General features: G+C 38.3%; 1 protein-coding gene across 4 annotated transcripts; it reads right to left on the bottom strand.

Moving 5' to 3' along the window:
• Nucleotides 1-21,520: 21,520 nt before the first annotated feature.
• ERCC6L2 (ERCC excision repair 6 like 2) lies at nucleotides 21,521-77,578 on the bottom strand. Of its 4 annotated transcripts, XM_048932122.1 has the most exons (19): nucleotides 77,254-77,578; nucleotides 73,495-73,919; nucleotides 71,009-71,128; nucleotides 69,867-70,060; nucleotides 67,940-68,101; nucleotides 67,279-67,486; nucleotides 65,728-65,868; nucleotides 64,142-64,255; nucleotides 63,011-63,130; nucleotides 58,504-58,575; nucleotides 57,286-57,431; nucleotides 53,493-53,588; nucleotides 52,036-52,135; nucleotides 51,540-51,692; nucleotides 50,428-50,508; nucleotides 48,847-50,047; nucleotides 47,990-48,144; nucleotides 24,877-25,064; nucleotides 21,521-23,032 (listed from the first exon to the last, which is right to left on the bottom strand). In XM_048932122.1, exons 1-19 carry the CDS (start codon nucleotides 77,270-77,272, stop codon nucleotides 22,063-22,065), a joined length of 4,665 nt encoding a protein of 1,554 aa, XP_048788079.1. In that variant the 5' UTR covers nucleotides 77,273-77,578; the 3' UTR covers nucleotides 21,521-22,062. The 4 variants fall into 4 exon arrangements, 3 of the variants coding, with proteins under 3 accessions (XP_048788079.1, XP_048788081.1, XP_048788082.1); XM_048932125.1 differs by lacking the exons at nucleotides 21,521-23,032; nucleotides 24,877-25,064; nucleotides 47,990-48,144; nucleotides 48,847-50,047; nucleotides 50,428-50,508 and having other exon boundaries at nucleotides 51,534-51,692; XR_007374026.1 differs by lacking the exons at nucleotides 21,521-23,032; nucleotides 24,877-25,064; nucleotides 47,990-48,144; ... (1 more) ...; nucleotides 50,428-50,508; nucleotides 51,540-51,692 and having other exon boundaries at nucleotides 57,339-57,431.
• Between the last annotated feature and the right edge of the window lie 54,879 nt (nucleotides 77,579-132,457).

Genomic DNA, 132,457 nt, shown 5'->3' with positions numbered 1-132,457 from the left:
AGATTCCATCCATTGCAGTTTCCTTTATAACAGAAATTCCAATTCCCAACCATTTCGGTTCCCATTGTTCCTGATCCCAGCACCCAGAGGCTAAACTCCTTTTTAATTGCATGTCCCCATTCCACCTCTCCATACTCAAAAGCCTTGCTGCACAGAATCTCATAGACTTTCTTTTTGGGAAAGAGCCTATGAAGACAGAATATACACAAAGACCACTGTTGGCAGCACAGTTGTATTGTAGTGTGAGGTTCCTGTGCCTAGGGCACTTTGTAGGAGGATCTCCCACAACACTAAAATTCATTCTGGCACTGTTTACCACTAGGAGCAGCCCTGTGGACTACATTACCCTGAATCCTTGACAGTGGAGTCATCAAAGTGACAAACAAATGTTCCTCAAAGTAATGTATTTTTCTTGCTTCAGAATTACTGACCAGATGTACATTATGGATAATGATTTCCAACTGGAAGCTAGACATAGGTTGCACTTAGATTAATCTCAGTAACAAGTGAAAATTCAGACCCCTTCTATTCAGATCCATCTCACCAGTCACAACAGAAAAATAAGAACAGAAAATAAACAGAAAAATAAGAACTGAAAAATAACAACAGAAATAAGAAAAAATCACAACCATAGTAAAATTCTAGTAAAAAAAGTTGAAGTTCTATAAGTAAAATACCCAATGAGATTAACCAAAGTCAGACATCATGAAGTGAAAGGCAGTGGTTTGACATAGATGAGTCTCCAGACAATGTAGCAAGATGTCAATAACAATTTAATCACAGGCACAGCTGGAGAGATGCTGAACATCTTCACTATAACTGCACCAGGTGACAGTGAATCTTGGTCTTTCCCTAAGCTGCTGCACCACTGATTGCTTGGCATCTGCACTGTCTTCTCAGTTCTTTACAACCAGATCACTGCTGCTTTCAGTACTGATAGCAAACATCCAGTTTCAGAAATTGATTGCTGTACATTAAATATGCCTTCTTAAAGTTTATGATGGTGGAGATGTCGCATAACGCTTGGCTTTTGATGTGATGTAGTGTAAATGTTGTAATCATGTTTACAATATATGATTGATAGTATGCTCTGCATAAACTCTTTCCTGTAAACTTTCCTGTTAAACAGAATCACTTCCCAGTTCCCAATCTCAACTACCAAATGAAAAAAAGAAAAATTAAATTGGCTCAAACATGTTAAATGGCCCTGAATAACTCCTCAACAGCAGCAGCTCCAAATTTGAGTTTGCTTAATTATTATACTTTGTCTGCAAATAATATTTCTGTTTGTTTCACTGAACCTAGACTCATTCCCTATGGAAAACTAACATGAGATATCAATGAATGCTCAGTCTCATATTAAAACTCTTCACTTGATTATCATTTTCTTCCTTTTTTTCAGCAGTTTGATCAGGATACAGAAATCAATCCTGAGGAGGGGGCTGTGAACTTCCTTGGCTGCTTCTCTGCTGAGCAGTTTTCTTCCTTCAGCTGCTTAGCACTGTAAACTGCAGTAATCACCCTAAATGACTCTGCAGTTAACACAGCCAAGTCTGCAGGCAAGGAGTTACTGAACTCTGTTACTATTCCATCTCCAGAGTTGGTGGGGAATAATCTCTAACACAAGTGGGTGGCAGGTAACATCCGTCAGATACTAAGGACTTCTACTGTAAACCCTAGCCCAGAGCAGCCTGTGTGTGGGTGGGGCATATTTTGCACTGAGTTGACCTGCTGTGATCACTTGATTTGCTCAGAACTCCTCTTCAGCATAATACAGGCAAATTGTGATTCCCATGGAAGAAGATGGAATGTACCAACTCAGACAAAAGGAAGGCATTCAATTCTTGTAATTATGTTTGATAGGAAAATTCAACTACTAGTAATAAATGGAAATACATCTTAGTAAAGGAAAAACACAGTAAACAACCTAGAAAGCAATACCAGCAGGAACAATAGATCTCGATGCACATTTGTTCTGCACCAGACTTGTACGAGACTGAAATTAAGGCTTTCAAGTAACATATATTTAAAAAAATAAACACCTTGAGTTATGCAACAGTCAAATTCTGTTTTTGAAATTCTGATACTGAAATGTATTATTTTGCTATTATGTGCTTGAATCCACAGTCAAGAATATCTAAAACATACTGCAAACTTTTGGGCAAATGGGACATAAAGTTAAAGTTGATGCAAAATCATCATTCCCAGGAGCCTGGCACATGGCAAAACTGTGCTGGAATAATTTAAGTCATCAGATTATCTTGTGTAGTAGTGGGAGACACTTTAAATTATGGAAGGACATCCAATTCTCCAGATGTTAAGATAACAAATATTTTCAAGGTACTTCGAATATGAAGTACATAAACAGAAGGGTTCATTCTTAGTTATTAAGAAGAGTAATAAAAATAAGTACAGCTAAAACTAAAGAACATCTGAAGGCTCTTTTATGAGACAAAACATAGAGGTCTTTTCAAAGTAAGTTTATTTTTTCACATTACTCCTTTTCATTTGCAGAGTTCAGAAATTAATTTGACAATTTGATCCAACATTTTTGCTGAAGAAAGACACAACTAGTCAGCATAAAGAAGTCTATAAAAAGCTGCTAGACAGAGAAGCTCACTTAATCACTAGCAGCACTGATTAAATCCAGAGCCACAATAAAAGTGGATAGACAATATATGCCCTTACCTTAAACCATCTCAAATACCACATAAAGGAAAAAGGGGCAAAGTAGCATGAAAGAGTAGTGTAAGAAGAGAAAACGAAAGCCATTCACACAACATCTCAATTTTTAACAGTTGTGTAAAACACATGGAAACAGCAAATCCTGAAGAGCCCAGTAGTCCCCAAGTCTCCTGTTTCACCTAAAGAGACCATATTTGTTCTCTATGAATTACAGACCAGGAACAAAAGGAAGAATCACACATCAGATGAGGAGCATGAACAAGTGAGAGATTTGTTGGTTTCCCTACAGATCAATCAATTTTATGTGTGATGGATGAGAAATGTCCTACAAGGCTCTGGTTGCCACAGTAGTATATTGCAAATTCCTTTTTTTATACGGATAGCAACTGGGAGGGAAGCCTACACCATCAGGCTTACACCAATAAGTGGGATCTTTCAGCCATACCCGTATGGTTATTTAAATGCATAATGTCTCTTGTCAACCTTTCCTTTTCCAGTGATGATTGTATGTAACAATACATCTTCAAGAAGGGAAATTTGAGTAAGATCAACAGAAGTGCCTTTGAAGTGAGGAATATTCTGAATCCTTGTCATCAAAATTTGTGAGTTTTCTTTACCTGTAGGGAAAACTGTGGTATTTGATGGACCTGAATTGAGGCACCCTTACAAAAAATGGAGAAAACATCTCATACTGTATTAGGAAAGGAATGTAGTATTCTGTACACAGTATGAGGTAATTTCTATGAATGCTAGTGTTATTGGAGAAATTGCTTCATGGAAATATCAGAAAAGACATCCTCAGAAAGAAGGATAGGGCAAGGAGTAGGGAAGTTGAAAATGAAGCAGAAGATAAATAACTGTCAACTGGATCAGCAAATAACTGTATATGGAACTAAAAGTGAAGTCAGGTGAGGTCTGGACAGGGCTACAGAGTGCAAAACTCCTGATTTTGCTCTTGATTTTTGAAGGAGAGATCATGTGTTTGAGGACAAATAAATACTTGTTCCTATAATTTAGACATAAAAGATGAAATCACTTAGAAATCCCACAGACATTTTTCTAGAGAAAGAGAAGCTTAGGAATATAAGAAATATTTTAGGATCTTCCAATTAGGCTTAGGACTGTAAGGACTGAAACGCAAAGACATTAGGGATGGTGATATCTTGTATGTATGGTGAATACATGTAGAACTGATAATACACAATAAAGTTCAGAATTCAGTTCTTTAAAGTGAAGAACACCAGAACCTTTAAAACCCACAAAATCTTCCTTCAATTCACTTGTGTGTGTGCCTTGGAGTATGGTGAGGGTTTACAGATCAAGATGCTAGTTTTAAGTTTGTTCCATTCTCATTGTTCTGCATGTGCCTTTTGCATAGTTCAGACACAACTCTCAATAAAGGATTGCTAAGTATCTTGCAGGTCTCTCTGTTTTACTTCTTACACTTTAGAACGCACAGATAGCATTTACGTTAAGCTCTGAAATGAGGGACTACTCTGAGGGAACTGAAGAGCACCAACTGATGAATGTACAAAAGGCCTGTCTATTTTGGGTGACTACAGCGAGGCTCCTAAAATTTGGTGCATTTTTTCCAGACTTTTTAACCTTAGCAGACATTTTACTTGTCAACATAAACTACATTTTAGACAATTTGGGGTCATATTTAACCTTGCACCATCATATCAGAATATGCCATAAAATAGCCATCCTATGTTCATTCTAATTCTTGCTACCTCCTGCTTCCACTGGCAAATAACTGATATTTGCAAGTTGATTGGTAGATTGAAATGACTGCTATTAAAAATTGGTGCCATAAGGAAACTCATTTCTCTTCCTTCTTAAAAGGCATTCACATGTATACCTAGAAGACTCAGAAGTTTTTTGCAGTGGGAGAATTCCATTTCCAACCCAGCAGCTCTTAGTAGGTGCCCAGTTTCCCCAGCATTCAACACTGCTGAATTCTGCTGATGTTAGATCAAAATACAAGCCCTCAGGCCTGAAGAAGCTCATGCCAGTGCATGCCTGCAGCAGCCTCCCAACTCGGGAGAATAATGGGTGATTGAGGGCAGAGCCTCGGGGGAGGGGCAGTGAGGGGACACAGCATCGTATGGAAGCTCCATAGCAGGAAGTCCACATATTCTGTGCTGCAGCAGAACATTGCCACTAAATGCTGTGCTCCCATGTTTCACAGCACAGCTTTAAGCCTAGCTTTTTTTACAACTACATGTGACCTTGTAAGTAGTAACACCCAAGAGAAAACGAAGGATTTCCCCTACTTAAGGTGCTCACAGCACCGAAACTTCTTGCATATTCACTCCTCGGGCATCTTTGGTAGCCTGGCTGCAAAGTTAAGGCAACAGTGGAGTAGTACCGAGCTCTATATTTTTTATATTGTTTGTATGTTGCTACGTTATATGCAGTCTTTTAACCTGACAATTTCCTGAATGTACTGAAGTATATACTTAACTTTTGACATACAACAGATGATCACGCTAATTCTGGTGTTTTTATGACATACTGTGCAGAATAACAGTGCAGAGGAGAAATTAGAGGAAATCTTTATGAGGGAGGTAGCCACGCTGGAATGATGCATTTTTCCACACAAAACTGGGAACTGATCATACTGAAGTCAAGATGAGATTTGCTCTAGCTGGGCGTTTGGGTTACTGCACTATTTGACTTCTTTCAGTGTTACTGATAGAAAAAGGCTCAACAGAAGTAAACCCTGATCCACACATTGCTTCAGAGATCTCACTCAGCATTTTGTTGCTCCTGGCAACATTTGCCATACATGCTTAAATGTTGCAAAGAACTGTGCAGGAGAATTTGGCCAATGAGTATGTCAACTTAAATGTTAAAATAGCATTTGACATTAGGATTGTCTCTAGATGAGACTCCTCCCTACACTGAACCTTTTGACATCCACCTTAAAGGGAAAAGGAGAAACTACTATAGGCACATTCTGTGATCACCATTCTAGTAGGCATAGATGAAATAAAAATTCATTTGCATGGATGTCCAGCAAACCAACGTCATTCTGGGTGGAAAACTGTCAGCAGGACAGTAATATATTATCAGCAGACAAGAAACATTTCAGCTCGGCTATAGCCAACAATGTGAAGGGCAGGCAGGGGCTAAGACAGAATTGAGGAACTGGAAGACGTGTGCTGCTAGTACTGGATAAAGGCTACAGTGGAACATTAACTCAGGTATCTGGAAGTACCGAGATGCTTGCCATGCTCTAAAGTTACTGAAAAGTACAGCAAAACAAAGTGCATGCTTATTAATGAAGAATATCACAATGTTCCCTGAGTGCAGTTACTGCTCAGAAACCATTAGAAGTTCTCACAGCCAACCTTTCTGTTCAGTGTATTTCTCAGGTTTAATGCATGTATACTGAAAAAAAAAAAAAAATGTAGAACATGGTGATGAAGTAGAAAATAGTAGAAAACCTAGTAGGATGTAGAGAAATCAGAAAAAAAGCCAAAGAGAGTATGGTTCTTTCTGAGGATTTCAGAGCTATGATTCATCTGTTTGTTTGTTTGTTTTTTTCACACCCTACAGTCACACTTCACACTGACTGTAACAGGACTCATGAACAGGACTCCGCATTTAAGAGATTCTGAAGTACAAGTAAATGTTACACATAAAATGTTGTATTCTGTTTTCTACATTTCTCTCTCTCTCATGCACCTCTCTGGCACATTTTCCATAGGGCTTCTCACTTCAGTGGTTGAGAGGTGTTTATTGCTAGTATATTCAACTCTTATTTTTTCAAGCAGAAGAAATTGCCCGGACAGAAGGAAAAATCATGGAAGTGAAAAAGAAAAGAAAGGTTTTTCCAAAGAACTAGAAAGTCTCACTGCTTAAAAACCTTGCAAAATAGAAAGGAATTGCCTGGCAAGAAAGATTGAAGAGCAAGCTGTTATGCTATAAATTCCCAGGTTATTACTTCAGCCTTTGTATAAGTTATCCCTCTAGAGGCCAGCAAAGTATCAAAAACTACTTGCCGTGAATTAGACTGTAATACTATGGTAGAACCAACTCTTACCCAATTATTAATATTTAAAACTATTTCCAGCTGTCTAAAGGCTGCCTTTTGTATTCAGACTGAACTGCTCCACAATTACAGTAAGAACATAAAGAACATGCTATAGTGTTACATTTATTATGATCTAAATTCTGTGTGTAGGATCACAGATGTCAGTACAGAGTTCTCACTAAAACATATACTGCCCTCATTTGTGAAGGTAATATACATCTTGCCTCACAAAAGTGGTGCAAAGATTAGTTACTGTAATCAATATGCAGAACAGCCTCAATAAAAAGTGCAACGGGAATGCAAATCAGTGTAAGATTTGGCAAAAGAAAAAGGAATACTGTGCCTTAATTTTAGGGAAGAACATGCATGCTGATCTAATGCTTTCGTTCGGAGCAGGTCTTACTTCAAAGAATGATCCTGCAGCCCTCACACAGCCACAGTCCCACAAAAGTTTGCTTGAGGAAGGCCTTGAGATTCAGCTTTGTGTGTTTTGTCTCAGTGCCAGGAAATATTATCCCTTTAATTAGTGGTCCATTTCTTTGATAAGTGTTCAAGTGGCTTCACTACAATTTCATCTCTTCAGTTGTCATCCAGCACCGGGGAGGTAAGGAGAAGTGAAGCAAGCAATGAATTTTTCCATGATTTCTAAAAAGTTATATTTCTAAGACACTACTTGTGTGGTTGGGCAAATGGACGGATGGATAGACAGACGGAAAAGGGAGTTTCCTTTATGGGATTCCAATAATTGGTATGTGGTTTACATTCCATTCAACTGAAGGCCTCTGATTTTAATCAAAAACAGGCTTGAGCTACTAAACTACCTCTAGTGTTCAAAACATGCCCTGTTTTCAGCCAGTGACTTTCCTCACATGCACCTTTTCTCTGACACCCACAAGCCCCAAAGAGTAATGTGGTCATTTACCACCAAGAATTGTTTCAGGTCTGATAATAGGAGCTAGTTCAGAGCATTCCTCCTGGCAGAGGTTTTCTGATTGCTAGCTTCACAAGTAGGAATATTTCATAGTGCAGTATTTGAAACTGGCATTGATTTCATGAAGATGTTTTTTCTCCTTTTCTTATCCTAGGCTCATCCAACTCTGGGAAAACCTTGTCTGGACAATGTCATGGAGGTCAGCAGCACAGCTTAGTCTTATAGCCAGACACTAATGCAGACAACTATCCAGAAAAGTCCCATATTCAGCAGCTGAAACTGCTGTGCAGTAAGCACAGATGATTGAGGGGCTAACACCTTGTCCAGAACTTGTCAGACTAAATAAACAACAACACAAGATGTTTCAGCTTTAGAGTTGGTGGAAATGTGGAGAACTTCCACATCAACTGATGCTGTCTGAGGCCATGGTAAACATCCGACGACTTTTATACCACACTGCAGTACTATACTATTCAGAACGCTATTTGTACCATTTGTGATTGATCTGCAGTAAACCTTAAACATTTCCTTGGACCCTGCCTTACACATTCAGCTAGCTTGTTAATTTTTACAGATCTGTTTAGCCTTAAGTTTTAGTTAGATATTTTCTGAGCTCACACTGACTAGCCTGTCTAGGTCATAACTGCATAGACTTTGGAGATATCTGTACCAAGTGCTTCAAGTCTCATCTTTAGTGCTCGCTGCTTGGGCAGCCAACAAACGCAGTGGAAGATGTGCTGCAGTATGACAAACTGTCTAACAAAGGAAGAGGAGCTTTGCAGTTCAGGGCTCTGGCAACCCTGCCCCAGTAAACATGTTGTTTATTCACCTCATGCCTCAGTTTCCCCTTGGGGTGAAGACAACTGGAGACAGATGCAGATCAGACATCAAAGGGAAGGCTAAGCTCACCCTCTGCCTCCCACTGGGCAGTGCTGCGCTGTGGCCACAGACAAGTACTGCACAGTGTTACTTGTTCTTGCTTGCTTGTCACATCCTGTGAAGCCACAGGACATGGCTTTGGCAGTTCATCAGTTTTCAGCTTGCACTGGGAAAGTAAGAATTGTTCATATTCTGAAGAGAATGAAAACATCAAACACCTTTTCCTTCTCCCTCATTCTTCAACAGTCTCTTGACATTCATTTCTCTACTGTTTATTCAGAAAATGAGACCTTTGGGACAGTCTTGTTCAATGAGTAACATACCGGATCTTTGATATAGGTTACTAGCAGTCACTAAGCAAACTCTAACAAGCTAAGACATTAGCACTGGCCGGTGAGAAGTATTCAAAATTGCTCTTTGGATTGCACGAGTCTCAGCTAAATCCTCCACCTTCAAGTCAAGTATTTCCCCTCTCATATCACAATGCAACAAGATTTCTCTCAGGCAAAAGCTGCTAGCACTGCACTCTAATTTAAGAGGTGAGTCCTGTTCAGGTCAAGAAGATAGCAGAGAATATTAAAGAATGGCTTGATTTGGAGAGAACTTCAAAGGTTCCACCTTCCTGCTATGGTCAGGGGCATATTCCACTAGATCAGTTCACCCAAAGCCCCATCCAGTCTTCTCTTGTATCAACTGTATATAGTCAGCTCCACATTTGTTACTGGATACCTTGATCAAAATACATTACAATGTTTTGTCCTATACTTTTCACAGATCCTGATCTCAGTCTTGAAGACCACAATCTGAGGATTCACTTTGAAAGAGATTTTTCCAACTTTCTTTAGAGAGATAATGCAGTTAATTCTATAAACACGAGTTGGGTAGTGATGGTGTTAGCAGCACTGTTGATTTAGAGTAAATCTATCAAAATCAGTGATAGTCTACAGGACTGAAAACAGAATTTGCAGCTTTGAACTGGCTAAATCACTTCCAATTAGATTAATAGTAACATTTTGTGAGGCTTCCTGTTGTTGTCTGATCATTTAGGTTTCACCCACCCATAGCTGCTGATTTGGTTCATTAACATTGTAACCACTTTTTTCTTTCTTTTTTTTTTTTTTTTTTTTTTTCCTGCTATGAAAGAAACCATAATTTAATTTTGGATGCTGAGGTTCAGCATGGAAGTAGTCTTTGGTACAATTGCTCTTTTCTGCTGAACACCTGGTTTTCCAGGGGTAGCACCATTTACTTACTTTGAACACCAAAACAGCCTGATACAGTCTTTGGATTCGTCTTTTTAGGCATAACTGTAGTAGATTTGCCCTACATTTGATTAGGGGAAGGTGAAATCCTGAAAAAAGCCATAACCAGCACACCACAGGGGACTCTGAGCAGTACAGTCAGTTCATTTATCCATGCCCCAGTGCTCTTCCTGGGCTGATCAGACAGCATCTTTACACATCGTGAACTATAATCCAGCCTTCAATGTTAATTAAGGTGTGATCACATAAACTTCTGCATTTTTTCCCCTTCTCTTCCCTTGGTTGGCCACAACTGTTCAAGTGTTGCTGAAAGTTATTATGTTTAAGTATTAAAAAATGCTTAGCTAAATAAGTTCGCTTATTTGCTTTTGCAGATAGTAGCAGTCCACCCACAGAGCCCTTTCAAATCTCTTCAGTGTTTTGGAAAGTGGATAAAGGACTTATTCAATGACGTGCAAGTTATGCCTGAGCCAGGAATGAAGCGTGCATTTCATGAAATGAGAAATAACCTCAGACCACACACACAGTATAATTTCTGAACTCCAACTTGTGCTCTCTTCCCCTTGTCTCTGAAAACACGTACACACTCCTGCTAAAAAGCAAGATGATGACCGACATCCCTAAATCCTTTAAGTATTCTTCTACAGCTAAAAACAGAGGGAGGTTTTCAGAGCTTAGGTGGTTCATTATTAGCAAAGAGCTGATGAAAGAATGGATTACTACAGTATGTTCATACCATGCCAGAAAGAAATAGTGAAAAGCCTATGCCATCTAAACACAGTTTCAGGAGGAGAAATGGCTGATGCAAACATCTTAAAGCTATTTTTACTGCACAGAGAGATGACAGGAAGCCCTCCCCACAATTCTGTTGAAGAGTAATGTTGGTTATGACATGAGTTGTTTAGTTCAGCTAAAACCAGTGAGTGTTTCAAACATTACTTTCCATTATAATCTGGTGAAGTAAAACAGAGAGAAAGTTTACTGCATACAAAAACGGCTCACATCCTTTCCTCTCCCAAGCACAAGGAAGGTGCTCACATGGCTGGTGAGAACAAACTACATACAGTGTAGGCAAATGGCAAACTTCTTCTGCAGTTGCAGTTTTGCATGCCACAGCTGTTACTCTATTGCCATAATATCATCTCCAGAGTTTAATTTTGGGTTCCGAAGTGAGTGCTCTTAACCACGAACACAGTGGCCAAACCCATCTCAGTTCTCCTGAAATATGCTGGTCTGAAGGAAGCAGCTTCACTGTGGCCAGGTAGGGAGTTGTGGAACTTTACAGCTGCAGCATGTCTACCAAACTACAGAGCTTAAAGAGAGTCAGGAGAAGTGCTTACAGATCAACTTCTGTCTTCCAGTATCTCCTCTGGTATCTGCTCAATTGTCATGATACCCCGCTGCCTTGCATGCTGCTTCTGTGTGCATATTATATATATATATATATATATATATAATATATATAATATAAAATGCATATAATGTATTTCTTATAAGTTATTGTTACTTCCACCAACAGTTCAATTTGCTTAACACTTTCCATTATAGGACCCTATTTTAGTTTATAACTCTAAATGTTCAAGCTCAAATTTCTCATGCTTGGTATCTGTGTCAGGCTGATCTTTTTTTCTGGTGAGTTTCAACTAAAATAGTGCAGCTGTTCTGAATATTGGGTTAAAGTAGAGCAATCTCCTTCTTCCCCATGTGGTGTTTGTTTTGTTTGTTTTTAATCACAAAGCTATTGAGAAGCTATTTTCTCTACATACTTTGGGAGAAACACAGAGAGGGGGAAGAAGGGTTTCCTTACTGTAAGGGGTTGGACTGTCAGGGCCATGCCTGATATCAGCCTCTGGAAAATCTGCCAAATTTTGGCCAAGATAAAATCCGCTAAAACCTGTGCCTTGCCCATGCTCCAAATAAGCTTCCTAGAGAGTAGTACCATTATTTTTCAAATACTTTAATTAAATTTGATCTCACACACTTCCTCCATGTCTGCCACCAGACATCCCTCCCACAGATTTGGGGTGCTTTCAATTAGAGAAAGATATATAGAGAGCAGTTTGGGACGTTTTATGCAATTTGTAGTTCTGACTCCCAGGAGCTGCTGCGGCACCAGCCCTGAGCAGATAAATTCTGCCAATTGTACCATCAATACCCATTGGTGGTACCCATGCTGTGTATTTCAGAAAGCTGGTTAACTTGGAAACAAGCTGATGAGCTTGGGGTAACAATAGAAATGGAAAAGCAAGGGAGATGCAATAGGATTGATGCAACAGAAGAGCAGAACAGTCAGGGCATGATACATTGCATTTTAAATACAGAATGCAATCTCTCCAGATTGTAGAATAGAAACAATAATTCACAAATTTCAGCGCTCCTTTGTTTTCAGCTGTAATTAAGTCCTTTTTTCCTGTGAGTGGTTGGTCCATAGAAGAGACTGCAACCCATGAGTTACTGCTACTAGCCATTCCATTTGGACAAATGACAGAAACTGTGATTTTAGATGTCAGTGATAATTCATGAGGGAATCACTCACATCTGATTAATGCTTTTCTGTTTTTTTTTTTTCCTTAAAATTAAAAAAAAAAAAAAAAAAAAAGTTCCTGTTAAAAAAAATGCTTTTTCTTTCTTTCCCTTTCAGATTTGTAGCTCTTCCGTATGAACAATGCCAGAACAAAGACAAGGACAAAGAAATTCCAGTTTGCACCTCCAGATCATCTGCAGCCTCCATGGCTGTGAAGAGGCCATATCTGCAGAGTGGCTTCCATCTCAGCTCATCTAAGCCAAGCCACTAGGTGACTGTAATCTCTTCTAGTTCACAGTTCATTCCTGGTTCCCTACACAACCTACAATAAAGGTAAAACCAGACGCACATATCATGGATTTCATGTCTGTTATTCTATAGTCAAAAATATTCAAGGCTAAAAATTTTGCTGCACTAGGAGGAACAGATTTACTGCAGCTTCCCAAAAATTCTGAACACCCACTTCTTCCCTTTAAAGGGCCAATATAGCAAAACACAAATCAGTGACATGCTTAACCTATAGTAACTCAATTAAGATGATCTTATGTGTTTAAAACTGTGATTATTTAAGCTGGGACAATATTCTTAGAACATATCCTAAGAAGATAATGGTATTTCTCTCTAGGAAACTTACACAGAGCACAGTTAAACAGTTTTTAGAGTTCAGCCAGAATTTCACAGGTTTTTAGAAGGTTCATACCAGACATGGCCCAGACAGTTTGATCCCTTAGAGTAGAGAAATCCCTCTTCCCACCCTTTGTATCTTTCCCAAAGCATGCAGTCAAAATATTCCTCAATATTTCCTCCAATTACTGTTAAATCTTAAGTAGTGTATTGTAATTCAGTAATATGTATGTGCAGCTACAAAACCACGGAGGGCGGGCAGAGAGGCAAGAGGAGCCTAACCTGTTCTGTGCTAATACAATTTCTGCATGTAGAAAAGGAAGAAAAACCCAGTTTCGCATCTGAACCTACTGTGGGCATGGTAAGGCCAAAGAAGTAAAAAAGAGAAGTTCTACATAAACAGTTTTCTCAGAGTACATTAATTATATTCCAAATTAGACCACAGTATGAATTTGTTTTCTTTGTCATTGAATTATAAATCAAGACAATTAGGAACTGTGTTGGAACTTCCATCAGAGCCTTAATCATAGAGGCCAGCAATGCCTACAGTTGTGAGCATTTATCTCAAACAACATAAACATACATTTGGTATTTGTTTTTAAAGTAATTGGCATAGAACGATTTTCAGAGTGATACAGAAGATCATGTTTACATGAACAGCCATTTGATGGAAACAACTTAGTATCAAATCATAGGGGAAGAAAATCCCTTTAGTATAAACAGTTCTGGTGAAGTAAAACACAGATTCATTCTGAGTTGAGCTGGTATTTGTTTAGCATCTGAACTATCCACACTACTTCACCATTGTCTTTAAGAAAAGCAGTGGTAGGGATTGCTAGTGTTGATATCAAACATATTATTTAGCCATTGGTTCATGTTACTGTGGACTGGGGCAAAATCTAATGTAATTATGCTGTGTGTGTGCATTTTCAAAAACAATGCCTTAGAGCAGCAGGCCTGCACATGTTCCAATTTGTGTAAATTATAGGGTGTGCAAATTATTGGGTGTGCAATCTTGAGTCACGCTGTCTGTAGACCCACAGACACGTGGTCAGACTGTTCACTTGATTCCGTCCTCTCAGCTCTAGAAAATAAAAAGAACTCTCAAGTATCATGTGTATAGGGAATGCTTACGCACACTACTTCTTTCATTTTGGAGTAGGGTCTTCATTTGATCTTTGCAAAAAAAGGCGAGTTAGCCTTTTGAATGCCAAGTAAACAACTCCGGAATGCCAACTGAACAACTCTGAAGCCTACCAATCATTTTGTTTAGATGTGCTTTCTTCTACTGTTATAATCGACTTCTGTGAAAAATCACACATTAGATAGCATTACAGGGTCACTCCACACATGATCTATAGGAATAAGGGTATATGTCCAGAATTATCTGAAACTCTGTCTACCTCTCTCATTTGTCCAAACTATGTAGATGTCCCATCGAGATCTCAGAAATTGAATTGCATGAATGATCTTACGTTATCTTAGTGAGTGAGTTAATCAGTTAGATAGATTCTGGTGTAAAGACTACTTACACCATCATAACTCCTTTTTTACAGGGTACATTGAGTCAAGTTGTACTGAATCATAGAATGGCAAATACAAGAAGAACAAGTTTTCATAAGAATTACCTAATATGTTGCATCAGCTGGAAGGTATGCAGTGAGTAAAATAAGCACAGCACTGCTGGAGCAGAGAAAGGACTTAATAGCAAGGGTAGTAAAATGCTTCTTCGAAAGCACAGAATACTTTCCTCCTGCAGATTCTGAAGCATGTAACTTTTTTTTCCATATGTTGTAATTGTCTTCTCATCTTTGCAGTATCTAGTGATGTTTTTAAACTATGATTGTGTTGTTAACCATTTCCCTTTCCTCCTATAAATGCTGCTCTCTGCTGCTGAAGCCATGGTGTTGGCAGCGCTATTTTTCAGTGCTTGAAGTCATGATCCAATAAAGCTGAAAAAATACATCATTTCAAATTACCTTATTGTGTTCATGAAATATCTGTATGCACACCCTGACACTCTTAAACATACTCATTATCTGAAATTACACATTCATCCTCCCAAGATCTGTATAACACATGGCTGTTCCCAAATCTAGTTACAAGCATAGCTACAATTTGCAAAACATGCTTAAGATCCCAGTGACACTTAAAATCAGATCCAAGATACATACAGTACTTTTAAGTAGGTCTAGTGACAGTTTTGTAAACAGTTTGCTGAATGAACAGCATTTGCTGCTGCAGGCAGAGCTGGATTTCTATTTCACCTGCATCATACTTATTCCCCAAAGAATTTCCACTGAAGCCAATGGGAACCATTGATATCTTCTGTGTCAGGTCTGAGACCCAAAGCTAGAACTATAGGAGACCAACCGGCTACAAGAGCAAGGAAACTGCCATAAAAACCATTAAAAAACTAGCCACCTACTTCCAACTGACAGCAAGGATGAAAAAGAACTCTTCTTCTTGTGGCATACTTATGCAGAGATCAGGTGATCACAAAGTCATTTCCTTATGTGGGGGCTGTTAAAATTTCCCAGGTCCCACTTCAGACATGTAGAAACCTATGAGTGAAAGACGTACAAACCTCACTCTATCATAATCTAAAGCTATCTTTATTGCTATTTTTTATGATAGCTTCAAATTCATTCTTTTAGAATTAATTCATCTTTTGAAAAATGTACAACTTATTCATAACAAAAATATTTTGTACACATATTCTGAGTGCACTAAATTGCAATATTTATGCATTATGTGATACTCCCTAGTAAAATAAGTTAAATTTGCACATTTGATTGAAGATGCAGAGTGACACAGATCTTACTTCACAACATCATTATGCAGCTCAGTTTAATTACAAATTTAAAAAAGAAGCATTTCCTCAAATAAACAAATAAACTAACTGCACTTGGTGTATATATGTGAATAAAACATACACTTCAATGGAAGTTTTGGCATACGCATTTCATCATCTTATAGATGAGAAACAATTTCCTCATTACTTTAAAAAAAAATTCTTATAGAAAATACAGGAATCAGTCCTATATTTCATTCTTGTATCTGCATATTTCTACTGCATGAAATGTTCTCCTAGAAGTTAAAGAAATGGAAGGGAAAAGGGGAAGAAATCTTGACTTAATCTGATATTGTCCTCTCCAGTATCTGTTGGTTTAAAGAGTGACTGAAAATCTAGTGGTGTTCTAGTACTCTGATATTAACCAAAATAAACAAGATTATTTAGCCTCACATGGCCCTCAGATTATTTTAGAAGATACCAGCTCTTCCCTCTATCCTGAAATAAGGCCAGTTGTATCTACGGAATTTCTAATGGATACACATCTCTCTCATATTTAGTGACCTCCCATATTGGTAGTCCTCATTAAGCAACCTATTACATTTCCTCTTAGAGAGCTGCCCCATTACCTAATTTATCTTCAGTGTAATCTAAGCCACTCAACTCTTGTCCTTTTATGACAGATATGAAGGAATGATGCCTCTTTGCAGCAGCCTTTCTATGTGTTTAAAGGGTATATTTTTTATCCACCTCCTCTTTAGGATAAGAAGCAGCAATTTGCCTCATTCGCATAAGAATGCTCTAAAGAAAATCAGTACTACTGCCAACAAAAAAAAACAAACATAATTTATGCCCTATTGAGTAACTGCAAGAAGGTCCAGATATTTTCTGTCTTTCGCTGACTTTCTTCAACTGTATATAATTCAAATGCACCAATGACTAACAGTTTTATAGCTTATTTATTTTCTTAGATGAGACTTCTTTTTGAAACAGCTGCTCCAATTGACTATCTCGAATTTCATTTTGTATCTTAAATGCCACTGAGTATAATAAAATGGTAACAACACAGATTTAAGATGGGACAAATGATTAGGGAATACATTTATCTTATTCACATTAGTTGCTTCTAAGGACCAAGCTTCTTACTACTTTACCATGTATATTAAATATTGAGTTGCTTGCTCCAGATAGCTAAATCAGATTTCCCAGTAAGTTTTTAGATGACTTCCACTTACAATAAGCATGTAACAGTTAACTCAGGCAAAAGCAAAGCCTGCAACATCTTCCCATGACCTAAAGTAAAACCTGATTCAGATGAAATTTAAGCTTATTTTCAATGGGCAGTCATCCAGACCACAAAAACTACTACCATTCACAGACTGCTGCTGCGCAGCTTGAGTGTTCAAGGTTTTAAAATTTCATAACATTTACCGTTTACATAAAACAACTTACAGAGTATAGTCAATGTAGAACTCCACACTAATAAAGCATTAAATTTAAGATGTCGAAGCTTACAGGGATCAAAGATTAGGGTTAAGGTTTCCAGAGCAACATGAAGTTCTGGCCTCTTTTGGCTGTATGTTATGATAAGGTACTCCTTCATATGATACCAGAGTATCAAGAAATGTGGCAGACTATTTAGCAAATGATACACAATGTTACTTATCTTATCACCACTTCTACAATCTGTGAAAATGTTTTCATTTGGAGATTCTATTATCAACAGTCTCTTAGGAGTAAGATGACAACTTGTGGGCATGTAAAATTCTTCTTTCTCCATATATACACTTGCATATTTTCAAAAATTGACACCATGGCCTCCTACTTTCTGAAATATGGATAGATTTCATATTGGAACAAAAAAGATCCAATGGCTTGTTTTCCTTAAATTACACCTATGGAAATATTAATAACATTTACAAAATTTACATTCTGTATATGTCAATGCATTTAAAGCCTACATAGCAGAGAAATCTGCTTACATAGCAGAAGTTGAAATCCCAGCATGGTACAAAGCACCATGGATTTTCCTCAACAAGTACACACAACCAAATAAGCCTCTTAAGCAGACCTCGCAGTAGAACCAACAGGCATGTTGTAAACAACAAGGTTCAAACATAAGCCACTAGGTACGGCTTATCTCATGGAAAGAGAATGCCATTCAGCATATATTTACAGCTGCCCCATTTTGCCTACTTGAAAACAGGCACAGAGGGTAACCAAGCTAAATGATGGGAAATGATCCAATTATGCACAGATTGTCTCACGTTTTCAGCAGTGAAGATATTAATGGCATGCACGCATTCATTCATATAATTTATTCCCTGAATCATCTGCATAAATGAAATAATGGTCTGTCATGAGATGAAGATCTGACTTGAAAGTGTGACCAAAACTTCACAATCAAGCATGATGGATTTCTGGGAGCTCTCCTGGTGGAGAGTTTGGAGATTTCTTGAAATTGAAATCTCCATTTTGGAGAGTTCTTGAAATTGCCTTAGGAAGCTCCTACCGTCCAGTTCAATCTGTGCACTTCAAATGTTTTAAGTAGCATTCTTGGAGGAGTCTCTCCAACTTCCTGCTACAGAAACAATTGTGTATCATATTGGTGTTGCACAGTGCTGTGCTCTAATTATCAGGGTGAGAGAAGAGATTCTTAGAAATATCCAGGGTAAGACTGAAACATAAGTGAGGTAAAATGTTCACAGAATCACAGAATCAGAATCACAGAACCGTAGGGGGTGGAAGGGACCTCCAGAGATCATCGAGTCCAACCCCCCTGCCAAAGCAGGTTCCCTACAGCAGGTCGCACAGGTTGTCTGATCAGTTAAAGTTATACATAAAGGAAAGGTCAGCGATTACTACGAATTAGAATCACAAAATCACAGAATACCTGGGTTGAAAAGGACCACAGTGACCATGTAATTTCAACCTTCCTTCTATGTGCAGGGTTGCCAACAACCAGACCAAGCTGCCCAGAGCCACATCCAGCCTGGCCATGAATGCCTTCAGGGATGGGGCATCCACAACCTCCTTGAGCAACCTGTTCAGTGTGTCACCACCCTCTGTGTGATATTCCTCCTAATATCTAATCTAAACCTCTCCTGTCTTAGTTTAAAATCATTTCCCTCTGTCCCATCACTATCCGCTCTCATAAACAGTTGTACCGCCTTCTGTTTACACTTCAAGTACTGGAAGGCCACAATGACATATTCTGGGAACCTTCTCCAAGCTAAACAAGCCTAGTTCTCTCAACCTTTCCTCACAGGAGAAGTGCTCCAGCCCTCTGATCATCTTAGTGGCCCTTCACTGGACCCACTCCAAGTCTGTGTCTTTCTTGTTCTGAAGGCCCCAGGCCTGGACACAGTACTCTAGACGGGGCCTCACAAGAGCAGAGTAGAAAGGCACAATCACCACCTTCTCCCTCCAGGCCACTCCTCCTTTAATCAGCCCAGAACACAGTTGGCCATCTGGGCTGCAAGCGTACACTTTTAGCTCACATTCAGCTTCTCATCCACCAGGAACCCCAAGTCCTTCTCAGCCAGGCTGCTTCCTTCCCTCAATTTGTATAAATACCTAAGATTGCACCCTGCACTTTGCCTCACTGAAACTCATTAGGTTCTCATGGGCCCACTTCTCCAGCCTGTCCAGGTCCCTCTAGATGGTTTCCCTTCCCTCCAGTGTATCAATTGCACCGCTCAGCTTGGTGTCATCTGCATGCTTGCTGAGGGTGCACTTGATGCCATTGCCTATGTCACTGATAAACATGTTGAAGACCAGTGGTCCCAGGTCTGACCCCTCAGGGCCTCCACCCTGACTACAGAACCATTAATCACAACCCTTTGGCTGCATCCAACCAACCAATTCGTAATCGACCAAATAGTCCATCCTTCAAATCCATAGCTCTCCAATTTAGAGAAAGAGGGCAAACACAAAAGATAGGAAAGGAGCAAGAATTACATAAAGCATGGATAGTCATGGGGGAATCAAATGTTGTTTCTGCATTAGAATCGGATAATATAGTCAGTTCTTCTTTGGGAGTCTTTCTACTTTACTCGGAGGGGGTCTCTGATAGTTTACATCACTTATCCTCTAGACGAACCTTCCCCAGGAATGCACACTCTGTATGTAGGTGTATATATGTGTATTTTGCCATACACACTGCAGGAATATCCTGCACGAGATCAAACCAGAGAACTAGTCATGGCCTGCCCGAGGAAGTGCTTGAAGAGACATTGGAAGGCCTGGCATCACCCCTGCCCTGCCCCTCCCCAGTGCTCTTTAACAAAGACTTTGAAGAAAGTCACCATATCAATATGACAAGAGCACTGAGATATCTTAGAAACAACAGGATGGCTGCTGACTGACACCAGATAACACACCAATTAACAAACGTAAACTTTGACAAGATTATGAACCTGGAGTATCCAGCCAATGGGAAACAGGGAAGGGGGATGGGCAAAGGGGGAAACAAGACACAAAAAGCTGTCATTGTGTCCTTAGGGTGCTCCTGCTTGCAAGACACCAACTATTGCTTTTATCAGAGATACTGTCCTGACAAAAATTATTTGGATATTTCCAACAGTTACCACCAAGAATCCAGCAGTGTCCCACTGTTGCGCCATTCTGACAGTCCAAGGCCAGTGCAGGAATAAGGGCACAGGGGGAGGCGGCAGCAGAATGGCTGGTCTTAGGCAGCAAGCAGATAAACAGTAGGCAACCAACAGTGGGTCCTGGAGAAACAGGCAGGCGTCAGGTAGCAGGCCCTGGAGAATGATGCAGCAGGCAAGTATCACACCACAAAAGATCTGATATTACGCACGTACCTTTTTTAATCCTCTTCCTCCACCAGCAAGGCATTCCTGGCACTTAAGTTAGAGTCACACGGAGCACCTGTGGGCATGCAAGTCCTCTGGACAGTTGTCTCTCACTAGATGAGGCCACAAAAGGCTGCTCACCTACCATGTAGCAGCTGCCAAAGATTGCTTTTCTCTCCAGGAATCCCTGGCCTGCAAGCGTTCAGACACAAGATTTCTTGGACTTGTCAAGACTTGTCTGAACTTGTCCATCATGTCATCCAACAGCAAGCTTTGACTTGCTCTCTGCAAAGACGCAGAGATAGTCTCTTACACACAGCAAGAATTATAATTACATAATTGTACTACACTTAACATTACTGACAGAACCTTTGACTAGTGGCAGAAGCTGAATGGAAGCTGAAGTACACTTTCAGAGTAGTATTTAGTGTCAACAGCAAAATGAGTTCAACAGATTAACTTCCTCAAAAAGTTAATTCATTATGCTTTTAAAAGCACAAGCCTGAGTTTAAATAAAATAAAGAATCAGTCTGCGATGCAGTCTGATTTTAACTGCATATCAATTACCAGATATGCAATCAGATATCATATTTAAATAAATTATTTTATTTACAATTAAAATTTTTTTTCAGTATGCAATGCTCACAAAAGGAAACATGATTCATTTGTGCTGAGCAAGAAATCCCAGTTTTCAAGAATAACTCATATTTACTTTTTATTTTTGTCCCACCCATATATTCTCATACCGAATAGTCACATGTATAAAAAATAGAGGCAACAGTGAGCATGAATGGCACTAAGTTGTTCTTGTAACTCGCTAGAAAACACACATTTAAAAATATAAACATTTTTACTTGCACATAAAAATTATTAACACTAAAGTATGTCCAGACTACACCTTCCAGTAAAGACATAACAATAGTCTATATAAATCAATAAAAGAGAGGAAGCGTAATGACAGATGAAATTTGACATGTGCCATCATTTAATATGCTGGAGATTTCACACCAAGAGACACAGGTAACAAGCAAAAATTGGTCATCCACATTAATTAAGGTGAAGAACTCACTGGCATACAATACCAAAAAAAAATTGGAAGCTTCACAGCTCTATAGTCAAACTGATCAAAATCATGTTAACATAGATTCTGACAGGATGTGTAAAGGCAGGAAATGTGAGTGAAGGAGGAAAACCGCTCATACTATTGCCAACCGAGGAATATCAGCAGGAATAATAAGATCTAGAATTATCATCATTCAATAAAGCAAGTTTACTCAAAACATTTAAAAATAATTTTATCTCAATTTAGTTTGTCATAGCTTCGTAATGATATATAGTATAGGCAATGTGAAATGTAAATAGAGGTTATTATAAATAGGAATTCATCACTTTGCCTTCAAATTTATAGAGGTATCATGTTTCACAGCATATTGCTGAAGTTGTATATATTTTCATCTTCATTTAACTAATAAAATAATTCTAGCACAACTCATGTAGAAAACTATCATTTTACTACGTTAAAAGATGTAGCAGAAGATAGTTCATCTGAATCATCTGAACTGTATTTTCTCCATAGAAAGTTTTCATTTTTTTTCCAAAGAGAATTTTCACACACTTCTCTCTTTTCTGTCACTGGTGGATGAGGTGCTCTTTCACATAGCTCCTCTATAACTGTCATATCTGTGAGCTTTCTGAGGCTCTCCTCATTCTGCTCATTCAGCATGTCCCAGAAATCTTTTGGTCTCTCCTTTGATTTTTCTATTTGCCCTGAAGGGATTCTCCATGGTGATTCTGTAGTTTTTTCCCCACTATTTCTGAAGAGAACATTGAGAATAGAGGTATCTCCAAGTAAGTCAAGAGAAGACTTTTTGTCAGCCTTAGCTCTTCTCTCCCTGTTTTCTGACAGTGACAGGGATCTTTTTCTTGGCAGCCCTGCTACTTCTGGGTCCTGCTGTCCTTCAGAGCTTTTTACAGTCAGCACCTCAATTATTTTCGATTTCCTGTTTAATGAACCAGATGCTATAAAATCCTTGAATGTCTGATTGTTACTCCTCTTAGTATGCTGAGTTGCAACAATGGGTGATTGTTTATATTTCACATCAACACACATAGTATCTTGCAAACATGAGTCATTGCAAAGTTGCTCTACTTCACAGCTTCGCTGGTTCTGCAGTTCTCTAGTTCCACTCGGAAGAAATTCTTTAGCTGATGAAGGTCCAGACTTGCATCTTCCAGAATTAACAACACATTTTCTTTTCCTTGATTTTCTTGCAGCCGCATCTCCTTCTTCAGAGTCATGTGCAACTTCTGCTGGTACTTCCATTGGAAACAAAGACTCAACTTCTGGATGTTTTGAAATGTAAAATTCCCTCAGCAACTTCTGCCGGGATTCTGATGTAGCCTTTGCAATATGTTCTGCAAGTTCTTCCATTGATTCCATTTTAAAGTGGGATACAATTTCCTCAAATTGTCTCCTGTAAGTAATCAGAAAGGAAAATGTTTTATTCAGACAACATAAATTAGGAAAAAAGAAGCTTTTAAGCAATTCATTACACTGTTCTATTTCACATATCCCAAAAAGTAATCATTAAAAGTAACTTCCTTATTAGGAGCCATATTTGTTTTTGTTAGTGAAGAAAGAATAATGACTGTAGAACAACTAATTCTGAAACCCAAAATCTCAAGTGATTTTCTGAGCTTATGTTCTGAAGACACATCAACTTTCAGTGTAGGTAAGATTACGTGCCAAAGGGCCAGAATTCAGAAGGTACTTATCTGCTGAAAGAATTTAGATAGAGAAACAGTAGAATTCTGGGGGGAGGGGAAGACAGCAGAACAGTTGTTAAAACTCCTTAAAAAAAAAAACTTGCTAAATAACAGTTTGGTGAATACCATCAGATGAGGCAGAAACTGTCCCTGCCATTCCTTCTAGTTAGCTGTAAGTACTTGCCTTGTGCTCAGAAGCCAGTGTCTAACTATAGATTACTCTAATCAAATTTAGCCATAGTCTGGGGTCAAGCTACTTAGCTGGAAGGCTGGAGGTGTGAGTTTATGCCTCTTTGTCAGACACAGTATATGAAACGCTACCTTTCCTGCAAGAGGGCTCCAGCAGGTTGAGGACAATGAGATGTAATCCTCCTTAATCCCAAATACTGCTTTAGTGATTGGCTCCCACTACCTTCTTTATGCACAACCTCTGTACACAGTTTCCCAATCAATCTTGCAACTACAGCAGACCAAGCTGAGGAATCCTGTCATCTTAATTCATTATACAGAGGATTTGAAAGTATTAAGAAGTCTAGCAGCAAGCTAGGTACTAACATCTGACTCACTTAACATTTAAGACAGAATGTATTAAAGTTAGACTTGACTTAGCATTTTCTAAGAAATTCCTTAGTCTTTTCACTGCCTTTGAAAATTGTATCTCAATAAGTTACTGATAACAATGATTACAGTTTTGAATATTTTTAGCAGAAAGAGTTCTTCTCTTCCTACCTCTTACATGTTTAAAATTTTCAGTACCTAAATCAGTCTGACACTTTATCAGTAATGGTTTGGGTAACTATGATCAGTTGGCTAATAGGAAGTTGAACAATATTATCTGAATATCAACTATCATAAGGTAATTTTCTTGGCAAAATGACAATTTAAAAATATATACATCTCAGTTCTATAGGTTAGCCTAATTAACAACAGTTTTTTCCTTTCTTTTTCTGCATATCACCTGGTTATTGTTATTGAATTTCTATGTATGTACCAATGGAAATTAAGCATTAGTATTATTAATAGCAACCGCCTGGGGAAAAAGGAAAAGTGAGGAGACAGAAAAACTCTTAATTTTCCAAGGGATATTATTAAATCTTATAAACTTATTTAAAAAGTATCAAAAACCATTAAGCTCCACATTAAAAAAAATAATAAAATGTTTAATCTTTTTACAGTCTTTTAATGAAAGTGATGAAATCTAGACAAAACCAGTAAGCTGTCAGAGGCTGCCACTATAAACCTTTGTTGTTTCTATACTGTTTAAGCATTAGCTCGTTGCATGGTGCATATCCCATGAATACTGTGGTGACGACATCTGCACAGCAATGTGTGACAGATCAAATCAACAAATTAAACTGACTTGTGGGTTAAATTCATTTTGTTAATCAATTATGTTTCTTTCTGTAAAGTTAGAGTGGAAGTTTTGTATTAGTTCTGCTCTCGCCCCCCAAAAAACCAAAAACATCAGAATTCCCTGGGGAAGGTAGAAACACAGAGAACATTAATTTTTCAAGCTTAGAATTTTACTTTATCTTCATCAAAGTAGTCTCACCTGCGGATTTCTTTGGGTGTTTTTCCAACCAAGAAGGTGACTGAGCCCACTCTGTGTACTTCGGTGTTTCTTTGGATCACTGGATGCAAAATGTACAGGTTATGTCGGTTACTGTTCACCATAATTCCATGCTCTGTCTTCATAATGTTCTTCTCTGCTATCACTCCACCTGGCTTTTCTTTAGCTTTCTAGCAAAATAAGAAATGCAAATTGTCAAAACAGCTGTGTCTGAAAGGATGATTTTATGACTGCTCCTGTCTTCACATGGACTTTAGAGTTTGTGCACTAAGACTGGGATTCAGAGATTCACTGAAAGCTCCCTACTATATTACATGCTTCCTTGGGACAGTGAAGGGAAGTCTTAGTTCCCTAAGAGTAAGGCGTTGTTTTTTTTTTTTCCAAATATGTTATGAAAGATCATTACGTTCTCTAAAGCATTAACTAGTGTTACAAAAATAATCTCAGAAGCTTTGAATACTATTGTAAAATAGAAAAGAAGTATGTGTCTGTAAGTTGCACTCCAAGTAGATACATTGTATCTTCCTGGATTTATTTAGCAAAGTCTAGGATTATTTAGATTCACCACTTTCTGCTTACTAATGTGTGTTTCACAATTTGTGCACAGTACATAATCATAACTAATTGTAGCAATTTAACACTCAAAGAAAAACTGTAACCACAACACTACCAAATGAATATCACTAATAATATAAGGTGTACTATTATGTGTAATCACATAAATAATCGTATCGGTATCAAAGTTAAGATAAGAACATTTTTGTTAATATTGAAACCTCTAACAAAAATAGTGAGAATTGCAAAGATACCTTGGAAAGCATTACCATGCTTGCCTGAAAATGAAGAGGAAGCAATTACACATGGTACTTACACTATGCTATAGATAAGATTAAAAGATACAGTAGCAGTTACAATGATTCCTAAATGGAGAAAGTCAATCCTAATCATAATGGCCATTAAGAGAATTCAAGAAGTCTGTGTTACGTATTGATACCCATCATACACTGACAGCCAATTCAGAAACTCCTAAATCCTTGTAACCATTTCTCCACTCCCCAAAAGGACTATAATAGTGGGGCAAAACAGATTTTTTTTTTTCCTCCAATAATAAGTCAAGCAAAAAAAAAAAGAACTGCTTAGCAATATCCTCTGTCCCCCTACAGATACTGTCCAAAAGACGAAAAAACAGTGTTCACACCTTGTCACTTCCAGTTCAAAATTTGCTTTTGCATCTATGATGTTTCTTTGCAATGTGTCTCCATTTGATTCACACTCACTTCTTTTAATTCCATGGGCTGTTCAAAATGTTCTTCTGCTTTAGGGTCTCACAGCTATTCTCAATCCATTACTTTGGCAAATAACCTCAAACTAGCATAGAGAAAGACATTAAAACTAAGGGACCTACAGGCATAAATTCTCTCTGTTTAAGCTATATGAACAATTCCAAACATCACAATTTAATTGCAATATTAAATTATAGTAAACAAAACTGAAACCAAGTCTCCCATTAAGATTAAAAAACAAACAAACTGTTGATCTTCCAGTGATGCTCTGATAATAGCAACAAAATTAACACTGAAATAGCAGATATCATCTACAGCCTACATTCTATAGTTACCTCCTAATTCTGCACACTATATAAACTATTAACTTAAAAAAAAATATTTGGATAATATAGATAACATTGAACAAAGCAATGTGAGTTTTAAAATAAATATATTTTGTTGGAATTATTTAATAAAAAGTATTTTAAGCATTCAGACTTCAGTGTAACAAGATCTAGTGTACTTGTCACTCTTTCAGGAAATCAGGATTATATCACTTTATTGTAGAATACAACCCTAATCATGTCAATGTCTGCCTTAGAAGTATTTTAAACCCCCCAAAAAGTACATTCATCTGTCTCTTATTAAACAAGACCAAAATATATAAGAGAGCATTACTTCAGTTTATATATCTGTTCAAATGCAGAAACTAAAAAGCACTTTGAGAAAAAAAAAAAAAAAAAAAGACGTTTTGTTAACACAATATTAGTCATAAAATTAGTTATCTTCTAAAGAATCAAAAATACTATAAAAAATCTTGCTAATTACCAATCACTTCACAAATAACATATTCAATTCTGGAAGTACAAAACTTAAGTAGAGTGAACAGCATTGCTAAACCTGAGAAAACAACATCAAAATACAACTATATATACACAGTTTCCTTTCTTCTACCCAAATTAGCTGCTCACAGATTTTTCATGAAGGTAGAGAAGGCAAGTAGGAATAAATCACCTGATACAAGTTACAAGTGAACAAGAGGTGCAATAGCTAATGCTAGTGGCTCCTGTATTTTTACTTTACTTTTTGAAAATCTTATCACAGCTCTCTAAAACAAAAGCCAGTTACTTAAATAGTGCACAGGCTTAAATACAAATAACTCCACTGAACTTGAAAATGTTTTTGAAGATTTGCCCATTTTGAAGATACAGCCCCAACCACTGATTTTTTTTATTTTTAAAAGATCACTGAGATGTCTCAGTGGTATCTTAAAGGTCCAATCTGAAGTTTGTTATTCTGAATAATACTTAAGGCTCTAAGCATAGTTTAGGTTTCTGTGCCTCTAGATGAAAAAAAATTGTTTCCTTCTCCTAGCACTGTTGCTAAAGAAGTGGAAACTTCCAACACAGCACTATTTTGCTTTTGTTTGAATATGACATCATGTATCACTTGTTAACTCTGCACTGATTCTTCCCACTCAGAAGCCACTTTTTTCCTGTTTCTCTGTCAGTGCCTGCTTTCTAACTTACCAATCCTATTTTATGATGAAAACTACTTTAAAATAGCTTTTCTCTACCAACAATTCTTTCTCTACCATCAAACCATTGTGTCTTCTATTATAGCAAAGCTCTTAGACAAAATTCTATCAACATAATATTCAGATTCATAAGCCCTGGTCTTGAGCACCTGTACTGTCACATGTCATACACCTTAAGCAATTTTGCCATGACTGAAGTTAATGGAAGTTGACTCAGGTAGGAACCCCAGACAACTGTTCTTACATCACTAATGGTAATACATTTGGCAACATATTTATACTTTTGAATAAGAGGCCCTTTATTAATTAAAAAGACCAGAAGAATCAAGTGAAAGAAACAGAAATCCTTTACAAAGGAAGCATTCTGTGCATTAGAAGTGTGCCTTACCATTACTCAACTTATAGTACTGTAAATTAATTAATTTACTACAAGTGTTATTGAACTTCTCAGAAGACCATGCTACTGACGTAAAATCAGAAGACTGTGTTTTCAGGTCATTACTGGAAACCATGAAGACAATTATAATGGTCCATAAGCATATATCAGAAATGGAAATTAAATAGTTATTTAACAGAAAGTGTACAATTGGTAAGAACTTCTTTTCCCCCCTCTAAATCAATACAAGTAACTACAGAAAATGTAAACCATTGTAACACAAAGAAAGGAAGAACAACCAAAAAACTCAGACTGTAGAAATAGCAAGAGAAATTTTTGCTCCTGGAACAAAGGTTCCACTAGTACCCAAATGAATGATAATACATATTTCTCTCACTTCAAAATGTAAGTATGTTTAAAAATTTGGAATACACAACTATGGACAAGCTGCTCCAAATGACAACTAAAACCACAGTATAGAAGTCCAACATAATTCTTGCCAAACTTCATGTCAAACACAAACATACTGTATACTAAAAATGTGCTGTTCGCGTATTGCATTGCCTATCTTCTGATTAGCCCTCTGTAATATATGCGATATAAACCTAAAGGAATTAAAATATCATACAATATGTGTTAAAGGTACTAAAAAAAAGGGATTGACAGTAGTAATGAAAGCAGTTTATCCTTATTGAATACTGAACAAAGTATTTGCAGTGCACACTCTGAAATTTCCACTGCTCCACGTGGATGTTTTCCTTAAACCTGAACACATAGTTTATCCAAAATCCAATAATTATGTGCATATACATATATAGAAATACCTGCATCTTTTATATATTACTGCATTGTTCACATTTTCTCCTTTCTGAGTTATTGGAAGGGAAAACAAATTCCATATAAAAAGACAGGATCTACCAATGAATTATACTGTATTACTAACTGTGATAATTTTACTGCTTTCTAGAAAACTTAGCAACTCCTCTTCCTCAAGAACATCTCCACATGAAGTCCAGGAGAAATAGACAATTTATTTATGTACATTATTTACAAATATAAGACATACAAAGGGCCAGAGATGCAAGTTATTTTGCAGAAGTAATGGTTACTGGATTAAAAAAATTACATGAAAAAAAATGTTATACTGAAGTAAATATTCCACTAAATATAAATAAATATAAATTAAAATAACAGTTAAAAGAAGTACAGTAAAATGAAATTACAGAACACTACTGTAAACTAGGGAAATTAATGTCAAAAAGCACAGACATGTCTTTCCATCTTACACTTATTCTCTTATCATTTATTGCACTAGCTCTAAAGATGCTTCCACATAAGGCAACAGGACAGAAAACTGATCATTATGTCAATGCACAGAAAATACATAGTTATAAAAGTACTCAGAAAACCTCTGGACTTCCACCCCTCATGAAAGAACCTGCCAGAGAAAGCTTTCATTTCTACTTTCCAGGTTCCACATAACTACTGAGTTTTCAATTTTAATCACAATATATCTATCTTTTCTTACAAAAGGTATTCTTCATTTGTCAGGTATGTCTCTTCTTCCTTAAACAATAACGTTTTGGTTGTCAATAAAGAGTTCCCATTTCTTTAAGTGTATGGGAACTGCTGAGTCACGGCCTGAACCTCTAATTAATCACCTGAGGTGAGCCATGAGTCAGCCAGAGGAGCACAGGTGAAGGCAATTCACCTGTGCTGCCGGAAGAGGTGGAGCCAGGCTCCACCCCTCCTGGACCTATTTAAGAGCTGGCTACCAGAGGGGAAGGATCTCTTCTGGAGATCCTCTCTTTTGGTATCTTCTAGTGAGCTCAACCCAAGGGTAAGCTCTTCCACTTATTCTCTTTTGTGATCCTTGTTTGCTTTGCCTTACTCTTTTGATTATATTGCAATTATAACATCTTGATATCTATTGATTATACGCAATTATATTGTGATTATAACATCTTGGTTATACACTTGGCGAGCCAGGCAGGCTGAATATACTGAAATTAACATCATGTCTTTCCTGTGGAATTTCTATAAATGGGTCAAGGGGGAGAACAATACTCCTCTAGAGAACATGATTCCAGGGCAGATCCCAGGATTTGAGGGATCGCCCTATTATGAGTTAGCTGCCATCATTGAAAAATGGGGTCCCTTACACGTTATGGGCAATCTCTCCCCATATCACATGGCGGACTTTTTTCAAGGACTTGGCAAGGAAATCCTCATTACCAAAGAAAGACAATTGGCTGCCTCCATGGTGGCATGGCCACTATTATCAGCTTTAAATCATGCGGACTTAAGAAATAATACTTTAGGAACTGAAAATCAGCTTTTGAAAGACCGCATTGAAAAGCTGGAGCACGATCTTGGCGTTTTAACGGGGAAGAAGCCAATTCTACATCTTCCTGTAAGCCAAATTCGTAATATTTCAATAAATGATGACCAGGCTCCTGAATCAACAGACTTCGTTGATCAGGACAACAAGAAATCCAAATCAGACCTTGAATGTCCAATTCAAACTGATCCATTGGAAGTCCGTCCTGTTGTAACCCAAAAAACAAAAAAAGTACAGGACAGACTGGCAGGGGTGCCGCCTGATCAATGGCCCCCTGCCCAGACTCATTTACATGTTACAGCTCGGCCATACACGGCAACAGAATTAATGGACTCAGTACAGTGATTTCGGCAGAAGCCTAGAGAAAGTGTGCCGGCTTGGTTATTGAGGTTGTGGGATTCTGGGGCAGAAAGTGTCTTGGTGAATGGCCCAGAAATATCTAAGTTGGCCACCATGACTGTCCATCCTGCTCTCAGGCAGAGGTTATACGTAGGCAATCAATATCGTGATGAAAACCATTCCATACTAGAATGGTTAATGGCGGCCTGCCGTATGGTATGGCCGAATAAATCAGACATACCGTTACATACAGGTATGTGGTCCTCCATGGAGGACCTTCAAAACTATATCCGTGAACTGGGTGTAAGAGAGGCCATCTATGAAGATACATTTGATGGCCCTGATATGGTTAAATTTTCAGCAGGGATGAGAGATTTAATTCTACAGCAAGCTCCCTCCCATCTGTACGGCACCCTAGTTTCCATACTAAATCCCCTTGTAGCATCAGAAGCCGTAGTCCAGCAGGCTGCCCAGTTAGTTGCTGACTTGGGAGAAACAGAACGCCTGCGGACTAGGCGCAATATTCGGTTTTTGGAGGAAGCAGAGGTCCTGCCGGTAAATAAAACCAAAATACCGGCTACTCGAGCTCCTCCATCGGGACCCATAAGGGTATCCTGAAAACAAATGTTTAATGATTTAATTTGGGCTGGGGTCCAATTTGCAAGATTGACCGCCAGCCCAACCACGTCCTTCTCCAGCTCTGGAGACAACTAAAGGACAATCAAAAATTCCAGAGCTACCCTAAGAAATCAAGGGTAAGAGCTATAGAGAGGGTTCCAACAACAACATGGAACCTAGAAGATTTTATTATTCCAAACAGGAAAAAGAAGCCACCTCAGGTGTCTCGGGCCACAATGCCTGAGCCGTCAGAAGCAAAAGAACTGGCCCTAGCACAATTCATGCAGTGACAAGGGATGTTAGTCCCCGTAGGGCCTCCAGACGGGACCGGAGGCCCTATGTAGAATTAACGATTTACTGGTCCCAAAAAAATATTCAGAGAGTTATGGCACTAGTAGATACTGGAGCAGAAACATCAATTATCTATGGAGATCCGGAAAAATTTCATGGCAACAGAGTGATGATTGGTGGTTTTGGGGGACAGACTATTCCTGTCACCCAAACATGGTTAAAACTGGGGGTTGGGCGTCTCCCACCCCGGGAGTACAAGGTGTCTATTGCCCCAGTCCAAGAATACATCCTGGGCATAGACATTCTATGGGGTCTGGCTCTCCAAACAACTGTGGGAGAGTTCAGACTTCGACAAAGATGTATCAGTATCCGGGCGGTGCAGGCAATATTAAGAGGCCATGCGAAACATGAGCCTGTTTGCCTGCCGAAACTGCGCCGGATTACTAATGTTAGACAGTATAGACTCCCGGGTGGGCAAGATGAAATATCGAGAACGGTGCAGGAATTAGAAAAAGTGGGCATTATAAGACCTGCACACAGCCCGTATAACTCCCCCATATGGCCGGTGCGAAAGTCGGATGGCACATGGAGGATGACAGTAGATTACAGAGAATTAAATAAGGTCACGTCTCCTATTCATGCAGCCATACCCAATATTGCCTCCCTAATGGACACATTGAGTAGGGAGATAAAAACCTATCATTGTGTCCTAGATCTAGCAAATGCATTCTTCAGCATCCCAATTGCTGAGGAATCGCAAGATCAGTTTGCGTTTATGTGGGGAGGCAGGCAGTGGACCTTTCAGGTTCTGCCACAGGGGTACGTGCATTCACCAACGTATTGTCACAATCTAGTGGCGCATGACCTGGCTGACTGGAGAAAACCTGATGATGTTAACCTATATCATTATATTGATGATCTCCTGTTGACATCTGACTCACTGGAGGCAGTAGGACAGGCAGCAGATTCATTAACTGCCTATTTACAACAAAGGGGATGGGCTATAAATCCCCAAAAGGTGCAAGGTCCAGGCCTGTCTGTAAAATTCCTGGGGGTGGTTTGGTCAGGAAAGACCAAAGTGCTACCCAGTGCTGTTATAGATAAGGTTCAGGCATTCCCAGTCCCTACAACATCAAAGCAGCTGCAAGAGTTTCTAGGTATATTGGGTTATTGGCGTTCCTTTATACCTCACCTAGCGCAGCTGCTAAGGCCACTATACAGACTCACAAAAAAGGGGCAGCTATGGGACTGGGGGAAAACCGAACAGGATGCTTTCCAACAAGCAAAACTGGCAGTTAAACAAGCCCAGGCATTGGGTATATTTGATCCTACCCTCCCAGCCGAGTTGGACGTTCATGTTACTCAAGATGGCTTCGGTTGGGGCCTGTGGCAATGCCAGAGTTCTGTTCGGACCCCCATTGGTTTCTGGTCTCAGGTTTGGCACGGAGCAGAAGAAAGATACAGTATGATTGAAAAACAGTTATTGGCTGCCTATTCGGCATTACAGGCAGTAGAGCCAATAACTCAAACAGCTGCAGTTATAGTCAAGACCACTCTGCCAATTCAGGGGTGGGTGAAGGATCTGACCCACCTTCCTAAGACAGGGGTGGCCCAAGCACAAACAGTGGCACGATGGGTCGCCTATCTCAGCCAAAGGAGCAGTCTGTCTTCATCCCCCTTGAAAGAAGAACTCCAGAAGATCCTAGGCCCAGTTACGTATCACAGTGATGCACCAAAAGAAATACTGGTCGCTCCACCAGAGAAGAGTCCCGTTCAGAAGGGAAAATATCCTATCCCTGAAGATGCCTGGTACACAGATGGGTCCAGCAAGGGCAACCCGAGCAAGTGGAGAGCAATAGCATACCATCCTTCCACTGAGACAATCTGGTTCGATGAGGGGGATGGTCAGAGCAGCCAATGGGCAGAACTGCGAGCCGTGTGGATGGTTATAACCAAGGAACCCGGTGATGGTATCCTGAACATCTGCACAGATAGTTGGGCTGTGTACCGGGGGCTCACTCTTTGGATTACACAGTGGGCCACCCATGAATGGACTATCCACGCCCGACCGATCTCGGGCAAAGACATGTGGTTAGATATATGGAATACGGTCAAACACAGGACTGTACGTGTCTACCATGTTTCTGGTCATCAGCCCCTACAGTCACCGGGAAATGATGAAGCCGACACATTGGCCCGAGTTCGATGGATTGAGAATTCACCATCTGAGAACATCGCCCGCTGGTTACATCAGAAGCTACGGCATGCTGGACAAAAGACAATGTGGGCAGCTGCTAAAGCATGGGGACTGCCCATACAACTATCTGATATCGTCCAGGCATGCCAGGATTGCGACGCTTGCTCCAAGATGAGACCGAGATCGTTGCCCGAAACAACAGCCCATCTTGCTAGGGGACACAATCCTCTCCAGCGATGGCAGGTCAATTACATCGGGCCCCTTCCTCGTTCCGAAGGGGCAAGATATGCCCTGACCTGTGTCGACACTGCAAGTGGGCTACTGCAGGCCTATCCAGTACCGAAAGCAAACCAGGCATATACCATCAAGGCACTCACTAAACTGATGTCTGCCTATGGGACACCTCAAGTCATAGAGAGCGACCAAGGGACTCATTTTACTGGTGCAACGATACAGCGCTGGGCAGAAGAAAATAACATCAAATGGCGATTCCACCTGCCATATAATCCAACAGGGGCAGGCCTCATCGAACGTTATAATGGTATTCTTAAGGCTGCCCTGAAGACAGACTCCCAGTCCTTGCAGGGGTGGACAAAAAGACTGTATGAAACCCTGCGGGACCTGAATGAAAGACCTCGAGATGGCAGACCCAGTGCCCTGAGAATGTTGCAGACGACATGGGCCACCCCGCTTAGGATCCAAATTACGGGCACTGATCATCAGGTAAGACCCCAGATTGGTAATGAAAATAATCTTCTGCTCCCTGCCCCTGAAAACTTAGAGCCAGGTACCCATAAAATAAAATGGCCCTGGAAGGTGCAGGTAGGACCCAAGTGGTGTGGCCTACTTGCACCTTGGGGTAGACTATTGGAGGTGGGAGGTTCAGTAGTCCCTCCAGTAATAGGTACATGGCCTACTGATATTGTGGTCAACACTCCGATCTTTATTGCTAAAGGGACCCCCATCATGTCCCTATGGCAGATCAGGACACCTCCTTTGGTGCCTGATATCGTTATGCAGCCGCAGATATCTGGCCAAAAGGTGTGGTACAGGCAGCCAGGACGTGCTCCAGTACAAGCGGAAGTGTTGACCCAAGACAGAAATACGGCCTGTATCTTGCCCTGGAGAGCAGACCTTCCCCTCCTGGTACCTGTAAAACATCTGTATTACTCCCCATGAGTCTGTGAGCCTTCAGCACCACCGGAAGGAACAAAATGCCATCAAGCGTTCCAGTGTTGCTGTCAGATCACGTACAACACCCGGTGATGGTCTGCATGGGACTGATGGAACATAGAATGGACTTGCACCTGAGGACCTCATGCCTCCAGTCACATCATCGAGCACTGGCCCATAGAAGAATACAGACATCCACTAATCATCACTTGTCTTGAACTGTACCAACATACGTCGCGATAAAATTGTATAAGCATCGCGATATACCGGATCTCTGTATTAGGGAAAGCTTACCCTTTTGTTAACCTGATCATTGGTTCACGCCGTGAAGGGGTGGAGTGTATGGGAACTGCTGAGTCACGGCCTGAACCTCTGATTAATCACCTGAGGTGAGCCATGAGTCAGCCAGAGGAGCACAGGTGAAGGCAATTCACCTGTGCTGCCGGAAGAGGTGGAGCCAGGCTGCACCCCTCCTGGACCTATTTAAGAGCTGGCTACCAGAGGGGAAGGATCTCTTCTGGAGATCCCCTCTTTTGGTATCTTCTAGTGAGCTCAACCCAAGGGTAAGCTCTTCCACTTATTCTCTTTTGTGATCCTTGTTTGCTTTGCCTTACTCTTTTGATTATATTGCAATTATAACATCTTGATATCTATTGATTATACACAATTATATTGTGATTATAACATCTTGGTTATACATTTAAGTTACATACAAGCTGTAATCAAGAGACCAGCATATATGGAAGCCTCTACATCTTAAGAATTCTATACCAGTACACATTAAGATTCATTCTTCTCTAGTAGAATGGAGGCATGCAGTTGAAAATCAACCAGAAATTTAAGCAGTTACTTCTACTCCATCTTGAATCTGCAACAGCTCTTGAACCTGTTTGTTCTGTGTAGCTCCTGCTGCAGTTAAGAGTTTTTAGAGTAACATACATATATCCAAACTGATTCTTTTCTATCTTTGTTGGAACAATACCGCTTCATATGTTATTCATACTTAAGACATAAAAAGGCATCTTTACATTCTATGGCAATGAACAGAAATGTAGGAGCATTCACACATGACTGGTCATGTTAAGTCTGTGACTTTCCTCTTCCTTTCTGCAGTCCCTTCAAGTAAAGCAACAGAGAAGAACGATTGCCTTTATAAGTTCAATAAGACAAAAATGTGCAACAGAGCAGAAGAGCAGAGTCCAAGAATGAGATGAGTAGAGAAAAAGAGGTATAAACGTTCAGAGATTATACTTTTTTTCTTATGCCTGTAGCAATTCCTCAAGTCATCAGGCTTTGAAGACAATTTAAGTTCCTTCAGAAATCTGAAAACATTTGTGTAACTACTCCTCAACAGCGGTTGTATGGCTTCAGTAAGGCTTTGGGCACAGTCCTCCATAACAACCTTCTCTCCAAATTGGAAAGATAAGGATTTGACAGATGAACTGTTTGATGGATGAAGAGTTGCCTCTGAGATCACACCCAAGGAGTGGTGGCCAATGGCTCAATGTCTGCATGGAGATCAGTGATGAGTGGTGCCCAACAGGGGTCGGTGCTGGTATCAATACTTTTTAATACTTTTATCAGTGACATTGCCGGGGGGGGAGGGGGTCAAGCGCATCCTCAGCAGGTTTGCTGATGACAACAAGCTGTGAGATGTGGTCAACACACCAGAAGGATGGGATGCAATCCAGACGGACTAGATAGGCTTGAGTAATGGCCCCAGGCAAACCTCATGAGGTTCAATAAATCGAAATGCAAGATCTTGCACCTGGGTCAAGGCAACCCTCACTACCAGCACAAGTCAGGGAATGAAAGGATTGAGTACAGCCCTGCTGAAAAAGACTTGGGGTACTGGTAGATGGGAAGCTGGACATGAGCCAGCAATGTGCCCTCACAGCTCAGAAAGCCAATCATATTCTGGGCTGCATCAAAAGAAATGTGGTCCAAGGAGGTGATTCTGCCTTTGTACCCTGCACTGGTGAGGCCTCAAGAGTATTGCATCTAGATGTGGACTCCTCAATACAGCAGAGACACGGATCTGTTAGAGCACATCCAGAGAAGGGCCACAGAAATAATCCAAGGGGAGGAACAACTCCCCAGTTTGGACAGATTGAGATAGCTGAAGAAACACAGCCTGGAGAGAAAAATGCTCTGGTAAGACCTGATAATGGCCTTTCGTTGTCTAGAAGGGGACTGTAAGAAAGAAAGGGACAGACTTCAGCAGAGTCTCTTGTGACAGGAGAAAGGGAAAGGGAAATAGTTTCAAACTATAAGGAAGATTTAGATTGGATATAAGAAAAAAGGTGGGTTTTTGTTTTGTTTCGTTTTTCTTTTTAACGATAAGTGTAGTGAGACTCTGGAGCAGGTTGCCCAGAGACATAGTGGATGCCCTGTCCTTGGAGACATTCAAGACCAGGCTGGATCAAGCTCAGAGCAACCTGATCCAGCTGTGCATGTCCATGTTCACTGCATGGGAGTTGGACTAAATGACCTTTAAAGGTCCCTTCTACCTTAAACAATTTTATGATATCTCAGTATCTTCCTCTTTTTCACTGCCTCACTCAAGTATTATTTTATGGTAGTATCTTGGCAGATACCAATTTTCAGCAGCAGTTTCCATCTGACACACAACTGAAACAATTTTACTGTCTTTTCTCTACACATGAAATCACCACTACCAGATGTGCAGGATAGCATCCATTGCACATTTTCATTGTTTACTTTCATTCCTACAAACAAGAAAGGCCTTCTCAAAACTTCAGTTGCATTGCAGTTACCTGATTTACAAAAAAGTATGAAAAAAATGAATTTAGTATAATTGTCCTTGAAAGTAACTCAGCTTGCAGCAACTAATAAAACTGTATGCCATAGTCTACTTTGTATTATTCCACTATCCTCAAAACTTGGGAAAATAGAAGACTTTTCAAATACATTCTGTTCCAGTAAGTATCACTAGGGCAATTATCATTACACTGACCAAGTGATTCTCACTCCATTTCAATGACATTGCCTATACTAGTTATAACGCTGTATTATTTCAGCTTATTTTTTTTCCCTTATACACTTTTTTCCTTATAAATTTCTGTGCTTCTTCCTAGGAGTGTTCTGGATAATATAATCTACATTATTATGACCTTTCTATAAGCAGTTCTTGAACATATGCTATTTTTAGACACTGTTCTTATTTTGTTGGCATTTTCTATATTTGTCAGGTCATTTCATACATAAATACTCTGAAATGCTTGTTACCTGACTGTTCAACCTTGGTCTCATCTTTTCTCTTCTACAGATACCCATATCAAACAAGAATTTATTCCTAAACTATTTTACCTATCAAGGAAAACAAAGTATAATAGTGTCTTTAAAAATGTCATGTAGCTTATCTAAAAATGAGGTCCTTAGTCAAAATCAAAGCTAGTCTATCTTGAAATTCTAAAATATTCTAGGACAATTATACTTTATGAACTGAACAAAACTACTCAGGACACTGGCTGTGAATTCCATGACAAAGATATCAGCAGAATAATTGCTGAAATAACGTCCAAAACGTTAGGTTTATCCCATTTCCAACTACTTCTCCAAAATACTCTGCCAACACACAAAGCAGGGAATACTCTTTCATATTTACCGGTGTACACAGAGATGAGTGTTAAGCTATGCCTGCTGATGAATTTACTGGAGTAATATGTAGTAAGTTTCCCTTGCTTGTCATGGTCAGCTTTTTTACTCATCTAAATGTAGAGTAAGGACTCAATGAATTCTATATTTTGCTTACTAGTGGAAAACAGACTACTACATCGGTTGAGGATGGATTGTTTTCTCTTCGTTCCGCTTTAACTTCTGAGTTACACTGTTTCTTTTCCAATCATTTAACTGTAAAATTTCTCACTGGAGCAATTCCATTTAACTTACTGACTTGTGAACTGAATAAAAATATATAAATCTTATCACCTTATTTTGCACCAAGCACCTTACCATAAATAAAAGTACTTGTTACTGTTGAGATGAAAAGAGATAGTGAGCCTGCCTCAGAATTCAAAGCTAAGGCAACCATTTATTCCAGCAGAAGTCTGGATTTCCTTTGTACTCCCACTCCTTTAAACAGCACCAAATCAAGAAGTCAGGCAAACACACCACACAGATAATGCAACAACATTCTTCACGGAATCACACAGAATCACAGAATCACAGAATCACCCGGGTTGGAAGGGACCATCCTATTTAAAAATACCTACTGAAAACTATACTGACATAGTTAATTCCATTGAACTGAAACAGTAATTTCAGTAAAGCAGCATTATAGCTCAGACATTTGGGAACAATTATTTTAAAGCTGAATAGACTTCCCTATCCAGAAGAGGGAGGATAACGGAATGTTATCTCCTAAAAGCCTACTTACTTTAAACTATTATCTAAACATGTTGAATCTGAAAGCTGTACAAACTGCAATCAGAGTAACTATAACTGATACAGAGTCTTCATTTAAATAATCTACAAAATGTCAGTATAATACAGGTATGATAAATATATAACACAACTTAATAACACAACTTTTGTATTAACAGCATTCTCAACAGCACTTAAACCTGCGTTGCAAATACAATGAGCATGTTTTTTCTTAGTCTGACAGCATGCTTAGTTCTCTCATTTACACCACATTGCAATAACATATAGAAGGGTTTACCATTAATCCAGGTTTTACTACAAAGCATCTCTGTCAAACACTGGCAAGACTGCCAAACGCCTGTCATCTAACTCAGAGGATTAAGTCTTTTTTTATAGTGAGATTCTTGTACCAATTTACAAAAATACAGATATAGTTTCTTAGAGCTAGTCACAGTCTATATTTTGGCCTGAATTCATGCCACAGAGGTTGAATATGACAGCTGGCAGGAAGCAGAGGGGAGAATACATCCTCCCCCTTTCCAGTCACCACATTTCTGTTGCCATAGTGATTAATCCTCCATTGAATGGCTGTCTTTGTACATTTCTTTTCAGTAAAAACTGAGTAAACTTAAATTGAAAATATGCATTTGACTAAAATAAAAGACTCCACATATTCAACAGGTACAGTAAAAGTTCTATGTGACTAATAGCTTTTCACACATTAGGAAGTGCAAGTTAGCAGGATATAATCAATTTTTTCAAACTATTCAGTATGCCCAGTTTGTATTTTTGACTTTTAATAAAATGACCAAGCCTTCTGTAAAATCTTCCCCATACTCCAGTGCCCTCCATGTCTGCCAGATTCCTACTGAAGAAATAATTCATAATTTCAGTTCTACAGGAAGTAAAGGAAGTCTACTTCAGACTTCTGCACCTCTGTAATATATTCCACACAGGTTGTTTTTGTCAATTAACACAAAAAATCTATAGGAAATTAAGGAATGCAGTCATTTGATTCTGCATAGACGAGAAACATTATAGGAAGATATTTAATCTTGGTCCTCAGAAGCTTCTACTTCTTAACGCATGCAAGAAAAAGCTTTTCAGAAAACAGTGTAAGTTACCTAAAAAACAAGGTAACAAGCTAAAAACTAGGTAACTGCTGCATGCAGTTTTATAGCCTGGAACACACTTGGAAAAAAATACTCTCGAAATACCTAATAGATTATTAAGAACTTTTAGAAGATGATAAAACTTTCATTTTCATCCACAATATTAATATTGTCAGAAGAATTATTGAGAAAGTATCACAAGAATGACTTTTCAGGCCTTTTTGTTATCGTTTTTTTTGAAGATTAAAGTAACTTTACATCTACTCTAAAAATTGTATTGTGGCTTTAAAAGAACGTGAAGTCTGATCAACAGATTCACATTTTTTATTTTACAAGTTTTTGTTTCCAATATCTTTCTTCAGTACCTTGTAGTTATACAAGATAGCTGAACACCAAGCATTTTCTTAATAGATGAAGTGAAAAGAAACTCTCCCACTCATTTGATGAGAGTTTCTGACCAAGTCTATTTGCAGAGACTTATAAACAGATTTGAACTGAAACTTAAATGCAGAACAAAGATGACTGAATGTCATTCAATCAGCCTAAAAGCTACACAGAAAATGCGAGAAAACCAGGTTACTTACTCCAGTATATATAATTGTCATCCTTACACTTCTACAGAAGATCACTTATTAGAAATAATTGTCTGTGAAATAGCAGATTAACTGTCTTCTGTGTCTTCATGTCAAATGAATAAGGAAGGAACAAAGACTACCTTTCAGTAATATCCACTGTCTGTCACATTAAACTACAGGCATTTTCTACTTTCAGGTGCTTTCAGAACACTGAAAGCTGATGTGATACACTGTGCCAGATGGTACCAGACAGCTGACTTTCATTTCTGTCCTCAGTTTAGGACTACAAACTGCAACCTAAGAGATACATCTGACTGCTCAAAGACACTTAGGTTCTGAAATGTCCAACGTATTTTGAGAACTACAGAGGATAGATGTAGTGGAAATTACTTTAAATCCACTGTTATACTCTAATAAGGGATTATCTGTTCCTCCAGAATTTTTTCAGCTATCAGCCATATGTCTTCACAGAACAAAAATCTCTGGTTTTGTTTTGACTACTGAGGCTCTTTAACACCTCTGTCTAACAGGTGTCTGTTCAGTGATGCTCCAGCACCTTCCACATGAACAACGCTATTAGAAACATCAGCTGTTTAGGGGAAATTATCATACAACAGCAAGTTCCACTCTTCTGTCTCTTCTTCCCAAAATCTACATTGATTGGACAGGGCCAGTTGTGGTTGACAGAATTTGGACAATTTTCAGACATGAGATAGTAGGTACGATTCATGGTAACAATATTTTAATGAAGAACTCATAATTCTAATTTTTCCTTAAAGACAGAAAACTAACTATGGTAATATCATGTTTATCTAAAAAAATATAACTGTTAGTCTTTTAAGTACCCATCAAATTATTCTTGAAAAGTAAGGCTTTTATCCACTGCTACTGTACAACAAGACAACAGTCCCTCTCTTTTTGAAAACGCCGCTAGATTTCACCTTCAGCTACAGAAACCTATTCCATTCCTATGAATTCCCACAGAATTTGGTGGAAAAGGGAAGATATTTCCAAAAATACAACCGTTTATTCAAGAGCACGTGATTAAAAAGCATTGCCACATTCGCTGGCTGCCACAATCATCAGATACAATCTTCAAATAGTTATTCTTCCTGAATTCCGAACATGGACAGCATTGCCTTTGATAAGTCATCCAATATATGGATATTTTTTGTGTCTAATTCATGCACATTCTATATTATTACATTTACTACTTTCACACTTTTTCTTATCTTTCACAGCTGACCTTAAGAGCTCTCATCATGTTTTACTTCCAATGGCAAACTTTATATCTGATTGCTGTTACCTAACTGAATTTTCAGTGGTCATAATTGAGGATACCATATTATAAAAGTGAACATTCTAAGCTAATCAGTTTACACAATTCACTCGAAAACAAGCAGAAATTGAGAATATGTCTGCACTAATAACTCCGCAGAAAGAAGAGTGCCAAGTTTTACAACAGACTGTCCTGGTTTCAGAACAGGGCTGATTTTCTTCATCTGATTTGATGCTATGTCAACGGTTTATGGGCTGGTCCGGCTCAGTTCCGTGACCAGCAGGGCAGAGGGATTTGCGGATCCACACCTCTGGGGAAGGGGAAGCAGGGGACCCCAAAATACTTGAAAACAACAGCAATAATCTGAGGTGGAACAAATGATTTTACTAAATATAGTATTAGTAAAATACAATGAGAGAGAGAGAGTCTGAATTGTATAGACCTCACCACAATGCTGGGGTGAGAAGTGCAGTCCAATTGAGTGACTGAACAGACGGCGAAGTGCAGGCGGCAAAGCGCAGACAGCGAAGAAGAGGAATCAGGTGATCTTGCAAGGAGTTATATCCCCTTGCTAACCGCAAAGCCTCCTGGGGAAATGTAGTTCTTCTCCGTCGAACGAATATTCGGCAGATATCAAACCCCACCCCCAGTGCATTACATGATGTTATGGTGTGGAATACTGATGACCAAAAATCATAAAACCATGACATGCTATGTTTTGGCTTCAGGAGAAAAACAATGCTGACTACCAGGAACTGGGCAGGGACAGAACCAGAACAGCTGCCCTAAGCTGGTCAAAAGGATATTCTAAACCATATGACATCATGACTAGAAAACTGCAGTAAGTAGAGAAGTGGTGCTGATTCTCACGGTTCGGCTTAGGCATTAGTTAGTGGCTGGTGAGTACTTCTGTTGTACATCACATAATTATCATTACTATTATTTTTCATCATTTTCTGTCTTAGTAATTTACCACAATTTGTAGGTAACTTAACTTACTACATTAGTTTTCATGCTTCAGCAATAACAAATCAATGAATCTATGAAGGAATAATGGAGGAAGGGTCACGTCACTCCCATTAATAAGAAAGGGAGCAAGGAGGATCACGGGAACTATAGGCCGGTAAGTCTCACCTTTGTGCCTGGGAAGATCATGGAACAGATCATCCTGGATGACATGCCTGATCACATGAGGAATGAGTGTGTGATCCGAGACAGCCAGCACGGCTTCACCAGGGGAAGGTCATGCCTGACCAATCTGGTGGCCTTCTACAATGTAGTGACGGCATTGGAGGACAAGGGGAAGGCGACCGATGTCATTTACCTGGACTTGAGCAAGGCCTTTGACATGGACCCCAACCCCTTCCTTATCTCCAAATTGGAGAGATGTGAATTTGATGGGTGGGTCACTTGATGGATAAGAAATTGGTTGAAAGGCTGCAGACAGAGGGTGGTCATCAATGGCTCTACGTCCAGGTGGAGGACACCCTCAGCAAGTTTGCTGACGACATCAAGCTGAGTGGTGCGGTTGACACGGTAGAAGGAAGGGATGCCATTCAGAGGGATCTCGACAGGCTGGAAAGGTGGGCCCAGGTGAACCTGATGAGGCTCAACACGGCAAAGTACAAAGCTTTGCACTTGGGCTGGAGGAATCCCAGGCATCTGTACAGACTGGAAGGAGCGGTCCTTGAGAGCAGCTCGGCAGAGAAGAACCTGGGGGTCTTGACAGATGAAAAACTGAACATGAGCCAGCAGTGTGCTCTAGCAGCTCAAAAAGCAAATGGTATCCTGGGCTCCATCAGAAGAGGGGTGACCAGAAGGGACAGGGAGGTGATTGTCCCCCTGTCATGGTTCTATGTTTTTTGTTTTTGTTTTTTTGTTTTTGGGTTTCAGTATTCCACATCAAAACATCATGTAGTGTACGGGGCATTAAAGTGTCACTGCCCAATCCCAGCTACCTATCCCTGTACATTACAGAAGTCACGGGATCTGGCCCTTCCGGGTGGGGGGGGCGCTCTCTTGCTGCCTGGCAGTGGGTGCTGGAGGGTGCTTTCCTAGCCGTTCCAAGCTTTTCAGGTTTGAATCAGTCCCGGGAACTCTCTCTCATCTTGTTTGATTTATTAATCTCAATTGCAATTAAATTGTATCTGTTGTGTTATCTTGTATTCCGATATTATAGTAAAATAAGTTTTCCTCCATAGATTGTTGCCGCTGTTCTTTTCCTCCCTTCCTTCCTTCCCATTTTGTGGGACTGGGGTGGGGGGGGGGAGGGCAGAGGCCTGTCGCCCCTGTCACGGACATAGATTGATCTGGTCAAATCCGTGACACCCCCGCTACTCTGCTCTTGTGAGGCCTCATCTGGAGTACTGCGTCCAGGTCTGGAGCTCCCAGTACAAGAAAGACAGGGAGCTGTTGGAGAGGGTCCAGATGAGGGCCACAAAGATGATCAGGGTGTGGGAGCATCTCCCCTACGAAGACAGGCTGAGGGAGCTGGGCTTGTTCAGCCTGGAGAAAGGAAGGCAGCCTTTCAATACCTGAAGGGCACATACAAACAGGACAGGTATCAACTCTTTGAAAGGGTTCATAACTTCAGGACAAGGGGAACCTGTTTTAAGTTGAGGGAGGGGAGATTTACGTTGGATGTCAAGAGGAAATTCTTTACAGAGAGAGTGGTGAGGTGCTGGAACAGGTTGCCCAGAGATGCTGTGGAAGTCCCGTCCCTGGAGATGTTCAAGGCCAGATTGGATAGGGCCTTAGGCAGTCTGGTCTACTATCGAATGTGGAGGTCAGTGGCCCTGGATGTGGCAGGGAGGTTGGAGATTCATGAGGTCCCTTCCAGCCCTGGCCATTCTGTGATTCTGTGAATCTACTTTATCTATTGCAGATAGAAAACAAGATCACTTTTTTTTTAATTTTGCTTTCCAGCCTCTTAATTTTTCTGTTCTTATTCACCTTATTTCCACAATTTTGTTTGAGTTCTTTAGTTTCAATGGCTAAAGCGTAAAATGTCATAGGAATTTAGTGAAGCCAAAATGTAACTGCTCATTCAACACCAAGAATTTAACAAAATGTCAGTATTCTCAAATAAGGTTGTCTTAGTTGTTTATCACTCTTTTTTCTTATTACTTGTTATTATGTCACTTATTACTCCTGTCACTCTAGATTCATATGTAAGCAGAAACAAATGTTCCACCCAGTTTTCAAGATTTGCAGGAAAGACAGTATTTCCAAACATAAAACACATCCACATCACTGGAATACTTCACTGATTTTTAGCGTTGTTGCATCTCTTTCCCAGATATTATTACATGAAAAAAAACGTATTTAAAGGCAACACATCTCATTACAAACACATTGCAATAAAAAGCAGGAAGACAAAGTTGGGATAAACGACCTGCACAGCACAAAGGATACTGTTGTCCAAAAGAGGCCTATCTATGAAATGAAAATATACTTTTGTGACCACTCCTACTTACAAATCAGACAATTTGATTATATACGCTTAAAATCAAATAAATATTATTAAAGCATCACTCATATGCTATCAAATACAATTTTGATACGCTAAGAAAATTATTTAAGAATGTGGTAATTGAAAGTGAACAATAATGGCTACACAACCATTTTAGACATATTGTTAGAATAATGACACTAGAAAGCAAAATTAGTAAGAAATTTCAGCTGACAAAATTTTTTTTAAGAACTATCAGGTAACAGTTAACATTGCAGGGTTCAATAATATAATTTTTATTTTATTATATAATAATACAATAATTAATAATATAGTATTTCTCTAAGATAGTGATGTAATATTAAAGTGTAATTGTTTTAATTTCCATGTAATAACATTTTAATCTTTAAGTTTAATTAAAAAAAAAATCTATTTGAAATCAGTACTCTTTAAAGGACAAAACTATTAGCTGCTCAGATATGTTCTGCCTTAAACTGACAAGAAACAAGTGAAAAATTATGATGGCTGGAACAAAAACATTGATGTTTCTCTCAGAGTAATGTTTTTCAGAGAACATCTTCTGAAATTAACATAATGAAGAAAGAAAAATATTAGCAGCCGCTTTCTAGGTAGATAGTTTTTCAAAGATTTCTATGAGTCTGTAATGGCTATTTCTCAAAGCAGAGAACAACGAATTCCAAGATTCACATTTAAGAAAAGGCAATGATTTAGGAATATTTCTAGAGTAATGCCTCCATGTCAAAGTAATAAAAGCAAATGAAATCAAGAGGTAGACTTTTCCATAATTACTTATGTTTTTTTCTTGCCTAATTCGGTCTCCAAGAGAATTGCTGTTATTGTTGCTTCCAAAATGCCTTATACTGATCGACAAGTTAATCAAAATAAATTAATTTACAATACTTGTAAGTCATACAAACTTTAGGTGACAGAACGTAAGTTACACAAACAACACAACTGAACTTGCACAAAATAGTTTTGGAGATAAATGGGTCAACAGACACTTGCAAAAAGCAGTGCCTTAAAAGTATTAGTTTATTTATATTGATTTTTATTTATGTTGACAGCCACTGTCATTAAGTAAGCATCTTTCCAGAGTATTCCTGAGTATTTTTGATCTGCTTTTCTGTTATTCTAATGCAAATGTGCTAGAACTGAAGAGGCTTCTCTTTCATTGGCCAGTCTGTCTGATCTTCCCAGTGTAAAAATCCCTGCTAATGGCTCAACTAACTACAGTACATCAGCAACATTGGAAGAAACTCTTCTAGCCACTGCAGATGTTCAACACTCCAAATGACAAAGTCTGTCATTTCTATAGTGATTGTCAGAATGTTTGTAAAGACTGAACTGCGTATCCATCAATTACTCATTCTATGTCGGTGGTTTAACTTGTGAATCATCCCAGAACACAGAAATATTTATCATAAGGCAAACAACAGCGAAGTGTCCAAATAATTAGAGTAGATTAAAAACATAATAAGAACAAAACCATACAAACTATACCTGAATATATTCCAGACTTTATGTATTCCACATGTAATTAAACAAAATGTGTGACCAATGAAAACCACAAAATATGTATTTTGCTGCAAGAGAGTACTCCCACTGAACTCCAGTTTTATGTTTCAGACATTAAGGACAGACTATAATGACTACTAACTTAACACATTATAGCAACTATGTTTCCATCCTAAAAAAAGAAAAAGCTTCAATCTGACTTATGTTTGATTTTCTATGCCACTGAGATTCCCAGATGTGGTGTGGAAAGTGAAATTTTTGTTTACTAGGTCCAGTTAAAACTAAAGATTTCACATCACATCAAGATGGTACAGAATCTGATTACAAATACTCAAGTCTTTACTCCTACCATTACTCTCACAAAAATCACACAGAGGATGCTATGCTGCACAATTCCCTGCTCTTTCAGAGCTGACTAATGTGAAAAACAAAACAAAACAAAAAAAACCACAAAGGTAATTGATTGGACCATTATTTGAGCCACCTCCTCCTTCTCCAAGCCCAGTGACATTGAGCATTCATGGTGGTCATTAACAGACAAACAAGTTTGTTAGACTTTTTATGATGAAAAATGAGGATACAAATAGAATAAAAACATTTCCCAAACATTTATCTTTACCTTGGCACTACAGACTGCTATATTAGCAGGGAGCTGGGAAAACTGCTTCAACTCAAATACGTCTCGCATTGCCCACCGGCTCAAGTGATTCTCAGCCTTGCTTGATCCAACCACATTCTGATTTGAGTGCATATACGCTACTTCTTGAATCCCATCTAATACATCAGAAGAAAAAGATCATCAAAGATTTTGGTTATTCCAAAACTCTCAAGATACACAGTTACACTCAAGAAAGATACTGCAATTAATTAATTATTAATAATTAAGTTTTATTTGAAACTTGTAACTTCTGTTACAATTTCATTCAACACTAGGTTTCTCAGCTCTCTTAATAACAATCATCAGCTTTATCCAGATAGTTCAATGCTGCTGCTATTTCATTACGGGGCTTCTCTAGATAAAGAACAAATTTCAAAGCATCTATTGTTCAAATAGTTTTTCTTTACTTGTGTTTAAAGATAAGTCACTAATCAAATGAAATCTTGCACGTGGTACTTCAAACTCTCAAGTCACATATAATTAAAAACTTAGGAAAACAAAAAATCCAAACCATCCCAGTCCAGACTTTTACAGTTTAAGTATTTAAATTTGTGAATTCTTAATTAAACATCCATCTTAGCATCTTTCAACAGATAAGTAAACATTCAACAAAATATTACAGAGAAGCCTATTTCTTTGGAAAATAGAATAGTTAAGCTAACAGGTAAAAAGAGCAATAGAGACATTACTAAGTAAGTTAGCAGTGCATTTATTAGTGTATTTTAACAAAATCCTATATAGAAGGAAGAACTTAATCTGCAGCAGAGACACTACTATTTAAGATTAAAAAAAACACAAGAAGTTAAATGACTATTTACCTAAATATCTGTCCATTGATTCCACATTTTGATTCTGATGGTCAAACTGAGCTCTATGCGTAGAACTTCTATGCACATCATAATTGCTAGATGTCATCTGTGCAATAGAGCGCATTCCATACTGAACAGGATGGAGCATTTTAGATCTGACCTGAACTCTACATCTCTGGCTTTTACACTTACAGCTCTTTTCTTGGGTATGAATCTTTTCAACCTGTAAGTTATCTTCAGAGGATGAAAATTCATCTACATTCTGAGAATCACTTCCTCTTTCTTTCCTCCAAGGCTTCTTTTTCTGAGGCAGAGATTTTGAGAATCTGCCTAGTGCACTGCTTTGTGTATGCCTTTGTTTCCCTTTCATGAAGCTGAATGTTCTTAACTTTCCTGACTCGGAGTGACAGGGAATTTCAATGTCATCAGACTCATCACTTATGTCACTTGCACCTTTCAAACCTCTTGCGCTGTTTTTCATGTTTTTAAAATACATGATTTTGCTGAAATTTGATTTGGTACTATGGAATCCAAATTGCCTACGTTCTTCCTTAAGTACAAACTCATTTTTTTCTTCTAGTGACTCTTCACAATTTTCAGATTCCGTCGTCTGTATTTCAATTTTTTTAGTATGCATTGCTTGGGGGCTTGCTGGAAATTGGGTAGGAAAGATGACATCACAATTTTCTTCAGAACTGCTTTCAGTTTCCATTACTACATCACTTTGCCTTGAAATGCATAAATCCTCATTTTCTCTGTCCACCTCTTCTTCAGAGTCTGACAAAACAAGACAATCTGCTCTATACATGTCTTGTTTATCAGTTACATTTGGTAACTGAGCAGTTTTCCTGTGCTCCAAAATATGCATATAGCTTTCACATTTCTGAACATCATCACACTTGCTGTTGACACATGTTCTTACAGCCTGACCATCAGAACTTGAATGGTAAGAGTCATTACTACCACTTCTTTTGGTAGCTTCAGTTTCTCTCTGCAACAAGTTAGAGAATCCACACTGCACTAAGGAAAGCTGTCTCTTTGCTATCATTAAATTATTTGCGCTGCAAGGCTTCTTTCTGTTATTTTTTTTCATGGAAATTTCCAGAATATCATCATCACTAAAATAATCATGAAAATTAGTTTCTTCTCTCTCTAACTGCACCTTAGTGCTTGAAGGACCTCTAGCTCCTCCATAATCTGGTTGTTCACACTGAAAACAAAAGAAAAAGAAAATTACTTAAACCAGGTAGATAGCGGAAAGTTTGGAAGATCTAAGTCTTAAGCAGAATAACAATGAAGATAACAATAAAAAAAATGCTCCTGACTGCTAAAACAACTTTTGTTTTTCCAATCCACACCAGTATTTTTTTTTTCAAAGCTTGTTGCATCTTTTCATCTTTTAAAAGTTTGAAAAGTGACCTCATGATGCACACATTAATACTATGCAAAGATAGACAATGGGCAAGCAGACAGTAAAACATGGCAACTGCAGCCTCAGACAAAAGCATTACCAGCCTAACAATATATTACTGCTACTGTTAGACTACACAGATTTTCATGCTCTGCTTTGTATCCCACAAAGTATCTCACATTTTCTGAACTGCCATGAGGAGGTTCTTCTTTTAACCAAGTAGTCACTGTCATGACTCCAGCTTCTACTTGTCCTTCCCTCTAAAAGAATAAAAAAAAAAACGTATATAATTAAAACAGTATCTGTTCAAATTAATGAAGAAAGCCTACAAAAAAAAAAAAAAGTAATTTTTACTACAGAGGTATAAGTATTAAAAGCACAATCACTAAACCTCAGAAAAGGTTTTGCATTTTGACAATTAATTTTCTGCTGTTTTAACCCAACCCATAAATTGCAGGACAACTTACATACTGCATAAATTGCATCTTATGCATACTCTGTTTTTACACTTTTTTTCCACAGCAGAACAGCTGTTACAGCTGAATTCAGTTTTGCTCCATATGCATTTCCATGTCAGACATCATCATTTTGTCAGACTTCCCCTTTGCTGCAATCTGCCACGTGGCAAAAAAATGTAACAAACTATCAGTGGGAAGGTTCAACTTCTACTGTCACAACACCAACATCCATCTCTAATATCATGACCCAACAAAGTAACATAGGAGGCATTACTTTCAGAGCAACCTCATAGTATAGGAACTGAACACTAGAGCGGATGGATAGAAAAAAGGCTAGAATAAAATTCCAAGAAGAAACTTTGTTGCAACAAAGATGCAGAATAGGAAGAAGTATATATAACACACACACTTAAATTGAATTTGCACTAGAACTGGGCCAATAGTCTTTAAAAAATAGAGTCTCAGTTGTACATCTCCTTCCTGTACTTTTTTTCTGACAATAAAGCCTTATAAAATATATTTTATTAAGCAGTTTTTGCTTAAATATAACAATATTTTGCAATGGGAACTGTTGCTTAAAAGGTCAGTTTAAGCTACTGATAAATAAAACTTATCCATGCATGAAGTTTTTATTGTTTGTTTCATGCAGAGAAGTTTTTCTGGTGTAAATCAGAGAGAAATTAGGAGGTCTATCTGTGTAAGGCACAATTACTGTTTAAGTTTCAACATTCTGTTTTATAAAGTGCTTCCATTTGAAATTATGACAAAATACTTCAAATGGAAAGAAATAACATAAAAGAAATACTGAAAAGCAAAAGTGAAAGATTTCACACCTCCAGGATGTCTTTAGTAAGACAAGACCCATGAGCCCTAAGTTTGAAAAGGTTGTGGATGCCGAAAAGTTCTCCTTGATGTTCCTTTGATCCTTGCACTGCCTCGAAATATCGCTTAGCATTTTCACTTCCAACCACTGCACAGTGAAGTTGCTAAAACAGAGCAAAACAAGAGATTTCAGAAGTGTTTATTCCAATAATACATTAGAATTTCCTGGCATCCATGCCATATATGCATCCTCAGTTGAAGAAGGCAGAAATTCCTAAGAAAGGATATTTTGCTTTCATTTCTCTGGCAGATATTGATACAATAGATGGTGGTTGAGTATGAACATGCTTGGTTTTATAGTGTAAGAATAGTAAAGATACCTTTACAGTCTTCTACCTCACTGTTATATCAGAAATCTACTACAGAATCTACTAACAACTCTCTGTATCTTAACTACTTATCTTTCCTCAACACTAAATACTGATTTTAATAGTTTCTGAACTTTACCTGCTTGTAAACTTGCCGTAGGTACATTATCTCCTCCACAGTTCCCAAGGATATCAGTCTAAATACTTTAACATCTTTGCATTGGCCAATCCTGTAAGCTCTGCAGAAAAAGTGAATTATTAAAAAAAAAAAAAGATTAAAAATGGATTATCAAAAAGAAGTGGATTATTAAAAAACTATTAAAAATATATATTTTTTAATCAGTAAAGAACAAAAGGGAGCTAATGTAGTAAAATAAGAATCACCATTACAAGAAAACAGGAACACTCTAAATCATTTACGATTTAAAAAAAAAAAGAAGATGCCTTTTTCCTTTTCCTCCACATTTTCCCAGTATTTTATTCTCTTTTCATTCTTCTGTAGTTTTCTGTTTTTCTTCTCAGGTCTATCTAGTTGCAAAGGGTTTCATGTCTTGTATCACAATGCCACAATACTTGTCTATTGAGAAAACCTCTAGTATTTCTTCAGTCTTTTTTTTTTTTTTCCCTTCATCTGCACCTGGTCTTACACCAGTTATTACTGCGTTTGCATTACATATACAAGTTATACCATGGATTACTTGCAGCAGTCTGTTCTTTCTTCAAAAACTTTGCAAGTTGCAACATCATAAAAACAACCAACAAACATGCAGCAGAGTATCTAAATAACGAATTCTAAGACTTCTAATAGATTATATTCAAAACCCCATTTTTAAAAATTCATGAGAGGATAAACCATTTTATGGCTGTGTGATCTTACTCTTCAAAGACAGTCTCTTTTAATAGCAATTATTTCTGATATGTGAGTGCACATAAATGTCTCTTGAAGATCAGAAAAACTTGAAAGTAGAATTATATAATTGGATGGGACAATATAAACAAGTTCATTTCTGCTCATGAAAAAAACATAGATCTACTGAATTTTGAAGGCTGTCAATATTCTTTTATTTCAGCAATTCAAATGTTTGTCCCAAACTCCTAGAGAATATCTTGTAGTCAGAGCCTGAAAAGAAACATGCAGATTCCTAGAAATGTTCCAGAATGGCATAATTTCAGAGTGCTGGTAAAAGACTCATCTCCATAGGATTGAGGTAAAAAAATAAACAAATGTTTTTCTTAACAGAATCTGAAATTCGTAACATCACTCAAACTAGGCTCAACTACAACATACTTGCCCTGAAAAACATAGGAAAAATGTCATCTGGCTATATGTATATATGCACTTGCTCTTAAGAGATCAGAGAAAGTTACAATAACTATAAAATATTTTTTGGAACCCACTAAAAAGGTAAACAGAAACCCATAAAAAGAAAACAGAAAATAAGATGAAATTCAGGGTTAAAAATAAGAATATCAAAGCTAAAAAAATGAACTGGATAATCAGACCTTCCTTTAAGAAAATCTTAGTTGGACAACCAGATTACATAAACAAAACAGAAGAAATGAACACAGACCAAGCTATGCATTTTGAGAACATACCTGTCAATAGCTTGAAGGTCATTTGCTGGGTTCCACGTTGGATCAAAGAGTATAACAACATTGGCACCAACAAAATTAAGACCCAATCCACCAGCCCTAGTAACATAAAAATGATACAAAAATAAAGAAAAAAACAGTGTTTTTTTAGTGTATTACATACATACAAGCATACTCTTCTCTGACATAATAGAACAGCACAAAAATAATGGGGTACAGCTTTGTGTTAATGGAGAGATGATAATAAACAAGCACTATTGTGAAATGCCAACTTCTCACCCAAGTAGCAAGATGACTGTGAACTACATGAATTAACAAGTCACAACCAACTGCCATTACCACCACTACAGTTGAGAATACTGAAATTCATAACCATTTTAATGCCAGTTAACATTATAGATGCATGACATAGAAGTATAGTTTAAATTAAGAGGGACTTAAGAGTCTGCATAACATTTTATTTCCTTCAATCCCAGCACACAGTTTTGAAAATAGCACCATATATCTTTCTCTACATTATGACCATTTTAATGAGTTGCATGTAGAAAAATAGACTTGTGACAGTTTATTTGTACAGTATTAACTGTTGAAAACACAGTTGTTCCCACAGTTATATGAGCAGTTCTTGTACAAGTAATCAATTTAAGAAAATTTACTACTGTGGGGTGAGAGTTGCAAAGGTACTAGTTACATCATACTCAAATATTCAACCCCTGCGACTTACTTACATGTAAAGCCAGCAAGACAGCAAAGAATTCGAGCATATGCTTAAACTGAGGTAAACACTTAATGCTCTTCATGAATCTAACAAAACTTCTCAATTACTTGATTTGTATGCACACAGCTGTACCATTTGATAGAAACCACAGTGAAGAAAATCCCACTTTCCAGTTGCAAAACAAGCAAATACTGTCAATTCTTTTATACTGGCTCAACTGGTATTAAAAAAAAAATCCACATTCCTACAAAAAGACAAAAGCTCTTCTACAACTACACCCTAAATAATAGTATTTAACTTCTACACCAACTCCTTACACTGTCATAAGTGGCACTGATTTCCTAAGTGCTATTTTCTCCGTTACATATGGCAAAACTGAGAAAGCCAACTCAATTTAATTTAGCAAGCAACTGTTTTTAATAGACTACTTTATATTCTGCTTATTTAAAGCAGTGGGAGAGGTAAAGTTTACAAGGAAGTGAATGAACAGAGACAGAATCCAAGACAGAATAGAGTCCCACCATCTCCTGGCTTTCATGGAATATATTTTTTTAATGCAAATACAGTTGTGGCTTATCCCTTCCACGTGTGCTTTAGTGTAGTGTTAACAAAATCTGAAAGGAGGATATAGAAACCTGACAATATTAATGGAGGTTTCTGGAAAACTAGTATTCTTGGTTTTAAACACTGAATAAAAATTTTTGTGTTTTTTCCAAATAACTTACTGTGTTTCAGAATTTTGGTGTATTTCTTTTTTAGTGCAGAATTTAGACTCCCACCTACCAACCCAACTCTGCAGCCAGACTGAAGAATAAGTCAACATAGTTTTCTGAATACTTTCACACACACACACACTCACACACAAAAAAAAACCAACAAAAAAAAACAACAAAAAAAAAACCCACAGTATTTGGAGCTAGAATTCTAATTAAATTTCAGTGAAAAGCCCTAGTGCAAGTAGAACAGACTCACTATAAAAATAACTAAATAGGATATTTAGTTTTATACAGACTTTATCTTTCAACACTTCTATGTATGCCACATAAATTCAATGCTTTGGAGCAATCTAGTGAGTCTTCTAATGCACAGATGCAGTAATTCCTCACTATCTTCAGGGACAAAGTGGAATTCACCAAGGTCTTAGGTAAGCTGATGGTCATAATCTGTAGCTGAGTGAGGTTACAAGCAAAGTTGCATGACCAGCACCACAAATCACCTCAGAACGCTACCTACATGCTTCAGAGGGTATCCAAAGACAGTTCTAACATGTCCTTACACCGTTTTTTAGGACCGTGTCTGACTTCTATTTGTATGGGGTTAATGTGGACCTTTCTACGTAACTCCCAACACACACGCTTTCATCAAATGACAGAAATAGCAGTACAGATAAACACATGACTGCATGTTTCAGGGAGCTCCACTCACATTCTCCCTGGGCAGGAAGATACAAGTTTATCTTGGTTCTTTATACCTTTGCCTGGTACTTGACTTCATATAAGATGAAATATGGAGGTAACAATAACAAATCAATAAACAATAAAATCAAATATCTGTGATCACGGTTCCATTAATTTCAGTAGAACATATTGCTCTGTGTCAAAGAGGAATTCTTATCTATTATAATTTTACAAGTAAATTCGATGGGTAAAAACATTTCTATCAAAAAATCTGTTGTGTGAAGTATTTTTGACAGACATATATTAATGAGCCTGATTAATAACTTTCAGCAACACCATGACATAATTTTTAAATTCAATATAGTATTTTATATGGTTTTTGGTCTATGTTGTGGTTTTGAAGAGTTAATCTTTTGATAACTCCCTCCTCCTGGGAGAAGAGGGGAACGAAGAGTAAAAAAATCTGTCTGAGATAGGAGAAACTAATTTATTAAAATGAGCTAATACAGAATAATTAAGAATAATAAATCAAGCAAACCAAAAATAAATGGGAAGGGAGAGAGAGATAGTCAGTCCAATCTTTATCAGCAGGCCCTCATGGCTGGCCTCCCAGAAAAGAAGAGAGAGCTCCTCCCCATCACCTGGAATTGGAAATCATCTGGTACATCTCTGCTTCACACTTCTACTCAGAACAATAACGACACTGCATCAATGTTTTAGTTGTTGCTGGGTAGCGCTGGCACTGCCTCAAGATAATCTCAGCAACCCTCCCACCCCACAAAAGCCAGAAGGCTGGGGATGAGCAAAAGGGGAAAAGAAAGCATTGCCAAGACAGCTGATCTAAACTCACCAAAGGGAGATACCCTTGCTAATGACATGCTTAGCATGACACAAAAAGAGGGAAAGGGGAAGGAGAAAAGGGCGAGTTCTTGTTATGAAAGCATCTCCCCTCCTGAGCAACTGCTATGGGATTCACAATCTAATTCCCAAGTTGCAACCATGCAACACTTGCTGATAGAAAGTAGAGAATAATTGTTTTCTCCATTTGCTTCCACACAGCATTTGCTTTTTTTTTTTTTCTCCTCCCTTCTTCTTCTTTAATTAAATTATCCTCATCTCAAACAGTTGCTTGGTTTCTTTTTGTTGGTTTTTTTTTTTTTTTTCATGTAATTAAACTACCTTTATCTCAACTTATGATTTTTTTTTTTTTTTTTTGCCTGTGTTATCTTCTCCCTATTCTTGTGAAGGGGGAGGAGTGAGAATGTGCCATAGCGGAGTTTAGCTAGCTTTCAGTTTGAAGCCACCACACATTTATACTCGCTCATTCTACAATTACGGTACAATAAAGTGAGACTGTCTACAGTAAAGTAAGTCTTTGGTGGAATATGATTTGAGTGTTTTCTAACTCCCTCAGCAATGGAAATTTGGAACTGTGATTTGGACAGTATGCTTGTTTCAGATCTTAACCAGCAGAGGAGACAGGAAGGGTAGAAGTCTCTAGAAATTTGCAATGCCTCAGTTCACAGTAGTGGGTTCATGCTCGCCTGCAGATAAGAAAACAATTCACCCTCTCAAAAAAGTAATCCCCCACAGGATCATGAAGTAAAATGAAGAGCATCCAAACTTCTACGTAACAAAAAGGCAGAGGGAAATACAAAGAATCTATGTTAAGTCTTCTTACATTGTAGATACAAGACATATGTTAATTTCTTGAACTCTGTTGAATTCTCTTACAATTCTGATCCTATCTTCTGATTTTGTATTTCCATCAAGTCTTCGGAAATCTAGCCCAGACGCCATACAGTATTTCTCCAGCACATCCAGCAACTGGGTGGAAAAAAAGAAATCAAGTACTTACTGGTTTCTTTTCAATTAAATGTAATAATTTGAGGCACGTTTCTTAAATGTACTTTCTAATAAATAAAGAACTACAAGTAAGAGCAAATCTGCTCCATCTCAGAATCAACATCCTTGACTCTCTACTGTTGTGATTTTATAGCACTCTAAGGTGATTAACACGGGTCTGCCACGGTCTCATTCTCTAGCCCTGACTGCTCACCCTACCTCTAAGTGATGCTGAATCAGTTAACCTAAATAAGTTGGTAGCAACTTAGAACGGTTTCCTACCATATTAACAAGTTAAACTGACTTAAGTATAGTAAACAAGCAGCAGAGCCAACACACAGAAACCGACTGGTATGCAAAGCAAGAGCTCATAAGGATGGAGTAAAAGAAACAAGTAACCAGCAGTCAGACCGGTCTTGAACACTGAACTACAGTTTAAATCATCTAAATACTGCAATCTTCCTTCAAGCCACAAAATGATTCAGAATTATCATTCACAGTATTCTAATAATTTTTTAAACAATACTATCATTTAGCTAAAGAAATCTATGTTATAGGTTGTTTCACTTCAGGAAACACACTATTCCAGAAAAAGAAAATCTCAGAGCGTCTTAGTCCAGCTCCTATTAAACAGCATTAAAGCTTGAACAAACTGATATAGCAGTTTAGTCTCAAGGCTGAGACTTAAGGAAATGTTATGCTTTGCAGTGCTAATGTAACAGTTGTATACTTCTGTCATAATCTGCAGTGACACTGCTCTAAATGAAAATACATCAAGTGAATTTGGTATGAGCCATATATATCTAAGTACTAAAACAACTATAAAAAGCTCTACAGAGGGAAGCAGAGCATTACATCTGTTCTACTACTACTATTTTCATCACGAGATAACATAATGTTTCAGCATGCTTCTGGAGTAAAGCACACTTTTCCTCCCACCATCATTTCCCATACCACAGAAGGGAAACATGACTGACAGCTGTTTATGTCCTTAGTGCTTTACACTTCAGAACTTACTGCTGTGGTCAACTGAGAAAAGCCATAAGGAGCCCACCTTTGTGGAAAAGGAGAAGAGAAGAACTTTATCTTTTTTCTTCCAGAAGTGATTTAGAAGTTGCTGAAGGACCTGTAAATGAACCACACAACGCAAATGAAGACATTTCATCTACAGGTCATTTCATGCACAGTCACTCATTTCTACAACATTTAAACAAGACACATTAGCTAACTATTTGCAAAGCCAGACAGAGGTATAACATAATGATTCTTTTAAATTAACAAATATTTAAGGTAACAGAGTTGATCCATGTATTCATTTTTCAGTAGTCTCCACTGAAATCCCACTGCAACGAAGTAGTCCCTAACAAATAAACTCACAAACTGTTTCTATCAGTGGACAGACTGCAACAAAATGCTGTTTATGTCAAGGTACACCAGAATTAGAGAACCACAGAATAGTAGAGGCTGGAAGGAACACTTACCAGGCTGCCTGAACCCACATCCAGCCTGGCTGTGAATGCCTCCAGGGATGGGGCAAACACAACATCTACACTGTTCCAGTACGACACCACCCCTCTGTGTGAAAAACTTCCTCCTAATATCTAAACCTCCTAAACCTCCCCTGTCATAGTTTAAAACCATTTCCCCTTGTCCTATCACTATCCACCCTCATAAACAGTTGTACTCCCTCCTGTTTATGTGTTCCCTTCAAGTACCAGAAGCCACAGTGAGGTCTCCCTGGAACCTTCTCTTCTCCAAGCTAAACAAGGCCAGTTCCTTCAACCTTTCTTCACAGGAGAGGTGCTCCAACTCTCTGATCATCTCAATGGCCTTCCTCTGGACCCATTCCAAGAGCTCTGTCTTTCTTGTGCTGAGGACCCCGGGCCTGGACACAGTACTCCAGATGAGGCCTCACAAGAGCTGAGTAAACTGCTTCATGGTCAAAGAACCCAAAGTTTCTGTGGTGGCACCAGCCTTTCAGCCACTTAATCAAGCCTGTGTTTTCCCAGCCCACTCTGTATCCCTCACCACTCCCAAACGGGAGATATAAAAATACCACTCGCACTCCCACTCCTCCTCAACCAACCATCCTAAACCCTGAAACCACTTGATATTTCACAGGCTTCCCTGAGTGATTTCATCAGTGCCTGCCTGAATGGGCAGTTATCAGACCCAGGTATTTTTTGGTGATATTGCTGACCCAGGCCCCAGGGAGGCAGCGCCCTTCCTACAGGTTGGGTCAGGTCTGCAAATGCAGCCCTCTGCTCCCCTGAGAAGGCAATCGTCTACCACAGTTACCCTCCTGTCTTTCCTGGCAGAAGCAGTCTCAAGGTATGGGGATGATCACCTTGCCCTAGGTCCCCTCTTAGACAGATTCTCCCTCACCTCCTCACTCACCTCCCCTTCAATTTCCAGCTCCCCAAACTTATTGCTTAGGGGAACTTGGGGAAGCCGGGTAGGCAGGCTGGGGGTGCATCCATGGCGCTCAGAAGGGACTTTTCTTCCAACCCTCAAAATCTGTCAGGTCAACCTGACTGTAACTAGGCAAGGGGTCCATCACTTTCAGGGAGTACCTCCCTTGCATCCTTCGCTTCAGCACACCAGTGAGTCACTTTACCAGTTGGTCTCCTGCTCACACTCCCAGATGGTTAGCCTCTCTCCACCTCCTCCCTGATGTTCACCACCAGGCTAAGCAGCTCTTCCACCTGCTCGCAGCTCATACCGGTGGAATTCCTGTCACCCTCCCCTGGCAGCAGCAGGTTCAGACACTCCCTGCAGCCAGAGGCCTGAACAGCCATATTTCTGGGCAGGCTCTCTGTCTGGGTCACCACTGCTTTCTCGGGGCAAGCCCGCTGTCAAGTGGAGACCATGTTTGTACCTATGGTCTCAGAGACTGCCAACAGGAGAACTGGTCTCCTGAGCAAAGAGGGACAGCACTTCAGGTGCAGTTCAGGTTATGAGCATTTGCATTTTACAAATGAGCACAGCTCCCCTGAAAACAGGATGGTCCAAGTTTTTTGTACTACATCTGAGGTCAGAACTTCATGGAACTTGTCTTAAAATAATTGGTGAGACATACACCCCTCCCCTCTTCCATTCTCATTCTACGCCTGTGGAAACACTATACATGCTGTTTTTATAAAGAACTATTTCAAGTGTTTTGTCATTTAGGAACCCTTTGCACTTAGAAAAAATACAGAGCCACTCCTACCCACAATTTCAGCAAAACTACAGAAATAATCAGATACAATAGTCATGAGAATTACTGCAGGCTTTAAAAATGGCTGTAAAAGGCTGTATCAAAAGGGTGGCCAGCAGGGCAAGAAAGGTGATCATTCACCTCTGCTCTGCTCTTGTGAGGCTCCATCTGGTGTACTGTGTTCAGGTTTGCAGCTACCAGTAAAAGAAAAACGTGGAACTTTTGGAGTGGGTCCAGGGGAGGACCAGAAAGATGATCAAAGAACTGGAGCACTGTTCTTATAAAGAAAAGCTGAGATTACTGTCATGCCAGGAAATGGTGGGGAGAAACCTATGAACTGTCCTGTAGTAATCTTTTGGGAACTGCTCAGATGAGGTAAGGTTACCAACGCCCCATCTGAAACCTTCTCATGACCCCCTGGGAACTAGTAGGGGAAAACTTCAGATTTCTTCTGGAGGTTTGAGGGAGGGCCCCTCTAGAAAAGTGGTGTGTCAAAAAGCCTAGCTGAATTGCCTTTAGACAAATGCATGCATCATGTGAAACAGGAGCTGGAATGAGTGAAGTACTTGGAAAATTATGATCTAGTTGCTAACACAAATGTGGCAGGACTACTCCCATAACTGGAATACCACTGCAGAGGGGTATCGCATTTTCAGAAGGATAGGCTAGGCAGGGAGGGGGGCAGAGTTGCCCTCAACATTACATTAAAGACTGGATGGACTGTGAGGAGCTCCTTCTGAGAAATGGTGAGAAGCAGGTTGAGAGCCTGAGGCTTAGAATTAGGGATAGGACTAATAAAGCACATCTGTTGGTAGAGGTCTACCACAGGCAACCAAATCAAGAGGAGCCTGCTGACAGCACCTTCTTCCTTCAGTTGCAGGAGGCATCATGTTTACAGACACCTGTCTTGATTTAAATCACTCAGTTATCTGCTGGGAAAACCAAACAGCAAGCTGCAAGAGATTTAGGGATCTCCTGGGGTTTATGGACAATAACTTTCTGGTTTGAGTACCAGACAGAAGAGATGAAGTGCTGCTGAACCTAGTGCTCATCAATGCAGAAAAGAACATTAATGGCATTAACATTTGAGACAGCCTAGGCTGCAACAACCATGCCCTGGTTGAGTTTGTGATCTCGAGGAATGTGGGACTGGCAAAGAGTGGGATCAGGATTCTGAACTTTGGGAGAGCATGGAAGAAAGCTGGCTACTCCCAGCAAGGGAACCTCATGCTTGACCAGTCTTGTGGCCTATGATGGAGCGACGACACTGGTGGACAGAGGGAAGGTGACCAATGTCATCTATCTGGCCTTGTGCAAGGCCTTGGACATGGTCCTCCACCACATCCTTATCTCTAAATTGGAGAGATATAGACTTGAGGGGTAGACTATTTGGTGAATAAGGAATTGGTAGGAAGGCCACAGAGGGTTGTGGTGAATGGCACCATGTCTAGGTGAGGGCTGGTGACGAGCAGTTTCCCCCCAGGGATCTGTCTTAGGACTGGTGTTCTTCAACATGTTTATCAGTGACATTGATGATGGGCTTGAGTGCACCCTCAGCAAGTCTACTAATGACACTAAGCCAAGTGGTGCAGCTGACATGCTAGAAGAGAGCCACGGAGAGGGACTTGGGTCAAAAAGTGGGCCTGCATCAACCTAATGACATTCAACATAGTAAAGTGTGTGATTTTGCACATGGGTTGGAGTAATCCCAGATAAGTGTACAGACTGGGAGAACTCCTTGAGAGGAGCCCTGTGGAAGAAGGATGTGAGGGCCCCAGTGAATGAAAAGGTGGATATGAGCCAGTAGCATGCATTTGCAGTCAACAGTATCCTGAGTTGCATCAGAAGAGGGGTGACCAGTAGTGACAGGGAGGTGGTTGCCCCCCCTCTATTCTGTCTCTGAAAGGCCACATCTGGAGAATGGTATCCAGGCCTGGGGCTCCCAGGACATGAAGTCAGTGGAGTTGTTGGAGTGGGTCCAGAGGAGGACCACAAAGATGATCAAAGGACTGGAGCACCTTTTTGTAACAGCAGGCTGTGGGAACAGAGTTTGTTCCATCTGGAGAAGGCTCAGGGTTGACCTCCTTGCAGTCTTCCATCATTGAAAAGGAGATTATAAAAAGGAAGGGAATCAACTTTTTACTTGGGTAGATAGTGATAGGACAAAAGGGAATTTCTCTTTTCTAGTCTTTGCAAGATGGCATTCTGATTAAGAACAGCTTATCTCTGAAGTGCTACTTACCACTGTAAACAGAATTATAAAAACAAAACACCTTGTAGGCATGCATTTTCTTACATCCATATAATACAGCACATTTTACTATTAGTAATATTTATTTCTGTCTCTGAAGAATATATTTACCTTCATTTTTCCACTGTACTTTGGATCTGAAATTACTTCAAAGGCTGCGTCTTTGCTTAACTTCATAAAATCTGGAAAACTGGAAAACACCTCATTGCAAACTCGTTTGATATGTGTTTCCTGAAAGAAAGTTTTCAAAAGGCATTAAAAAAAAAAATCAGAATTACACTGGGTAATAGTAAAACTGAAACTGAAAGTTAGCAACTGAAATAGTAAAACATAAAACTGAAACAAGTAATCTGCTGGAATAATTCAAATTTCATACATTTCATAGCCCAGCAGTTGTGTATCAGCATTTCTCTTGACCCTATAGCATAACTGCATTTCTGGGAATCTTTTTTCTACAGTTCAACTGATATGACAAAAAACAATACGAGAAATGGATTTAAACTACTCAAAAGTCAAATAAAACTTTACTGCTAGAACTGCTAGAACTAGGATGCAACCACACACTTTAAGTCTCCTTTTCCGGAAGAAGAGCAGAAAATACCTCATCTGTTACCCAGGAATCACTCTGAAATATTTTTTACAGTAAAAACTACACATACAATACAGGAGAAAAAAAAAAAAAAAAGTGAAAACACTTGGGTATCTACAGTTTATGACCCTGGAGTCCTAGCAGTAAAGCTTCCTAAAAAGCAAAGTTCTTGTAATGGTTATTTGCCAGGAAAACAAGATAAATCAATACCGTTCTCCCTGTTCTACCAAAACATTTCCCATATTATTTAGAGAAACTCTGCTTTGAATATAGAATTCCAGAGGAAAAAAAAACAAACAAAACATGTTCTCATTGTTTATTATTTATTTGCACAAAAACTTACCTCTCACTTCTCAGAAATGCACTAAAAATGGGATTATTAAAAAAAATCACTAAAAATGACTTTCTCCTAAAGCTCTCCATTGTTAAGGCAAACCCCATTTTCAGATATTCATCAACTGGAACTAGAGATGCATTATATTTATATCTATTAAATAAGGGCTACATTCTCACTTACTGAACAAAAAAATAATTTTGCAAAATATCTGAATTTCAGTAAGTTAAGGCTGAAAGAGAAGCCAACAGCAATTTTTATTCAAGAGCTTTAATCTAATTTTCCAAAGGTTCACTTTTTAAGTACTTCCAAAACTAACCTGCTGCTTGCTAGTGTTGTCTGTCTGCAGCAACGCAACATGATTTGCAACTTTCTGTAGGATTGTCAAGTAACTGAACTGCAATGACTTAATTGTTTCACCGTGGGAATTCATCTATAAAACAAAACAAAAAACAAGCAAAACCAACAAGTATTGCTAATACTTTCAAAAACAAACTTTCCTAAAAATAAGAAATACACTAAAATACTATTTCAAGATTTAGTGCATTAGGAATTCAAATAGTACAAAAATTGATTCCAAATGATTTATTTCTAGCAAAACTGAGGCACGTTCTTCTTCTCAACATTATGATTCCATTAATAGGAAGCGAAGCATCTTTTTAAACAACAAAAACAAAAAAAAAAAAAAACAAACCACATGCTTAATAAACATTTCAGACAGTATGACATATACAGAAATTGTTATGATAATCAAGAGAATTCCTTGGTAAGAAAAGCAACTTTACAATTTAAATAAATGGAAAGTGAACTAGTGCTGTTTGAATGATTTCTTAACCTACAACTGCTTATTTACTTCAAAAATTTGTGGAGTCTCATAAACATCTCATTTAACATAAAGAACTTTAAACACTGAATAGTTGAATAGCAGCAACAGCTATTTTTCTGGTTATAGTTGATTGATTTATCAATACTGGTTTCCTTTCCCTTCTCAAATTAAATTTCATGTTTAACTTTGGAGTAAGACTGTCCATAAGAGCAACATAGGTATCCACTGGTCTGCATAGAGTGAACAAAACTCAACAGCACCTTCTTTCTACAAAACAATGATAACTAAAGCTTGCAAAGAGCTAATGCTAGTTTTCATAGCATATTTCAACAGGACGATAGATTGTTTTCAAATAAAGATGCATAAGACTAAATACACTACATTACTTCAGAAACAAGAAAGAAAAAAAACAGTACGCAACAACCTAAACAGTTTAGAAGTAAAAGAAAGAAAATATTTAAAAGGCATTCTGAGTCTACTAAGAGATATGGAGAAACAAAAACAAAGCTAGATCTATTAGCATTAAAGGAGTCCAAAGAAGGAAGCAATCTGCAGAGCTGTTCCTAATGAATAACGTTCTACTTGCATTAAAAAATAGTTGCTTTTACAGCTCCCCTTTCAGTAAAGTAAATCAAAGCATGTTTTTAGGAGTGAAGACACAATCCAACTGTAATTACAAAACAACTATATCTCAGACAATCTGCTGGGTACAGGAGGTCTCTCATTTGCAGCTACTGTACTGACCATCTGTGGTGCACAGTAACCGCATACCTGACAAGATTAAATGTCCCAATGTAATACCCTTTCCAACACCAGGTGTATTTAATACAACACATTCCAAATATACTGTATTAATAATGACCTTTTGTTTAGGGCATGCCAAGCAGTTATGCTGTAGTCCTGAAGTGCCTGACTTCAGCATGACACAATGTTTTTAGTCAAGATTTCACGAACAGATGACTTAAGACCAAGCAGTCACTTCAAGCAGCTCCTCATGGGCAAGAGCATATTGAGAAATACCTACCCTCTGCTCAAACCAGAAAGTCTACATTATAAACTTCAGACAATTAAGTTCTTACTTTGTAACAACAATTCTTCCTTATATGGCCGCTGTTGCAGCTGCAGGGCTCTCCTGCTCTTAATATTAGGTTTACATCCTCTGTCTTCAGCACAGCCTGGTATACTGCTTTCTGGAATTCTGTCAGGGAACAGTACACCATCTGTAAAAATAAAAGCCCAAAAAAATGCAGTTACATGCAGCATAAAATTAGAAACACAGAGCACTGCACCAAAACAAAACAAAATCAACAAAGCATGGAGCACTGCACATAAGGTAGAAAATAATAATATATTTGCACAAACGTTGATAGAAAGTTATACTACTCATATTAAAAACAAAAACAAAACCACCTGTATGCTGACAAAAGTATTTGGAAATTATATACAAAATGAATGTAAACTTATTTTACCCCTTCCCAAAATTTTAGAAAGAGAATCAACATCAAGTTATAATAACCTGCTTTTAGGTTTCTACAAACCTCTCAGTTGGGTTTTTGTGGAAGACTAAGAGAACGAAGGAAGAGTGACAGACATAAATGCATAATTATAACACACGATTCCCTCATTTTGCCAGTTGCTTAATTTGCCCTTTTTCTCTTCTTAGGTTCCAGCTATTTGCAGGGCAGTACCACAGGCAGGACAAACAGAAGAAGCACTGAGAACGCAGTGCTCTATACACAGCTATGGCTAAAACACTTATCCCTCCTCTAAGAGACCATGGGTGGCATCTCCATGACATCTTTAGTCTTAACCAGCAGGAGACATATCTGAATATCATTCCTTGACATAGGCCACCCACATTGCTACAGCACCATGCTGAGCTATAACAATATAGCAGTAACTTGAACATATACTCAGACTAACAAGAGAATGGAAATAAAACCTGCTAGATTTACAAAGACAACTGACTAATATTTGTGTTAATCTTCCCTTTACAAGACAGCTTAGATGACATTATAATAATCTTAGGATGAAGAACACAGAATTTTGAAAACAAACATCTAAAAATTAATGTGTTCATCTACTTAGAAGGAAACATGTCTAATAAGAGAAATCAATATTAGCTATAAAGAATTATTGATTTATGTGAGGTTTACAATAGCACCAGATGAAAAAGATTACAGACTAAGATAATTATCTTTAATCTGGCGAATTTCCCTCTACTTACTGATTGAAAATGAGAGTTAAAAAAAAAAAAGATTAAAAGCAAACTGTTCTATGTACAAAGTATCAAGCTGCAAATTCAAAAATCCTACATCAAATTTCAAGAGATTTACATACACTGAGTTTGCAAAGATACATGTGGCAAAGGGCACATAAAATGTGTAAATTACTAGCCAAAAGTTTAGCTGAGCATTTTCATGCTTAGATAACTATTTCAGTAAGCAATCATAGCAACTAAACCAACAGAGCACACAATCTTACGTGCATTCTTTTTAAGGCTCTAGTTTCTTCTTAATTTTGTAAGTCCAAGAGAAAAGCATAAACTAGCAGAGGTATGATGAAAGAGAAAAAACAACAAAATCAACAAAAAAAGATATAATATATTCAAAATACAAAGGCGCTCTTACTCTGTCTTCTTTTTTTGGCAACTGATCACTGATAAGCACTTTTGTACGTCTCAGAAACCAGCCAGACATTTTTCTTGCCAGCTTCACCATCGCCTTACGACCTGTTGCTAGCTCTCTTTTAGTTGCAGTGTGCCTCTGGCCACGCTCCACTGGATCAGAAAATTTCCTCTTGAAATGCATTCTACCACCCAAAAGTCCTGGTAGGGCCCTATAAAAAGGAAACAAAATCAGCAAACAAACAAAAAAACACCAAAAAACCACAATTAAAAAACAAAAAAAAAAACAAAAAAAAAAAAAAAAAAAACCAAAAAAAAACATTGGGTAGGGGTTGGTTATGAGGGAATTGCAACATCTTCAAGGCTACCTATGCTTTTCCAATGATTAAAAGCATACTATGAATTGTTTTGGCTTACAATCAATGTTTCTGGACTAGCAAGAAATTTTTACTTCCAAGAAAGTCAGAATGACCTGCACATACTGGAGAAAACAAAGGCACAATGTTGTCCAAAGTTACGCAACAGACCTTTTCTTTTGTGTGTGTGGGAGGCGCAGAGGGGATGGGGGGGGGGGGGGGGAAAGGAGAAAGGGAGGGGAAGAAGGCATGCTTAGTAAACAAAGATAAACAAAAGGGAAAAAAAAAAAAAAAAAGTATTTTATTTACCAGTCCATGACACACCAAAGTTCTTTCATATTGTTTTGAAGAATGGTTCCGGTAAGGCCTATGCGAACACTGCATTTTAAGGACTTCATAGTTTGAGTTATTTGAGACTTCGGATTCTTGATTCTGTGTACTTCATCCACTATGACAGCAGACCACTCTATACTTCATAGCAAGAAAAAATATCCTCCCTTAATTGGAATTACTTATCACTTCACATACACAAAAACTGACATCAGTTACACGTACAGCCTTGATTATTACAACAAAAAAAAGTACTTATTTTTACTTTCTTATTTCATATACATTGCACTACCCGCTTTTTTGCCTGCTTAGTAAATTTAATTATAATGGCTAAGCTACACAATAAAATAGATGAACTATTGTCAACTGCATCAAATATTTTCTGTGAAGAAAGCAGCTTTTCATTTCTGGACACACATCTTACCAGCACTAATCCCACTCACAAGTAAGATCTGGAATAACAGTATAAATCTCTTAATGTGAGCTTCTGAACCATGATTAGCACAGCTGTGTTTTGCATTTCCTAACAATATCCATCCAGATAAAAATATGCTGAAAGCATTTCTAATGGTAGTTTACTATCTGAAAGCATTACTCAATTACTTCAAGACCTGTATGATTCCAATATTGTGAAGGTATTCTAATATTTTGCAATTTTGAAACCAAGAGGATCATAGTTAGAAGTAGAGATTGAAAGATACTTTGCAAGCAGATCAAGTACAAATTTCGTGAAAAAATGAGCTGTATTCTGTGAATTTTAAATAACTAAGTCCCTAGGAAGAAACAAATTTATGAGACAGCTTTATATTTATTTTTATTTATTTATATTTTATATTTATATTTTATTTATATTTATTTATATTTTAGACATAAGGAAGAACTACTTCTCTCAGAGAGTGGTCAGGCACTGGAATGGCTGCCCAGAGAGGTGGTGGAGTTGCCGTCCCTGGCAGCGTTCAAGAGGCATCTGGATGACGTGCTGCGTGATATGGTTTAGTGCTAGTGGTGGCAATGGTGATGAGGAGAAGGTTGGACTAGATTGTCTTGTAGGTCATTTCCAACCTTGTGATTCTATGATATGCACTAATATTTCAGAACGAGTTCATTTCATTTAGAAAAAAAATCTCTCCCCTGATTGGGTTTCATGAATTTTAGATGACTATTTTGAAAACTGATCTGGTAATCACGTATGATGCCTGTTAATTACTTTCAATCAAATCTGAGTTTATGATCTTGTTAAAATCTGCTAATTATTAATTACAATTAAAGACCAGTTTGAGTCCTACTCATCACTCTATCTAAGCAAAATGCACAGCCTTTAAGACTGTTCGATGAACACTGTATGCCTATATGGATAAATGCTTTGCATATTGAGTTTGTTAAATCCTTACAGTGAAGCAGTGCATTCATTCACACATAAGTCCTGCTGCAATGACACAGGCTGTGCACATGCACTTCTTTTCCAGCCACCAGCTGTTTAATGTCTCCTATCTGCACTTCTTTTTCAGATGAGCACAAAGAGAGCTGGAGATCAGACTTTTACTGGTGATGACTACTCAAAACAGTAAGACACTCTTTTGAGGTTCATGACCCTTTTCAATCACCTACCACTGGAACACTGCAAGATCAAGGGCAACACTAGCTATTGCATTCTGCCTCTACCAGCTAACAGAAATGTTCATGCAGCTTTTATCTATTTCCAAGATGTAACAGTCCCAGTGATTCTCTTTTGCTAAGTGAAGGGTTAAGTATTCTTAAGCTTAACAAAAGGAAGGGCTCCTCTGTTTTAAAATACTGGCAGCTATAGGACAAACAAAGGAGGACTTATTTTTAGGACTTAGGAATTTAATAAATTAATAAATTAACAAACATAGTTCTCTTCCGCAATGCAATGAGTAATACTTACTTGTTAAGTTCATCTAAATACAGGCGAAGAGTCTCATATGTTGTAAGGGCAACTTCACATTTCCCTTGCTTGATACGATTCAAGTCATCTTCCTTTTTACTGCCATGTAAGACAGAGATCTTAAAGTACCCCCATGTGTCCAACTCATCCTTCCAGTTATACAGCACTGAAAGAGGGGCAACTATGAGGAAAATCTGAAATATATGAAATAGCTGTTACAGTCTTACTGGAAGATCTACAGCTCAGCACTTTATCAATGTGGAAATTCTCAGTGTGAAAAGTCATAACCTTGAGATTTATCTTATTACTCCATAGTCTGAATTATTAAATTGTGTTGCTTCAAAGCACAGCATAGAAAATACCTGAATATTTATATAAATTTAGAAGTAATGAGTTTACAGAGTGTGTAAATACTACAGAAAGAAATACACTAATGCTATACAAAGTATCCAAAGTTACACTGGTATTTTAGTGAACCGCAGTAGGACATCATATACTACCATACTGCTTTATTATAACATCTATTACACCATTCAACGTTTTAGAGATGGAAAAAATAATGGTAAGGAAGTTCCTCTGAGCCATAAATCTAGTCAATGCATGAGAAAAGATATCAAAAAAGGTTTAAAAATTTAAGACAACCTGTACAATATTATCACAGAATAATAAAATCAGTTTCTAGTCCAGCTTTCCAATCAAAGAAGGGGCAGCACTGAATTTAAGCAGTTAGAACTTCTCTCACTCAAGTCTATAGTATCCTTCAAGGATGGAAGATCCACAACCTCTCTTTGCTACTTGTTCCAATACATAATTGTCCTTGAAATAAACTACTTCTTCTGTTAGAGCCAGTCAGAAGCACTCATGTTTTTTCACATTAAGTGATATCCTTTCATCTCTTCCTTCCTCTTTGCCTGAATTTACAAAGGAACAATTTTTTTCACAGTCATACAATCATTCTGCCACTCAAATTTCCAATAACATAAAATACCAATGGTAACCAGGAGTTGCATTTGTCTTCTCATGTTAAATTAACCAAACATTGAAAATCAGTATATATTAACTTCAAAAGCTAGCAAACAAACAACAAAACAAGTATTGCTTTTTACCAAAATTCTTGATGTTTTATCAGTAAAAAGCTGTACCTTGTTAGGGTTACATTTTGATTCTTTTTTCACTGTCCTCTGTAAAAATTCTGGCATGTTGTTTTCAATATCTTCACGTGTTCCTTTTTTGCGTAACACTGCAGCCAAAAATGAAATGACCTTCAGAAAGAAAGCAACTCTCAGTAATTATGTACAAAAATACCGACAGAAAATGAGTAAGTCCCTCTGAAAATACATATTTCAGACAAAATCCTGAATAGGATTTCATTTGTTAATACACATATTTCAGTTTTTTTAAAAAAAATTGATCTCATTTTTAACTGTGAAACCTGTGTTCACAATAAGAACATTTCATTGCTCCATACTGCACTTTCATTTTCTAAGTGGAAAACCCTCAAAAATACAATATAGAAGATAAAGGAGAAAGGAAGAGATAAGGCATGTACTGCAGTTTTCCTGGAAAAGACAAATGACAAACACATGAATCTTACATGATGAAGCAGTAGGATAAGTTAATGTGGTTTTCTGTATGTTCTATCCCTCAAATTCTCATACCATTTCATATAAGCTAAGACACTAGGAAGCTGCTGCAAGTTTTGTACATGTTGCTTCTTCAGCATTGTTTAGCTGAATTTTATTCTTACTCTCAATAGGACAAAAAATAAAATCTACTTGTTTTTTCAGATCTTCCATTTTTGGAAGAATTTGCATCACAAATTTGTAAAAACAACGAAGGCTGTAAAGGAGCAATTCTGATGAGAAACTTTTGGCTCTTTCAAATAAAAGTAGGAGGCAATCTAAAGTCATTGACAAGAAGCCTTAAATTACTGCAATCCTATTACAACATAACATTATTCTACTTACCTTCACTACAACTCAAAATGAAACAGCCACACACTAAAGCAAATTCAAACAAACAAAAATTTCAAGAGTAGAAAGTACATTACAATACGATCTTGAAGAAAAGCCTTTTTCTCAGATACCTTGTAATTTAGAAATGATTCTTATTCTCATCACTCTGTAGTTTAGAAATCGTAATATTCAGCCAAGTGATAAGCAAAAGCAAAATTTTCTAAAAGACTGTAAATCAATTAGCTGGTTCTCCATGAAGTTTAATTAATATTTATTCCTTCACACAAGGGAATCTCTGAAACAAGCAAACTCACCTATTCATGTCTTCTCAGCTCTTACCCATACTACACTTGAGAAAAGCAAATACTCTTTCAGAAAGGAATACTTAAGACAGTATTCAAAAACTGTATTTTCTTTCTACAAACTTGACATGATGATGAAAATGCAAATTCTACAAAGGAACACACTGCCACTGTGTGACAAACATGACCTGTTCATCACAGAATCAGCCATGAGATTCAAGAAAAGAGGTGGAAGCAGGACAGCTTGTTTTTCTCCTGATTTTTTTTACCTTATACAAAGGTTTCTTTCAATACTAAGTTGGATATTTGCAGTTCTTGAGTAATTACTGATTTACTCAGCTGCAATGAACAAGGAATGCATCTGAGATAAGGTGAAACACGAGGTAAATGGAACTAGTTTAGTTATAACAAATATGTTAACAGATCAGCAGCAGCTCTCTACACACGCACAATACTCCTCTAAATGCTCTATTCAGGCAAGTTCTGCCAATTTAGTTCACTCACTTCTCTTGTAAAGTTTGCTAAAGAACAAGCATTTGTGCACAGAAGAAGTCTTATCAGCTGACATTCTCCTAAAAGGATGCACAAGACATGCTACAGCCAGTATTTACCAGCAAAGAAATGAGCTTGCATTTGAGAGTTGGACAAGGACTGTTTGTTATAGGACTCAAGGTGCTAACTCAAGCCAAACAGATTAAAGAAAATTATTTCAAATGTAAAAAAAGCCTTACTTCAGAAAAATAAGTGAATCAATTGGGCTGCAGTTATTCAAAGCATAATGAAAAAAATTCAGCCATTCTTTGTCTCTTCATCAGCAGAGTTTGCATTTTCAATAATGATAAAAATATTATGTAACACCTCAGTACTTTTTCCAGATGGGGTAGTACACGCATCTTCTTTCTGTTTCTAGTAAGTACAGTCAAACTACTCATTTTCAAGAAAAAAGAGTAAAAAGACATTTTAAAACCTGTTAAGTGGTGTATGCACTAGTAGCATTCTCCAGTGCAACAAATTACTTTCATCATGTGTGGGTATCAATCCATAAAATACATTCAACATAACACAAACACTAATTAAAATCTTAACTGCCACAACTACCAAGCTTTACAGTACAAACAATCACATCCCAGTTTTGTGGAGTGTCAGAAGCTTATCTTAAATCAGCAATGATTCCATCCTCTCAAGTATTGTTACAAACAGCCACATTCTGCCTCCTCCATCTTCATGCTAGAAAAGGGAGAGAAACCTTCTACAATATGGCTTTTATTTAGTAAGTCAACTTAGAAAATAAATACTCTTCACAGAAAACATGCTGCCAAAAAGCAAATAAATGAATCTATTGTCTCAATGTTGTTATAATAAAATAAATACCTGTACTGTCTTTCCAAGGCCCATATCATCTCCAAGAATGCATCCCCTTTTATTAGCGTAGTGCCAGTAGAGAAACTGGGCTCCTTCCCTTTGATAACCACGCAGGTATCTATTAATTGTATATGGGATAAAATCACCGTCATCAGATAACTTAAAAGCAACTGTTGAAGATGGAACATTTTGGCTAGGAAAATAAGGCTTTTCCAGGTCACTGTCATCAAATATCACACTCTTCCAGGAACATCTACCAGCTTCAACTTTACAGAGCTCAGATATTAGTATTTTCTTATCTTCAGATCCCAAGAATGATACAACAGCAAATGATTTTCCATTCTTGTCCTTTTCAATTGATGATATTATTCCTTCAGAAAGCTTTCCATTTGCAGGACAAGGTGCAAGGCATCTCTCTCCAACGTGCCATCTATCTATGGAAACAAACAAAACAACAACAAAAATAACACAATGAAAAACTGGCCAAATGCACGAAGTATTACATTTGGAAACACTGACCTAAATATTAGATATTAACTCATTTCATGAAAGGCATATAACTCAAGATTATATGCATTTCAAGGCTCTATTGAAGGCAGCACTAGAATTACAATACCGATTACTGATTAGAACCAAATTCCAAGATAGGCACTTGCAATGCAATAAGCAATACAGTGTTTGTATTGCTGTTTTTAAAATACCTGAAAGCCTGCCAGGAAAAAAACCTCATGCAAACACTGATTGATAAGTTTCACTTGACAAGCCCACACTGACAGGGTTAGCATCCAATTAATAAACCATGTCACCTGTTTCAAAATACCCTCTACAACAGATAGCACTTGTCATCTACTTGAATGCAGTACTTCAGTTTCATTAAGTTGTTTCACAAATACAACCATGTATGAAGCACATTTCTCCTCATAATATCTAGCATTAGGAAGAAAAAACCTTATTTCAGAAGTAACAGAAGCGTACTCTAAGAACATATATGAGGATAGCATTTGCCTATGTCCTTCTCCAAAGTGGGTAACTGACTGAATTCCTTACGCAGCTGTAAAGTCTTCAACTATTAAAATCTCTTTCTCTGTAAGGTCTTACCCCATTAATACTGCATATCAAACACTAACAGAGAAAACTGAGCTGCTTCTTTTATTTATTTATTTTTTACATTTCTGATACAATCTTTAATGATGCATGTGTTGCTAACAGAGAAAGAAAAACATCAGACCAGCACTGTATAAGAGTTAAAAGAATTCATACTGTACTGACAAGGAAGTACCTAACAAAATATTAGAAAAAGCAAGGCCTTCACCGTAGGGGGAAAACAACAACAGAAAAAGCAGGCCCAACAAATATCAACCACATGTGAAGTTCTTAAAATCTGAATTGAGGTGTGTGTCTTTGAATGACTTGAAGTATCAGTAAGGAGATTTCCTGGGCCAGGTATGGTTACCGTATTTACCAACAATGAACCTTTCTTCCTAGTAGCTTTGCTCTTCCTAGTAGCTTTGCTCTTCCTAGTAGCTTTGCTCTTCCTAGTAGCTTTGCTCTTCCTAGTAGCTTTGCTCTTCCTAGTAGCTTTGCTCTTCCTAGTAGCTTTGCTCTTCCTAGTAGCTTTGCTCTTCCTAGTAGCTTTGCTCTTCCTAGTAGCTTTGCTCTTCCTAGTAGCTTTGCTCTTCCTAGTAGCTTTGCTCTTCCTAGTAGCTTTGCTCTTCCTAGTAGCTTTGCTCTTCCTAGTAGCTTTGCTCTTCCTAGTAGCTTTGCTCTTCCTAGTAGCTTTGCTCTTCCTAGTAGCTTTGCTCTTCCTAGTAGCTTTGCTCTTCCTAGTAGCTTTGCTCTTCCTAGTAGCTTTGCTCTTCCTAGTAGCTTTGCTCTTCCTAGTAGCTTTGCTCTTCCTAGTAGCTTTGCTCTTCCTAGTAGCTTTGCTCTTCCTAGTAGCTTTGCTCTTCCTAGTAGCTTTGCTCTTCCTAGTAGCTTTGCTCTTCCTAGTAGCTTTGCTCTTCCTAGTAGCTTTGCTCTTCCTAGTAGCTTTGCTCTTCCTAGTAGCTTTGCTCTTCCTAGTAGCTTTGCTCTTCCTAGTAGCTTTGCTCTTCCTAGTAGCTTTGCTCTTCCTAGTAGCTTTGCTCTTCCTAGTAGCTTTGCTCTTCCTAGTAGCTTTGCTCTTCCTAGTAGCTTTGCTCTTCCTTCAACACACACAGTTTTCCTGCACTTGGTGTCCCCCAACTATGTATGAGTCTCATAGGTCTGCTCTCTAATGTGCGACAAGATTTTGTCTGCTATACACTTGCACCCTAAACCAATGGCCCACTAGTTCTTGCACTAACTAGCTCACAAACTAGAGTCACTCCATTAGAATAACATCTCCATAGAACACTCATTCCATCCCTGCATCATCCTTGCTCAGACTAAGTTTTATCCCACACCCTATGCCCTGCATGTAAGACACTACATACCTCCTCCAAAGTATCTGAAGCTGAAAATAACATTTTGAGGCAAACAGTTAATTATAGACAGTATATTCAGTAAAATAGTCCATTATTCTCCTCTTGAAGTATTTGTATATGTACTGCCTCAAAAACATGCACAAAAAACGTATGATCTTCTTCCAGTACCATCTAAATCTTTGGGCAATTTCTCAAAATTAAGAAGGAATATTGAAAAACAAAACTAGCAACATACAGATCTCTGCGAAATATTCAAAACAAAATTTAGAATAGAGAGCATTTTCATTGTTACTCTCTTTCATAATAATATCTGAAGTGACACACAGCATTTAAACATTCAGGTTGATACTATGATTTAATATGACAAAGCCTTTGTTTCTTAACATTTATTTTTATAAGCTGCATAAGACTTGTGCAGAGTAGAATAAAGAGTACTGGAGAGTAAACTCTGTAATAACAAATTTCAAACTAACAAAGAAGGAACAAAGTGAGGAATAAAAAGAAAAGTGGCAAAACAGCAGTATTAAGGATGACAGTACTACAAGATTCTGGAAAATAACACTGTACAAACCAAAGTAAAAACTGCTACACTATCTTCTTTTGAACAATCATTTATGTAGGATAAAACCTCTGCAAATCAGGACATCTATCTATTGCAGCTTCCCAGCATAGCCATCAATCAAAACAGATGGCATTCAAGATGACTGCTTATATCTAGTCTGTTGCCATATATGACAAAGCGCACCATGACACATATTGACCATTTCAGACCGTGATGATAATGGCCTGCAGTCACAGATGAGCTTATTTCATTACTCCTATACAGAATAAGCGCATTACCACAAATGCTTTTTAACTATTGAGGTTTGACAACTTAATAAAGAATATAAGGTTTTTTACGCTCTAATAAGTTGCTGTAAAAGGAAACTTATGATACCATAATGGAAAAGCATTATCTTTTCTGAATTTGAAGCCAAGCAGCAAAATTACTAAACATGAGACTAATCGACGCATCTTCTAAAACATGCTTCAGCATCTACACTTTATGTCCACTTCAAACACACACTTCCAATCTTCCCAAGGAAGAAATGCAAAACAGGATATTTGTTGTAAGGGAACGTCACTAAGCCGTGCACCACGGCACACCTCACAGCGTCGCTCTGCTGCTGGGTGAGGCGAGGGGCTATCAGCACACCCGTGGGACAGCTGCCCCACGCAAGACGCCTCTGCCCCGCGGCCCACACTCTGTGAACGAAGGGCAAGGGGCCCGGTGACACCCAGACCCGCTCTTTCGCAATCCGGGAGCCCACGTCAACCCGCTTACCTGGCCACGCATCACCCATCTTAACCGACGTGAGTGCAGGTGTGGCGAGGATCACCCCAGCAGCGTGGCCGGGACTCGCGGGACGCTCACGCTCCCCAAGGGCAGCCGAGAGACGGGCACCGCTCACCGACCCCGCGGCGAGGCACAGCCGGGATAGGGCGCGGGAAGCCGCTAGAACGCTGAGCAGCCACCGCACGCGCCGCGCCTGCTGAGGACATGTTACAGCGCTCTGCCTTCACTCAGCCTCCGATAACGACCGAACAGATTTACCCTCACCGCCTAACACGGCCCTGCACGACGCTGCCACCCACGCAGCGCGGCGGGAGCAATCCCGCGAGAAGAGCAGCGGGGGCGGGCGCGGCTCTTCATATCGCGAGGCTTGCGCTACTTCTCGCGAGAGTGCTAGGAAATGCCGGCCGTGGGTTGCTAGCCTTGGGCCTTAAGTGAGAAGTTTGCGACGTAACGACGAGGGCGCGGTTCGGGGTCTTCGGATTGGCCTTCTCCGCCATTGCGGTTTGTCACTGACTTGTAGTGCAGCGGTCTGTGGCCCTTTTGGGCACTAGCCTTAGGACTGTCATGGAGCTGTGGGCCATGGGGCTGTTGTAGTGAGGCCAGTGTTTGGGAAAGGACTGCTTAGGAGCAACTCCTATCTGCACAGAGTGCAGCAGCATGGTGGTACCCACACTGACTTAAAAGTGCTTTTGTAGGATGTGTGGAGGGTTGGATTGTGGTACTTGTAGTGCTACTGCTGTGCAGATTTATGACAGATGAATGGTGTGACTTTGCACCTGAAGAGCCCCTGAAAGGAGTGTTGCCAGCTTGAATAATTAGATACCTTGATACATATTAAATTTTTAACTGAATTTTCTTTTAATGCTGCTGTTGTTTGTAGCAATATTCATACAGGAAGAAAAAAGGGAAGAGATTGTGCCAGCAAGCCAGTAGGGAATCTAGTGGGTGTCATGGCATTTGCTGCTCTGAATAAAACACTGCTAGGAGCAAAACACAGCAATGGATTCCACCAAACGTGAGTCTGTGTGCTTTGCAGGTAGCAGCCACTTGCCTACTCTGAGACGAATGAGGACTCAACAGAACTCAAAGCAAGATGAAGTTCCTTCTGTACATTGTCTTTGCTGTTAGATGGAATTTTCTTGTAACAATTTAATTAAATATGTGTGGTGGTTTATGAGCCAGTGGTATTAGACTAACAGAAGAATAGCAGGCGTGGAAGCACTGATAGAGTTGCTGCAGCAATAATCTACATAAATATTGGATACCATATACGTTGGGGTAGGTTGTTCAAAAATACAGTACCAATAAATTTGGTTGTTTTTAAAATACAGATGTAGTCATGTTTAGCTACATTGATTCTAAAGGAATGTGACAATAGCCAGACCATCATAAAAACAAAGCCGAAAACAGCATGATGTTTTGAAAATTTGGCAAAATAATGAGAATGTAACCCTCAGAAACTTAATGAATTTCAGCCCTCAAAGCATGTTAGAAAATTCTGCAGGAACATGTAAGTTGTCATTCTAAGGCAAACTTTTAGACTAGGTCATGTTTGAAGATAAATGTTTGTTCACACCATAGCGTGTTTATTTAATGAATATTATGTTGCATTTGACTAGTACAGAGATAGTTCTGCTTAACAAGGATTCTTTCCTGTGGAGTGCAGCTGTTGTTTTACTGTAGCTAACATAATATTACAACGTCATAATAGAAGGAAATGAACACATTAGTCTCTTGCTTAAATTTTTCTAATATTAAGGGCTAATATTCTGCCTGTGCTCCATTATACATTTAAGTCTGTGGTAAGATGTCAGTGGCTTAGCTGGAGAAAGAACTGAAAATCTGATGGATGGTACTAGTATGTGTCTCCTTTTCTGTCAGGTATACTCTTGTAAGGCTTTCTCTCAAGCAGGGGCAACAGAGGAAGGAATGCATACTTAACAGGAACACCTGGTTACCTCTTATGCCAGTAGATAAAATTCTTCTCATGAATTACAAGCAGATTCTGTATCTTTACGCACCTTTGAAGGAAAAAAAAAGGCTAGAAAATGGAAGTTGGCCCAGTGAGATCAAAACTCCTTTCATAAGGACATTCTTAAAAGACCAGGCTCATAATGAAACTGTTTTCAGAAGTTAGTGAATTACTTACTTCTGCAATTTATCTTTCAAAGTTTTTAGAATACAGAAGTTATTTCTAGCTCAAGTTATTTTAATAGGAGCTATTTGCTAAGGCATAAAAAACACCTCACACTGTGTATTTCTGCAGGAAAAGATTTGTGAAAAGGCTATTTTGAAAAACTATTGCTGTTGCTGAAATGTTTGAAATATCTAAACTGCATGTGAAAATTTGAACTTTGCTCGTATTGACCTTAGATTTAGATTTCATAAGAGAAGTGTTAGGTAAGAGCCAAAATGAATAGGAGAATGGGGATAAACATTAAAAGATGTGCTATATCTCTGAAATGTTCACATGTAACATTGTGAAAGAGTTTGTTCATTTTGGTGACAAAAATTAAGCGTAGCAGCATTAGAAGTGCTACTAAGAGGAATGTGGTAATGTGACATGCACTGAACAAACACTTTGGAAGGCCTTTTTTTCTGTTCCAGATGTTTGCCACACTGTTAAAAACATTTTCCATAAGTAGTATTCAAGAAGCTTTCACAATTCTTAGTGGAAATCAGCCTAGCAAAGTACTCAGAAGTGTCTGGAAACTAACACGCACTGTAAGGTATCAAGAAGACGAATTAGAGTCCTTGTGTATATAGCTGTATGGCTCACAGTCTGTTTGGGATCATAGAAATGTAGCAGTATGGCTCATGGCTGAACTGCAGGTGATGACAGATCTTGGGCAGTTTACGACATACTAGCCAGGACAATGAGGAGTGGGACTGGCAGATAATACTTCAGAGAGCTCTGCCTGAGGACAGATCTCAGAGCAACTGAGACAAGCAAACTAAAGAGGACAATGTTGCAATGGATGTCTGCTACAGTCCTCCAGGTCAGGAAGGTGAGGCCCTTTTTGGATACCTTGAGAAGGTCATCTGCTAGCGGGCAGTTGACCCTTTGGGGCAGAAATATTTAAAAGAGCTATACAGTTGAGTGAAAGCAATAGGACATGCTGATAACTTCTTGGCACAGGTGATCAAAGAAGCAACAGATGGAGAATGCCCTGTTGAGTCTGATAGTTGCAAAGATCTGGTCAGATGTGAAACTTTCAGGTAGGATTACCTGTAGTAATCATGAGATGGTGGAGTCTGGGATCACAGAGGAAAGGAAAAAGTCAAACAGTAGGATTGTAACCCTGTACTCCAGGAAATCGGGCAATATTCGGACAGTTTGACCAACCTGTTAGCCTTCTGAAACAATTGGCTTGGTGGACTAGGGAAGGGCAGCATCATATATTGTTTATTTTGATGTCAACAAGGCTTTCAGCACATTCTCCTATAATATCCTTTATAGGAAAACTGATAAAGTATGGACTAGATAAATGAACAGTGAGATGGACTGAAAAATGGCTGAACTTCATGGTTCGAGGGGTTATCAGCAGCGCAACTCAGCTTCAGTCCCATTACTGGTAGCAAATGTTGGGTTCAATTCTGGCATCAATGCTGAACAAAATGTTTTCATTTATGATTCAGATGGTGGGACAAGGTGCATAGATGATAAACAATTGAGAGGAGTGGTTGACGAACTGGACTATTCCACTTGACAGAGAAAAATGTCCTTTGCTTCACAATCACACCTTATTCATGAGATTGCTTTTTGGCAGTACATGCATTTGTGAACAGCTGTTGTCAAGGATGAAATTCAGAAATAGTAAAAATTCATGAAAAATCTCTGATCAAAACCTTACAACCACTTCCCTTAAACCAAACTGATGCATTAGCTTCACAAAAACAAGGCCAAGTATCCTACTAGAACATCAGGAGCAGATGCTGATGGGATGGCAGTGGGGGTTGAACCTTCCCACCAATATTCTCTTGCATTTTGTTGTCATGGGACAAATGCAGAGGGGCAGTCTGACATAATGGCAGCTGACATGGAAGTGCAAATAATGCAAAGGTGTATCATTGAATTCTTCCATGCAGAAAAAATGGCACCCAGTGACATTCCTTGATGCTTGCTGAATGTTTATCGAGTCCCTAACAATGGATGTCAGCACAATGAGGCTGTGGGTGGTGCATTTCAGCAGTGACAGCAGTGGGTCACTTCCACTAGTGCATCTCATGTCATTTCATGGAAATGAACAGGAGACGTTACTTTCAGAGCAGCTTATGTGTATGTGGCTCAAAACAATTCCTGTTTACTCAGTGCAAACCTGGGAAGCCAAAAGTTTGGACACCCATGGCCTAAACTGCTTCTTCTGTCCATTGCTTAAAAATGAAGAGCTTTAGATACTGGGCAGATTGCTTAGCCCGAGTCCAGTTTGTCCAGTGATAAAAAGACATGGTATTACTACTTACATAAATGTGTGCATATTTTAGTCTTATCTTCCTGTTAATAACTCACAAGACCTTTACATCATTCTTTGCTTTCTTACCTTCTGTCATAACAGCCTGAAAATGCTAACTAAGCAGGACTGAAAATGCTGCATAACACTTGTATGTGTACATAAAAATAGATATCTTGAGAGTTTAACCCAGTAAATCAGATATACCTTGTACTACTAACTTCTGCTCTCTCAAAAATAGGACAGTTCTAAATCTTCCTTGATCTTAAAAGCTAGAGCCGTATAATTCTAATAACACGCTGCAGAATTGCCCGTTGAAATTTCTCTGCCAAGTGATGCGGTATTCAGCTTGAATAAACCTGAGACTGATTCCACAAGTGTTACAATGTACTGATTCATTTCCTTCAAGTGTCTGGTTAAAGGGCAACTTGAGGAAAGTTTTGTCCTTAAAGGAATATTGTATGTAAATGGATCATGTCAGCAACACTCAGATTTCATGATTGCCTGGACTGGGAACTGGATAATGAGACTTGTCAGCTCTATTGAATGTGTAGCAGATAGTTGCGTAGAGTAGTTCTGAATGTTTCAGAAAAATATGTGAGCATTCAAAAGGCTTGTAGAACAGTTTCAGGTTTACTCTGGGCCTGGTTAAACCAAATCAGTGTAATTGTTCTTCAGAGGATCATTTATTATGTGTTACCCATTTCATTTTACAAATAAAAACTATTTCAGAAATGGAACAGAGCTCTCCATTAGGAGCAGTAGACATAGAAAAGGTTTATGGAGAGCTTGGTTCTTGTAATCCTTTCCTTTCCTTCAGGACAAAAATAAAACATTTTGCTTCCTGAAACTTGATTTCACTCCTTTCCTTCCTTTTTTCTCTTTCTTTGCCTTTGCCTTCCCTTTTTCTTGGAGCAGGAATGTGAGGGTGGAGTAAACTATACTCAAATGACAAGAAAGTCATTATTTAAATCTCCTAAACAGATTAGACGCAAATACAGTATAGTGTAGGAGAATGGACATGCAGCTTTTGTGACTAAAATCACTAAACCTGAATGTACAACCTGTTTAAACAGGCATCTAACTTAATCATCAGGTCAAGCGTACCCAACATGTTGCTAATCAAATGAAACTGTACAGTTGCCTGTAGTGATACCATCTGTGAATTTTTAGGCTCCTGTGATGATCAAAAATTCAGAAAAAACTACATGTAACTATCAGCATAAAGATAAAACCTATTTTCTTTTTGACTTATTTTAAGGAATTTACCTCAATTGTGTGAACCACATACATTTTTAAGGAAAATTGCAGAGACACGTAGTCATACAAAACCAAAAGAGAAGAAAATAGTCATGCTGGAAAACAACTCTGAAGGTCCACTAGAATACATGACTGTTGTTTAAACAAAAAATCCTGTTCCAGTACTATGAGTATAATGCAGTGCTTTATACAAGTTATTTCCTGTGTTTCTTTTCTGCATTATTCGTATGGAACATCTATCAACATGAAGTGGCTTGATGAAGTGGCACTTTTTAGAGGAACATTACAGATGTGTACAAATATGCTAAAAGATGCAAACTGGAGCTGGACAAGCTGAAGTGGAGGCTTGTCAAACAATTCAACAGTCATATCCCTAAATAATGTAAGAATGCTATGTGTCCATGTGGAAGGCAGGGATATTTTTGTTCATGGGGTATTTTTCCCTGATATTAAAATGAGTCAACCTCTTTCACTATGAGGATCTGACTGCCACTGCTGTCAGAAACCACAAATGTCTGGGACAAGTACAACATATTATTCCTGCTGAATCAGCTCTCAATATAATAAATCTATTAAACCAGTACCCAGAACACAGAGACATTTCACAATACAGTGGAAACTGAAAAGTGTGCCTTTGATTTCAGCAAATTCTCAGCCATTTTCCAATAACTGCTGTTACAAATAGAATACAAATTTTTTGTGACATCATCAGCAAATTACAATACTATTAAAACCACTGGTTGTATTTTTGTGTCATTGAATATCTATAAAATTGAATAGGAAGGCCTAATATCACATGCTGTGATATGAATTCTAAAACATCAAATGAATTAATATGCTAGTTAATTTAATTTAAATAACCATAAGTATTATGTATTTTATGTGAAAGAGTGAGGTGCCATGCATACCTTTTCTTGGGTTAATATCACAACTGTTGACAGGTATCTGTTCTCTGCAGTGTGGATTTCAGAAGAATACTTCCCAATACTTCATAGTCACTACTTGTGAAGAATATTTCATAGTCACTACTTGTACTACATGCCACTTTTTATTTTAAACAAGCGATGAATTAATCATTTGTACAAAGCTCCACGTGTGTAGGTGAGAGGGAATAATTCTATGTCCAAGAGATGTGTAGTTGTTACGTCTTCAGTGATATTTGTCACTACTCAGCAACACAACTACTACAGCTGAGGGAGCCATGAAAGGGAAGGGCTGCAGCCACTACAGTAGGCAGAGCAAAGGAGAGAAGGTACCAGTCATACTGTTGTCTTAATGTTCTGTATCTTCTGGGTGATATGAATGGCATTTGCAATAGTGTGATGTTTTCTTGGAACACTTTAGGGGCATGGCTTTGTTTTGCATTGAGTGAAGAGGAATTGTTTTGTTCAGCAGAGAAAATACAGTGTAGTTAATGCATACAACAAACACTTCTGCTTTGTTCCTGGAAAGACACATAATCTTCATTGCTTTAAAAAAAGAAAAAAGAGAAGGAAGAGGAAGGGGAAAAGGAAAAGGACAAGGACAAAGGCAAGTGTTATGGTTGTATGATTTCTGGTTACAGGTACTCTACATCATAACATCATATAGTGAGAAGAAAGGAGAGGGAGGGAGGGAGGGAAGGAGCGAGGGAGGGAAGGAGCGAGGGAGGGAAGGAGCGAGGGAGGGAGGGAAGGAGGGAGGGAGGGAGGGAGGGAGGGAGGGAGGGAAGATGGGAAGGGAAGGGAAGGGAAGGGAAGGGAAGGGAAGGGAAGGGAAGGGAAGGGAAGGGAAGGGAAGGGAAGGGAAGGGAAGGGAAGGGAAGGGAAGGGAAGGGAAGGGAAGGGAAGGGAAGGAGAAGGCTGTTACTAACTCAGATGAGGCAGTCGGCTGTTTTGACAATATCATTATCCAGACTCACGTATATATCTTTCAACTTCACTTAAGGTCTAATGCTCCTCTGTCACTCCAAAGGCTTAAGGATTAATAATTTTGCAAGTACTCAATTCTCAAAGACAAGGGAGCAATTTCAAATTGACTTTCAAATACATTCATGGAAACTGTGTGTCCTGTCTCAGAAAGAATAACCCACTACATTCGCATATAAACAGAATCCTTAAATATGCAACAGATGTTCCATTTTTTTGTAAAGCCCTTGAATTCATTGACAGGCTTTCGGCTAAACTGATGAATTAATTTGTTCAGGGCAGATTTCATAAATCCTCTAATAATTCTTGCCCTTACACATCTTGACTTGATTTCTGAGATCTACAGCATGTGTTTTAAATGTTTTAACCTTTACTACTTTAATCAGGTAACATTTATTTCAGGACTGGATGATGATCAGTCACTGAAAGATATAGTTGACTGGGAAATAAAATCCAATTTGTCAGTTAAACAAAAGTGCTCTACATCTGAAATAAGAAGAAATCAGTCTGTGTTACTGGATCCCTGAAATACTTAGTGGTTTTGACGTCGGTCTCCTTCTCAAGGATACATAGTGCTAAATTGCTAAGTATTGCTGAATGTAGTACTGGTATGCAGAAAACCGCTGTCACTATGCTTATGTAAAGCTGATTTTCTGGGGGTAGTTTCAATGTAAGTATTTAATTTTATGCTGAAAGTTATTTGTATCTTTTAAAGTTATACTTATTTTTAATATTCAGAGGTTACCAATTTAAACAGTAATGAAATTAGCCAGAAAAACAAGTTTTGTTTAAGATACTTGCTTCATAGAAGTCTTTTTCTATAGTAACGCCTCTAATGTAATTATATCAAAGAATTCAAGGTGGTTTTATTAATAGATGTGCAATAAGATAAGTATATATAAAGTTTTTTTCATTCACTGCTAGACAACTGATATGCTGCCTGTCCTCTTGATAAATCATTATATGTTTTCTATAATAGACATCCAGAGGTACGAATCTACGATCTGTAAAATACAATGGACATACATTACATGTATATTATTTTTATTTCTGATGAAAGCCTTTAGCAGATCAAAAGGTCATTTCTTTTGCCTCTTCCATAACGTTTGTCACTATTTGGAATAGATGTCCCATGGACTTTTCTGAATCATCATAAAAAGCAGCCAAAAGTACAAAACCAAGTGTCTAGAAACAAGAGACCTAGCAAAGTTTGTTCATTTTTCCCTTGATATTGTCCACCAGGTTCTTTCTTGACAGTTTCTCCTTTGCAATAAGAGGTCCTTTAAAAGCTGTGATCTGGAGAAGTCAATCAAAATCTCTTGGTGTGTACTTTGTTTCATATATCGTATTTGGCACAGTTTCTATTCTAGAAATGCTGAGAAAGTATTATCCTTCAGAAATTAACTGCTTTTGTCTTACACACTACAGGGAATGTCCTGCAGGGTACATCTAGATTAGTTTTCTAAGGGATTGGGACTGATGCTAATGTGCTGTCCATATTACAGTAAGAAGGCAAACAGATCTTGTGCCTTTGGATTGCTCTCCAGAGACAAATCTAGACACTGGGGGAAAATGCCTACAGGAGTTTCCAAATTGTCAGAAACTGTAGTCTAAATGAACTTCAGTATGTTGTAGAAACAACTCTGCAGTTAAGCATTTGCTATATTACCAAGTTTGAAACATATTAATGCAAAATATGTGATAGGATAGACCTGCTACTGAAAACTGAATACAACCAAAGCTGCAAGAATTTCTTAATTATATATATATATATTCAAATACTTAATATTAACCACATCTGTCACAGCATCTCTGATACTTAATTAGTAACATATTGCTGCAGATACTGAGAAAAGCAAAGCATTTACAGCTAGGCAGCCAAGTGTGGGGAAGTTGAGTGAAATAATTGTCTCAGCGAATAAAGAATACTTAGAGCAACAAAGGAATAAAAAAAATCCTTTGATTCTTAGTTTCTCATTTCAAAACTCCAGATTCACATTGCTAAACTCAAATTCTAATATCAATTTTTACTGCTGTGTATTATTTACTGCTAAAAATTTGAATGTAAGACAGACTTCAACAAACCCCAAAATCAAGGCAAGTTTAGCTGCAGAAATATAAATCTGCAAAGAAATAACATAATTCATGCCCACTGGTTAAAATAATTTCATACAAACACCAGTCATTTTCTTGTATCAGCTGCAGTGGATGTAGTCCTTTGCAAATGACCATAGAGAAATTTGTACTGATTGACTCAGTGCTCATAGTTTTGGAATAACTGCGCCTCTAAGCAGAGAAAATAAAGTACTGTTTCAGTGTGCATACCACTTTCAATGGAAATAAACTACCATAAACAGCCACTGTCATTTAACACATGCAGTTCATCTGATAAATGCTAGTCCGCATGTATGAAAAGCTGAAAATTTCTTCAATATTGTGATATAAATAGTATAATATCTAACAATACATTTAGACTAAAAATTGCTGCAATAATTTGTCTAAGTGAATAGGTCTAAGGAATAAGTTATACAAAACAAGTCCTCTGTTGTCAGTGCAGATTGTGTATAAATCAGAAGAGTCCCCTTGTATAGCTATAAAAATAACTGTGCCTGGAATCAAGCCCTTCAGCTTGCCTTCAGTTTTAAATGAGTCAGTTTGGATATCAAAAAGCCACATCAACTGAGTGAGAGTGGACTTTTGTTTTTCTTTTCTTCTTTTTTTTCAGGTAGCTTTGCAGTCTGCGTTTTGCTCTGTCTTGTTGAAGAGAAAACAGAAACTCACACAAGCTAGCCAGTTTAAGAGTAGGTTAAACTTAGTATCCAATGATAGGCTGAAACTCTTATCTGCAAATGATGACAGTTTATGATGCCTACTTTCATAAGCACCATAACTATAGTCTCTTAGGATGAGCAGTGGCACATGAATTGAGACCAGGAGAAAAGACTTGTACTTAGTTCCTATAGAATCAAAATCCTGCATTAAAAAGAAAAGGCCTTATTGTAACTTTTAATGCATATATATGTAAAACAAATATAAAGCAGTTCAGACATCTGGGATGATGACATATAATATGATTTCAATTTTATTTCCTTCTCATCTTCCCTTTCCGTCTTTTCCTTTCACTTCAGAAAAGATTCCAGAGGGCAGCTAGAATTAGTTGCCTAATGGGTAAGCTCCAGGCTTTCAAAAAGACCTGCAAGAAATACCAGAGCTGACACAGAAATCCATATGCATATTTGCTGATTCACAAAATTATTTATGTCCAAGCTTCCTACAGATGGAGCTAGAATGCAGATTGTAAAGGCCTGTTATTTTTCATAACAGATAAAGGGGTGTCATCTTTACAGATGGACTCCTTGTTTAGATGCCTTATGTTTCTGTCTCTAATTTATTTGTTTAACAAGCAAGTAATTTTCAGAAAAGGTTAGTTTTAAAGGTACAGCTTTTGCTAAGTCAAGTTTCATGTCAGTTAAGTGTTTTTTCAAATTGCTGGTAGTCATTTTCTTCCCATTTAATGCTAATATATTTAGCCTATTAATTCTTTCAATCCTTTCTTTAATATGGTGACTAATGCAGAAAGAGAAAAAAGACAAAGAACATATTTGAAGTAAAGAGAAATAGACAGGCTCATTCTCATTGATACATCATTTGGCTACCGCGTGCCTTCTGATACTTTGCCTTTTCTGTTCTATGTCTATATTATTAGCTTTTTGGATCAAAGCCATATTTTTTCATATAGAATTATATGAACAATATTGTAAAACCTTTGGTTTCATAAAAGGACAAATGTCTGTAATTTGATTTTTCTCAGACTTCTCCAGAAAACAAAAGAGTTGTATTAAATAGCGTCTTTCGAATTCTTCAGATACTTTAAGTGTTCATTCTGTCTTTTTTTTTTCTTTTTTTTTTTCTTTTTTTTTTTTTTTCCCTTGGATGTGTTTGTGTGTGTGTGTGTCACTTACTAGCAGAGAACAAAAAAAAAAATGGCTTAGCTGGCACTATGGACAGAGGTCCCCTATAATAGTAGTAGTCCAAACTTTTAACATGACACTAATGGCCACTTTTTTTTCTCTAGGTAGCAGTATTCTGCCCTCCAAAATATGCTTTCGGTTCACTGCAGTATCCCCCACTGCTACGTTTCATAATCACATTGTCCACAGAATCACAGAATCACAGGTTGAGGTTGGCAGGGGTCACACATTAAACCTGTGTTCTTGTTTGTGTGCTGGGAGGGGGGCATGAGGGAGTTGTCCTAAAAGATTTGTATCATCCATTTCATGTTCAACAGTTTGTAACACTGTCTGTACCTGCAAGCTTCTTACTGATATGAAGGGATTAAAAAATTTTCTCCTTTACTCTTGAACTTGGTCACAAATAGCTTTACACCAGCTACACCTGCAAGACTTGCTCAGGGAGGTTCTCAGAACCAGATACATATGCAGCTCAGCTCTAAGCTTTGCATCCTAATCCAATGCCATGTAACAAGTCTTTTTATGTATGAATTTAGGATCCCTTTTCTTTACTGTTGAATTCTATGATACTGCATATTGTTCACCATATACAAGATAAAAGAGAAAAAATCTTCTAGCTGGGGCCCTATAAGTCCACTTTGGTTGGGCTAAAAAGATTTGTCTAAAGTCTAAGTGCTGAAAAGAGATTCTGGAAAGACAAAATGATTCTTGCTGGGCAAAATATAGGCCTAGAGACTCAAGAACAGCAGAGAGGATAATTTATAACTCAATTTATGACACACAGTGGAAGGCTGCAGTCCTTGCACAGTGTTTATAAAATTGAGATCACTCTAAAGTAATGCCTCCTATTAATTTCCATGGAAACTATGACAAATACAAAGAGAACAGTAACACTATTTGACAGAGCTAATTCTCAGTTACAGAACACTATTTTTCAACATTGCCACCAATATTATGTATTTTTGCCAGCAGTGAACAAGAGCTGTGTGCTGTGCTCATAAAAATCTTCACAGCTATCTGTAACATGGAAATTTAACTATTTTTTCCATAAAGAGTGTCAATACTTTACTGTATAATACTGGACTGTGATAATAATTACACAGTTGCATTAAATACTTTTTGAACAATGTTAAGCTAGCTCTGGGCTCAAATTAGTTGTTCTTATGTCAGCTAAATACCAGATCATTTACAAATAATGTTTAGTTGCTGTTCATGCTCTGGTCAACAGAAAAGCAGCAGATGCAGGAACTTATCTCCTCAGCATATATTTCAGACTGCACTCTCCCTGTGCCCTGGTTGCAGCTCAGACAGCGTTAATAGTGCTCTGACATTTGGATGCTGCTGAGGGTTGTGTGCTCATGGGGCAGGGCCGGGCCACTTGAAGGAGCAGAGCTCCAGAGGAAGTGGGGAGCAGATAGTACAAAGCTGCATTGTCAGCTGCTCTGGGCCACATGCAGCCTGCATACCATGAGTTGGACATGCCTGCTGTAAGCCCTAACCCTAACTGTAACTCCTAACAACAACCCTAACAGCAACACTAACCCTAACAGCAATGCTAACCCTAAACCCTAACATTAACCATGGCCCCTAACCATAACACTAACCCTAAATTCTAGCCCTAAAGCTAACCCTTAGAACCCTAAACCTAACCCTAATACTCTAAATCTGACACCTAACCCTAACTATAATGCCTAATCCTAAATGCTAAGCATTTAACCTAACCACGATTTTAATCCCTAGAACACTCCATAACAAAACCTTAATAATCCTAATCCTTACCCTAGCAAAAAAAGTAATAACCATAATCCTAACCCTAACCCCAACTTCAAAGCTAAACATGACCTTAACAAAAACTCTGTTATCTCTAATTGTAGCACCAGTACTAACCCTAATACTCTGCTCAGACCCTTAAATTAATTCCTGATCCTAAAAACTAACCGTAAACCTAAACCTTAACCATAATCCTAATCCTAGCACTAATAGAACCCTAATATCCCTAATCCTAAACCTATCTAAAATCTATAATCTATGACCCTAACAAAAAGACTAATAACTAATTCTAATCACAATTCTAACACTATAACTAGACCTAACCATAATCACTAACACTAGCCACAGCACTAACACCTAATCCTAAATCCAATCCTAGTCCTAACCAAAACCTTAATATAAACCAAAATATATTTCATCCATATTTCTACTACAGCAAGAGTAACTTTAAAATACTGAGAAACAGCCAAAAAAAAAAAAAATAAAAAAAAAATCAGGGTATTTACTGTCATCTGCAAGGTTGTCACTATGTATTCAGGCAATGCTTTGCAACAACAGTCTCCTAGAGGCTGCTTTGTAGCTCCAGCTAGGAAAAGACACCAGGTAAGTATATTTTGCTGATGGCATAAAAAGATGTGCAACTCCTCTTTGGTTCTTATTCTTTTATTTGATATTTTAGAAATTTTGAAGGCAATTCAATAGAATCAGTGATGTTCTCTAAGCCTTTTAAATCACATCCCTTTCTACAAGATCCAGTGCTTTATCTATAAGGGAAATTTTTCATGTGGAGATGGTGTCTGGATACAGCACTCCAGTGGATGCTAAGTTTGAGGACAACATCTCAAGGAGATGTCGACTCCCTCTAGGGTAGAGAGGCACTAAAGAGAGATCTTGACAAATGGCAAGGCTGGGCAATTACCAACAGCATGAAGAAGAACAAGAGCAAGTGCTTAATTCTGTACCTGAGTGGAGCAGCCCTAGCTATAAGTAGAGATTGCAGGATGAGTAATAGGAAAGCAGCCTGCAGGAAGGGATCTGAGAGGTTCTGGCCAACAGCAAATTATATCACAGTCAGCACCCTGGAGCCAAAAGGGCCAACCATACCCTGGTTGGAATAGGAGGGATTGTCCCCCTCTCTTGTTTTATTTCAGCAGAAAGTAAAACACAGTAACCATGCTGAGATGCCTAAGGGGTGACATGACCTTATAAAACCCTGGACATTCTGACATTACTGATTTATAAGCTCTCAAGTCAATTAAAAAACACAACCACCAGATTAGATCTGAAAAAAGTAAGAATAAAAGAAATCCATACAACTACGAGATGAATTTTCTCACCCATTACTCAATCCATTTGAATTTTGGAAAAAGTGAAAAGAGAGAGCACCAATGATTCCAAGTTCAAAATGCATGCAGAATACAGCTTTATAACCATGAATTCAAGCAGGGGATGGGAAATGTTGACAGAAAGGCAGAGAAGGAAACAATCTGGAGAACAGCTGTGGAGAACTATCAGGCACTGAGGGGCTAGGGACTGGAAACAGTGATAGTAAGTTTGATATTGTTTGATATTGCTACCATCAGTAGCATTTGTATCAATACACCTTTATTTTCAGCAAGCTTGCTGCCCAATGCTCTGCACTGCTGTGGCCTCACCTCAAGTCCTGGGTGCAGGTTTGGGCACAACAATGTAAGGCCTAAAACTGTGAGAAAGTGTCCAAAGGAGGGCTGCAGAGATAGGGAAGGATCTTAGTGCAAGGCGTGTGAGCAGTGACTGAGGTCCCTGGGTCTGTAAACCCAGAGCAGGGCAGGCTGAAGGGAGGCCTGATGGCAGGGAATGGAGGGACAGCGCTGAGCTCTGCTCTGTGTGACAGCGGCAGGGCCAAGGGGCCGAGGGAATGGCATGGAGCTGTGTGAGGGGAGGGCACCTGGGGGTTGGGGACAGTTCTGCACCACAGGGCAGTGGGCATGGGACGGGCTGCACAGGGCTGTGGGCACGGCCCCTGGCTGTTGAAGTTCAAGGGGAATTTGGACAATGCTCACAGACACAAGGTTTGAATTTTGGGTGGCCAGCAATGAACAAGAACTGTGTGCTGTGCTCATAAAAATCTTCACAGCTATCTGTAACATGGAAATTTAACTATTTTTTCCATAAAGAGTGTCAATACTTTACTGTATAATACTTGATTGTGATAATAATCTCAGTGTGCTACGTGATGTTTTGATGTGGAATACCAATAACCAATAATCATAAAACTATGACACCACTCATGGCTGAATGAATGACTAAAAGAACAAGGCAACTAATAAGGTTTTTACTCAAGCATTTTATTTCCAGAAATATTTAAGAATTATCAACTCACGAACCTGTAACTGAGTGCTGCTGTCCTCACTGTCTGCAGCAAGTTCTGCACTAAAATTCCAGCCCATTACCTGCATTGATTCTATCTCAGATGTAGGTGCAACATTTTGGGGTGGCCTGGGGATGCCATGCTGGTGTCATCAGGATGACTGCTGCTCGTGTGGCCATTGAAATAAAATATTATAAAACAGGATACTAACCCTGACAGTAAAAACTGTTTTGTGTTCAGGAATTTTTCACCAGAATGTACTTCCACAAGATGCAAATACTTATTCCATATGAAAATAGTGCCAACTCAGTGAGTAATTTACGGCATCTAATTTAATAGCTTACAATGCCATTATATAGGAGAGACCTTATTGCTCTCTTCAACTACCTGAAGGGAGGTTTTAGTGAGCTGGGGTTCAGCATCTTCTCTCATGTAACTGGTGATAGAATTAGAGGGAATGGCTTCAAGCTGCACCAGGGGAGATCCAGGCTGGACCTTAGGAAATATTACTTTTCTGAAAGAGTGGTCAGGCACTGGAATGGGCTGCCCAGGGAGGTGGTGGAGTCACTGACCCTGGAGGTGTTCAAGGAACGTTTGGACATTGTGTTGAAAGACATGGTTTAGTGAGAGCTATTGGTGATGGGTGGATGATTGGACTGGCTGGTCTTGTGGGTCTTTTCCAACCTTGGTGATTCTATGATTCTGTGATATCACTACTTGATATCTGATACTTGATACTTGGAAGAGAACAAAGCATCTGTTTTAACTGTAAAGACTGTTTTAACTAGAAAGACATTCCTGAAAACCCCTTGTGGAAATTTTACTAGAGCGTGATTCTTTCATACAGAATCATAGAATTATTTGATTTGGTAGGGGCCCTTGAAGGTCATCTTGTCCAAATCCAGTATTCTAGGTGAGGTCTCACCAGCACAGAGTGACAAGACAGTAACTATCATACCATTGGCCTTGACTTTGTTTCAGAGATCATAGGGAATAGCAATCATCTACTAACAAAGAATTTATTGCAGTAGATTTTTAAGGCCATGATACAAGCAAACAAATTCCCCTGAAGATTACTGGTACTTCCTACAGGAACAATCCCAAACCTAAGCCTATCCTGAATCCTAATCATGACCATAACCAAAACACTAATAACATAAAACACTAACCCAAACTCTAACACTAATCCTAAGACTAACACTAAAATTAATTCTAACCCTTAACTATAACCCTGAAGCTGACATTAACCAAAACCCTAATAGCCCTTATCCTAACCTGAACCCTAATCCTAACTTGAACCCTGAGCCTAACCCTTAGCCTAACCCTGACCTGACCCTGACCCCAATTAAGCTCTAATAAAGCTAATCCTAGCCATATCTCTAACACAAATACCCGAATCTCTGACACTAATTTGAATCCATAATTCTAAACCCTAAACCTAACCCTATCTGAAAACATAAGCTCTAAACATAAACCTAACTTTAACTGTAAAACATATGTTTATATGCACATACATATAAACTAATCCTAATGTTAATGCTAAAATTAGTACCCTAACACTAACACGTAACTTTAAGCCTGACCCATAATTCTAAACCCTAAACTAATCCTAGCCCAAATCCTAAACCCAAACCTAAACCTAATTATGCTAACCCTAACCCTAACTGACCCAAACATCTAATCTAAATCTAACCTTAACTCTGACTTCTAACGAAATCCCAACTAACTTTAATCCTAATCAAAACCCTAATCCTAACACTAATCCTAATCCTTCATTTCTCCTGTTTTTGTTCTTTTTTTCTTCTTTCTTTCTTTCTTTTTTTCCTTCCTTCTCAAGAAATTCTTACTCTTGTAATTTTTTTTTTTCATCTGCTTCTTGCTTGTAGTGGGAGTGGGAAGAATACTAAAAATTCAGTATATGATGTTTTAATTAAGATTTCAAATCTTATTCTACAATTTCATAACTAAAATTTACATTTTCAGGAATTCCTAAAATTATTACAAGTATTATTATTAGAAGTGTTACAAGCAGTATTTACCCACTGAAAAGACAACAACAACCAAACAAAAAAAAAAAAACAAAACAAACAACAACAACACACACACAAAAAAAAAAACCAGAAAAAAAGAAGGTAGAAAAATAAAGCCCAGTAAATACAAAATCTTGCACATAAAGGTGTATTTGAAAATCAGAACAGTGTAAGTATGCATTCAGTTAAAAATCATGGAGTAAATCCAACAAGTATTCATAAGGTAGGCCTGAGAAAACAATGTTACAAATACATTAAAATCATGATTAATGTGTCTAAAACTGAAAGCTTCACACTGCTATTTATCTTGAGTGCAAAGATAACTTCTACATAGTGACATGAACCAGGGTGTGAATCCAGATGTCTTCCAGGTACATTTTCATCAACTGTTGTAGCTCTGCTTCTGGTTTCACAGAATCTCAGAATCACAGAATTGTAGGGACTAGAAGGGACCTCCAGAAGTCATCAAGTCCAACCCCCCCTGCCAAAGTGGGCTCCCTACAGCAAGCTGCACAGGCAGACATCTAGATGTGTCTTTAACATCTCCAGAGAAGGAAAATCCACAACCTCCTTGGGCAGCCTGTTCCAGTGCTCAATCAACTTAACTATGAAGAAGTTCTTTCACATATTGTTGCAGAACTTTCTATGCTCCAGTTTATGGCTATTTCCCCTTGTCTTGTTCTCACAGACCACCAAAAAGATGTAGGCCATGTCCCTTTTACACCCACACTTAAGATATTTATTAACACTGTATGGGAACTGCTGAGTCATGGCCTGAACCTCTGATTGATCACCTGAGACAAGCCGTGAGTCAGCCAGAGTAGCACAGGTGAAGGCAATTCACCTGTGCTGCCGGAAGGGGTGCAGCCTGGCTCCACCCCTCCTAGACCTATTTAAGAGCTGGCTACCAGTGGGGAAGAGTTTTTTCTGGGGATTGCCTCTACTGGTGTTTTGTGGGTGAGCCCCTCATAAGGGTAAGCCTTCCATTTATTCTCTTTTGTTATCGTAGTCTACTTTGCCTAACTCTCTTGTTTATTTTGTGATTATAACAGCCTAATATTCTTCAATTATACAAACACGAATAAGATTATCTCTCGGTCTTCTTTTCTCAAGGCTTAGCAGAACCAGGTCCCTCAGCTTCTTCTCATCGGGGAGATGCTCAAAGCAGTTTTATCATCTTCTCTTCCACAAGTCTGATGCTTCCTACTATTTTAGTAATCTGAAGAAAATTGGAAGAACAGTGTAGACAAACTCCAAACGCACAGCTGATTTCATGGAAAGACAGGCTTGTCCATGCTTCTGTAAGAGTGAGGAGTAAATGGTGGTACCCTGCTGTAAAAAGAATAAGTATCATAAGAGATCCTTGAAGACAGCTCTAGATAATCACACACAAATTTCTCAAACGTAATTAATCTGCTCCCCAAGCCAAATGAAAAAATGTTGCAGTTCTTGTTCTCATAGCCATAGTTTAGATGATACATAAAGAAATATGTCTAAAGATGGCTGACCATTTAATGGAAAACTATTCTAGCGATACTTGCTTGAAAAATCATAAACAAAGCTTCATTTTTCTTTGAGATATGTGTTTTGTTCTGGATAGGTTTTTGGTAGAGCTACTCCCCTGTCAACTTGACACCTCAATATGAATTTAGACAAAATATGTCATATAAAACCTTTTTATAAGTTAAGTTTCTTAAAGCAAATTAGTGTTAGGGAAAGGATGTTTGGTGAAGCTGAGCAACACATGGACTCAAATGGCATTTGATTATCCCAAGAGTTATCTGTTGTGGTGAATGTATGTATCTCTATCACAATTTATATTTCAAAAATGATTCTTAATGATCTCTTACTTGTTATACACAGATCTCATATGCATTCTCTGTTGTGTTCTAAACTCCACAAACCTGTCCTGCCTTCTGACTTCTTCCAGATGTGTGATGCAGAGCACTTGCTGCTGTACATGGGTCATCCCACAACTCAAACAAAAATTAGTTTTGAATTCTGAGAAGGCTCCTGTTTCCTTAGTTTCTTGTCTTCTGAATAGCTTCGTTCTTCTATGCTTTTGTCATTCTAAGAGCTCTCTCTAAGTCTGCAATTGAACAGGGCAACATGTTCATTTATCTTTCAGTGATGATACAGAAATGGTACTGTTTCTACAGAAACGCTAAACGTCCTCTGAAAAGAAATGGATAACTTCCAGAAGCAGCCAACTTTAAAAAAATTTAAAAATCCTCACTTTGGAGTTGCATACAAACCTACAACATATAGCGCGCTTACATGTACCAACAGTTGGATGACTCTCTCCTTTATCAACTCACTCTGCTGCAGGCACTTACGCACAACTCAATCATTACAAGCTTCTTAAATAATCAGTCTAATCTTGGATGTAAGACATAGTGCTAAACATTTCTTCCTGTTGCAATTACAATTATTAGATTTTTTTTTGATGGTAGAGTATACAAAGTGTAGTTGGTTTAGGTGACTATACCGAAGTCATATGCACTTGATTAGATGCAAGTTACCTTACAGAATATGAAGGACCTTCTTGCCCTCACTGGTTTATTGTTAAAGTTTTCAGTAAGGCTCTGACTAAGAATCATAACTAATGCTTACGGAAGTTCAAAAAGTTCAGGCTGTTACGCTAGCCCACTATCTCACTGTGCTCACATCCACTGTTTTGTCTCCATAAAAGTTCAACAAGTGTTAACTCCAATGGATGGAGGAATTCAGTTATACTTTACTCTGTATGTCACTTGACATGGAAGTCAGACTGCCCTGTTGCTGCCATCTGTTGCACAGCAACAAAATGTAGCAGAACATTGGTGGGAAGTTTCAGCCTCTACTGCTACACTACTGACAGACATCTGCCTTTGATATGGTGGGCCAACATCATAATATAGGAGGCATTATTTTCAGAAGAGCCTTCATAAATACTTCTTATTGTCCAAAATAATCTCCTTGTAGCCAAATTGAATTCATCCGTCATACTCCAAACTGTGGAAATGCTTTTGCCTATAGAGGTAGAAAGTGCCTTCTGTGACTCTAAGTCTTAAAAATATCTTTCAAGTGAATTTCGTGAATTGGACATATAGGCCCATTAATCTTGTGTTCTAAACAGCAATATTATGGAATGTAGTAATAATTTTCTACTGAAAACAGACTCTTCAAGATATGAATCACAAATCTGAATATCTGAATCAGAAGTGATCTTTGATTGAAAGGTTTAGTTGATGATGAAACTTTGTATAATGCTGACTTCAGGGAATTTCAGACTGAGAAACTCCAATTTCACGTTTCATCCTGTATATCTTGAGTTAGGACAACTCTTCCTTCTGACCTGAACTTCGACATCATGTCACTAAAAATAGCACTTGCTGACAGCACCAGTGAACCTTCTCTGACAGTTTTTATTGATGGTATGAACCAAAGGAAATTGATGGTAGAAGAATGTATTTTGATTCTTGAAAGGCATTTTGCACTGATAACTGGTCATTTTCCATTTAAATGATATTAAAATTTTATCTGCCAGGATATGTTCCAAATGTAGAACTGAGGGAATTTTCAGAAAACAAAAATCTCATGGAAAATAAGATGTACAGTTTAATTGTGGTATTGGCTTTAGAGATCCTGGTATTTTTTTCCGTGTTACAGTAATTCCTGAATATTCCTACCCTCCCTTCTCCTTGCTTTCTGAGGCACTGTTAGTTACCATTTCAGTGCTCTGCCTTTCCTGTTCATTGGCTGTGTATACAACACTTGTTTTGTGATGGCTAGTGAACGAAGCTTACCAGTGAGACTGTTAGCCCTGTCTTAACACTGGAATACATAGGAGATGTTGTTTCTGAATGTTACAGTTCAAGAGCTCCTTCAGCAGTAGAAGCAGGCTATCCAGCAAGAGGTTACCAAACTGGAAAACATTTGAAACAAGTGGAGCAAGTTACATCTGCTTTCAAATGCTTTTGTTGGAGAAAAGATGTGCAGCCTTCATCAGAACCCTGACACTGCTGTGTGAGCTACTTACTAGTACTGCTTGTAAATTTTACACTGTATAAACCAGCCAGAAGGCTGAGTACTGTGGAAAGGTAGAGTGCCACAAAACCAAAGTAGCTGTCAGAAGGAGGATTTCCTGTGACAGATCCAGCTTTGTGGTTGTTCATTATGGCCTATATTGGCCTCTTCAGAACATAGTATATCATCTGTGCGATTTATTGAAGAGTGTGCTGTTTTACTGGAGATTATTATGCCATCTATTGTTATTTATACAATTTTTCACAATCAGATTAACAACTTTTTCAGTTCTAATCTTCACAGACTTTTGTCTCTCTCTTTACATTTAGCACCCTAAGATCCCTAAGTTTAACATCTTTGCTCCTTGCTTATCAGACAAGTACAGAAGGCTTGAAACTGTTCTGTGGTGTTAAAATAAAAAAAAAAAATTAAAATCACCATGAGAAAACCTACTGATTATTAAACATTTGGTGTCAGCATTGGATCTTCATGGCTTCAGTAGCTGAGGAAGATTCTTATCTAAATTTTATTAGAAGTCATAAAGTCAGCTCCTACTGCTATCAATTAGATGTGTTTCACTAGGAAACACACGAGGTCCTGGATCTGAACTTTATAAGTACTGTTAAAATTCTTTTGCTCTACAAGTTTATATGCAAGTGCATTTGTGCGTTAAAGATTTGGTTTCAGATTAGAAATGTAAGCTATAGAGTTTATTTCTGCACTGGATAACTCGTCTTTCATTCTTTATGCCACATAGGCTCCAGAAGAATCCTTCTCAGCAGCTAAAAGAAATCACTCTGCACTTGCCTGATATTTAACACCAGCATCTAGGAGGGCAACCTAGGAGTTGAGTGAGAGGAAGTAGCAACACCCCATTTAGCTAGAGTGCACCAAACAATCTTACATCTCCTTTCTGCCTCTTGTCAAACACGTTCTCAATTTTGGTTTGAAATGTCTGCTCATTTTTCTTAATAAACAACTCCCACTTAAAAGGTGGAGTATTAAAGCACAGCTTAGAATCAAGAAGAAAGCCATCCTAACCTCAGTGAGTTAGCATGGAGAGAGTTCTAGTACAGATAGACAAGGAGAAAAGGCTTGAAAGCAATCCTTCAATGGACCATGCCACATTAGTCTTGTGAAAGATACAGGGTGATAAAAAAAATTGTGTAAATGGGTGAAAGGGAAAAGAGAAAGGGAAGTGAAAATAAAAAACTTCACCAGGAATAAAAGCTATATGAAATAGGGGGTGTAGAGATCACTCAGGCGTGAACATTCCTTCTGTCATACTCTCCTTTTAATCTAATTATAGACATAAAAGCATCATTTTTTGTATTAACAATATTTTAAGTGATGAACCTATCATAATAAAAAAGATAAACATGTACACTTACAATTCAGTTTTTTCTTAAAACTTTTACCTTATCATGAGCATAATTTCCATTACAAACTATTCTGATATTTCCTGTTCCTGCCTCTTCTTGGAAGGAAGGAACTCCCACCTTTTAAATGCAGACTAATTTCAGACCTCACAGACTTCAGTATTGTTTGGAGTAGAATGCAACATGCTGTCTGTCTTTTCTTGTTTGAACTTTCAACTGTTAATTCTAGGGAAGAAAGAAGTTTGGATTATCCAGTCACATATGGATTGCACAAGTAGCATCACTGTCCATAGCAAGGGGAGCAGTGAAGTTAGCATCTGTTTCCAGGAGGGATGCAGAACTGAGGAAAATATTATTTTTTTCAAAAGGATTATATTGATGTAACAACTTACAGGATGTATGCTGAAACCATAGACCAGAAGAAAACCTAAACTTCTGAGAAACGCATCAAGTACACTTCATGAGTATCAACTCAGAGAAAGGAAAAGCTTCATATGTATACCTTTCCTCAACTGTGGTTAGAACTTTCTTGCTGTAAACAAGTGTGCAGGTCAGGAAGACCACACTGCATACAGCTAATGGAATTTAATGGAGTACTCAGTAAGTATCAGACAATTAGATACTCTGGACTGGAGTTGGGTCAGAATGTCTGCTGAGTCACAATATTTGCCATGAATCTGCAGGATGTTATAAGTATGAGTGAAGATAAAAGTTTACACTCCAAACTCTGCTAATGACATACTTTGATCTCTTGATAAACAGAGTTGTTATTTAGCTAAGGATGCCTCAAACTTCATTCAGTGATAAAATTCAGCTTAATTTTTTTTTCCCCCCAAAAAGATTAGCAAAATACTTTCAGAAGGGCTGTTCTGTTAGTAAGACTAAGTAACTTTCTGATAGATCATGATTCACAATTACATCACATATAGGAAGCAGCCAACCAACACTGAAAGGCTGTTACTTAAAGCTCTGGCAGTGTTTTCTTATTTGGAAGATATGTGGAATTAGGATAGCTTGGCAAAAACTTTTAATAGTAATGTTAATTATTTTTCAGAACATGTTCCTGCTATTGCAATACTTTCCACTTCTGTACCTGTCATTGCTTAATAGTCCACCAATAGAAACAAGCATTTGGGATATTCAATTACATGTGAGAATAAACAGTGACATAATCCCAAGATCTGCACTGGAGCTGGCACAGCCCGTATGTTTATAGCAAAGCAAGCAAAAAAAAAAAAAAATTCCAAAAAAAAATTGCAGATTTTTGTTTTCGACTTCTATAGTAAGTTAGCTATAGAAGGTATTGATATCCTGAGGCATTGATTTACATTATAAACCTTGATGCTAAAACTTGGTTGGTTAGGATAAATCAACACACTGTTGTCAACAAATCCCAGTTTTACTATGAAGGAGAACTGATGCATTGCGTTCTATGCTGCCAGAGTTTTAGTTAGAGCTTCCAAAATCATCTTTATTATTCTAATTTCTAATTCATGTTATTTCTAACTTATGATGATTGGAAAAGCAAGTAATTATCTCAGAATCAGAAAGTCTCATCAGATTCTCCCCTTTGTGTACCTACCTCTGTGATTCTGCGCTCTTACCTGCTAGGGCTGTTATGGTTTGTACTTCAGCTAACACCAGGATGAAAGCTGGTTTAGATTACTGCCACATGTCTGTATTTGTAATTTCCTTGGTACAATAAGGTATTTGGACTGCTTGTTCTCACATCTTTCCTAGCACTTTCCCCAGCTATGTTTATATATGTGCTAAAAGTATTATCGATACAATTTTAGACAGTTCTTGAAATTATTTGCATCAAAATTTGTGATGTGACCCACCCATAATGATGTGATCTTCATTATGCTTTTGGTAGAAATACTTTTTTAAAACAAGGCAATTCATTTTTATTTTTCTTGATTCAGCCATTTCAAGATACGGACAACTCCAACATAAAAGATAAATAGTGAACCCAGGTAGATCCTAATTAGCTCACGAGAAACCACTGAGACCACAATGAAAATTCTAAAGGAGAAGCCTAACTGTGCTGTTTTGTTAACAGTGCAGTTTTGTTTGTTTGTATGTTTCTTAAAAATCTTTTAAGAAGATTATTGATTTTTTTAAATTTTGTTTTGTTTTTAAATCTGTTACCACAATAAGAGCACTGGCTGAGTGTAGGGACAGACAAAGATTGTTCCATGTGAAAATGTAGACCTTGATAGGAGATGATTGCTTATTTAACTGCCAAAAAAACAACCTAGGCTTGCCTGAATCTGGGCAGAACAAAATTGTTCTTAGAGTCTAGCCAGAGTAAAGGGTCTGATGAAAGTCTGGGCCCAAAAGTGAAGAAAGGGTTTGGTTTTTTGTGTTTGTTTTGATTTCAGTATATCCAATAAAGCATATAATTTTATATGGCTCTTTAAGAGATCTGCTCTAGAGTCCAGATATATATATATATATATAACAACATTTTAGCAAATAGGGGGAAAAAATTACTCGCTGTGCCAACATAGAACAGACACAAATTTTGCACTCTTCTTCAGTATCATTTTAGAGTTCTGTTCATATCTGCATACATGAGTGACATATAGTGAAAAGGATAATCAAGATGAGTTATTTTTACTTTCTACTGATAAACACAGAAGACATATAAATTCCTGGATACAGAAATATGCAATGAAGAATTTGTCTGTGCTGTATACCAGATATCTATCTATATCCATATCCTAAAGTACACATTTCCAAATTGACATTCTTTACAAACTGTAGACTTAATTTGATTATCCAACAACATAGGCAGAATAGTCTACTGTGACTATTCACATTAATATCTTCCCACCTGATCAGAACCATGAAATGGAAAATAAAAATTATTTTTCAAAGCTTGGCAGAAATAAAATTCACCATTGTTAAGTTTATCTACAAAGGCATGTATGTTGTTTACATTGAAGGAGAATGGTGATTTGTCCTGTGCTTTCAAGTTTAATTTTTAAATTTTGAATCTTAAGCCTAGTGTCTCAGAATTATTCTTGATGCCTAAGAGGGTCAACACAGTCCTCATCTTCCTTTCAGATCTCCCACTACTTAGAGTGGGAAACTCCAATGTTGAGTTCAACTAATGATGTGAATTCAATTTTCAGTTACATTGCTGGGTATTGCTACAGCACTGAATTGCCCTTGCTACTTTTTTTTTCTGTCTTTTGAAATAATGCCTTTGCAAAACCTGAAAGGCAATTTGAAGGCTTCATTAACAGTGGTATAATTTCCCTGATGTGAGGAATTTGGACAACTGATCTTAATTGTTAGCAACAGTTCAATGCTTCAGGAAGGATATATTGTTTAAAAAATAGCCAACCGGACAACACCCTCTCTCTCTGCCTTGCAAAAAAATCAAAACAAAACAAAAAAACCAACAACAAAAAAAACAAAAAACAAAAACAAAACAAAACAAAAAAAAAAAAACAAAAAACAAAACAACAACAACAAAAAAAACAACAGAAAAAGAAACCAACCAAACAACACTTACCTCTCCACCTAGAACCAAGGTTTCAGGAAAGATGTTGCTCTGTTACAGGAGAGGACTACAGTTGGAATCAGTCTGCATATTAAAAAAAAGGCAGGCAAGTCAAATTTAATTTTGAGGTAGAAAACAAAGTCAAAAGCATATCTAAAAAATGTAAATGTGTGAGTACTGAAATCTAAAAATAAGGTGCATGTTGGATGGTAGTTGGATATCATGAGTAAGGTTCAATACCTTAACAGAAACATGTACAATGGAAACAGTATTCCCAAGGAAAAATATAAAAATAAGAAATACAAGTACTAATATTTGGTAAAAAGTGAAGGATATTAAGTGCTTTATATATGATCTAATACTATTTAAACATTAGTAAGCATATAAATTATATTATTTCTTCAACCAATTCATACACTGTTTTTCCATAATTACTATCAATTTTGGATTACTAGGTGATTCTGAAAGAAGAAAGGAAAGCAATGACATTCAATTGTGAATGTCATTGCTTTCCTTTCACATTACAGAGTTTGATATGCATTCACAAAGGATGTGATTTTAAAAGCTGACCCTGTAAGTGTAAAATGTGGAGCCTAGACTTTTAACAAAGGGAAGATAAAACTCTGCATCTTATTTATCTACACAGTGGTTAGAAGACAGTAGTGAAACAAATATTCGTACAAATCCACTGGAGACAATATGAGCGATGTGATACTCCCAGAAATCCTGTAAATAATTTTTTCAACTTTCAACTTTAAAATATTATATAATATATAAATATCTGTAATATTTATATTATATTTATATATAAGATATATAAATATCTGTAAATAAACTTTTCAACTTTCTAGCTACAAATTCTTGGGAGATAACATAAACAGACTGAATTACTGTTCAAGATTCAAGTCATTACACTAGATAAGAACCGAAGGGCCCATAAATTCGCATGAAACACTCAGGTCCTCTTTTTCAGGTACACTAAGTATTCTAAACTTCAAGCAAATGCCTTGTTTAAAAAAAAAAAAAAAAAGAAAGAAAAAAGAAAAAAAGAAAAAAAAAAGAAAAAGGAGATCAAAGAATATCTCTGAAAAGAGTATTATAACTTTATTCAGTTTATGGGAAGCAATTATTTATTACCAACTGAAGTTTTTGTTCTGAAGTCTTCTGAAATTTTTCAGCTTTGGATGTTATTACAGTATTGAAATCTTGCTTACGCACCTTCAGCTTATACAAGAAAAATCAATAATCAACTTATTTTCATTGACACAAAATGTTTTCATGCTTTTCCAAAAGACTGGGCACATTTTCCCCAGCTGCTGATGGGGAAGAATGTACCGTCAATAATAATTCAAATTACAGGGAATTTAAATTAAATCTTTAATGCTTTCTGGTAGTAGTTTATGTATCATGGATAATGTAATGATCACAACTGGCTTTCTTTATTAGTAGAATAACTCCCTCTGTGCTAAACATTGCCCAGAGTAAAAATAAAATAAAAATTTAAAAAATTAGCATTAATTTTGTAGGAAATAAACTCTTAGACATGGTTTAAAATGGTGAACATGCGATGTCCATGAAATTATTTTTAGAAGATTTTTCACATTACAGAGTTTGATTTAACTAGGAATATTTAATCAAAACTGAACATAAAGATTTTTCATATAAACCATAAAAATAGTCAAGAACTGAGTGAGAAATACAGAACTTTTATTAATTAAAGCCCAAATTAATGTTACAGGATGGTAGCCTATACATCGGTTAGATTTTCTTGCTACAAAAGGGAAATGGATTGAAGAAATCAGCAATAAACACCATGGAAGTATATCTGAGATGATTTCAACTTCAGGTTTAACTTCAACCTAACTGTCATGTCCACTTTTTCTTTAAAACCTTTTTAAAAACTCTAAAAATCTTTCCTATTTTGTCGTCTTACGTGGAGATAATTAGGACTAAAAACATAGAATAATGTAATCTTTTATTAGTAGCTTGAAAACTTGCATCTAATGTTGAGGAATTTTCTTATTACTACCTTGTGATGTGTAGGGAAGCTGCAGCTGAAAATGTCTGGTTCAGTATAAATAACGTCAGTATTTTGTCTGTGTAATCCAAGTTGTTGACAGAGGAGCAGGGGAGTGGGTAGCATTGTCTATACTGGGGCATGACCAGTATGGTTCACAAAGTTGTTTACTCAGGGTCCTCTGCCAGAGTGCTCCCATCAAACATCACATGCCCCTCCACAGTGATGAATTGCCCCGCCGGCACAGGAGGGTTGGCTGATTTTAGAAAGTGTAAATTGTATCTCCCTGTGGCAGCTTGTATAAAACTCCACCTTTAATTATAATCAAGTGATGAGTACGTTCCCTTCATTTTGATTTTGTTTTGTTGAATTCAGTTCTGATAAAGGTGATAGATTAGTTACACTAGAGAATTGAAGTAATAGAAACTGGCTGAAACATTTTTCGAAAAACATTATATTATTTTTTCTTATCCAAAAAATGTTTCAGCTAGATCTAAAAAATATAATCACGAGTTATCAACAGCAAGAGCACTTCCTTTCAATTGGCATCCAGATATTTGTGACACATCTTGAAAGGCCATTTGTGTAGTACAGCTAGGCACAAGCGACATGGTTTTGACCATGCTCCTTAGGAGGACAAACATCTCAAAAATACTTCAGAATGACCAGACACATGCTCACATTGGAAATGTCTCCTCCTGAGCATTCACAGAATTTTCCTTTTCTGAGTTAGAAAGATAAAAATCTCAGAATGTTTACAAAAGTGCCCTGAAATGAATAGAGAATGTTTACCTATGTTTGTCAGGCTGTACTTGAACCAATAACTGTGAGTGGAGTTTGGCAGAAAATTCTGCAGTCACCAATAGTTTAAATGGCTTTGTTCTGAGGATCCGAGAGAGCTTCAGGGCCCTGGAACAATAAGATGCATGCAGGTACTGCTGTACTTTTCTCACTGGCAACAAGAGATGCATCTCCCCTCTGCTTTCAGACGGCCAGGGAGAACTGAGGATCAACAAAAGAAAGTACTATATCCTAGTTAGTAGACTTATTTTTATATCTGTTAGGGGCTTCTCTGCTACAGAAACAAAGCATAATAGCAGAGTAAGGACATGTGAATGAACAAATCTTGATTTAGAAATTACTGTGGAGAGTATCTTGGTCTGACTTGTGGAATCAAACTCCATAACCATAGAGTAGTTATAGGAGCAGGTACAGTTTATTTCAGCAATGCACATGCTGGATGCAACCACTACCTTTCTGTGGTTTGCGAAAGTGCTTTAGTGAGCCTTAAGCAATGGGTAAAATTTAACCCCCATCCATCAGGTCAGCCAGTATTACTTCACAGTGCAATACTATTCACTCACTGCTACTCACCTTTACAATTCCTCACATCTTAACCTGCAGAACTGTAGTAACATGAACAAGGAAACATCTAGGCAATTGTATTTGAGAGAAGTTATAAAAGCTTGTTTGTGTGCAATTTACAATATCATATATAGGTAACATAAAGAGGTAGATTGGAGGTTCGGTTTGGTTTGCTTCTTTTGTTTGATTGTTTTCACATCAAAAAATCATTGCTTTCTGAGGTAATTTAGTTAATATTGTGTCACAGAGAATTCTACTTCAACATGCAAAGTTTAGGTAGGTGATAAAGGATCCAACCTTTATGACTAAACATTTCTGCTAGTACGTATTTTCCATCTTATCTAATACATTTATTTTATTTGTCCTTTATTATTATTATTATTATTTTCAGGGAAGTTGTTTTTACTGGACTACGAGTAACAAATTCCTACTTTATAGCCATGTGACACTGTTGTCATTGCTTTTAGCCCAGGAAATGATACATCTGTTAGTAAAGAGACCAAAAGAACTCTCCCATGAGTCACTAAAAAGCATTTGCCAAAGCTAATTAAATTAATGCCAAATATGACAAGTTGGTTTAAGACCTAGAACAATTTACTGTACTCCAGCTTTGAGGGAAAGAGGTAGCCTATGGGGTTGAAGGTAGTGAAGGGTAAGTATAACTTTGTGGAAGAGGGAAAGCTCCATTGTCTAACTTTTCTTCTCAATAATTCATCTGCTATTTCTGAGCTAACCAAATAATCACTTTAGAGCCTTGGTTTTCCACCTGTATTCATTTACCACTGAACTATTGGTATTGCTGCAACCCTGAGAGGAAAGGTGACAAGAGGCCTGTGTGGATGAGCAGGGAACTCACAGATAAACAAAAAGGAAAGAAGAATGTTCGTTAAATATCGAAATAGGACCTATCCACCTGGGAAGAATATACGAATGTTGTCAGGGCCTGTAGGAATGTAACAAGGAAGCCTAAGGCCCTCTTGGCATTTAACCTTGCAGGATAAAATTCAAAGATAACAAGAAAGATTTTTTTTTTTTTTAGATATGCCAAAAGTAGAAGGCCACGAGCCTTATGAGAAGTGGCTGAGGGAGCTGGGATTGGTTAGTCTGGAAAAGAGAAGGCTCAGGGAAGACCTCATTGCACTCTACAACTTCCTGAAGGGAGGCTGTGATGAGGAGGGCTTTGGCCTCTTCTCCCAGGTAACAAATAGGACCTGAGGAAATGGCCACGAGTTGTGCCAGAGAAGATTTAGAATAGACATAAGGAAAGATTTTGTTCTCTCAGAGAGTGGTCAGGCACTGGAATGGCTGCCCAGGAAGGTGGTGGAGTTGCTGTCCCTGGCAGTGTTCAAGAGGCGACTGGATGAGAAGCTACGAGATATGGTTTAGTGCTTGTGGTAGTAATGGTGATGCGAGGATGGTTGGACTAGATGATCTTTCCAAGTAGCTCCTTTCCAACTTGGTGATTCTACGATTCCATTACTTTTACTTGGCATTTTAATTAGGAATTAGCTTACCAGTTTTCCAACTTACCATTAGAAATTAGAAACTAGAAGTCTATTTCATTCTTACATTATTCTATCATAGAATCATAGAATGGTTTGAGTCAGAAGGAGCATTTATTATCATCCAGTTCCAATCCCCCTTCTATAGGCAGGGACACTTCTCACCAGACTGGGTTGATCAAAGACCCATCCAGCCTTGCCTTGAATGCCTCCAGAGTAGGGGCATCCATACCTGGGCAACTCGTTCCCATGTCTCATCTCTGTCGCTACATGTCCTTGTAAAAAGTTCCTCTCTAGCTTTTCTGTAGGCCCCCTTCAGGTACTGGAAGGCCACTGTAAGGTCTCCTCAGAGACTTCCCTCTTCAGGCTGAGGAATCCCAACTCTCTTAGTGTTTCCCTATAACAGAGGTGCTCCATTTCTCTGATAGTCTTCAAAGCCCTGTTCTGGACCCACTCCAACAGCTAGACAATCTTCTTGTGTTTGGGAGCCCAGAACTGGACACAGTACTTCTGATGAAGTCACATAAGAGAAGAGTAGAGAGGCAGAATCACATCCCTTGACCTGCTGGTCACTTACTTCTCTTGATGCAACCCAGGATATGGTTGGTCTTCTGAGCTACAAGCACACATTACTGGTTCATGTTGTGTCTTTCATCAACTGAAACTCCCAAATCCTTTTCATCAGGGCTGCACTCAAGATATTTTCCACCTAGTCTGAATTTGTGCTTGGGACTGCCAAACACAGCTGCTGGATCTTGCACGTAGCCTTGTGGACTTCAAGTTGAGAGGTTGGCATAGACCTCTTAAGCCTGTCTAATGTAAAGGCTTTCTAATGTAAAGGTTTACATTAGAAATTAAGAATATTTTCTTAATGGAGAGGGTGATAAAATATTGGAATTGGCTGCCCAAAGACGTGGTGGAGTTGCCATTCTGTAAAACATTTAAGATACATGTGGATGTGGTGCTTAGAGAAAAAGATTAGTGATGGAACTTGGTAGTCAGGTTGATTGTTGGACTTGGTGATCTTGAATCTTCTGCCTAAACGCTTCTTTGATCATTTTGTGATTCTAAGATAAGGGAGAAAATTACAAATGTTAAAGTTACAATAAGAACATACTGGTTATGTCTACATAAAGCTGCTCATAAGGGTGTGTGTTAAACTTCAGGTGAATACTTGTATTCCACAAAGAAAAGATATTTAAAATAATACATATATCATGGCTTTATGATTTTTATTATCTGTATTCCACATCATAACATCATGTAGTGCAGTGGGAGTTTAAGATTTGGTGCTCCAGTTCCATGGATTGTCAATATTTCCAGGTACCTGGTTCTCAGGAGAGAAGAACTACATGACTTTTACTGTTCCATTTCCATTTTCTGTTTATAGGGAAAGATAAAACTGCTTGCAAGTCACGAGATTGCCCCTTATTTTACTGCTTGTCCCAGCGGTGTATGCTCCCTAGCCATCTTGCCTTTAGCATTAGAGCAAGGCCTTTGGTTTTGAATAGTTTGTCTCCCTCTCTCATTCAATTTGATTTTCTAGCTTCAATTCCAATTATATTGTATTATATTATGTTCTCTTGCATTCATTTAGTAAATTAGTTTTCTCCCTTAGCTTGTTGCCACTGTTTTGGTTTTTAGGCCTAGCTCCCTGTCTTTTCCCCTTTCTTCCTTCGCCTTCTACCAGGGTGTGATTCTGTGGGTGCCCCCACCCCATTTAGTCACAGGACTGGGCCAAACTGGCCCAAAGCAGTTTACAACATTTCTAACAGAAACTGTGGAAGATTTTATATCATCCCGTTCTATTTCTCCTCCCACCATATGAAAGCATACTAAATAAAATACTGTAGAAATCCACAGAATCAGAAGAAAATATTTTTCTTACAGAAAAGAGAGGATATATTATTACTATCAGCTTCCAAAAATTTCCCAAAGATTATACTAACTTTCAAAACAAGGTTATGATTTATTAGAACAAAAACAAAGTTTTGATATTGAATTTGCTTGTTTGCTTTGGCACTAACAACTATTTGATTGTACCTCAAATGCTTATTTTTGCCCACCTATATTTCTTGCTAATTTTTTTTTTAACTTTTTAATTTTTTCTAATGTAAGATATCTCTTGAAAACATGCTTTAGATAAATTTGAATAATAAACATAGATTTTGACAAAAGAAGCTATGGAATAGACATTAATCTAAACTATTTGTATCCCAACATTTTCCATGCAATAAATACAGAAATGTAAAAGGATTTTAGAGATTTATTTACTCCAGTTAAGTTGTTTTCTCTTTTTCAGCTACATTATGAAATGAGCAATAGTCAAAGGAAATAGAAAAGGTGTAAGACTTCTGAATCTGTGGAATAACTGTATTCTGAAGAGAGAGACTTATATGTCTCTCCTATATGAGAGATTTATATGTCTTGTTCCACAGTGAATTTAATTAAGTGAATGAAAAGATTGTAGTGTTCCCCTTGTAAACCGATCCTTTGGATTGAATAAGCTGAAATTCTTGCCTAATATGTTTTCAATTGTTCTTAAAGATTTTGTACTTTCTTTGGCAGGAATGATAAAGGTGTATAGATTCAAATTAGAGAAGAGATGCTAAATGGAATTTTCCTTGCAGTAGTGAAGGATTAGAGAAGCCATCTACTCATCTAAGATACTTCTAAGATTTTGCGGAGTATCATGATGAATCATTCTGATGAATGATCCTGAAATTTTACTTTGTATTTGAGAGAGGGAATCTTCTATACCATAGGGGACATCCAGGTTCCAACCTCCTCTTCAAGAAAAGCATTTTCTCCGCACAGCCATATAAGCTGTGCCAGCAAGACAGAAGAAGAAGCCATGTCCACATTCTTTTAAAATCACAGAATCACAGAATTGTAGGGGCTGGAAGAGACCTCTAGCAGTCATCTAGTCCAACCTCCCTGCCAAAGTGGGCTCCTTAGACCAGGTTTCACAGGTGGGTGTCCAGGAGGGTCTTGAACATCTCCAGAGAAGGATACTCCACAACTTCTCAGGGCAGTCTGCTCCAGTGCTCTGTTACCCTTACCATGAAGTTCTTACGCACTTTTGTGCAGAACACCCTATTCTTCAGTCTGTGGCCATTTCATCTTTCCCTATCACCACACACCACTAAATGGGTGTGTGGCCTCATCCCTTTGGCTCCCACACCTTATGTATTTATAGACACTGATCAGATCCTCCCTGTCTTCTTTCCTCAAGGCTGAACAGACCCAGGTCACCTAGCCTTCCTTCATAAAAGAGGTACTCCAGGTCCTTCATCATCTTAGTGGCTCCCTGCTAGACTCTTGCCAGGAGATCCCTGTCTTTTTTTGTACTGGGGAGCCCAGAATTGGACTCCAGGCCCTCTACTCCAGGTCTGTCTAGGGCAGAGTAGAGGGGAAGGATCACCTCCCTTGACCTGCTGGCCGTGCTCGTTTTAATGGATCCCAAGATGTCACTGGCCTTCTTGGCCGCAAGTGCACACTGCTGGGTCATGGCCAACCTTCTGTCCACCAGGACTCCAGGATTCCTAGGTCCTCTCCAGCAGGTCATGCCCCAACCTGTACTGGTGCATACAGTTATTCCTCCCTATGTGCCAGACTCTACACTTGCTTTTGTTGAACCTCATCTGGTTCCTCTCTGCCCAACACTTCTGCCTCTCCAAGACTCACTGAATGGCAGCGCAGCCTTCTGGTGTGTCAGTCATTCCTCTCAGTTTTGTATCATCAGCAAACTTGCTAAGAGTGGACACTATCCTCTCATCAAGGTCATTGGTGAAGATGTTGAACAAAACTGGACCCAGCACTGACCCCTGAGGAACAGTTCTAAACACAGACCTCCAGCTGATTCTGTGCCACTGATCATATCTTGGCCAGTCTCAACCCATCTCACCATCCTCTCATCTATTTCACCCTTCCTCAGCTTCGTCATGAGGATGTTGTGGGAGACAGTGTCAATCATCAAAAAGCTTTTTTACTCACCGGATCTATTTGTTTTTAACAACAGTTAAGCAAAATAAATTACAACTGAAAACATATGTCAGAATCTTTACTGTTTTGACCAGCCAAAGGAGGGAAAGTAAGAAAGGGAGAAAAAATGCATTCTATAAATTTATTTTATATTAGACCAGTTGATAAGCTTTTGCAAAACTAGAATAAGTTCTAGTGGGTCAGAAAATGCCAGTTGAGAAGAAGCAGAAGTAGGAAATATCTAGACTTGATGGATTTGTGAGAAGTGAGGACAACTGGAGGTTACTGAGCTGTTTTGCTCAGTGTATCGATTGTATTCTGCCTTACTTCATGACACAATTTTTAGGTAGTCCCTTCTGAGAAGTTTGAAAACACACAATGATGCCTGACTCAAAGCCAAGTATTACAAATGCAAGTCTGTATTTAAAGGACAAAAATTCTAATTAATTCCAAGGACACTAGTTATCAGCTAATAGGAATTTCCTACCAAAAGTGGAAAAGAGGTTGGATCATCATAGTCACTGGAAGATGCAGACATGTGCTAGAAGTCCAGGAAGAGAGTAAGTGAAAGTATGCAAAACACTCAGAACAGGGGAAGTATGAGCGTTATACTGAACGGTACTGTTGTCCTAAATCAAACTATTTTGCTCTGTAAACTTGCCCTATATTACCATACAGTACCTTATTAATGTGCTGTTATGTTAATGTTAGAATTTGCCAAGAAAATCTATCTGTACGTTTTCTTACATAGAAACCCTGTAGGATGTATTTTCCAATGTCCTATTTTAGCACTGTAGTTCCAAAGACTGAGCTTATACTATAAATGTGGCACTGACTAATACATTTTCTTGTGATGCTGTTTACACCAGCATGGTACAAAACATTCAGTAATCACTTTTTGGAATGAAATAAATACAGCTAAGTATTTTTGGACCATGTATTTCAACCTCCAATGACTGACGTCTGTGTATGTACTTAGTTTGTACTTAAATTTGAGGAGCAATATACATATGACAACAAAAACTCAAGAGAATGAAGGCAAAGCTGGAATGTGCCAAAGAGAAGGAATTTTTTCAAGGAGAAGAGACAGGCCATGATTTTAAGTTATATATTACATCCACTCTCTAAAATCTAAAAGTTTGGGTAATTTCTTAATAATATGCTTTAGCTTTTGGTTAGACCTGAAATGATCAGGCAGTTGGCAGTTGATCTCTGAAGTGTGTGATCTGAGACAGCCAGCATGGCTTCACCAGGGGAAGGTCATGCTTGACCAATCTGGTGGTCTTCTACGATGGAGTGACCGCATTGGTGGACAAGGGGAAGTCGACCAGTGTCACTTACCTGGACTTGAGCAAGGCCTTTGACATGGACCCTAACCCCTTCCTTATCTCCAAATTGGAGAGATGTGGATTTGATGGGTGGGTCACTCGATGGATAAGAAATTGGTTGAAAGGCCACAGACAGAGGGGGGTCATCAATGGCTCTGTGTCCAGGTGGAGGCCGGTAATGAGCAGCATCGCCCAGGGGTCTGTCTTGGGACTGGTGCTCTTTATAACATCTTTATCAATGACATTGATGACGGAATCGAGTGCAACCTCAGCAAGTTTGCTGGCGACACCAAGCTGAGTGGTGGGGTTGACACAGTAGAAGGAAGGGATGCCATTCAGAGGGATCTCGACAGGCTGGAAAGGTGAGACCAGGTGTACCTGACGAGGTTCAACACAGCAAAGTACAAAGTTTTGCACTTGGGCCAGAGGAATCCCAGGCATCCATACAGACTGGAAGGAGTGGTCCTTGAGAACAGCCATGCGGAGAAGGACCTGGAGATCTTGATAGATAAAAAACTTAACATGAGCCAGCAGTGTGCTCTAGCAGCTCAGAAAGCAAATGGTATTCTGGGCTCCATCAGGAGAGGGGTGGCCAGAAGGAACAAGGAGGTGATTGCCCACCTCTACTCTGCTCTTGTCAGGACCATTCGAAGCATTGTGTCTAGGTCTGGAGCCCCCAGTACAAGAAAGACAGAGAGCTGTTGGAGAAGGTCCAGAAGAGAGCCACAAAGATGATCAGGGGACTGAAGCATCTCCCCAGCAAAGACAGGCTGAGGGAGCTGGGCTTGTTCAGCCTGGAGAAAAGAAGGCTGCAGGGTGACCTCATTGCAGCCTTTCAGTACTTAAAGGGAGCCTACAAACAGGAGGGGAATCAACTCTTTGAAAGGGTAGATAACAGCAGGACAAGGCGAAATGGTTTTAAGTTGAGGGAGGGGAGATTTAGGTTGGATGTCAGGGGGAAATTCTTTACAGAGAGAGTGGTGATGTACTGGAACAGGCTGCCTAGAGATGTTGTAGATGCCCCGTCCTTGGAAGTGTTCAAGGCCAAATTGGACAGGGCCCTGGGCAGCCTGGTCTAGTATCAAATGTGGAGATCAGTGGCCCTGCATGTAACAGGGAGGTTGGAGATTCATGATCCTTGAGGTCCCTTCCAATCCTGGCCCTTCTGTTCAACTAAACTGTTCTATTCCGTTCTAGACTAGTCTACTCCACTCTTCTCTAAAATATTCTAAAATTTTATTCTATAATATTATTCTAAGATATTCTGTACTTTAGCATGAAGTAGTTCAAATCCTAAAATTCAACACAGAGATGAGAATAAGTACAGAATGTTGGCAGCTTCAGAATCAAAATATAAATTCCATGGAGAAACTATCAGTGAAAGTACCCTATGGACCTAGAAGTTGACATTACATTCTTGTGAGATTCTGAACTATGTAGACCAACTTTAAAATCTATCATTCCATGGAAAAGCAGACCAATCAACTTTCTAGGTCCTAAGATGCTTGTCTTCTGTTATTTTGCACTTCAAATTTTAAGTGATTGCAAGCACCCCTGAGAAAGCTAATCTTTGAACACTAGAAGACTACAGTTTCGAAGGACAAACAGAACAGGATTCATTCACATAATACCGAGTATGCAGAGATATAACAAAGCTCAATGCAGAGATCAGTGATTAAGATTAAAGAGAGCAATAATGAGCATTTGACACCCTGGCAATTGTCAGACGTATGAGGAGGTTGCTTCCCGTGAAAAAGGGTTGCTTAGACAACAGATGACAAAAATTATTTTTCTCCTCAAATGATGATGTTTCAAAGTGTTGACTTGAATTTGGACACTCCTCTTTGATCTGCACTGTGATGAAAATACTGAACATTGAGACACTGAAAAATGTATTTATTATTGAACTAATACTCACATAGTGACCTCGTACAAAGACCTTTTGTTTAGCAGCAGAGTACAGAGCACAGCAGCCAGATACTGTGACTGCCTGTTTCATCTGTCTGTCCATAAAAAGCTTTTGAGTGTCCTTCAGATGCAGCCATGACAGAACAACAGGTAACGTTGAGTAGAATTCCATAGATGAGAGTGAAGGTTCTACACAGAAGTTTGCTAGACTCAGGCACATTATGCTCATCTTGTTCCAGAGGTCATGTCAGTTAAAAAACAACAACAAACAAACAAAAAAAACCCCAACCAACTCATGAATTGCTTATGTCAAAATGTTATCTTCCTTTGTCACTGTCTTCTTTCCACATTTTCCTTCCACCCAATTTTTTTATACTGGCTACTGGGAAGCATGAGGGAGAAGAACTCCAGTGACCATTTTACCTACTTTGTTTTCACAAATGCAGGAATGCTTCCTAAAATGTAAGTTCTTTTTAATGTCTTACTGCACAACAGGTAGTAGTCTACCCTTCTGTTCTTTTTTGAGCAGCGGTCACTGTTCTGGAGAGTGAAAAATTAATAGATGCTGAATGCATGAATTCATATTTTTGGGCTATTGAGTTTTTCTCACAGCTCCCATCTCAAGCTTACTATGTCATTTGTGCAGAAACTGCATCAGGAAATCTGCACTTCTGCTGCATTTTCTTCTGACTTCTTAGGAACTAACTGTAGCAAAAGTTGGACCTAATTAAATGAGACAACTACTTCACCATTTCTGCCACTTGTGCTGTTGGAAGTATACTTCAAGAGAATTTCTTGTGAGCTTTAACAAACAACTCTATGATCTTAAGATTTATGAAGGAAGAAGGGCATTTTGATGAGCCACATCTATTCTCAGTGCAGAGCTGATATAAATGAAAAAGCTTTCCTTTCTGAAAGTGTTCCCCTCATCAGTGTCAGTGCAGGTTATGCCCTGGTCTGGCACAACTTGGGAGAGCAGAGTAGTAAAGAAAGAAGTCCTCAAGTCTGTGTAAGTACTGCCCACCAACAGCCAAAACACAGATGTGTTAGTGACACACTTTTGGACACATATCCAAAGCTGAACACTGCATGGGTGCTATGAAGAAAGTTATCTCATCCCACCCAAATATGCAGACTCTCCTAACTCCAAGGACCTCAGCTGCACTGACTCAAGCTACACCAGCAGTGTGGCGATGGTACTGTAACACTCAGAGCTGCAGACTCCCATTGCAAGTACCTGGATGCCAGGAGAGTGAGCAGCTTACTTATGACTTTTTAAACAAAGACAGTGTAATTGCAACTTTTATGTGATAGAATGCTACCTGCCAGCATACAAAAGTAGATGGCAATTATGTCCCTGATTTCAGAAAGGTAGAAATAGTTTTCAGTGAAGAACCCTTACTGACATTCAGTCCTAGTCTTCTGCTATCTGCAGAGGCCTCTACTTTGTTGATTCTCTGTGGTGAAATGTTCTCCATGATTTTGAGCCAGAAACAAATATCTAGAATAAAAGTGTGGTCAGTCTGAAGCTACGCACATAGACCACATTATGTATAGATGGACATACACCTCCATTGAGGTAAATGATAATTTATCAAAACCATTGATGAGGTTCCTCCAGAACATAGCATGGTCTCTTGCACTCTGTGCCATGCTGGGATATGTAAGCATCAGTATCAATTCCCTAGAGAACTGAACTCTTCCTCACCTCCTTCTTCCTCACCCGTAAAAATAAGTACTGTGTGAATAACTTGGTGCAGTAGCAGAATATGAAGGCACGCTGCTTTGGAAGAGAAGAACTTGAGATTTCTGTCCACATGCTTAATCATTTCAAAGCAACTTAGAGGTGGCTAATAGAAATACATTAAAAGAATTTGAGCGATATTCCTTCCCAAACTAGAAGCAATACTCATTAATGAGGAGTCATTAGACCAGCAAGATTCTCAAACCATAGTGAAAGTAATTTATCTTCCCTTGATCATGGTTTCTCTAGCAGAAAAATGGAGATGAGATGCCACTTTCACGATAAAGAAATTACATGAAAGTCAAACAGTATGCATTGTGCTTGGAATTAGTCCTTTTGACTATCCATAATAAAATAGGTAACAACTATCTTAGATTCCAAAATGTGCAAGTTTAACTTTCAAAGCATTGACAGTTTAAGTGTTTTATGTGTCCTTATTTTTGTTGGTTAACTTTATATGCCAGAAACATTTTGATTATAGATAGAGATTTCAAAAACAGCTGCATAGTGTTGATTTACAATTAAGTGTGCTGTACAGTATTGATTAACAGTGGAGTATAACACTGCTTGTACTGGCAGTTAAATGAATTCTACATATTACTAGTAGTGAATATGCGCAGTGAGCATGCGTGAGAAAAGAAAGCATTAAACAAATCAGTTCCACAGTTTTACAGCAATTATGTCAAGAGGGTAGTTCTGAGCAGTTAGCTTGTGTCAGTTTTATTTATGTATTTGTTTAGAAAAAATAGTATGACAGGATAGAGAAACTCAGTGTTTTTATGGATGATGAAGCAGAGCTCCTGTTTAGTTCTCTAAGTTCAGCCACACAACATCCAAGGAATCCACAACTTTAATCAGCAAAATGTGCTGGAAAAGTAGCACCATAAGAGGGAGTACAAATGCACTGGGGGATTGAGTGCAGTAGGCAGGGATCTGTGTGGAGGGGCAGCCTCAGCAAGTGGCCAGAGTGAAGGAATAGGAAGCAGTTGTTTTGTTGAACAAAGAGCAATAGAGCAGTAGTGTACTTCCAGTGTCTTGCCCATTTCAACTCTGCTCTGCTTGTACTGAAGAGAATGTGAGAAGATGTCTGGCTACTGCTATGAAGAATATGTAGACAAATTGGAGAGAAGGTTCACTAGGGCCAAAGTGAACCACAAAATTACAGACAAGTAACCATTCTGCTCACTTACAGTAAAGAGATTTTTCTGCATGGCAGAAGAGTGGTTTAGAGACACCTTAGGGCAAATGACATTCTGCATTCACACAGGCCACACACAGGTATGCACGCAAATGCACACAAATACCTGCAATCACAAATCCTTCACAGGATTTCGCTGTCTCTCAGCAAAGAACCTAAAAGTCTCTGCTGCTCTCACAGTGCCAAACAATGCTACAAAACCCCTTTTATTTCTATTCAGGCAGAACTGTGGATGCTAATGAAAAGTGCACATGAAAGAGAGAAAGATATTCAACAAAACTATAGGCACAAACTTTGCATTTCAGGTGAACACAGCACAAGCTTTCTGTATATGTAAACAAGTTAATGGGACAGGTAGGCTTTCTGTCAGGCATTCAAGATGAGGATCTATATCTTTGCCAGTTTCAGTTTTTCCATGCATATGTAACAATGTGTAATGAACAGCTCATTTCCGAGGGCCTTGGGCTACCTATGGTATTGCGTTGGTGTGCATGATTTAACTAGCAAACAAAGACAAGCTGACCAGCACACTGCTGTGTGGTGAATAAACAGCGAGAAAGTTTCACATCACTGCAAGGTTTTACGTTGAAGCCCAGTTACTTTTATTGGTAAATTAAGTTTTTCTTTTCAGCTCTTGTGACCCACCTTTTACCAGAATTGCCTGAAATAAGTTTTAACTTTTTTATGGAGTTCTTTACAACTAAACTTACTTTTGCTTATCCTAAGTTACCAGAATTGTATCTAGTCTATATAGACCTACTGTGAAACATTTTTTTTTAACTGACACTGTTATCCTAGTTACTAGGAGATATTGATCCATGTCATATCAGAAATCAGTGTGGGGCTCATGAGAATCAGCTGTTGCTGTTCGAGCTTTTGCAGCACTGATGTGAAATTCCAGAGCTTCAACAAAGCCATGGAGGATATTCTTACAATGAATACTTGATACTTAAAGTTATTACAATTAATCAGGGATACTAAGTCGTAGGAGAAGATCTTTTGTTAGAGATTGTCAGAGAAGAAGGTATTACCTGAGGGATAATTCTTTAGAAAAATAAGAATGCCGATGATACGAAGTTGGGAGGATTGGCTGACACGCCTGAAGGCTGTGTTGCCATTCAGCAAGACCTGGATAGGCTGGAGAGCTGGGCAGAAAAAAACCGGATGAGGTTTAACAAAAGCAAGTGTAGAGTCTTGCATCTGGGGAGGAATAATTCCATGCACCAGTACAGGTTGGGGGATGACCTGCTGGAGGGGAGTTCTGCGGAGAGGGACCTGGGTGTCCTGGTGGACGACAGGTTGGCCATGAGCCAGCAGTGTGCCCTTGTGGCCAAAAAGGCCAATGGCTTACTGGGGTGCATTAAAAAGAGCGTGTCCAGCAGGTCAAAGGAGGTGATCCTCCCCCTCTACTCTGCCCTGGTAAGACCTCATCTGGAGTACTGCGTCCAGTTCTGGGCTCCCCAGTACAAAAAAGACAGGGATCTCTTGGAGAGAGTCCAGCGGAGGGCCACGAAGATGGTGAAGGGCCTGGAGCATCTCTCCTATGAAGAAAGGCTGAGTGAACTGGGTCTGTTCAGCCTCGAGAAAAGGAGACTGAGAGGGGACCTGATCCAGGTCTATAAATATCTAAGGTGTGGGGGGCAGAATGGCGAGGCCGGACTCTTTTCAGTGGTGAGTGGAGACAGGACAAGGGGAAATGGCCAGAAACTGGAGCATAGGAAGTTCCGCACAAACATGCGCAAGAACTTCTTTACAGTGAGGTGACGGAGCACTGGAACAGGCTGCCCAGGGAGGTGGTGGAGTCTCCTTCTCTGGAGATGTTCAAGACCTGCCTGGATGCCTACCTGTGCTACCTGGTGTAGGGAACCTGCTTTGGCAGGGGGGTTGGACTCGATGATCTCTGGAGGTCCCTTCCAACCCCTACAATTCTGTGATTCTGTGATTCTGTGAAGAAAAAAATGTAGGTTTTATTGTCATTTGCAAGCGATAAAATGATGCAATGCATTACTGAGTTTTTGTTATTCAGGACAAAGTTACAAAAGCTTGAAAACACATTCAGCCACCAGAGAAACTGTAAGATACTCTTTTTAGCAAGAGTAATGGAGTGGAAGCTAGTGAAATTCACTAAGAATCAGCAGGAAGAGAGAGGCAACCGATACCGGAACACTTAGTATTACTAGAAGTTCAGATAAGAGTCACCTTTAAAAAATGTTGGCAAAGCACTTATATTAAATATCCTGTTTTTGAAGTCCTGAAATTTTAGCTGTTTCCTCAAAATGTATAGTCTAGTACACCAAGAAGTGTGCTGCCAGAAACATACAAAATATTTGCAATAAAAAGTAAGTTTTCAACAGTTTCCACACTTCATTTCTAGTGCATAAATAGCCTATGTTGCCAAAAGTACTGTTTTATTTTGTGAATGTTTTAAAAAGGAGATTTGCTAATAGGAAAGTATCTATTCTCCAGAAAAACTGAATTTCATCTGAGCAGAAAATACTGCCAGAATTAGAATGGTTAGAATAGCAGTAGAGCTTTAAGTGACACAAGAGGCAAGAGCCTATTATAGTCCATGTAGGTACAGTCACAGACTTTCATTCCTAAGCTAATAAGCACAAAGCAAGTTACCCCCACTAAGAAGCAGTGTGGTTGCAGTTACAGAACTGTTTAACTTGCATAATTGCTGCAGTACATGACACTCAAGTTTGCCTAGCCTATATATAATCAATGAATATACAGGTGCTATAATTAAGAAATACACGAGAGAATTTAGCTAAGCGGATTATTACACCAAAAAGAGTAGATAGAGAGCTTATCCTTATCCTAAGCTCACTGAAAAACTCCAAGAGCAGGAATCTTCAGAAAGAGATCCTTCCCCACTCATAGTCAGCTCTTAAATGGGGTCTAGGAAAGGTGGAGCCAGGCTCCACCCCTTCTAGCAGCACAGGTGAATTGCCTTCACCTGTGCTCCCAGGGCTGACTCATTGTTCACCTCAGGTGATCAACCAGAGGTTTGGGCAGTGATTCAGCAGTTCCCATACAGCCTTGCAGACAGTCTTGGAACACATCTGTTGTATTTGCATTGAAGTTGAGGAGGCTGTACCAAACAATGCCCAAACTCAATGGGCAGTATGTGAGATGTTTGCATTTCATACCTCTAGGTTACACACCTTGCAGGTATGGAGGAAGTCATGACTTTTTTTGCTAGTATCAAGTGTACACACAATAATATTGCTGAATGTTCCTATTACTGATTTCATTAGATCTAGACTTTTTTGCTACAGTAATTAATTCCTTGAACTTTATAGATTTTTTTTTATTCTTCCTCCATCCTGTCTCAGTATGGTATTCCAAACTGAAGAATTATTCTGACATATGGTTTACCGTATAGTCAGTATTTCACACCTGTCTTCATTCCTGTTACTTTCTCCGTTTTTCACTAATATCTGTTTTGATATAGCTATAACAAAATCATCTAAAAATATTAAATTTCCATACCATGTTGGTCATCTGGATGATGATCAGAGAGCTGAACTTGAGATTTAATTTTTCTAATTTCTAATCACATTTTCAAGAGGTCATTGTGAATAAATGTGCATTTCAAACACAGCCCTATGCTCCACCAAAGAGTAGCTGATTGCTAAGTATTAACATCAGAAAATGATAGTTGTTAACAGGCAGCAGAAAAGAATACTTCCAGCACTAAATAGCACAAACCCTGACAGCTTATCCATAGATGTCTGCAGAGTTGTGTAACTACAAATCACAGCTTTCACAAGAATTCCAGGTTAGGGTAGCTTTATTACGTACAGAAATATGGCTTTGGAGAGTCTGAAATTGCAAAAACAATATGGTAATACACTCATGGAAAATTCCTCGATTTTTTTGTTTTTGCCAGTTAAACATTTTACAAGTATATTTATAGTAAGAAACTCTCTCTATTTCTTGAACGATAATCTTGCTAGTAAAAGAATGTTACAGGCAAGAATTCACAGTCCTGTCAAATTAAACCAAAATCAAGAAGAGATCAACAAATACAGATATAATTTCAAAGTTCACTGAAAATGCAAGCTAAAATTCTATTAATTTTTTTCCTGAATGGGATATGCAAAGCTAACAGGGCTAAACTGGGAGCATGCAGTTGCTATTTTTAATTCTCTCTTGGAAGCCAATGAATGAGGAACTTTGGTCTTAACTATCACATAGGAAAGGGTTTAACTCAGAATTTCATATATCATAACAAATATCCAGCTCTAGGAGAAGATAATCACAAATAGTTTTCTTTTAAATCAGACCATGGAGTTAGTACTAATATAAGCCGCAAAGTGAATGTCTTGAACAAATAATGCAAGAATTAAACAAATGTAACTGGATTTGGAAATACCTTCATACTCTCATACACACCTGAATCCTACGTACAAAATGTTTTTCCACACACTTTTAGTCCATTTAAACTAGTTGTATATGTAAATTTACTTCTTTGTTGCTTTCTGTTAATTGTCACTATTTTTTAAAAGACTCATTTTATCAGCATAATAAGCATTGAAGATAGAGATATCAACATTTTCTCAGTACTCCTGAAGTTTATGAAAATACTGAACGTGGTGGATACCCTCTTGTTTTGTATTTTCTGAGCTAAACAGTGTTTTTGCAACAGGCAGGGGTAGAGATGGAGCAGAAAATGCAAGGAAGAGCTGATGTTATCTTTCACAAAATCCATTAAAGAAAAAATATCACCTGACCTAATTCTCTATTCCATCCCATCCTAGCATACAAATTTCCTATCTCAAAATAGTAGTTGTAACATCCTTTATCTTGAAACGTATATTTTAAAGCAATTAAACATGGTAGAAATTGCAGTCTGCTACACAAATAATTTACACTGAAATGTTTATCAGCTTTCTGACATAGCTGCTTCCATTTATGGCTTATAAATTGTCACTGGTTCATTCGCATCTGATAACATAGCTTTAGAACAAGTGGTGAAAATGAGGGCCTCTGTCTGTGCATGTGTGGTCTCTAGGTTCTCTAAGTAAGGCCACTGATTGCATGTGAAGTCATGGTGAAAATATCACATTTTGATTATCAGCCACAGTTTTTGCATACTGCCCTGTCTGCAGCTGTGGTCATTGTAAACAGTTTTATTAGCAGGATAGAAGCCCAGAATTACCAAGCCATACATTTAAAGCAAAGCTTACTTTAAGTTATTGTATGGGAACTGTTGATCACAGCCTGAACCTCTAATTGACAACCTGAGGAAAACAATGATTCAGCCACAGACAATTCACCTGTGCTACCAAGAAGGGGTGGAGCCTGGCTTGATCTCTTCTAGGTCCCATTTAAAATCTGTCTGCCACTAAGGAAGGATCTCTTTCTGGAGATTGCTCCTTGTGGAGTTTACTGCGAGCCTACAACACTGGTAAGCATTCCCATTTATTTTATTTTTCCATTGCAATAATCTTATTAAATTTAACCATTATATACCTATTGATTGTACAGTAATTTATAAAATATTTTGAAATGTGTGTTTCAACATGTATAACTGCTGAGGCATTCTATAATTGTATAATATTCTGGCATAACATTGTTTTACTTATAAGATTGGAAGAGCGGCATGTTGGCTGAGGCAGGAGAAGTTATTTTTGTCTGTTGTTCTATTCTGTCTTTTAAGATTCAGTAGTGGGCCACCCAGAGATAAATTTGAAGCAAGTGGCTGTTATGTCCTCTCGCTTTAGGAGAGGAATGGTCATTTGATTTTCTATGTAGGGATGCATAAAACTCTCTTTTACAATTTTATTATAGATATCTCCTGGGAGAATCTTTGTGAATTCATACTCAATTAGAAATATCCCTTCTTAGGGACAGAGAACTTTCTAATTCATGATGAAAACTCCTCTCTTCTGTTACTTATTTGTTTTTTTTTTTAACATCAGAAGAATGAAGAGGTGTGATTTGTGGTCTCTGATCAATAGAGGGTCAAACATGATAAACTGGTGAATTCTTGCACATTACTGCTTCAGTATAAAACACATCAGCCAGAGAAAACACCCCTTGCTTTTTTTCAGTATAAACTGCTTTAAATTCTTTATGCCAGTATTGCTATTAGCCTTACTGCCACCATAGGAACGTACATCTTAGATTTCAGCAACCAGTGAAACAACCTTTTTCCCTAAGCTCCTCAGCTGCCCTTATACAACAGGTACAGTGCTCTGCGGGGAATGGCTGGACAGTGGTGGAGATGATGGTTTTCCCCACTTGGAGGTGCCACCAAAGTCTAAACAGATTACCCTTAGCATGAAAAACTTGTCAGCAAAGAAAAAAAGATGGGTCATTGTCATTGGTGACTTGCCGAAGGGAGCAGAAGGCCCAATATTTAGATGACAACACAACAAAAGGAGGTCTGCTGCCTCCTGAGAGCCCAGATTAAAAAGGTAAGGAAGAAAGCTCCTTTCCCTAGTACTGCCCTCAGATTATTATTATTCTTTTTTTTTTTTTCAGTAGGCAGTGATGAAATAGGAAGAGCTTCCTTAAGGACTATGAAGAAGGACTTCAGAGTCTTGGGGAGACTAGTCAAGGGTTAGGGAGCACAAGTCGTGTTCTCTTCTATCCCTCCAGTTATAAGGAATGATGAGAGACTGAATATGATGGGCCAATGGATTAATACTTAGCTCCAAGCCTGGTGTGCCTGGCAGAGTTTTAGGTTTTTTGATCTCAACTAGATTTATATGAGACCAGGCTTGCTGACATTCAATACAAATAGCTTATCCTACTACTGGAAAAGGGTTTTACGATGGGAATTGGGAAGGTTCACTTATAGAGCTTTAAACTAGGTATGAAGGGGGAGAAAAACTGGAGTTACTAGGAAGGAACTTCTATGTAACATGTCAATGCTTGTAAGATCCTACAGTCTTGTGACTTGGTGAAGGAGGAGGATGCCACACCTTTTTGTAGCATGAACACAAGTGTTAGTATGGTTTTGGTGGCTACAGAAAAACCTGAGTATGGTCAAAAAGGCATTAGGGCTTCTCTCACTCAAAAGGTGGCCTAGCACGGGTGCATTTACACTAATGCATGCAGCTCATGTTGAATCGTTTATCAATTGACAATCCCAAATCCTCCTTCTCAGGGCTGCTCATAAGGCATTCTCCACCCAACGTGTATTTGTGCTTGGAACTGCCCTGACACAGGTGCAGGATATTGCACTTGGCCTTTTAGAACTTCATTAAGTTGGCATGGGTCCACTTCCCAAGCCTGTCCAGGTACCTCTGGATGTCTTTCCTTCCCTCTAGAGTGTCAACCACACCACTCAGCTTGGTATTGTCTGCAAACTTGCTGAGACTGCACTCAATCCCACTGTCCATGTCACCCACAAAGAGGTTAAATAATACTGGTCCCAGCACTGATCCTTGAAGAATGCCACTTGCCACCTGTCTCCACTTGGACACTGAGCCATTGACCACAACTCTCTGAGTGCAACCATCCAGCCAATTCCTTATCCAGTGAGTGGTCCATCCATAAAATCCATTGTTCTCCAACTTGGTGACTGGGATATCTTGTGGGACAGTGTCAAACATACGCAGACTGAGGATTTCTTAATCTTTTCCCCTAACAATGAAATATATTTCATATAAGTATAAAATTCTCATCTCACAGGAGTAAAACAAATCAACAGCAAAGTATGCAGATTATAGCAGGACATTCAGTTATTTACCTTTGAAATAGAAATGAAAATTAAAGCATACAACAAAATGATTGCTTGTCCTGATGGAAATGGATAGAGCCAACATTCAAATCCTTCATGTGATCTAGGTGGAACAAGCTGGTTTCTGACGCTGTGGGTGAATTCCCTGAAAATTTTCCTACAGTGTTGTATCTCTGTGCGACTTAAGTGCCAAAAATGACCTTCATTTGAAAGTTTCACTTTTTTTTTTTTATGAGAAAAGATTTCACCTAGAAATATCTGACTGACATCTCATTAAGCATCCTCTTCCAGATAAAGGATGCAGTATATTAGTTCCAAAACCTGTACCCCAATGCTTTAGTCATTTCAATTGTCTTTTAGTTAAAGGAAAACCTAGTTTTAGCTAGCATTAAAATTACTGTATCTAGCTTATCTTAAGGCTTCAAGTGAAAAGGTTCTTTTATTCTAAGCAGCTTGAATATTATTTCACCAATCTATTTCTCATTCAAATCTAAAATTAATTTTAATGCATTTTCTTTTCACAAGTCATTAGGCTTTTGAATTAAGGAAGTATATGTAAATATCATTCAATTCAACTTCAGTAGGGAGACACTGAATCTTCTGTTTATGTTCAAGGAAATGAATGTCATAGGTTGCCGTGTGTGGTGCAAATAGGAAAGGCCAGCAGTTGAAAGCTTCCATTTTTTGTGAGGAAAACATGAAAGTCGGTTGCTTCTGCTCCAGAGATGATATTTTTCTTATATTTTTTCTCTGTTAGCAAAAAGGAGGCAAAATACCTTTTGTCATTGATTTGTAGACTAAGATCATTTGGACATCAATTAAGTTTAAGCTTTTCCAAAGTCCTTCTGTAAAGCATCATGTTTTAATGACAGACTGAATGGTTCTCAGTAAAATATAATTTAGATGAGAGACTGAAGAAATAATGCAAATAAAGATTGTCGGTTATCAGGAGAATAATTACACTACATCCCTGGACCATTCTGCTGCTGGTCATTAATTAGCCTAGACTGTAATTCTACTATGAAAACTTTACCATGGAGAATTAAATCATGCTTTTCTAAATTCACAGAGGAGTGCAATTCTTGTGTATGGTTACTGAGGAGGAAAAAAGATGATGAACCTGGCAGTTTGGGATTGCCAAAGGTGACTGCATTTTATAGGAATTAACTGAAAAGATTTTGCATGACCCATTTCTTTTTTTACTTCTGCAAGACAAGTTCTTTATTCTATGAAATAATCCTTGGATGAATAAAAGCAGGACCAGCGGTTAATATTAGATATTTTAATAATATGGTTCCAATAGCTTTGAAAATACAGTGAAGTAAATTATATTCTTATCTATCCTACATCACTGTCATTCAAATAATAAATAAAGTAACATTTCTGGAGAATATATTATCTTTGAACTTGTTTTTAATATTCAAAACACAATTTACGAGAAAATGGTAGATGTTAGCTTCTGTTAATCTGTAGTTTTCTCTGAAGTCCAAGAATGAGCAATCAATCAAACTGTAAGGAACAGTTAGTAAAAATACTTGAATTTCAACTTTTCACTTTATCAGTCATTGTAAGAACAAAATCACAATTTCAGGTTTTTTTACTGTGAAAATAAAACATTTTCTTAGGACATTATTGCAGTTGATAAAATGTAATATAATCTAGAATCTTTAACATTTCCCTGTTTGCACAATAGAATTCTTTATGCTGTTACAATACACAAAGAAATCCATTACATAATAGCTAACAGTGATAAGATAAACTATTGGAAAACTATTATTCAGTTCCCAGATAATGTGTTCTGATTGTTTTTTCTAGTGTAAATGGTTGAGTTGAATAAGAAAACACAAAATACAGAGAGGATACTGCTTAAAAACCATACATAGCAAAACATTTGGCGCTGCAAAAGGGAAATGTACTAGAATAAAGATAATTAAATGAAGGATTGGAGGCAATCACTGCTGGTATCCAGAACAATTCTTCCATTCCTAATTTTGTATCTATAAGGACCTCGTTTTGTGCACTTGATATTTCTGACGAACTCATGAGGAAGTTGAAATCTGTATACTTTTATTTTGTGATGCACACATAGCAATAGAAGTCTAACAGGGAATTAGTAATACATCCTGCTACAACAGCCTGACCTAAATGAAGGCAGCTACGCCAACAGATAGTCTGCAGTAGTGTGCACGCAACCATGCATTTGACAGAAACAGTTCATTTGACAGCTCTAAAGGTGGTAAGCATTGACTTACAAAAAGAGAAAGGCTCAGAAATGTTTTGTAAATATACTTTTAAATGATTGCAAAAAAACTGTTTTATTTCCTTTTGAGGGGAAAATTAACTATTTCCTTCTGTGACTACAATCTCTCATTAATAACTTTATACAAAACATACATTAAACTGTTTGCTTCATCACAACTATGAACTAGAATTTTCCTGCAGTTTCAAGTCTCCGCCTCAATTAAAAAAGTAAATAATACTCTACATTAATTTGCATTTCAACCTGACATTTTTAGGACATTCTTGAGTTACACAACGGTACTTTATTCTGAAGGTTGTAAATGCCTCCCACTATAGTACCAAATACTCCCAACTTTATCGTTAAGCATCATGTACAGGTTTTTTTATAACTTTGAACCATCAAATAAATAAATTGCAAATAGAACTGCTGGTAATACAAATGGATTTTCTGAGTTTCCCAAGATTTTCACTGCTATTTTAAATGTCTCTGCAGCCAGTAGTCAGTAAGGGGGACAGATGAAATTCTGCATTGTGCATGAAAAATGACATGTTTCCTGAGGTCTAACTACTGAGTGTTTTACCACTAGTCATGATGGGAATAGCAGAATATTCTGCTAAAAAGTTATCAAGTGGTTTGCAATGTTGAAAGTCGTGATAAGTACATTTTAATTTGCAAGTGGATTTGAACTTAACTGAGAAAGAGTTAACAAAGAATGCTTCCAAACAACATTTCATCCTAAGCATTTTCCTATTTTCCTCTTTATCATTTGTCAGCACACATGAAAACGAAAAGTCCGAGTTTAGCTTTTAAATATCAAGTTAATTTCAAAGTAAGTTAGGTCATAGAATCACCAAGGTTGGAAAAGACCTCCAAGATCATCCTGTCCAACTGTCTACCTATCACCAATATTTCCCACTAAAACATGTCTCACAGTACAACACCTAAATGTCCCTCCATCCCACTGGCTTCAGCATAGTGATCCAGCTTTTCCAGACCCCTCTGTAGGGCTGTCCTATTCTCAGGCAGAACAACACTTCCTTCTAACTTGGTGTTATTAGGTGCAAACCTACTAAGGGTGTGCCTAATGCTTCCATCCAAGTCATCAATAAAGGTTTTGAACAGAATATTGAATATATACCCTTGGGGAACACCACTTGTGACCAGTCACCAGCTGGATTTCCACACTCAGGGCCAGTGCTTGACCCAGCAAAGTGTGTACCTGTCCAAGCCACAGGCTGCCAGCTTCTGCAGGAGAATATTGTGGAGACAGTGTCAAAGGCTTTGCTGAAGTCTAAGTAGACTATGTCAACAGTGTTTCCTTCATCTATCAGGCAGGTCCTTAGATTATAGAAGATCAGGTTGGTAAAGCAGGACCTGCCTTTTATGAACCCATGCTGGCTGGGTCTGATACCCTGGTTGTCCCACACATGCAGTCTCTCTCAACATGATCTGCTTCAGAACTTTCCCAGGCACCAATGTCAAGCTGATGGACCTGTAGTTCTCTGAATAACGTATGAAAAGTTTGTGAGCTGGTTTCATTAAGCTGTAATACTGATTTTCATTTTTTTAAAGCAAAACTGAAAGAAGTTAAAGCATGGATGTTCAACCTTTTGGCTTGCCTGGGCTGCATTGAATGGAAAGGAATTTTCTTGGGCCGCACAAATATATGCACTCTGAAAGTAGTGTCTCCTATTTATTTTCAAGAAAACTACAACAGATGCAATGAGTACAGTAACTCTATTTGGTAGAGCAAAGTCTCAGCTCCAAAACCGTATTTTTCAGTATAGTCACCACCATTAACAACACATTTCACGTTTCACTGGAGGTGACCCACTATCACAGTCAGCACTACTGAAACACACTACCCAGCACTTCACTGTGCTGTCACCCACTAGTTGGTCTCCATGAATGTATAGCAAATGTGAATGAATGTCAATGGGTGCAACTCTTCCTTCATGGAGAAGCTCAGTTCCATACCTTTGCTTCATACGTACTTTCACGTCGGACATCATTCAGTCAGAATGCCTCTCTGCTGCCATCTGTCACCCAGCAACAAAATGTAATGGAATATTAGTGGGAAGGTTCACCTTCTACTGTCCTATCACCAACATCTTCTGACACTGTGTACAAATATAATAAAATAGAAAGTAATACTCTTGGAGCAGTCCCCATAAAATATGCATTATCATTATCTTTGAACAAGTTGCCCAGAAAATGTAACATAAGAATTCCTCCAATGCACAAGGCTCTTGCATTAGTCTTCATATACAATGGGTGAACTGCCACATGACCAGAAGTGGCCTTGAGCAGCAAATAGTGAATGTCAAATTTAGAAGGAAGAAAAAAGGCCCAAAGCATGGGCTAAGACATTTATCTAAATACTGTATTCAAGACACTTTATTTTTCAGAAAATCTGTGTTTTCATCAGGAATTTTACTGTCTGAATTAAAAAGATGTACATAAGAGTAGTATTCTAATAACACTGCTCTTTACAGCATAAGTCCTGTCTTTATAGTACAGATAAACAGTTTCGCTGACTTCTCAGTTCAAGTTGTCATTTGGGCTTATCTTTTTCCTTTTATTATTTTAAGAAAATAGACTTGCTCAAAACCTTAAAATCTCCATGCCCAACCAAAAAAACAAAAAACAAACAAAAAAAAAACACAAAGCCAAAAGTTCAACAGGAAGCAGAAGGGCTGAGCTGGCCCATGTGGGAATACAAGCTCAGAGCTGAGAGTGGCAGCAAGGAAGGTGGAACAGAAACTTAAAAAGGTAAGAGACCCAGATTCATGGCACCAGAGCAAAAAGAGCAGAGCAAGTGTGATCACAGGATGGCTGAAGTGGGTGATTACCTCTGAGTAATCTGCTGAGTCCATCTGCTCCAACCCCTGCCCAAGCAGGGATATCTATACCACAGCTCTCTGTTTCCAGGCAGCTGCTGCAGATCTCCATGCTGCAGATCTCCAAGAGACCCCACAGCCTCTGGATAGCTTGTGCCAGTGCTCAATGACCCAAACAACACAGAAGTGCTGCCTGGTGTTCATGAGGTGGTAATCAGTGTCTGCCATGAGCTTAGGGGCTACAAACCAGGCTCCTACTGATGAGACATGATGGAATTCAAACCACAGTGTCAATTTTAGTCATAAAAACAGCAATGTGGCCAAAGCTAAAGAAAAGGGCCGTGCTTCATCTGCAGCTCCCAAGAAAAGCAGGGAGACTGACTGATGCCTCTTACTGCTCTTTCATGGAACTATTCAGATCAATCTGACTCCAGGTTACAAGGCTTCACAGTAATAGAACTAGCCTTGGGTCAGACCCTTAAGGAGGAATAAAACACACTGCACTCCAAGCTAAAGCAAAGCATTTGAATTTGTATCAGTCTCCTCCAGGACAACAGTTATTCTTTCATTTCATTAACTCCAGAATTTGTATTCTTATGGATCCTACTCTGAGGACTTCTTCACAAACATCTTGTACTACAACTTTATTGTAATGTAGCATAAACATTCCTCTGGACAAGGAACTACATAGAAAGCATTTTGACATCCAGGAAATGCAAATGTGA

The sequence above is a fragment of the Lagopus muta genome, chromosome Z (assembly GCF_023343835.1).
Source record: "Lagopus muta isolate bLagMut1 chromosome Z, bLagMut1 primary, whole genome shotgun sequence".
NCBI lineage: Eukaryota > Metazoa > Chordata > Aves > Galliformes > Phasianidae > Lagopus > Lagopus muta.
The sequence above is the reverse complement of the archived record's forward strand: the minus strand, read 5'-3'. Positions and strand labels throughout refer to the sequence as shown.

What these genes read in the sequence shown, in the direction of transcription:
- ERCC6L2 (XM_048932122.1), bottom strand. An exon ending in GGAAGAATTGTTGTTACAAA is followed by an intron (nt 64,256 to 65,727) that starts GTAAGAACTTAA and finishes TTTGTTTTATAG; the next exon opens with ATGAATTCCCACGGTGAAAC. An exon ending in ATCAATGGACAGATATTTAG is followed by an intron (nt 48,145 to 48,846) that starts GTAAATAGTCAT and finishes CTGATGTATTAG; the next exon opens with ATGGGATTCAAGAAGTAGCG.